General features: G+C 38.0%; 3 protein-coding genes across 3 annotated transcripts; 2 read left to right on the top strand and 1 right to left on the bottom strand.

The window, feature by feature from the left end:
• The first annotated feature begins 23790 nt into the window (after positions 1–23790).
• LOC137955557 (structural maintenance of chromosomes protein 5) lies at positions 23791–96277 on the top strand. Its single transcript, XM_068802555.1, has 30 exons — positions 23791–24045; positions 24135–24312; positions 24403–24556; positions 25473–25546; positions 25954–26103; positions 32902–33006; positions 41355–41500; positions 41744–41855; positions 41954–42109; positions 42253–42374; positions 42467–42611; positions 42719–42784; positions 61530–61658; positions 61742–61840; positions 62056–62221; positions 62311–62456; positions 62574–62637; positions 62860–62984; positions 63232–63309; positions 81409–81481; positions 81584–81687; positions 81970–82086; positions 93756–93833; positions 93909–94008; positions 94097–94151; positions 94437–94485; positions 94565–94652; positions 94782–94854; positions 95681–95784; positions 95867–96277. Exons 1-30 carry the CDS (start codon positions 24005–24007, stop codon positions 95941–95943), a joined length of 3174 nt encoding a protein of 1057 aa, XP_068658656.1. The 5' UTR covers positions 23791–24004; the 3' UTR covers positions 95944–96277.
• Positions 96278–98314: 2037 nt separating this feature from the next.
• Positions 98315–101418, bottom strand: LOC137955742 (large ribosomal subunit protein uL1c). Its single transcript, XM_068802841.1, has 7 exons — positions 101007–101418; positions 100722–100901; positions 100580–100634; positions 100267–100394; positions 99636–99725; positions 98736–98861; positions 98315–98632 (listed from the first exon to the last, which is right to left on the bottom strand). The coding sequence occupies exons 1-7, from the start codon at positions 101343–101345 to the stop codon at positions 98495–98497; spliced, it is 1056 nt and encodes a 351-aa protein (XP_068658942.1). The 5' UTR covers positions 101346–101418; the 3' UTR covers positions 98315–98494.
• Positions 101419–125228: 23810 nt separating this feature from the next.
• Positions 125229–127244, top strand: LOC137957118 (RNA polymerase sigma factor sigD, chloroplastic). The gene is made up of 4 exons (XM_068804840.1): positions 125229–125807; positions 126152–126523; positions 126624–126824; positions 126914–127244. Exons 1-4 carry the CDS (start codon positions 125379–125381, stop codon positions 127190–127192), a joined length of 1281 nt encoding a protein of 426 aa, XP_068660941.1. The 5' UTR covers positions 125229–125378; the 3' UTR covers positions 127193–127244.
• Positions 127245–144179: the final 16935 nt, after the last annotated feature.

Consider the following 144179-nt stretch of genomic DNA (forward strand, 5'->3'; position numbering starts at 1 on the left):
CAAATGAAAATTTGTGTGCTACAACTGGAGAAGATGTTGACACTAGAAAATATCAAAGACTTGTGGAAAAATTGATCTATCTCATGATAACCAGGCCAAATATATCATATGATGTGAGCGTGGTTAGTCAATTCATGCACAAACCATAAAATACTCACTGGCAAGTTTTGGAGAGAATACGACGATACTTAAAAGGTGCTCTGGGAAGAGGATTGCTATATAAAAAACATGGGCACTTCAATATAGAAGGCTTCTCAGATGCAAATTGGGTTGGATCACCCGATGATAGAAAATCTATATCTGGGTATTGTACCCTTCTTAGGGGGAACTTGGTCACATGGAAAAGCAAAAATTAAAGCATGGTTGCAAGATCTAATGCTTGTTGAATTTATGGAAAAGAGAAATACTTCATTGACTTATTATAATCAGAGTACATGGACCTCTATTTATAATAGAGGAAGGTAGTAGAGTCCAATTGCATAAAACTACCTTTGTCCCAATTACACCCAAACTCTACCACTTAAAGATAAGTCATTGCCTAATTAAATAACTCAATATAGATAAAAGACAAACCTAACTCAAACTAAAACTCTTCTAGGATGTGACCATTAGATAAAGATACTTTCTTGAGTCCTTCTTGATCTTCCAACTTATGTGATAAGGATGCCAGCTCATGGTAATCATTGTGGGTCCTACTTCTTATGGGCTTGGGCCCATCTTGTGGGCCTTCTTTGGTCGTTTGGCCCATCTTACAATACTCTTAGATAGGTGGGCCTTCCTTAGTCGTGTGGGCTTGAGCCCTATCTTCCAACACTGTTATGCACGCAATAACATTATTATTTTAGTGTTTTCATTAATTTACTTTATTTATTTCAGTTTTAGGCCACAGGGGTATTTTAAGAATATTTTATTTATAGGGATATTTTTATAATATTTTATCTTAAACTCTAACAAGGTGAACCCTATTTAAGGGGTATGAGTAATGAGAAAAGAAAGCATTGAAGTATTAAGAATTAGGTTAAATCTAGTGTAAAGAGGTGAGATCCGAGGTTAGGGGTTTCCTAAAAAACCCACGTATTCTTTCATTGTCCCCATGTCTTCCTACTACCCCTACGGTAATGCTAGGAAGACCTATAACCCATGGCAGATTGGAGATCCTCCCAAAGAATCCTTGTGTCAGATCCAAGACCGTAACAACTAGTATCAGAGCAAGAACACAACGGGCTATTCATTTTCCCCAAAAGGATGGATTATTCTGGACGAGGTATACGATTTAATGGAAAAAGTATGCAAAGATATGGGAGAAATACGTGCATCGTATGAATCTTCCATTGAAATTGTTGCAATTAAAGTTTCTACAATACCAATTGAAATTGTTGCAATTGAAGTTACTACAATTAAGAGGGTTGCCACAGTCGACGCTGGCTCGGATAGGCAGGAGAAGAGCGCAATCAAAGACCTCTCTCTATCTCCGGCGGCAGCGACCTCCGAATTTTGGGATTCAAAAATTCCAAAAATGAAAGGGCATTCAGCATACCCTTAGTCAGAAAATCGAGAATAGGAAATCTCCAAGCAAAAAACTCCAGCGACGGCCCCCTCAAAATTGATTTCCAGATCATGGAAATTTTGATGAGCAAGACCCTGAACTCCCGAATTCGAAGTCAATATCAACTCTGAAACCAGCCTCAGCACATCCGAAATCGTCGGCACTGGACGATTTGGGGGCGACCTCAACTTCGAAGACCCATCGACGAAATTTCCACCCTGTTTGGGGCCGTGTGAATGGAACACGATCATCGCACGACTTCGTCGATGGCTTGAGGGAAGGACCAATTGTCAACAAGGTTTCCACACTTACTGACGACCGCTATGCTCGGGATCTGCAAGACGATAAGGCAGAGTTCTGATTTTCGAAGACCCATCGGCAAAATTTCCGCCCTGTTCAGAGCCTTGTGGAGGGGAGACGACCGTCACCGGCCTTCGTCGGCGCCCTGAGGGAAGGAACAATTGTCGACAAGATTTCCGCACTTACCGACGGCCGCTATGTTCTGGATCGGTTGAAGGATAAGGCAGGATTCCGATTTCTGAAGAATCGTCAGTGAAATTTTCGTCGAAGGAAGAAGATGGGTCCGATTCAAATTTTCCTAAGTTAGGAAAATCTCATCAGTGCACGAAGCTAAGTAGATCGTCGGACCGGGGTTCCTGAACCGAGTCAACTTCCGATTTCTGAAGAATCGTCAGTGAAATTTTCGTCGAAGGAAGAAGATGGGTCCGATTCAAATTTTCCTAAGTTAGGAAAATCTCATCAGTGCACGAAGCTAAGTAGATCGTCGGACCGGGGTTCCTGAACCGAGTCAACCCAGGTTAACTCGGACCGGGCCAAAAAACAAAAATTGGTGTCTAATGGGGGGGTCATAGCTATCACGGATGCTACTTCAGCACCGGTGGAGACCTCAGCATACAGACACTACTTCCAAGCTTGAGGACAAGCACGTCTTCCAAGGGGGTGTAATATTATGCACGCAATAACATTATTATTTTAGTGTTTTCTTTAATTTACTTTATTTATTTCAGTTTTAGGCCACAAGGGGTATTTTTGGAATATTTTATTTATAGGGGTATTTTTGTAATATTTTATCTTAAACCCTAACAGGGTGAACCCTATTTAAGGGGTATGAGTAATGAGAAAAGAAAGCATTGAAGTATTAAGAATTAGGTTAAATCTCTTTTAAAGAGGTGAGATCTGAGGTTAGGGGTTTCCTAAAAAACCCACGTATTCTTTCATCCTCCATTGATCTTCGTCTTCTCCATGTCTTTCTACTACCCCTATGGTAATGCTTGGAAGACCCGTAACCAGTGGCAGATTGGAGATCCTCCTAAAGAATCCTTGTGTCAGATCCGGGACCGTAACAAACACTCCCCCTCAAATTGGAGGTGAGAGAACATCAAGAACTCCCAGCTTATTGCAAATGATGTATATGATCTTTTTGTATAAAATGGCAGTCCTCCAATCTTCCAACACTCCTCCTCACGTTGGTGCTCTCTTCCTTGAGACCCAGCTAGCCAATTCGGAGGGGTATAACATAGATGCAATAATAAATTCCTCCGTCATGGACTTTCAACCACAAATAATTTTGATATTTTGACAACGATGAAGTTCCTCCGTCATGGACTTCCAACCAAATATAATTTTGATATTTTTTACGGGGATGAAGTTCCTCCGTCATGGACTCCCAACCACAAATAATTTTGATATTTTTGATAGGGATGAAGTTCCTCCGTCATGGACTCCCAACCACAAATAACTTTGATCTTTTTGACGGGGATGAAGTTATTCAGTCATGGACTCCCAACCACAAATAATTTTGATATTTTTGATGGGGTAAAAAAAAATGATGATATGAGGCCACCTCTTCTTCAATAATAATGTCTACAAAGAAAAATAATAGTTGCAGTTCAATATAACACGACCATCTTCCAACACATATAACATGAACCAAATAATAAACCTTGTAGAAGGACCCATGAAATAATCATAATCTGATATAAATATTCTTCATCTTTTGTGCTCCCCTTTTTTTGAATATTTTGGTCACTTAAACTCATCCACAACATATGGAATAAAATACCTCTTTCTTGTACTTTTTTTACTTCTCCCCCTCAAGCTGGGAGGTAATGGCAGTGATCCCAGCTTGAACCAAATATCATAGATGTAGCAATAAGACCAAATAATAGAGATGTATAAATAAGCCTTCAAACCATGGAGAAGTGAGATATTTTCCTGATATATCAACTCAAAAAGTGACACAAAACAATCTGATTAAATTTGAATTTTTCAATGTAACAGGATACTAGCATGACCTTTCACTCTTCCAATGCGAATATTTCTTTAAATATAGATCAGATTGATATAAAATTTTCTCCTTATGAAACTAGACTTAAATAAATTTCATCCAAGTATAACTTCACTTCATAAAATATAATTATCAAAAAATAAATAATCTGATATATTTCACTATACCCTTATAAAAAAGCATACCAAAAATTAATTTGATATATTTAAGAAAATAGACTTACGTATCTTTCTTTTCATATATAATTCTCCATATAAATTCTCTTTATTGATAGCATAAAATACCTCGAAAGTTGAGGCTTTCTGCTGCCGCTCGAACCTCTTTTTCAATTTCTCTTTGTAGATAACTTAGATAAAAACTTGGTTGAATATGTAAAATAATAGACTTAAAAATATTTCTTTTTATGTGAATTTCTCCGTATAAATTCTAGTTCTTGATAGCAAAAAATACCTCAAAATTTGAAGATTGCTGCTACTGCTCAAACCTTTTGCAATCTGACCTTCACTCATTCAAATATCGATATCTCTCTATTTATAACTCTGATTGGAACAAATCATTTTTTTTAAATTAGACTCAAATATCTTTCCTTCAATATATAATTTTCAATATTAAAAACTACGTATAGAGGTAAAAAATGAAAATCTAACTACGGTACAGGGACTAGAAAAAAATAATAACTACGAACCTAGACATAGGGTTTAGGGTTTAGAGAAAAGGATCACATTACCTATGTGGGTTGACCACGTCAACTCACAGAACCTGCTATGATACCATGTTGAATGTATGGAAAAGAAAAATACTTCATTGACTTATTATAATCAAAGTACATGAACCTCTATTTATATTAGAGGAAGGTAGTAGAGTCCAAATACAATAAAATTACCTTTGTCCCAATTACACCCAAACTCTAACACTTAAAGATAAGTCCTAGCATAATTAAATAAGACAAACCTAACTCAAACTAAAACTCTTCTAGGACGTGATCATTAGATAAAGATACTTTCTTGAGTCCTTATTGATCTTCCAACTGATGTGATAAGGATACCAGCTCATGGTAATCATTGTGGATCCTACTCCTTATGGGCTTGGGCCCATCTTATGGGCCTTCTTTGGTCGTTTGGCCCATCTTATAATACTCTTAGATAGGTGGGCCTTCCTTGGTCATGTGGGTTTGAGCCCTATCTTCCAACAATGCTGAAGCAGAATACCAAGGTATGGCCCACACTATAAGTGAACTTTTATGGATAAAGATCCTTCATACCAAATTGGGATAAAGATCCTTCATACCATGGGTCTACATTGTGATAATCAAGCAGCTATTCACATTACGTCAAATCCAATCTTCCATGAAAGAACTAAATATATTGAAGTTGATTGTCATTTTATACGGGAAAAGTTTCAAGAAGGAATAATTTCTCTTAAATATATTTCATCTCAAGAGCACATAGTTGATATCCTTACCAAATCGGTTACATCCAAAATTATATCTTATATTGGTGGCAAGTTGGGTATTTATGATGTATTTTCTCTTCCAGCTTGAGGGGGAGTGTTGGAAGATGGGCTCAAGCTCACAAGCTCAAGGTGCCCACATGTCAAAGGAGTGGCAAAGTGGTTATTTAAGTTATGTTCCATTAGATGGCATGAAGATGTAAATATATTATATTATGATGTTTTTTAATCGATTGAGTTGTAACCCTAAGGATTTTGTAACACTCTAAATAAGAGCATTGGCTAAGAGGTCAAGCATTCAAGCCTTCTCTTCTCTTTGAGAAATCATCTAGCCATCCTCTCTTCTCCCATGATGCATTCTCTTCTTCCATTAATCCGAACTCTCCTCCCTCACGTCCTTCTCCTTTCTCCCTCTTCTCTCTCTTCTCTCCTTCTTCTTCCATGTTAAACTAGAGTCTTTCTCACGGGGTCCTAACTTCTACACAAAACTCTCACAGTAAGATAAGTCTTACAAGAATCTCACAGAAGAGTCTCAGTTTAAAGGTGTCTTGTTATGTTAGTCTTCTATTTATCTTGAGTTGTTTAATTATGCATGGACTTGTCTTTAAGTGTTAGAGTTTGGGAGTAATTGGGACAAGGGTAATTTAATTATAATTGGACTATACTACTTTCCTCAATTATAAATAAGGGTTCATGTAATCAGATTACAAAAAGTTAGTGAAGTTTTTCTCTTTTCCATAAATTCAACATGGTATCAGAGTAGGTTCTGTGAATTGACTCGGTCATCCCACAGAGATAATATGTTCCTTTTCTGATTTATCATCTCTAGTAGTGTAGGTTTGTATTTATCTTTTTTCTTTTCTGTTCTCATGACCATTGTTTTCTTGGAATTATCACCTCTATATGGATATTTTCATATAGAAAAATATATATTTATGGAAATATATTCAAGTCTAATTTTAAACTCAAAATTAATTTTTTCAATTTGAGTTTTCTACAAGGAGAATCGATATTTGAAGCAACAATGGTCAGACTACAAGAGAAGTTCAAGTAGCTGCAGAAAGCTTCTACTTTCACAAATCTTATGTCATCAAGAACGAGACTTTATAGGGAGAAATATATAACCAAAAAAATATTTTTAAGTCTATTTTCTTACCTATTCAACCAATTATCAATATGAGTTTTCTATAGAAAGATATCAATCTTGGAAGAGTCAAAGGTCAAGCTGGCCACAGAAGAAAGAGTATTCGGTTTAGCCAAATTATAAATTCCCAAAATATATTAGCTTCTTTATCTCAAAATAATTATATTTTATGAAGTAAAGTTATACTTGGATAAAATATATCGAGGTTTAGTTTCATAAGGAGAAAATTTGATGTCAATTTGATGTATATTTAAGGAGATATTCACATTGTAGTTGGCAAGGGTCAAGATACATAATGAAGGGAATCAAGAGGTCATAAAATATTCAAGAACGAATATTTTTATGTCAACAGAGATATAAAATTAAATATATTTGAGATTAGTTTCTTGATTTATAAATTGCTTGTGATCTACTAAAAATCTCTCATTTTCCCCTATTTTTCTCCTATTATCTCTCCAAGCATTGATGTAATTTGAATTTCCTTTTTCTCCTAAAGGGGGGGTTAGTCAACAAATTGGAAATTTGATCTTCATCTTCATCTTCATCTTCATCTCATGTATCTACATGATCTTCATCTTCGAAATGGGTGTTAGTGTCGACAAGTTCATGTTTGAAATCTTCGAAATAGGGTGTTAGTGTGGACAAGTTCATCTTCATCGTCATCTTCAAAATTTAAAACCATTGATTTTATTAATTATAAAAATGAGTTAATTAAACCAAGTGTTTGAGTTAACAATATTTTAATTACCACTATTAAATTACTAATACAATAAAGTAAATAAAAATAAATATGATTAATGAATAAAAAAGTATAATATTAATAACATAAGATAGATTTTTTTCATGGTATTAATTAATAATATATTTTCACAAATTAAAAGTAATTAATTAATCAAATGCATACTTTAATTATATTTTATTTACCAGAGATTTAAATATGAAGTTTAATATAGTAATAAAATTGATACAGTGCTGGGTTGCTGGGTTGCGTCAGGCAATGAACCGGCGCTTCATTAATTTTTTCCTAACTTAGTAAAATCAAATTTTCCAACAGTGTCTTCTTCCCACGGTGCTGAAAAACCAGAGATCACAACGAATAGAGAAAATCAATCCAGACAACTAATCAAGCATGTCAAAGGAACAAATCAGATCATTTGAGTCCTGAAGGTCATCTCCAGCCTCTCGCTCTCCATACTCAGGTATGGGCAGATATTTCAATGGACTTCGTGGAGGGTCATCCACTCTCAGCCGGGAAGTCTGTTTTGTTTGTGGTGGTTGATCGCTTCTCCAAGTATGGTCATTTTATCCCGATGGCTCACCCCTACATGGCTACCCGCGTGGCTCAGACCTTCTTGGAGCATATTATACGCTTACATGGCATTCCTTAATCTATTGTGAGTGACCGAGACGCGGTTTTCACGAGTACTTTCAGGAGGGAACTTTTTCGACTGAGTGGCATGCAATTGAAATTTTTCCCCACATATCACCCTTAGCCGGATGGCCAAACCGAGGTGGTTAATCGGACCATCGAGATGTATCTCCGGTGTTTAGTGGGAGATCGACCAAAATAGTGGGTTCAATGGCTACCCTGGGCAGAATACTATTATAACAATTCATTCCACTTGGCCTTGCAGTCCTGTCCTTTCGGGTTCTTTATGGGAGGGACCCCCCGAGGATTCTCTCTTATACCAAAGGCACCACCCGCATGGATGCCATTGATGAGGCACTCATGGATCGAGATCAGGTGTTGAAGATGTTTGCAGACCGGCTAAAAAAGGCTCAGGACCGGATGACTACAGCTTACAACATGAGCCACCGGGATGTCTCATACGCGGTTGGGGACTATGTGTGGCTACGTCTTTGGCAATACCGACAACACTCTCTTGTTGGGCCAGCGCGCCATAAGCTATCCCCCAAGTACTTTAGGCCCTTTGCCATTATTCAACGCATTGGGTAGGTGGCGTATCAACTAAAATTGTCGGACACAGTGAAGCTGCATGATGTGTTTCATTTTTCACTACTAAAACCTCACAAGGGGCCAGCCCCTTCTTCTCCATTGTTCCTTCCTCAAGTGGATAATGGCCACGTCATTTTGACACCCTACGCGGTGTTACGGGCGCGTGTGACGAATGACCAGTGGGACATCCTTGTGTAGTGGACTGCTACAGACCCCGAGACAATGACTCACCAAGTTACCTAATTTTACTTTTATTACTTATGTTGCTTTTAATTTTGAATTTGATTGGTTATGTAATAAGACATGAAGATAGGGGTATAGTTGGGATTTATAAACCTAACCCTAACCTATCTTGGCGTGAATGACCCTATTTAAAGGGTAAGGAAAGAGAAATAACGTAAGTTCAGATTTAGAGTAAAATAGAGTAATTAGGTTCTTGATAGGTTCCCTATCCTAGGGTTCTTGGCGTGAACTATTCTTGGTGGTTTGCTGCATCCATTGGGGAGTCTTTGAGGAGATCTTGGAAGGAAAAGGAAGAGGAATCAGCTTTCTCTTCCAAGCTGCAATAGTCATCCATCTCTTCCACGAACCAGCAATGAAGGAAGGAGGATTTGCGTGAGCCTTAGCATCAAGAAAGGGGTTTTCGAGTTGCTGATTGAAGGAGGTCTTCAAGAAGTATTTTTATCTATCTTTTATGAGTTTAGAAGAGCTAGAGACTGCCCTCTTTACATTCAACATTGGTAGTTGCATGAATTCAAAAACCCTACTCATTGAAGTGAGGTATAAAGTGGGGTTTCATAATTGGATTCTTAAAATAGTCTCTTGATTAAATTGGTGCATCTATAATTGAGAAAAGGAAACTCCTTTTCAATTACAACGTGTGAGGGAAGTAAAAAGAGTTTCTTTTCACAAAAACGTGTTAAGAAACCTTCTAACAGTGCTGGATCCTTATTTGACTCGCCGAGTTACTAGATCCATGGCTAGGGACCATAACAACTTGGTATCAGATAAGGGTAACCCGGTAAATATAAGCAGCCATAAATGCTTGAAGCTATCCTCAAAGGCAATGCAGATAATTAGAAAAGATTTGCTGAATTGGAGGAGAGGTTCTCTAAGGTTGATATCGGTATGGAGACCTTGAATGGAAGAATGGACAGCGTAGAGACTAGTCTGACTACTGGAAGGAACACAACTCCAAAGCAAAGAGGAGGGGACCATTCATATAATAGAGGGGGAGATGAGTTTACGAGGCGCATGAGTTTCTCTAGCCAGCAAGGACCCTTCATCCCAGGGGGACCCTTCAACCAGGGGGAGACACTGTACCTGGCCAGCAAGGACCCTTCATCCGATGGGGACCCTTCCACCAGGGAGGAGGCACAGTACCTAGGTACACTAAACTCAAATTTCCCACTTATAATGGGTTAGAAGACACTTTGGTATGGCTATATCGTTGTGAAAAAATTTTTGCCCATCAACGAGTACCAGCGTATGAAAAGTGGGAATGACTGTTTTCCACTTATTGGGAGAAGCACAACTCTAGTATCAGCAAGTTGAGGCGGATAGACCAGTTGTGAAGTGGGAAGAATTTAAGAATTTATGCACTCTTCATTTTGGTCCTCCGGCGTACAACAATCCCTTGGGTGATTTGGTTCTGTTACGACAATTTGTTTCTAAGGAGCAATATCAAAAACTCTTCCAGGAAAATTTAGCACAAGCAAACGGTATGGTACGAGTGGACCAACAAGTGGCGTTATTTACAGCAGGCCTGATGGAGGCGTTAAAGCTTGAGGTGGAACTCTATGCACCGATTACATTATGACACGCGATGAATATAGCCCGTGCTTTAGAACTATGATAGAAGGCCCTGCACAGACGACCCACATGGTCGGGGCAGAGGAGCACTTTCTCCACCTGGCAGAGCAATCGCAATTATCCTCAAGGGGTTCGGACCACAACACCTCCTCCCGGACACACTCCGAGCACCACTTTACTAGGGGATACAAAATTGAGCAATCATCCACCTCAATACATAAAGAAATTGACAAGTGCTGAGATGATGGAGAGGCGGTCCAAAAATCTATGTTACAACTGTGCTGAACCATATCGGGTTGGTCATCAGTGCAAAAGATTGTTTTTAATTGATACGGTTGAAGATGATGATATCGAAGTGACAGAGGATATGATAGAGGAAGCATCGCCGAAAATTTCCCTGCATGCAAGTATTGGGTAAAAGTCTCCCAAAACCATGCAAGTCAGAGTTCAGATCTTCGATCGGGAACTCGTGGGCCTAGTGGACTCGGGGAGCACCCACAATTTTCTTAGTTTGACAGCGGCCCAACGCCTGTAGTTAGAGATTCTTCCCCATCCGACAGCCACAGTCTCAGTGGCCAATGGGGAGAAGGTTCGTAGCTACGAAATCAACAAGGCGGTAAATTTTACTATTGTCACTACTTTGTTTCATGCTGAGTTTTTTGTTATTCCTCTGGCTGGTTTTGATATGGTGTTGGGAATCAAATGGTTACCAACGTTGGGACCTATTTTGTGGGACTTTTCTGCATTGACAATGAGTTTTCTCTAACTACCCTGAATAATTCAGCAGGCATTATTGATGGCATGATTGATGAGTTCTCCGACCTTTTCTATGAGCCTAAAGGGCTCCCCCCGCTCAGACAATGTGATCACCGTATATGTTTGAAACCAGGGTCAGATGTGGTAGTTGTTCATCCGTATCGGTACCCTCACCTCCAGAAAAATGAGATTGAAAGACAGTGCGATGTTACAACAGGGCCTTATTCGCAGCAGTAGGTCCCCCTTCTCTTCACCAGTTCTGCTCGTGAAGAAACATGATGGAACTTGGCGCTTTTGTGTTGATTATCGTGAGTTGAACACACTGACAGTGAAAGACAAATTTCCCATTCCGGTGGTGGAGGAGCTCCTCGATGAGCTACATGGATTGTGGGTCTTCACAAAATTAGACTTACGGTCTGGATATCATCAGATTCGCATGCATCCAGCAGATATTGAAAAGATGGCATTCCGAACACATCACGACCACTTTGAATTTGTGGTCATGCCTTTTGGGCTATCAAATGCTCCTTCTACTTTCCAGGCGCTGATGAATGAGGTATTTAGCTCTTACCTTCGGAAATTCGTACTTGTTTTTTTTTATGATATACTCATATATAGCAAATCTTGAGATGACCACTTAGCACATTTGAGAATTGTATTTGATTTATTGCGAGCACACCAATTATATTTGAAGAAGTCCAAATGCTCCTTTAGGGCATCTCATGTTGCTTACTTGGGCCACATTATTTCCCATGAGGGGGTCACTGTTGATCCCGAGAAGATTCAGGCCATTAGTGAGTGGCCACAACCTTAGTCTTGCTCAGCAGTACGCGGATTCTTGGGTTTGGCAGGCTGTTACCGGAAATTTATTCGGAGTTTTGGTCTGTTGGCAGCACCTTTGACAAACCTCCTTAAAAAGAATTCCTTTCAGTGGAACGAGGAGGCTTCCATGGCATTTGACGCACTCAAGAATGCTCTTGCATCTACACCGGTGTTACAACTTCCAAATTTTGATGACTTGTTTGTGATAGAATGTGATGCTTCTGGTGGGGGCATTGGGGCCATGTTGCATCAGAACTCCCACCCCATTGCTTATTTCAGTCGACAGTTGGCTTCTCGTTATCAGAAATTGGCTGCATATGAACGAGCTGATCGGGTTGGCCAAGGTTGTCCAACACTGGTTGCCGTATGTATGGGGACATACTTTTCTCATCCGCACTGATCATTATAGTCTCAAGTTCTTACTTGAGCAGTGTCTCACGACGTCACCACAGCAGCATTGGATTAGTAAGTTGATGGGCTTTGATTTCTCAATGGAGTAATGTGCGGGCAGATTACACAAGGCAGAGGATGCCTTGTCCAGACGTTTTGAACATCAGCAGCTCGTCTATGCCATCGGCCAGCCGCGTTTTCTCATTCTAGACATGGATTGTGATGCGCATGCCACAATTCCAGCACTACAGGAGCTGCACCACAAAATTTCCAATGGGGAGATGGATTCTAAGTGGTCCATTCAGGATTCATTAATTTGCTATAAGCAACAAATTTACCTTCCGACCATGTCCGAGTTGATTCCAGCCATTCTCACGGCCTATCATGATTCTACCCATGAGGGGTTACAGAAGACGTTGTAGCGTATTCGGGCGGATTTCTATTTGCCGGCTATGAATTCCTCAATTACTACATATGTCTTCGATTGTCAGGTATGTCAAAGGAACAAATCAGATCATTTGAGTCCTGCAGGTCTTCTCCAGCCTCTCGCTCTCCCTACTCAGGTATGGGTAGATATTTCAATGGACTTCATGGAGGGTCTTCCACTCTCAGTCGGGAAGTCTGTTTTGTTTGTGGTGGTTGATCGCTTCTACAAGTATGGTCATTTTATCCCGATGGCTCACCCCTACATGGCAGCCCACGTGGCTTAGACCTTCTTGGAGCATAATGTACACTTACATGGCATTCCTGAATCTATTGTGAGTGACCGGGACGCGGTTTTCACGAGTACTTTCTGGAGAGAACTTGTTCTATTGAGTGACAGGCAATTGAAATTTTCCTCCTCATATCACCCTCAGACGGATGGCCAAACCGAGGTGGTTAATCGGACCATCGAGATGTATCTCCGGTGTTTAGTGGGAGATTGACCGAAACAGTGGATTCAATGGCTACCCTGGGCAGAATACTGTTATAACACTTCATTCCACTCGGCCTTGCAATCCTCTCCTTTCGGGTTCTTTATGGGAGGGACCCCCCCAGGCTTCTCTCTTATACCAGAGGCACCACCCGCGTGGATGCCATTGATGAGGCACTCATGGATTGAGATCAGGTGTTGAAGATGTTTATAGACCGGCTACAAAAGGCTCAGGACCGGATGACTACAACTTACAACAAGAGCCACCGGGATGTCTCATACGCGGTTGGGGACTATGTGTGGCTACGTCTCCGGCAATACCGAAAACACTCTCTCGCTAGGCCAGCGTGCCATAAGCTATCCCCCAAATACTTTGGGCCCTTTGCCATTATTCGACGCATCGGGTAGATGGCGTATCAACTAAAATTGCCGGACACAACGAAGCAGCATGTTGTGTTTCATGTCTCACTACTGAAACTTCACAAGGTGCCAACCCCTTCTTCTCCACCGTTCCTTACTCCAGTGGACAATGGCCACGTCATACTGACACCCTACGCAGTGCTACGGGCGCGCGTGACGAATGACCAGTGAGACATCCTCGTGCAGTGGACTGCTACAGACCCTGAGGCAGCGACATGGGAGCAGTTAGAGACCTTCAAACAGGTCTATCCAGCTTACGAGCTTGAGGAAAACCTCTTTCTCCAAGGGGAGGCAAATGTTATGGACTCAATAGCACACCGAGTCACTCAGAGGAGAAGACAATGACTCACCAAGTCACCTAATTTTACTTTTATTATTTATGTTGCTTTTAATTTCGAATTTGATTGATTATGTAATAAGACATGAAGGTAGGGGTATAGTTGGGATTTATAAACCTAACCCTAACCTATCTTGGCGTGAATGACCCTATTTAAAGGGTAAGGAATGAGAAATAAGGTAAGTTCAGATTTAGAGTAAAATAGAGTAATTAGGTTCTTGCTAGGTTCCCTATCCTAGGGTTCTTGGCGTGAACTATCCTTGGTGGTTTGCTACATCCATTGGGGAGTCTTTGAGGAGATCTTGGAAGGAAAAGGAAGAGGAACCAGCCTTCTCTTCCAAGCTACAATAGTCATCCATCTCTTCCATGAACCAGCAGTGAAGGAAGGAGGATTTGCGTGAGCCTTAGCATCAAGAAAGGGGTTTTCGAGTTGTTGATTGAAGGAGGTCTTCAAGAAGTATTTTTATCTATCTTTTCTGAGTTTAGAAGAGCTAGAGACTACCCTCTTTATATTCAGCATTGGTAGTTGCATGAATTCAGAAACCCTACCCATTGAAGTGAGGTATAAAGTGGGGTTTTATAATTGGATCCTTAAAACAGTCTCTTGATTGAATTGATGCGTCTATAATTGAGAAAAGGAAACTCCTTTTCAATTATAACGTGTGAGGGAAGTAAATGAGAGTTTCTTTTCACAAAAACGTGTCAAGAAACCCTCTAACTGTGTTGGATCCTTATTTGACTCGCCGAGTTACTAGATCCATGGCTAAGAACCATAACATTAAATGCCCTAATGCCAAACTAACGAGAGCAATAATAATAAACGTGGAAGAAGGGAAAAAACAAGCATGAAAAAGCACACTTACAAGTGTTTCTCTCTAACCTTTCGAGCTGCAACTTGAGATATTCCTTGCATTAAGATGATTAAAACCCTAATAGCAGCCCCCTTCAATTATAAAGAGAAAATTAGTGTAACCGCGATACAAGAGTAAAATTCTCAATCCGCAACCAACTCAGCATAGGGCGTCAATTAAGCTCCACAACTTCACATAGAGTATAGAATTTAGGATCTCATAAAAAGAAATTTAGATCAACGAGGAAGAAGAAGAAGAAGAGAGGAGAGGAGAAAAAGAAGGACGTGGAAGGAGAGAGTTTGGATTAAGGGAGAAGAGGTTTGCATCAAAGAGAAAATGAGGGTTGGACAAATTTGTGGAAAGAGAGGAGAGTGCTTCAATTGCTCTACCTCTTAGCCAATGCCTTTATTTATAGTCTTTAGAATGCCCTTAGGGCTACAACTTGATGAAATAAAAGACATAAAAATAACACATATTTACACCTCTATGCCATCTTTAAGTGAAGTATCATATTTCACACATATGCAACTCCTTTGACGTGTGAGTTTCTTGCCTTGAGCTTGTGGGCTTGAGCCCATCTTCCAACACTCCCCCTCAAACTGGACGAGAAAAAACATCATAAATACCCAGCTTGCCACATATAAACAATATGATTTTAGATGTAACTGGTTTAGTGAGAATATTAGCTACTTGCTCTTGAGATGACACATGTTTGAGAGAGATTATTCTTGCTTGAAAGTTCTCCCGTATAAAATGACAATCCACCTCAATATGTTTAGTTCTTTCATGAAAAATTGGATTTGAAGTAATATGAATGGCTGCTTGATTATCACAATGCAAACCCATAGACCCTTCTTTATAAAAACCTAATTCGGTACGAAGGGTCCTAACCCATAAGAGTTCACTAATGGTATGGGCCATAACTCTGTATTCTGCTTCAGTGCTAGATCTTGCAACCACATTTTGTTTCTTACTTTTCCATGTAACCAAATTTCCTCTAACCAGAGTACAATATCCTGATGTAGATTTTCTATCATCACGTGATCCAGCCCAATCTGCATCTGAGAAGCCTTCTATGTTGAAGTGCCCATGTTTTTTATACATCAATCCTCTTCTTGGAGATCCTTTTAGGTATTGTACGATTCTCTCTAAAACCTGTCAGTGGGTAATTTGTGATTTGCGCATGAATTGACTCACCATACTTACAACATATGATATGTCTAGCCTAGTTACCATGAGATAAATCAGTTTTTCCCACGAGTCTTTGATATTTGCCTATATCAATATCTTCTTCATTTGTGGCACATAATTTTACATTTGTATCCATAGGTGTGTCGACTGGTTGACAACCCTTCATTCCTGTTGATTCAAGGAGATCCAAGACATATTTCCTCTGAGACAATATTATCCCATGTTTGGATTGAAGAACTTCCATACCCAAAAAATATTTAAGCATACGAAGATCTTTTGTCTTGAATTCCTGACATATCATCTTCTTCACCTCTTGTATGCTCAGAGCATCATCACCAGTTAAGATAATATCATCAACATAAACGGCCAATAATATTTTCCCTTTGACAATATCTTTATAATATACAGAATGATCAACCGAGCACCGATGAAAACCAAACCGTAGAAGTGTTTGACTAAATTTATCAAACCAAACCCGAGGGGACTGCTTAAGCCCATATAAAGAATTTTTTAAACGGAAAACTTACTCCCCCTCAACGACATAACCTGGTGGTTGAACCATATAAATTTCCTCACTTATATCACCATTTAAAAAAGTATTTTTAACATTCAATTGATAGACGAGCCATGATGAGTTAGCAGCAATAGATAAGATGATGTGTACCGAATTCAATTTTCCAACAGGAGAGTAGGTCTCCTCATAATCTATCCCATAGCATTGAATATAGCCCTTAGCAATGAGTCGAGCTTTAAGACGAGCAACTTATCCATCCAGATTATGTTTTACCAAAAACACCCATCTACAACCAACCGGTCTTTTACCTTTTGGGAGTGATGTTAAGGACCAGGTTTGATTTTCGTATAAGGCTTGCATTTCTTCATCCATAGTGGCCTTCCATCATGGATGCCTCAGAGCCTCCTGGTACGATTTTGGAACGGAAGTAGAAGAAAGAGACGCAAGGAATTGAAAACACTCGGAAGACAAGCAATGGTGAAACATAAAATTTGAGATAGGATGCGAAGTAGTACAAGAACGACATTCCTTTCTTAAAGAAATAGGTCGAGTATCAAATTTAGGCCCATACATAGGAGGAGAACGACTTACCTCTGGTGGATCCGACAACTCCACAGGTGAAGGTACGATCGGTGCATCAGGGGTTGGGTTAACTTCAAGATTGAAGGGCACAAGTGGACAAAGAGTGGTAGAAGGAACAATACATCCTGGAGGAGCATCATGAGAGGAGTAGAAGGAGGTGTCCTCAAAGAAAGTCACATCCCTAGAGATAAGCATCCTCCGAAGGGTAGGATTGTAACAGACATAACCTTTCTAGGTGCGAGAGTACCCCAAAAAAATGCACCTCATAGACCGATGATCAAGTTTATTTTTATGTGGGGATGTAACATGAACAAAACAAGTATATCCAAACACTTTCAAAGGAAGAGAAAAATGATCTTCACCATTAAATAACATAGAGTAAAAAGTTTTATGATGAAGAACTGATGAAGGTAACCCATTAATAAGAAAGCATGTCGTAAGTATAGCATGAGGCCACTAGAAATAGGGTATCTTCATGGAGTAGAGGAGGCCCCGAGCCGCTTCAAGAAGATGACGATTCTTCCTTTCAGCAACACCATTTTGTTGAGGAGTATAGGCCCATGATGTTTGATGAATAAGCCCATTACTCTCACAAAATGATTTGAATTCATTAGACATGTATTCCTTAGAATTATCAGATCTAAGGATTTGAATTTTCTTCCCAAATTGTGTCAAGACCATAGCATGAAAATTTTTAAACAAAGGGATAATTTCTGAACTCTTTAAATAAATATAACCAAGTCACTTGGGTAAAATCATTAACAAAAATGACAAAATATTTAACTTGGGAAATATTTGAGACATATAAAGGTCCTCATACATCAGAATGTATTAGCTCAAAAGGAGCAGTACTTGTAGTGGTAAGACGAGGAGAATATGTACTCCTAATATGTTTACTTAATTGACAAACCTCACAACTGAAATTAGAAAGTTCTTTTAAGGACGGAAGCAAAGAACGAAGTGAAGGGGCTGACGGATGACCAAGCCGGTTGTGCCAAAGTTGGGCCTCAGATGTAGTGGATGATAATGCAGCTAATGGTGGAAGAGTGAAGTAGTACAAACCCCCATTTTTATGCCCGCCACCAATCACCTGCTTCATAGTGAGATCCTGAAATACACAAGAAGACGGTGAGAAGGTGACAATTTAATTGTTTGGTTAATTGACTAACTGAGAGCAAATTTAAAGGAAATTGAGGGACAAATAAAACATCTTGAAGGGGAATAGATGAGGTCAGAGAGGAGGAACCTTTGCCAAGGACCTTGGTTTGGGTACCATTAGAAATAGTAATGAATTTATGAGGACGACAAGGAGATAAGGACTGCAACAAGTGTTCGTTACCTGATAGATGTTTGGAGGCCCCAGAGTCGATGATCCAAGAGGAACAGGAAGAAGAGGAAGAAAACATACCTAAGGCAATAGTAGTAGCAGTAGCAGTAGTAGATGATGGGGGAATAGATGATTACATGAAGAACTTCATTTTCTTAAATGCAACATAGTCTTCAGTAGTAAAAGTCACATTTTCGGAGGATGATTCAGCCTTATCTTCATGTTTCTCAACGCTAATAGAGACTGGGTTAGCCATGGCCCAATCAGGCCTGCCATGAAGTTTCCAACATGTTGCCACAAGGTGGTTCTGACCACTACAGTAAGTGCAAAGTCGAGGTTCATTACGGGAATTATTCGGACCCGTTTGACCACCTCTATTTTCAGCCCCTCTCATAGTTCTACCCCCTCATATTTCTGCCCCATCCTCGATATGATGAAGATGTACCCCGATTGCTGGAGAACATCGCCGATGGGGCATCAATAGGAGAAGAAGGGGATGGATCAGGTATCCGAAGTAATGTAGCACTAATGTCATCAAAGGATAGAAGAGTGAAAGAACTTAGAAGTTGAGTTTTTGCAACCTCAAGGTAAGGTTTAATATTCTATAAGCAAATGGCTGCTGCCAAGGCTTCTCGTTGTTGTTCTTGAAGGACAATATCAGTGGAATATGGCTGGTCTATTTTCCATTCTTTGAGAAAGCCCCGAAACTGGGCCAAAAATTCGTGAATATTATCTCCATGTTTAGCATGCAGCATATTTTGTAAGACATCATATACTTTTTGTAATGAGGCAGTACTTGAGTAAAGCTTAGCACAAGTGTCCCATATGTCCTTGGCGGTTTCCAAGTGGACCACATTGTTGGCCACATGCTCTTCCATGCTATTGATGAGCCAACTTATCACCATGTTATCATTTTTAACCCACTTGTGGTAGGTCTCGTCTTCTTCATGAGGAAATTTAATAACGTGGCTTAAGAGGTCACGAATAATAAGAACCCTTCAGACCAATTGTGACCAGATCATGTAATTAGAGAGACCTCTTAGTGGAATCGTAGTAATATGGAGTATATCACTTTTATTCTTGTTGTGTCCACTCTCCATGATGAGGCAAGTCAAATGTGGAGGTCAAAGGAAAGGGCCTTCTTCAAATAACAATTACTTAATGTAATTTGAAGAATCCGTGGACCAAATCAGTCACCAAATAAAGAGAACATGAAACCAATTTCCATCACGAGAGCAAGCACCAAATTATCATCAAATTTGTGCCTTTAGCAAGTGAGAATAAAATCCAGCCATCACTCAATTCCTCTTGTATTCTTAAAACAAAGAGAAAAAGGTAGATGCAACCAATTAGGCCTTAATCCAAACTCCAACACAACCGAGAGAGAGAGAAAATATTTAGAGAAGATTTAAAGGCAAATCAAGATACTTGGAAGAAATTTATCTTCAGCTAATGGGATACTTCAACGTAAAAAAAAATTCAATTGTTGAAGTTCAAAAAAGAAACCACAAAGGGTAAATGACTGCTGGAATTTCACAAAATATATAATGGGTATCTAACAACATAACACAAACCCATGAGTAACATTATGTAGGAGAAGTTACAGGAACATGTGCTGGAATTCTACCTCAAATGAGATTGATCCAAGTTACATAAAGGTAATTGAATTTCAACCATCAATCTTAATAAGACACAAACAACAAATGATCTTAATCACGCTTGTAATTGATTTACAAGAAGATCAAGATTATAACATCTATTTAGTCATAAAAATAAATCTTCACAACATATAAAGATTTATCTTGACTTGATGTTATTCAAAGTTCAAGAAGTAGAAAAAACAGTAAAGAGAAGTATGTAAATAAGGACAAGAAAAAAATGTAAATAAGAAGAGAATGAACTTATCTCTTCATGACTGAACTCCTTTTACAACTTCTTGAACATATTCCATAATAACTTCATCAAGAGAGATCCTAAAATCCTTGTTCTGATACCATGTAGCATTTAGGATCTCAAGAAAGGAACTTTAGATCAACGAGAAGGAAGAAGAAGAAGAGAGAAGGAGAGGAGAAGAAGAAGGATGTGGAAGGAGAGAGTTTGGATTAAGGGAGAAGAGGTTTGCGTCAAAGAGAAAATGAGGGCTAGACGAATTTGTCGAAAGAGAGGAGAGTGATTCAATTACTCTACCTCTTAGCCAATGCCTTTATTTATAGTCTTTACAATGCCCTTAGGGCTACAACTTGATGAAATAAAAGACATAAAAAAGAATACATATTTACACCTCTATGCCATCTTTAAGTGAAGTATCATATTTCACACATATGCAACTCCTTTGATGTGTGAGTTTCTTTCCTTGAGTTTGTGGGTTTGAGTCCATCTTCCAACATAGAGCAATGGCTCAACCCATTACCTAAAAAATATAGGAGTGTGCCCAACATCTAGCTTGAGTCAAGTCTTTTATTTATCACCCTCTAAAAAGTGAGTAATCTCTTTTTTAAGCCCTAAAGTTGGGCTAATTTTTTACCTTTCAAATTGAGCAGAGTGTGTTTCAGACTATGACCATTTTGACTGATGTATGGAGCTTTGTTGTACGACTAGGAGTGATTTTAATCTCCCATATTGTGTTTTGCCCAAGTTGGGTCTCTATGTCCTTTTTATCTCCAGCTTGAGGGGGAGAAGTAGAAGAAGAAATACAAGAAAAAGGTATTTTGTTTCATAAGTTGTGGTAATTTTTATGGGACCAAAATATTCAAGAAAAAGGGAGCATAAAAAGATAAATTTTTTGCATGTATGAAATTTTTTTTGCGACAAAGAAAATTGAAGACCAATAATCATTTTTCAATTAAAGTTGAAGTTATAAAGTCCAGCTTGAGGGGGTGTTGAAGAGAAGATATGGAAGAATATTACATGACTCTCATGGTAAGAAGTCTCACAGAGTCTGAATAAATATGGTGGAGTCTTATAAGAGTCTCATAGAAGAGTTTCAGTTTAAAGGTGTTTTAGTTATTATAGTCTTCTATTATCTTGAGTTGTTTAATTATGTTATGACTTATCTTTTTAAGTGTTAGACTTTGGGTGTGATTGGGACAAGTGTAGTTTAATTGTAATTAAACTCTACTATTTTCCTCTATTATAAATAGGGGCTCATGTACTCAAATTACATCAAGTTAATAAACTTTTTCTCTTTTCCAAAAATTCAGCACTTGTTAAGCTCATTTTGCTTTTGTTGTTTTGTTATGTTGAACTGGTGCTTGTTGAAGTTGGGAGTTAGATCATGGTGCTACCAAGCTTCTTTTAGAGAAGCAACATTTGGTCTTGGACAATGGTGAGTAGTTGTGCTGAATGGGATGAGAGTTTGGTATGTTAGGGTTTGGTTTTGGAAAGTGGCTTGAGTTGGGGTTTAGTTGGGAAATAGAGAAGTAATAAGTGCTATGGTGTATGGATGGAATAGTGTGGGGATTATCATGGGGATGGGTAGTTAGATGAGTAGTTTGGTCAGATGATTTATTTTGGGGAGGAAAGGGAGTGATTGAGATGGATAGAGAATACGAGGGAGTTGGTGTGTCTTATGTGAATAGGATATTATTGATCCATTTGGGTTGGGATGAGGACGAAAATAGCAAATGTTATTTTCTTGAGATGTAGTGTGAATGATTGGATTCGTGAGTTAGTTTAGAATATTGCTAGATTGATAGTAAAAGTGGAAATAAGTGTTTTAGTGGGGGTAATGGTGGGGTATATGGGTGATGTTTTGAATTGATTAAGTTGGTGTGGTTAAATTGAAAATGAATAGGGTGAGATTTCATGGTTGTGTGTAAAAGTATAGATACAGTGAGTGAGAGGTGTGGTGATTGGAATAGAGGAATAGAAATAAGGTTAAGGCATTGGGTGGTAATTTTGACTTGGTGGTGAGGTGGCTTGAGGAGGGTGAGTGGGGTAACATTTTGAAGAAAATCTGTAGTAGAGGAAAATGGTGGGGTGTTTGGCTTGGAAAAATAGAGTGGTGGTGAAAACTTACTAAAAAAATATTTTGTTGAGGTTTCCAGATTCATTGCTTGTTGAGGGGAAGGATGTCTTGCAACCCTTGCTTCTATGAAGGATTGAAACATGCTTGTTAGGTGTTGCACTTATCTTTCAAAAGTAGGGATCTTTTTTCCTAATATATATGGACTAAACTTGTGAGTAGCAACAATCTCATGTTGTTGTTATTGTTCATTGCATCTTGTATTCACTTTAGCTAAAAACAAAGTGGGAGAGAAGTTAGGGAGGTTGAAAGATAAAATGTTAGAAGAGAAAATAAGAGAGAGAGGTTTGTTACTCTTTAGACAAGGATATGGATTTTTTTTGTGAATGAGTGTTGTAGAATTTAGGACTCTATCACATTGATCTTGAGCAAAGGAGGGAGAGAAAAAGAAGAAGAAGAGGAAGAAGGAAAGAAGAGAGAAAGGAGAAAGAGTTTAGAGTTCGACTACCAAAAGAAGGGAGAGGAGAGCTTGAACGATTTTGAGAAAAGAGGAGAGGATTTACCTCTTAGCCAAGGGTCTCTATTTATAGTTTTAGAGAGTATGTTATAATGATTACAATGCCCTTATGTTATAATCTTTATAAGAGAAAAGACATAAATAGGCATATATATTGTCAACTAACTACATCTTCATGCTATTTTTATGAAAACTTTTCTGTTTACCAAGATGCCACTTCTTGGAAGTGTGGGCTTTCTTCCATGGACGTGTGGGCTTGAACCCATCTTCTAACAAGTGTAAACCAAATGGGACTCTAGAATGGGGTGAAATATATAAAGTATGATGGATAAATAATTTTTAGGGTTTTAGGTAACGGGGAAGGGAAAGGGATGCTACGTCAAATGGACTCATTGAAGAAAGATTTTTTTTTGAAGGACTAACCTTTATTGCTTCTAATTTTGATATCTCACCTTAAATCTTTTTTAGTTGTTTTATTTGTTTTATTTTGCAGCAAGACCCAAGTTGACTCCAATGGGGATATACTTTTATATCTCGATTTAACCTTGAACTATCTTTTCATGTAGATACCTTTTTAACCCTTGGCTCTATGTAGGTGATATCTTCCTTCTTCCTTCTTCTTGGTATTTGATGTCCTTCTTTATTGTTTTTTCTTTGCTTATTATCTTGGGTTCTTTTGAGAAAAAACATTTTGTATTCTACCAGTTTGCGTTAAGAAAGTGGTGACAAAACAATGCCTAACTTGCTAAGAGTAATTAGTGCTTTGGAAAAAAAATACTAATTTAACCTGAAAAATAGTAATTTTTTCTATCAATCTGTGATTTGCTGAGAAAGATAAGTGATTCAATAGGTGATTGACCTTACAAAAAATAGTGTCTCAGTGACGTCGTTGATTCCATTTCCTTTGGTTAAAAATGGTAAACAAAAATAATATGTTGACATCGCTTGTCCTTTTCGAACAACGTTGTTCGGACGTGATCCGGACTCTTTTTTAGGCGCAAGCAGCAAACCCAAAAATAAAAAACGTCCCGTCGCTAGGTGTTCGATTTCGCGCCATTTCTTTCCCTCCTTTCGCACTTCACACTCGTCCTCGCTGTGTCTTTTCTTCTCTTACGCTCTCTTCTGAATGAAGTATAAATTCACCTTCACTGTTGCCGGTCTAGATATCCGCCGTTAGCCGCCAAGGATATTGGTAGAGTATCCAATGGCCCGAAGGGCCGCAAAGCTCCCCAAATTTGAGCACAGGTGGCACTACTGTTAGGGTTTTAATTCAAAGTTGTCATTTTTCATTTTGATAATGTTTATCAATTTTACTGAAAAAAATGTCGATTCAGGGGCGAGGATGATTTTTTACCCGGAACCATCTTCGAGATCGAGCTCCACAATTTCATGGTCTTTGATCGCTTCATATGCAACCCAGGCCCAGGTTTGAACCTCATTACTGGTCCGAATGGCTGTGGGAAGAGTTCTGTTGTTTGTGCAATCGCCCTTGGCCTTGCTGGAGAACCCCAGGTTGTGAAATTTCACTGGCACGCGAACATGCTTTTATGGAATTGAAACTTCCCAAGTGATTTTGACTGTATTCATGGCCAATGTATGTAGGTACTTGGGCGGGCCACGAATGTTGGAGCTTATGTAAAACGGGGAGAGGATTCAGGTTCAATAAGAATTACACTTATAGGTGATTCCGTTGGGCAAGTAACCAGCATTATGAGGAAGATAGATGTTCTAAACAAGTCGGACTGGTTTGTTAACGGTACGATGTAACTGAACTCACTGCTTATTTACCGCTGTTTCAATTTACACGATCTCATATTTTATCCCCTCAGTAAGGATAGTTGCGAGTTTGCTAATTCTGCCAGTTTTGGGCAACCACTAAAACGACAGTTTCCCACGCTTTTTGGAAATTTCTCTAAATATGCTCTGACAGAGATATAAAGGTCAATGGATTTACTGAAGAAACAGTGTTTAAGCAAGTTTAACAGGTGCTGTCATTTACAGTGTGATTTAGTCATCTGCCCTTTCGCTGACAAAATGGCGAAATTAAATCTGCTAGGGTACGTGAGTGGTCTTATGTCATCTTTATCCTAAGAAAAGCCTTTTGATGTGTTTATGAAGTCTTTTTAGTTGTGTTTTGTTGGTGACTTTTGAATTATTATTTAAGGAGACTATGGAGAAAATTTTGGTTGTATAGAAAAATTATATTTTTGGCATTTGTGCCTTATAGCAGTAAGAAAATGATGGTTTATGCTTGTCAACTATAAGCAGCAAGTTATGATGGCAAACACACAGACATGTGACCAAAGAAACTTGTGTTATTAAATATTTCAAAAGAATATTTGAAACAGCAGCAAGGATGTTTTACTTATTGTTGTGAGGATTCTAATTTCTGTAAATGGCTGGCTAGGCTTGAAGAATTCATAATTTTAATATGGATCTTCAAGGTAAGAGCTGGTATTCAGGATGAAGTACTAGTTGTCCCTGTGCTTACCCTTCTCTTGCTGCCATAGAAATAAAAATCAAATTTCTATTAGTCTGGGGGCTCTAGATATTTTAGCCAGTAATTCAGATTCTTTTGCTGTGATCTTTACCCTCTCTTTTGTATCATGTATGGTTGTACTTGACTTAAAAAATGTATATTTAAAAAGCATTGGCTTTGTCGCTTTATTCAGGTAAGCAGGTGGCAAAACGGGATGTAATTGATGTCACAAAGAGATTCAATATACAAGTGAACAATTTGACTCAGGTGAGTTTACAAACCCATGGTTTAATTGCAGAGTTTCTTTCAAAATAATTCTTTAGTCACATATGTTTGTTCTGAAGGTAAAAGGGCTTACTTTTGGTTTGTCCAATGACGTGCTAGGCAGGATATAACTGTGGTGTGTCAATTGGTAGTGTAAATAAAATTTCAGAACCCTTTATGGGCTTTGATGAACCCTTTTCCATTGAGAATTTCCTGAACGTCATCCTCCTTAAATTACCAAGATAAATATCTTTTTTGAGTTTTTCTGCTTATTTATTTGCTACTGATTATAATTGAAAAATCTTGGGGGGGGGGGGGGGGGGGGGAGGAGGGTGTAAACAGGTATGACTTTTTAAAACTCAAAATCTGCTTTCTATTTTAAATTTTGGTTGTGTGTTTTTTCCCCATAGTTTTTACCTCAAGACCGGGTCTGTGAATTTGCTAAGCTAAGTCCCGTGCAACTGCTGGAAGAAACTGAAAAAGCTGTGGGCAATCCTGAGCTACCCGTTCAGCACTGCTCACTTGTTGAAAAAAGCTGTGAACTAAAGAAACTTCAAACGGTGAGCCTCTCTGTCTGCTTCTATTATATGTTTTGGGGGTTTCTTTTGAATCTGTTAACTGAAACCTGGTTGGATCCGTGTATCACGAGTATCTCTTTCATGCTTCTGTAATATGAGTGGTAGAAATATGGTCTCTAGGACCTGGAAACTGATTTCCGCTATATTTTAAACCTACTATCAGCAGGTTTTTAGTTTCTTCTTTTTGACATACAATTCATATATGCGGTTCAGACTTTTCAAAAAACTGTTCAGCAAAACCCATTTTCAGCTTCTTCAAAAACTAAGCTTGCGGAAAAGTCTAACGATATATGCTATATCAGTACATGTACCTATGAATGTCAACATCTTTGTTTACATGGTGTCAAATTTGATGAAGATGCAATACTGGAGGTGGGACAAGGAAAAGAGAGAAAATAAAACTTGCAACAAAAAGAGAGGGTTGTAACTGTCCAGTTTGTCTCCTCTCTTATATTTCTATTAATTTAATGATTATAGAGATTGACTAGATTGTCCTTCATCTTTTACTGCCCTTAGTTCACATGTTTAAAAGATAGATGTGAAAAGATGAAGAATAAAAGAATAGAAGAAGGAAAAGATAGAGGAAAAATATAGAGAAGAGAGAACTCGCTGTTTGAGAAAGCACGAGATAAGGTCCAAAAATTCACCCCCCTCATTTTATTCATGACTTAAGTGACTTAACTACAAATTACATAATTGTTCCTCTAGACCATAACTTCCTAACTACATATTTGGATGACATGTAATTTGAAACATAGTCTCCTAACGAATTTCTAATCTAATTGACCTAACTATTAAGAAAATACAACACATTTAAAATGACCAAAATGCTCTTACTTGATATTTAATACTCCCCCTCAAGCTGAAGCATATATGTCTTGAAGACCTAACTTGTCACAAAATATCTTAAACTCACTTTTACCCAATTCTTTGGGTAAAGATATCGCTATGATGGTCACAGATCGAGCACAAGGGGTAACAACTTTCTTCCTCATTATAATATCTCAAATAAAATGACAATCGTCTATATGTTTTCGTTCATGGAACACAAGATTGTTTGCAATGAAAATAGCCACTTGGTTGTCACAATTCATGGTCATGGAGTTTGCACTATGAGGTTTAACTTCTGGAGAAAATGAGTTATAACTGAAATTAGTTCACTGACACTGTGTGCCATAGCTTTGTGTTCAACTTCGGAACTTGACAAACCACCACATTTTGTTTTTTATTCTTCAAGCTGAATAAATTTCCATCCACAAATACACAATACCCAGTAGTTGACTTTTTATCCAGCTTAGATCCTACATAGTCTGTATCTGAAAAAGCCTCTGTAAATGACTATGAGGCTAAAAAAAATCTTTTTCCAGGTGACCCTTTTAAGTACTTTAAAATTCTTTGAGTAGTTTCCAAATGGACTCTATGTGGATACTCCATGAATTGACTCAATCTCACTTACAACAATGAAATATCAGTGTGTAACTGTGACATAAATTAACCTCCCAACCAATCTCTGACACATTGTCTTATCCTTGAGATCATCACTACTTTCATTGTGAAGATTATGACCAACCTCCATTAGTGTTTCTATAGGTTTAGTACTTGATAAACCATATTTTTGTAAATTTGTAATATATTCTCTTTGCATTAAGACAATTTCTACCTTACTTCGAGCAACTTCTATACCAAAGTAGTATTTTAGCAAATCCAAATCTTTGGTTTGAAGTGTTTAGCTAGATGCACTTGCACCTCTTCAAGTTCCTTTTTGTCACTTCTTGACATAATACTATCATCAACACACACAAGCGATATCATTGTAATTGGAATCTTATTCCTAATCAGCCAATTCCTTGGCTGATAAATTGGCTAAATTTGGAACCTCCCAACAATCTTTCATTGTTTGGGAAGGCTTCCCCCCTTGTAATCTTGCTCGTTTGAGCTTTTGATTTAATAAAATTCAGCATGATTTCAAAATAAAAAATAAAAAATAAAAAATACACAAGCAATACTACTCCGAATTCTATTTTCATAACAAAAAGTGAGTGATCACAATGACTAAGAGAGATTGACTACCTATTGAACTTCTCAAACTGTGCCCTAGGACTTTACTTGAGTCCATAAATTGTCTTCTTTTATTTGACACCTTCCCAGACTCCCCTGAGCAACATACCCTAGACCATGTACACCTCTTCCTCCACATCAGCCTATAAGAAGATATTTTTAATACCTAGGTGGAATAGTGGCTATTTTGATTAACTGCTACAAATAAAAGAATTTTGATGGAGGTCAATCTAGCAACAAGTGAGAAAGTTTCAAACACATCGACACCATATTCTGAGTATATCCCTTAACTACCAACCTGGCTTTATATTTGTCATGAGACCCATCTGCTTTATATTTCACATTATACACCCAACGACAACCCACAATTGTAGCATCAGAAGATGGTATACACATTTGATTCTCTTTCTTGTCATTTAAAAAAAATTGTATCGTCTTTGTCCGCCTGTGCAATTCTCTTTTTAGTGCAAGAGGCCTTGATATCTCCTCAATGGAAGTAAGGTGAGTCTTTATTTCTTTATAAAAATTATGAAATATATGGAATACTTCTGATTTCCCCTGTCTGATATACACCCAATTAGAATGATTGGAATCATCAATAAACAAAACAACGTACTTATCACCAAACATATTAGGGACAAGACAATCTCCTTATATCAGAATGTACCATTTCAAACAAAACCACTACTTCTTGTTCGACTCAAGGGAAGCAAAGCTCGATGATGCTTCCCAAGTTGTCATGACTTACACTGAAACAATAAATTGGATGACAATTCTTGAAGTAGTTGGATCATTTTCTTTAGGGGAGGATATCCTGACCGTAGATGCCACTGAAACGGTTAAACAGTAGCAAGGAAAACAAATGGTGTCTGTTGTAATAAATCTTCTAAGTGATATAGTCCTCATCTCTCATGCACAAAATCAATCATCCTCCTTGCTATGAAATCATAAAATACAATGATTATATGATAGAATGTTACTGACCAATTCATAGTTTTTGTGAGCTGACTGACTGATGACAAATTAAGTGGAAACTTAGAAGCAAACAATATAGACTCTAAGGACAGAGATGATGTAGGCTTGATATCCACCACGCCATCAATAGAAGACACAAACCCATTAGCTAGAGTAACATGTTTAAAAAGAAGAGGATGGATGAAAACTTGTAAATAGGTTGACATATCTTACATGTATGAGGAGGTACTTATGTCAAAAACCTAGGATGGACCTGGACTCATAGAAAGAGCAGAAGTACCTGAATTGGCAAATGTAGGTAGAGCTATATATGCAGAGGAGTATACAGATGTCAACTAAGCTATTCTTTGTGAAAGCTGTTGAAGTTCATTAGGAGAGCCAGAGATAATACCAGCTGCTCAGCTAGAAGATGCATCACTGCTGTCCCGAATAACAAAATTGACCCATGTTGGTTTTCCAAACTTATCCTAGTACTTATCAGAGAAATGGTTGGTGCGCGCACAATGCACACATTTTCTGGCCTCGACATCTACCAAATCCATCACAGCCTCTACCTCTACTATATCCACGACAACTTCTCACAAAGTCTGATCTCCCTTGAGTATTAAGTGCAGATGCTTCAACCTCTTTAGATCCCTTGCTATATCTTGATGTTATTGCCATCTCTGCATGTATTACTTAACGAATGCTTTAGGGAGTGCTAGAATATCATCTAATGCAGTAACTAGGCTCGGACTGCATCAAAGTCTGGTCCCAAACCATCCAGAAACTTCACTGCATGAATTTGTCCTGTTGCTTTATGGGCTCTTTTTCATCTGTAGTGAAAGGGTGAAAAACACTAATTTCCTGTAAAAGTACTCTGTAATTCGTTGCAATACTTAGTCACTGTTCTTTCACCTCTTTTTGGATCAAATAGTTTGGTATGAAACTCATAGACTCTAGAAAGATTGCTCTCTTGCTCATACAATGCTTCAAGGGATACCCATATTTCTTTAGTTGTCTTGCAATTCATAATTTGGCTCTTCAACTTAGAGTCTATGTTGGTCAGAAGCAGGTCATAACTAGGCTATCCTCCACTTCCAATCATTTGTAATTGGAATCGGTGGATCTTCCCTAATAAATTTAGACTTTCTTTTAGCTTTTAGGTAAATGTGCACAAACTTAGACCAACTTAGATGGTTTTGGCCATTCAACCTTTTTGTAGTGATAACAGCAGTGTCTTTCCTATAAGAACTTTCAAGCTCCTTCATAGGAGTTATTTTCTCTCCTGAATCAGCCATAACTGCCAAGAACAAACACCACAACTGCCGTGATTATCAATCTGAAAAACACTGTCCGTGTTGGCAGTGTGGGTCCCACTTAAGTAAAAAATTAGGGTTTTTAAATGCAACACTTCAAGCTGAGCATGATCATTTACATCAACATCCAATAGCACCACTAAGCGTGATGTTACTACTGCTGCTGCATGGAAAACTAGTGCTTCGAATTTACATTTCCGAAGTCAGCTCAATGATGGAGAGGCCTTTGACATATGCCAATTAATTCGTGAAATTGATTTTTTAGAGTCTGGAGAAACGTGCAAGATAGAATGATCTGGATGCTGTCTGCAAAATTGCATATTCTCGGTCTCCTCGGCTTACCAGCATATTAACAAGTGGACTGCTAGTCTTGTTGATCATGAGGCTGCTATTCCTTGGAGACTTTCTGCCCCCTATGAAATCAAAATTTTCCTTTGGAGCACCTACTTAAACAAAATACTCATGGTGGACGACCTTCATAGAAGAGGCAACTTCAATTCTAGCATCCTTTGTCCACTTGGCAGTGATGCCGATGAAAGTGTCACCCACCTTCTCCTTCATTGCCCATATGCATGGCGGGTTTGATCCTCTCTGCTAAACTGCATCAGTCGTCAAGTTTGTCTTCTAAAGGATCTCATTGGCACTTGCCGAATGCTTTTAGGGATTAACATCCCTAAATTGGGAAAAGTCCTCTCGAAGTGTCTAGCACATATTGCATGGTGCCTTTGGAAAGAAAGAAACAATCAAAGATTTAGTTGCAAGTTTGGCCGTATTGATGAGGTCACTAGTTCTATCATTGGGCAAGTTTCCTCCTGGCTTCACACTAGAAAGGAATTTGCTTGTTTGTCGAACGTTCCCCTGTGCATCAATTGGCTTACAGTGGTGAAAATGGCTGCCCTCTCTAGGCACCCCTTATGATTGAATGGCAACCTCCTTCATTCTCCCTCAAGTTTAATTTTGGTGGCAGTGCTCTTAGCAACCTTGGTTTGGCTGGTTTTGGTGGCGTGTTTCGAGACATTGATGACACCCCCCTCATCACTTATTTGGGCCATTGGGAATATTTTATTCCACTTCTGTTGAGCTCTCTGCCCTCCTCCATGGACCTTACTTATCAAGGGTGACTGAAAAGTGGTGGTTGGCTGGTGCTCCTTTGCTTTCGAGCCCCCTTGGCGACATTGAGATGTTTTTCATGAAATTTCTGATATTGCTTTTGTAATTTTATGTTCTTGGTCTCTTAGATCTACAAACTCCTTCGCTGACAATTTTGCTAAGCAATGAGCCTCCCTCCAATCCCTTGTTGTAAAGGGAAGTCTCCCTTAGTTTGTTTTCTTTACTGAAACAAAAGTTCATCCTTTTTTAAAAAAAAAATCCAGTAGCACCAATTAATATCCTAAAATAGTCACGAAACTTCAAAACTTTGCTGATGTCAGTCTTGTTGAGGATGATGCAGATTCAAGACAAGACTGGGGCCTTGTGCACGCTTCAATTGGGAGAAATCCTAAGTCACAACCTTCTTGGGGCACTAATCAAGCATATATATGCTCAATAGCGAGTATACACCATTAACACTAGGATTATGGCACAAATTAGATGACAAAAATTGAACCTTGACTTCCAGTCAACAATAAATCCTGAAACTCCCTTTTCCAGAGAACAAAGATGTCAAATAAAAAGGAAAAGAAAGATTTATAGACCTTGATTTAGGACCTTTTGCTCTAATGCCATGTGAAAAGATAAAAAATAGTTGAATGGAAGAAGGAAAAAGATAAAAGAATGAGAGAGAAGATAGAGAAGAGAGAACTCGCTGTTTGAGAAAGCACATGGTTTGGTCCAAAAATTCTACCCCCTCCCTTTTATGTTCATGACTTAAGTGTCTAGTTCAAATTACATAATTGCTCCTCATCACTTAAAACACAATAACTTCATAAATACACATCTAAATGGCTTGTAATAGGAAACATAGAATCCTAACAAATGTCTATCTAACTGACCCAATTACTGAGTAATACAGCACTCATAAAATGACCAAAATGCCCTCACTTGATATTTAATAACAGAGCTACCCTAATTACTGTCTAGACATATCCATCGACTTCTAATATTAACTACAAGATGACACAATGGCCATTCTACCCCTGGACCTCATAATGTCTAAAATACCCTTACTAAAAAATATATGAATGCGGATTAGTATTTGAAAGCCATGGTTAGATGGAAAAGGTGGGACATGCATATTGAGTGAGCTGGTTAGAAGATTCAGAACTGTCAGCTGTAATAATGCGAATATTTTATTGTGACACTTGTTTTATGAAATGGATTCTGACACTGTTCCAGGAATTTGGCAACAAGACATATGAAACTGATAACTGAGATATTGATCTGCTTGAAATCCTTTTTCTGTATATGGGACCTTTTAGTGACTGATATAAATTCTTACTCTGCTTTACAGACTGTTAAGCAAAATGGAGATACTCTAAATCAGTTGAAAGCGCTTAATGCTGAGCTGGAAAAAGATGTAGAACGTGTTCGTCAAAGAGAATTGCTTCTTGAAAAGGTCAGTACATAGATTATTCTCATAGATATAATTTTATCCCATGAACAGAAACAATAGCAGTAATTGCTAGAATTCATTTTAAAATCATGAATACCTTAGCCCCTAAGGTACTTAAATTACCAGATTCAGGTAAAACATTTTTAATCGAAACTGATTTAATGAGTGCTAATGTAGCAACTCCTCGGATGATCAATTGGGATGAAATTCAATTCCCAACCCATTGGACCATTCCTCAGGCTGTTCCTCCCAAGCCTCCTAGTAAATCAAGACATTGATCAAATCATTCAATCCACAGATGGTGATGTGGTAATAAATTTCAAGGAAAGAGCTCCATATAGAGTCTCGCTTTCATCTTCTTCTAGGTATTCCAATGTAGGACAATCATCCAGAATACAAAAAGTAGATGAAAAATTTTCCTTCAAAGATGATTCCTCAATTCAAGGAATTAAAATATCAGACACCCAGATACCTCATGGGGTCTATCGACAAAGGGATAATGAGAGAACATCTCCAACCCCCAGTGAATTGACTGGATTCAATCTGTAGCCTTCGATTCTTACGAATATTCATGGGTAAGAGAATATTTTTATCCACCCGAATTTAAGGTGGATCGTCAAGCAATAGAGGCTGAATGTTTCCATCCTAACAATCTCCATTTTTCGGAGATGGTTCTGTAAAGTTGGGTCAAAGGCCTATCCCAAAATGACTAGCCAACTTAGGAAACCTCTTTCCCAGCTAATAAACTCAAGATCTTTGTACTCAGTAATCCATGTGGGACTATTCCTTAACACCCCCCCTCACGTGTAGACCCTCTTTTGTGGCTCTACAAGTGGATAATTTAGGAGTAGGCAGTTTAGGTGTAGGCCCTCTTTTGTGGCTCTACAAGTGGATAGTTTAGGTATAGGCCCTCTTTTGTGGCTCTAAAACTAGATACTTTTTAGGTGTAGGCCCACATATGACCTACTCTGATACCATGTAAAGTTGGGTCAAAGGCCTATACCAAAATGACTAGCCAACTTAAGAAACCTCTTTCCCAGCTAATAAACTCAAAATCTTTGTACTCAGTAATCCATGTGGGACTATTCCTTAACAAGTTCTTTGATACTTCTGGGACGGAACAAAGGACACAATTGTCTACCAAATTCTATACCTATTTGGAGACCAATAGGGTTATATTACCATTTGTTACCTGGTTCAAGACCCACAAATGGAAATAGGAATCTCCCGTAGTGACAAAAGATCACAAACCTATCGAAGTTTCATCCATCTCTACCCTTGCTAGAGATTGGACACTTCAATCAAGGGTTCAAATCAAATCAGTACATCCCCTTACTGATCCCTCAAAGCTTGAATTTCCAAGCACTTCTTCTGATCCGAAGAAACCAGTTGAGGCTGTTGCCTTTGTTCATCCTTAAGGACAGGACAAATTCGAAAACAAAATAATTTTACCAATTTGAATATTCAAACAATAAGTCATCAATTAAACAGAATAGAAGATTTCATAGAGGCCTTAGATCACATCAGAATTGCTGATCTTTCCTCTAAAAAAATACCTTTACTTAAAGATAACAAACCCTAATCACCAGTTCCAATTAAGAACTTTAAAACTGATAATAATGAGGACTATATCTCTGAATTGTTGACTCTACTGAAAGGTTTAAGCATTAATACAGTCGAACGACAGGAAGATGATGCGATACCACAACCTCTGATATTCCTTCCTCTTCACAGCTGGGAGATATCTCAATTGATATTGATCTTGATCCTGATTCTGATCCTGCATCACAGTTAGGATTAACCAACATCAAGAAAACTGAAGGAATTTTTCAGACAAAGATGGAAGAACCAAGTGTTCATATATTAGATTATGAAAAGAAATCAAAGCACCAATGGGATGCGCGTCATAAGTTCTATTACCATAGGCCTACACCTCAGGACCTATTGTACGAAAAAAATTTCTATATAGATTAAAAGCCTAACGATGGTCGATCTATATACGAATGGAATTTGGATGGATTATCCGAATACCAAATCTTCGAATTATGTCGAAGAATGTTAATGTACAATACCATTTGTTGGCAACATAAAAATTCCGATCAGAGTATTGCCGAAATGATTACTGTAGGGTTTTCAGGAGCCTTGAAAGGTTGGTGGGATAATGTTCTCACTGCTAAACAACAGCAGGAGACCTATTCCTCAGGAAAAATTATTAAGACTGAATCAGGACAAAACCAACTTGGGGATGAAGATGCAGTCTATACACTCATCTCTTGTGTCCTACATCATTTTGTAGGCAGTCTTACTTCCCAAACCGACAAGGGAAGAGAAGTGTTGCAAAACCTTCGATGTTGTACCCTTAGTCATTTTTTATGGTACAAAGATGTCTTTATTACCAAGGTTATGCAACGTGCAGATGCCAATAATGAATATTGGAAAGCCAAATTGATCGATGATTTACCTACTTTCTTTGCTGCCTAAGTTAGAAAGAAATTAGGTAACAAGGTAAGAATTATCAACTACCAAAATTACACATATGGCCACCTAACCAGCGCTATTGTCCAAGAAGGTCTGACTTTAAACTCCAAGCTCAACTTAAAAAACAAAATTTTACTGGAAAAAAAGAGCTAGAAGAATTTTGAGAACAATTTGCCTGTAAACAGAACAGCCATTTCCCCATCAAAGGAAGGGAAAAGGTAAAAATAATTATGATGCTCCCTATTCCGAAAAGTGTAGGAAATATCATAAACAAAAGTCTCATAAACAGACTTTTCCAGAATCCAAACGACCTCCTCCTTGAATTACCAAAATAGACACCCCTAGATAAGAGGACAATCGTCTGCTACAAGTGTAGTAAATTAGGCCACTATTCCAATTGGTGTAAAACCAAAGAGAAAAACAGCTTGACATTGATGAAGGATTAAAAATCCAGCTGGCTAAAATTCTCTTAAACTCTGATTCTGAGGATAATAATCCATATTATTCCTCCAGTAGCGAATCAGATGATGAGCAAGAATGCAGTTGCTCTAATCTTAATCATCTTAAATCTATTGCTAAAATGCACCAGATAAATGTTCTCACCCAAGATCAACAACAATCTCTAGAGAACATAGATCAAGAGGAAGATCCTCTTTTCTCAAAAAAAAAAAAAAAAAAAAAAAAAAACAAGAGGAAGATCCTCTTATGAAAAGATATTTAATTAAAACAGGAATTACTTACAAGTCGTACAAGTAGGGAAGCACAAACACACTGAACTAGCAACCTTGGAAACAATCGCAAACTCCAAGTGATGCCTTCATAAATAATTCAAACCTCCTTATATAGAAGGAACAAGGCTAAAAATAGAAAGATGAATTTGATAACATTTCAAATCCACCAATAGAAAATAAGATAAGTGCCTCTATTATTGACGCGGCTGATAAGATCCTCCATAATTGAGGACAACTGGATAATTCTGGGCATTGAGATAAGAATTGGCCCAAAACTTCTCGATGTGATTGACAACCTTCAACTTTTTACTGTTAAGGCAGCTACATTCTTGATCCCATAAAAAAAGTATCAACTGCATGTGGCCGACCAAGTATGCTGACAGTGTTATGGCTGATGCGACATACATACCAACTATTGCCTGAAGGATAAGATTTCCTTTTGCTGATTGGACCTCTTTCGGCTAACGGATAAGCTTCCATATGCTCTTTGGAGTCTGTGGTTGACATTGAAAACTTGAAAAACAAATATCAAAGCTTCTTTTTAGATTTTGATTCCATCATGTGGATCATTGTCTCCATGTAATCCACAATTGTGGGTTCATCGTCATTAGGTTGGCTGTCTAGAAGTGACTCAGCTTGATGATTATCATTTTCGTCTTCTTCTTCTTCTTCTTCTTTGTCTTCATTTGCTCTAGATTGGGCCGATGTTGACATTGCATCAGTAATAGGCTTGGAATATGAGGGTTTGCCTTCATTGCAAAGATCGTACAGGGAATCCTTCATTGGTTCCAAAAGCTTGCTCATTAGCTCGGCTTCCGAAATATTCGGATATTGAACTCTTAATTGAGTTTTGTAATGAATGAACAAATTTTTTGGGTCATAATAGACCTCCGGGATTTTTGGTCCCAATAAATTCTCATTATGGAGAATAGGAGAATTAATTTATGCAAGTTTTGTATCAACATATGAAAATTTTTTCCACCACCTTACATGAAAGGTTCTCTGCAAGATTGGAAGTCCTTTGTTGAAGGATGTGGTACGGTCCCATCTCTAGATCCAAGGGATGGCGAAAATCATGAAGAATATGAATAAATCTGCACGTGAGGGGATTTTCCGCTGAGCTTTAAGCTCAGGACTGGATTTAGTCCAAAATTTGAATTGAGCACCTCCATGGGTGGCCCAAATTTTGTCCACCAATTAAACACCCAGTTGGGCAAAGGTAATGACCTTTTTAGAACATCCTTGGCCCATTGAAAAAACTAGGAATGCCTATGATTTGGGTTTAGATAATAGAACGCATTGGACCATACATCAATATAGTCCCAATAATTAAATTTCTTTTCATTAGGAAGAGCCAGAGATTTGGCCAGATCAAATTGTCTCCATGATGTGGGATGCATAAATTTTTGTATAGTACATTTACTATACGCTTTGGGGCTATGCTATTTGTTGGTATTACTCTGTGTATGATGCACTAAAATTGAATTGACATGGGCTAAAATTGCCTCATATGTATACCATCATTTTCCTGATCGAATGAGGCAAAAGGCTTCTCCAAGCCATTTCTGCATCATTTCCCATGGATCCAGGGTACCATCCAATTCCTCTTTATTGAGGATCAAAATTCTTTCCGTATGAGGAAGAGTAATATACTCTGGTTCTGATTCTAGTGTCTCTTTATATGACACAGGGTTTTGCCCTTTGTATTCTTGGAGGAATTTCCTCTGCCTTGATTGTTGCGGCCTCGACTTCGATTTGAACCACTTCCTCTAATTGGGAGTGGATTACCCCTTCCGGGGTTAACCATGATTTAAATTACCCTGTAAAAATTCACGGGTTAAAAAATCAGGTAAGGAGTTTAATTCTCCCTTGATATGTTCAATATCAAAATCAAAGGTGCTTAATTCCGCCTGCCATCTAGTAAAGATTTGCTTGGATGCAAGATTTTTAACATCCTTTTTGAGAAATGATTTTGCTGCAGAACAATCAACTCCGAGCAAGAATTTTTTATTTAATAAATCATCTTGGAATTTAGAAATGCACTTAATAATGGCAATAATTTCTTATTTAACAATAGAATAATTGATTTGTGCATTCTTCCATGTTCTAGAAGTAAAGCGGACAAGTTCTTCTTTTTTACTAATTGGATTAATTTGTTTTAAAAGGCCACCATAACCTTTATGGGAGGCATCGGTTTCAACAATCTTCTGATATGAAGGATTAGCCAAGTTAAGACAAGGAAGTTGTTTAACTTTGGATTTAATCAATTGCACTGCTTTGGTGTGTTTATCAGTCCATGACTCAGGTTTCTTTCTGAGTCGGTTATATAATATTGCTGAATCTTGGGCAATGTTAGGATAATAATCAACAATATAATTTAGGCTTCCTAGAAATCATTGGAGTTGGGTTTTCTCTTGGATTTCATCTGGAAATTTAGAAGCAAATTCAATGCTTCTATCAATTGGGATAATTTTTCCCTTGTGAATATTATGACCTGAAATCTTATTGAGGTTTGAAAAAATTTCATTTTGGGGGCTGAGATTACCAACCCATGGTTTCTAATAACATGTTTGAAAACATTTAAATGCTTAAAATGAGCATCAATAGATTCTGAATAAACTAATATATCATCAATGTAAACAATTGTCTCAGTAATATGTTCACACCTTTTTCTCAAAAAACAATGTAAACAATTGTATATTCAGAATAATTGGAAAAGATATCATTCATAATATTCTGAAATTTTGAAGGAGCATTCTTCAGACCAAAAGGCATGACATTCCATTCAAAGTGTCCAAAAGGAACTGTACAAGAAGTTTTATATTTACCCTTTTCAGCAATTTGAATCTGCCAATATCCAGATTTGAGATCAAATTTTTAAAAATATTTTTGCAGAAAATAATCTGTCTAACAAATCTTTTTTATTTGGAATTTGATATCGTATCCATTTTAAACAATCATTGAGTGGTTTATAATTAACCACCAATCGTGGAACCCCTCGTTCCTTCTCTGGATTTTTATTGACATAAAAAGCAGTACAACTCCATGGGGAGTAAGATTTTCTAACTAATTTTTTATCCAATAGATTCTGGATCTCTTTTTTGCACAAATCTAAATATTTTTGTTTCATTTGGCTAGGCCTTGCCTTAGTTGGAATATTTCTTTCATTGAATCCATCAATGTAGGGTAAAGAAACAATATATTTATGTCTATCCCAGAAGGCTGTTGGGATATCACTACAAATTTCTCTAGAGAAAATTGTGTGAAGAAAACTGATTCACTTTATTCTCTTGGGACTCTAATTGATGTTCTATGTCTAAGAACACGATTTCTTTGTGAAGGAGACTTATTTGATTTTCCTTTACATTTCTCAATTCAGCAATCTCATTAATAAAGCTTACTTTTGGTTTAGATTGAAAGAGAAATAAATTGATTTTTGATTGATTTCACCAAGAATTCCTTGGTTGTCAATGCTCTTGATTGGCATAATTTTTTCCAAAAATGAAGTGCCTAATATGACTTGTTGGGTCATATTTTTAACCAATAAGAAATCGGTTAATATGCACTGATCTTTAGTGCAAATTGAAGCATTATTTAGTTTTCATTTTTTGTCCATTAGCACTGGTTAATGTTTGAGTTGTTTTCTCAAAATATTGGGTTGGAATTAACCCTTCTTGGATGCAGTTTAAGTATGCTCTACTGTCAATTAAAGCTGTCAGATTTGGTATGACAAAATTTTGATCAATCACTAAATTAATTTTAGTATGCCACTTTTGATGAGCGACCTTTGTGATTTGATTGAGGAAAGGATCCTCAGGTGTTTTACCTAATTGTTTTTCAAGCTTGTGATATTTTTTTCAAGTTTGTGATTTACCTCCTTGGCCCCATTGGCCAATCACTGATTGTATTGCTAACATTGTGTCATCCATTCATTGTAATTGGAACCTCGTTCCTAGATCAATGAATTCTTTAGCTGATAAATTGGCAAAATTCGGAACCTCCCGACAATCTCTCATTGTTTGGGAAGGCTTCCCCTCTTGTAATCTGCTTGTTTGAGCTCTCTTAATAAAATTCAGCATCATTTAAAAAAAAGCTTGTGATATAAAGATTTTAACTGCTTGAGTTCTTGCTTGATTTCTTTTATCTCTCAATGGAGTTTATTGACAAAACTGTGTTGTTTAGAAGAGGTAGAATCTTCCAAACGTGTTAAGACTTCTTTCAAGGAGTAAGGTTTAACTCCTTGAACATTTTTTGATTTTTTAATTAAATATCTTTTCATAAGAGGATCTTCCTCTTGATCTACGTTCTCCAGATATTGTCATTGATCTTGTGTGTTTGGAAGAGAGAGAGAGAGAGAGAGAGAGAGAGAGAGAGAGAGAGAGAGAGAGAGAGAGAGAGAGAGAGAGAGAGAGTGGAATGGAATGGACAAAAAATGCCCTTAATAACTTAATCATACAGATTAGAGAAGAAAAAGTATAAACTACGCCCACATAAGCATAATTCAGATAAACTACTTAATTACAAGAATATCCATATTTTCCCTATCCCTGAACACTACTTCAGTTGAGAGCCTAATTCAATTGTAGTCTGAGTTCCTTAGTCAAGATTAGATTGGTGCCTGATGCAGTGCTCCCCATTTCCATTGCCTGAGGGCATGACACACAGAAATCATGCTTCTTTCTTTCCTTAATATAATTTAAGTTATTATTGATTAGTAAGTTAGAAAACTCATGAATCTTGTTATGCTTAACTTGACCAATCTGATCTATATTATAGGACTGTCAATATGAAAAGTGCTAAATTATCAAAGACATGATTGTAAGTTTCTATCGAAAATTTCAATTTACAGTTTGATCTTCAAGTAACTTTCATGCAGTAAGTTTTTTATATTTTTATTTTATGGACAGATGTGTACTATCTAATGATGATTTTACTGCATCTGTTGAATAGTAATAATCTGTAGAGGTTAGACGTAAAAGGTTGTCAATTATTATCTACTTGTAAATTGGAGCCCCAATTTGAACACTCTATGAAACATGTCATTGAGCCTAATGATTTTAAAACAAGTCCACGATGGAGGTTATTTTTTTATTTTGATCATCTTTGGTTTATTTCTGGTATGTCTTTCTTTTGCATTTGTAGGATGACTTGATGAGAAAGAAATTACCTTGGCTTAAATATGATATGAAGAAGAAGGAATATATGCAAGCTAAAGAGCTGGAGGACAATGCAAAGAAACAGCTGGATGAAGCTGCAAAGATTTTGAATGACCTTAGAGGACCCATCGAGTATAGTCAGCTCTTTTTTCATTTTGACTATAGTATATTATTAATTCCTAATGATCATGCTAAATAGATTGCTACATGCATTTTTTGTGCCAACTTGCTTTTTATGTTCTGTGAATGATGATTAAAGTTATAGAACTATGACATCTGGGATTCAAATTCATCTGTCAGTTCTGTGTCATTTTGTTCACATTCTCTGTCATGAGTGGAGAAAGAGCTGCATTAATGAGCTATTTAATACTTCAGACAGAGAAAACAAGTGAAAGAGATGCATGAAGGATCTTTGAAAAAAATAAGCAGTTTTATAAATCAAAATGGCAAGAAACGAATGGAGATTCTGGACAAAGAAAACCGTCTTGTAAGTTGGACCTTCTGGTTATATATTATTTGGAGTAATTATTTAAAATTTGTTAGACATATGTTACATTCTCTTTTTTTTTTTTTAAATATTGACAGGGAGTGCATGTTCATGGAAAATGTGAAGAAATGGACGAGTTGAGAAGACAGGAAGAATCTCGTCAGCAAAGAATCTCTAAAGCTAAGGATGATCTGGCTAATGCTGAAAGGGAGTTGGCAGACTTGCCTCCTTATGAGCCTCCGAAGGAAGAACTTGTATAATACTGATCTTTCCTCTTATCATGAAGTGCTAGCTTCATATTGCACATTCTTTATTGGATACCTTATGATGGGATGTTGCAGTAATTCTGTGGTTCAGTTATTTCCTAAATTCAAATGATTACTTATTTATGTAATAGGAGAAGCTTCTTACTCGTATCCTGGAGCTAGAAGACTCTGCACAACATAAGAGATTGCAGAAGGCTGAAAAAGAAAATGCATTAGCTCAGAGGAAAGGAAGCCTAAAGCAATGCCTCAACAGGTCCATTTCTTCCATATCTATATCAGATTCAGTACCGTGTCTCAGTTGTTAGTTTTCCTTGTGCTTTGGGTCATGTGTGTTTCTTCCTCCAGGTTGAATGACATGGAAAATGCAAATATTAAACTTCTTCATGCATTAAGAAATTCTGGTGTCGATAAAATATTTGATGCATATGAATGGGTGCAAAGAAATCGGAGTGATCTACAGAAGGAGGTCTTTGGTCCTGTCCTTCTAGAGGTATTGTCATCAGATTTAAATCTCTCTGTTGCATATTGTAATGAATTAACAAAGTAAGGAATTACGTTTTGTCTCCTTTACAAGCATCTTTCTGGATGTCTTACCAGGTCAATGTTTCAAACCGAGTCCATGCAGCCTACTTGGAAGACCAAGTCCCATACTACATCTGGAAGGTAGTGGTACTTCCAGCTTCTGAGACTTTCTTTGATTAATTTTCTCAAATTATTTCTAATTGCCCACTGTTAGAATTTGTCAAATTTGCTTTCTCCTGGGGAACTGTACCATTTAATATTTAGGTGCCGTCTTAGAGTCTGGGTAAACAAGGGTTGTGGTGGATAGTTTGCCAGCCTGCATAAACCTCTTCAAAGTTTGCTTCATGACCAAAGGACTTTTGGTGCTGATGCCAGCATAGTTGGAATTTGAGTTTGATCTCTCTCATGGTAGAAAAGTGTTTCATCACTCCCTCAAAACATTGTCAGATTTAATGTACTGTAGTACTTAAACCTTTAAGGAAGCATGTCATAGACTATTTTTTTTAAAAAAGGTGCATGTCATAGAATTTAGAAATCACACTTACCAAAACTGTTGTGTTTTCAAATAATTAAGAAACTAGGGAATAATTTTGACCCTTCTTTCTTTATATTACAGATCACAATCGGAAGACAGAAATAACCCTACTTCTTAGAGCTATTTAATCACTTTATGTTAATCGGCCATCTACCCTTTTGTATGTGTATGGTTATAACTTAACAAGAATTACTAAATTGCCTCTCCACCTCGTTTCTCTTGATACTCCCCCTCAAGCTGCAACATAAATATCATGCATGCCCAACTTATTACACTGAATAGTAAACTCCTTTATGGGAAGTGCCTTTGTAAACAAATTTCCTAGTTGTTTAGGTGGTCGAAGATAATGAATCACAACCTTGACAATCAAAACAACATCTTTGATGAAGTGCCAATCAATCTCTATATGCTTTATTGAAAATTGGATTGCTAGCTATGAAAGTAATTTAATTATCACAAAACATTTCCATGGGCTTATCAACCACAAAACCAAATTCTGCCATGAGTGTTTTCACTCGCATCATGTCCACTCGCATCAATTCACTCATTGTATATGCTGTAGCTCAGTAGTTAACCTCTTCACTTGATCTAACTACTAATGTATGTTTCTTGCTCTTTCAAGTAACTAGATCTCCTCCAACAAATGTGCAATACTCACTAGTGGATCTTCTATCATGTTGCCACTAGCATAATCTGCATTCGAATATCTAACTACGTCGAGCTGTTTATGTGCCTCTTAATTTAGTCCTTACTTGGGGATTCCTTGAGATACTTCAAAATACACACTATTGCATCATAATATACTCGTCTAGCCTCCTTAAACTGGTGAACCACTCCAACAACGAATGAGATATTTGGAGGAGTTACAGTTGCATAAAACTTCTTTTGTTTATTTTTAATTTTTTAAAGGTTGCATTCAACAACTTTTTTTTTTTTTTTTGCTTACCACCAGCCTTTTGTGTTTAGTTTTATCTTTCAGTTTTGGACTGCTCTTATCATGTAGATCATGACCAAAGTCCGTTGGGGTTTTGACAGGTTTAGCTCTTGTTGAGTGATGATAATTACGTGGGGCTAATCTTGTAATTCTCACATTAAATTAGTAGCTCTTGTAAGAAAAAAACTGAAGCAAATATGAAATGTAAAATACATACCACGAATAATACAAAGATATTTTGTTATTGATGTTTCCCTAGAGGTATTCAGCGCCAATAACCCTTGCTTGGGAAATTTTACTAATTAGCTCTATCAGTTGGAAAAGAGATTCTGGCTCTCTTTTAAGCTATGTGTATGATCAAATACACGATTACAACAATCTTCCCTGAGATTTATCAACTAAATTCTAGCTAGCAAACTCTTCTAACTAGAATTAAAGGTTCTAGATCAACCTATGTATTGAAAGATAACAATACAAAAGAAGAAAGACTTACACCCTTGAAATTGATAGAGAGAACCTTTTACTTTGAAATAATTTCCAAGCCTTCAACTTTTTATTTTGAAATGGTCTTTTTTGTTTAATATTTTTTATTTTATTTTTTGAAATAGAGCCTTCAACTTTGAAGCACGAATAAAGATGTATTTGGAACTTGACATAAAATGATGCAAGGAGAAATTTTGAGATGTGAGATTTTGCAAGGTTTTTAGCTATTTTTCTCTCAAAAATTATTTTGAAGTAGATTTCATGTAAGAATTGTTTTGAATGCAGTAGGTTTGCAAATAAATGTTCAATAATGCCTCTAAGGCATGTTTGATGGGGTATTTATAACTTTCCCAACCCAAACTAGTCGTTATTTGACCATTTGCAAAAAGTTGACAACTCAATGATCAATCAATGAAAAGTAATGATCAATTAAGTATGTATAATGACTATATTTTTGTTAGACATTAGGTTAATTGATCGATCAATGCACGTCTGGCCTTTTAGAAAACTTAAAGTCTATTGATCAGTCCACCTCAACTAATTGATCACGCATTGATGCTTTGGCTATGCAAAACTAAGTATGATCGATTAATTATGATTAACGACTATATTTTTGTTAGACATTAGGTTAGTTGATCGATCAATGCATGTCTGGCCTTTTAGAAAACATGAGTAGATTGATCAGTCCATCTCTACTAATTGATCATGCATTGATGCTTTGGCTATGCAAAACTAAGTATGATCAATTAATCCTATTGGTATGACATATCAATCCTATTGGTACAATGAATCGTGCTTTATGTCCCATTTGGCACTGTTTTGTCTGATTGATCAATATAGTGTGTATGATCAATCATGCTTTATAATCTTGTAGTGCCTAAACATGTATGATCAGTCCCATGTGGATGTTCGATCATGCATTATAGCACATTCTGGCAATATTCTATCTGATTGATCAATGCATCTAATTTATTGATCATGCTATATATTTTCTGCCAAGTTGCATATTTGATGATTGATCATTGGCAGGTAATGATGGATCATGCCAGAGCCAGTTTTCTAACTTAGGCTTTAAAGCATGATAATTAAAAAAATTATTCTAAGTGATTCTAACATGTTTAAAACTTGAATATGCATTGGTATATTATGTTTTTTTTTAGAAGAAAGTGTGAATGTATTACTAAAAGAAAGAAGATTACCATACATGCTAGAAAGAAATTTCCTCCACAACAAGATGTTGGAGGGAAACACCCTTTTTCGCTTGAGCATCGGCTAAATGATTAGCCGATCTCGGAACATGTTTCCAGTTACATTGTTAATGCAATATGCTCTAAAGTTCCAAAAAGTTCATTTTTACCTCAATTTTGAAGGATTGGGATTGCCCTCTTACATGGTTAGAGTTCTTGAGATTTTCTATACAACATGGACTCTAAACTTCTATTCTTCATTTCTTCACTCGTGGGTGCTTCTTCAAGATGACTTGACACATAGATAGAGCTTGAGGTCTTAAGATGCATATGCCAATTCTTTTGTAAAGACCTTGATTTTTGTCTCTTGAAGAAAAAGTCTCTGAGATGCTAAATTTACAATTTTTAGCATTATTAAGTTTTGTTATCATCAAAATATGGATGAGAGTCAACTCTAGGTCAACACAATGTATTTTTTTTTTTTTTTTGAGGTGATGTTGAAATTTTATTAGAGCGAAGAGATATTATATCAGATGGGGGCCTTCCCAAACAATAAGGGATTGGAATGAGGTCCTAATTTTGGCAAGTTTGTTGGCAAAAGATTTTGCCGATCGGTATACATGATTCCAGGAACAAGATATTACAGAAACAATATAAAAAATGTAGTACAGGACAGGCCAATGGTGCCAAGGGGGAGAGGGTGAGCCGAAGCTCCAACGGATGACGGCGTTAGAGTCCCCTTCAATAAGAAGATGACCAGAAAGACGATCCTTGAAGGAGACTAACCCGTGCAAGAGGGCAGGGATTTCAGCAGAAGTTGAGTCAGCCACACCCAAAGGACCAACATAGGAGAGAATAACCTCACCAGATGAATTTCTGAAAACATCACTGAAGCCAGCTGGTCCCGAACAACCTATGGCACTACCATCGAAATTTAGCTTGATGTAACCTAGGGGAGGAGGGAGCTATTCAACCAAGGCTGGAGGCTTGGAGGGGCTAGCCATGTATGCTATGATGTTCCATTGCATATGAAGAGAGACACCCGCGCGAGAGGCAAATTGTTTTTTGGAGTGAAGCCAATTTGAGATGAGACTCACGACTGACTTGATAGCGCTGTCCACATTATGAAATTTCTAGTTAAATCTTCTGTTGTTGCGCTCTAGCCAGATGCACCAGGGCACATGAGCAAGGCAGGAGGAAAGGAGGATCTTGCCAAGCTTGGGTAAGGGGGTTCCCATGACCATATGGATAGTCTCAAGGAGGTTGCGCTGAAGGCCGAGGTGAAGACCAATTTTATGGAAAATGGCCACCCAGATCCGCCACGAGTAGCTGCAGTGAAGGAGCACGTGCTGGACGGATTCATCACATGAACAACATAGGGGTAGATAATGTCTGGACTGGTGTAGCCTCGCCTATGAAGGTTATCGGCAGTAAGGATCTGCCCCCAAATGGTAGTCCAAATGAAAATTTTGATTTTGTTTGGGGCTGAGAGTTTCCATTCCACAACAATGCTATGCTCGAGAGAATGTTGGATCCACCCTTTGACGTACTCATATGCAGAGGCGACCGAGAAGAGGCCGCTGGTATTGGACTTCCATATCATCTTATCTTGGATCCGATCACGAAGGGTTATGTTGCTAATGGTGGATAGAAGAGTGCAGAGAGCAGCGACTTCATCGTCTCTCAAGCCATGTCTGAAGTGCAGGTTCCAGGATTATCCCAAGCATCTACCACCGTGATATCTTGGCACACAGATACAGTAAATAAAGAGCTGAATTCCTCCATGAAGGGGCGGTTACCACACCAAGCATCATGCCAGAAAAGAAGCTTGTAGCCATTGCCAGTGAAGGAGGTTGTAGATTTGAATAGGGGGAGCAAGGGGAAGAGAGATTTCCATTTTGGGGACAAGAAAATTTTGCCCCAAGATTAGTAGCTCACTAGGAAAATTTTGAGTATTTTCTCATAAATTTCAGCTTAGATTTGTTGAGATTTCAAAAGGATAAAATGTCCCTTTCTAAGCTTAACCATTCGGAAATTGAATTTTGAGAACTTGTTTACTTAAGTCGATTTTGCCCCAAGATTTGTCTCTCAGGACTCCCAAGGAAAAAAACTATTATTCCTAACTGCACTCAGTCTTTGAAATTGAAATGGGAGATTGGATTTGTGAGTTGAAAATCCACCAAGCAAAGGGTTAAGTATTTCTTGTGCTTATACTTTGAAATCCTGTTTGTGTAGCCTAATTCTCACTAGATTTCATGTATAATTACTTGGAAATTGCATTAATTGTTCTAGCAAGTAAATTTGAAGTGGCTATTGCATTGATTTTAAATCATTTGGGACATGTGAAAGCCTATAATTGATTGTTTGGGGAAGCTGTTTTTAAATCCAAGTATCATTGCACTCATATTTTGAAATATTTTGATTGATCTTGGTCTAGCGAATCTGGATCAAAAATTCAAATCCCTAACTAGTGTGCTTGTGTTGTGAAATCAGTTTTGTTGAGCTGCTATATGATGTCTCTTTATTTCAAAAACTAATTCAAATTGATTTGATCTTTGATTTTAAAAGTTGGTCATTCAAGGAAATATTGAGCTGCTATTATGTTGCATTGGTACTTAGGATTCGTGTGCTTATCTTCTTTGTGGTTGATTTGTGAAAGCTTCCTATTGAAAGGCATTGTATTTGGGCTAAAGTGTATGCAAGTAACCCTTGCTCATTTGGTCAAGGCTTAGGCAAGGCAAGACTGTTCCCATCTCAATAGATTTGAGAAAAGCGGTTATTGCTGTGGGAACAGGTTGGTATCCTTAAGACCTTGTGTAAGCAGGTGGTGTTGAAAATCCCATTGTGATCTAGGCTTTGTGTGCCCAGTGAGCAGTTGCTGCAAATATCTAAGTATGGGCCAAGGTAGGATTGCCAAGTTAGTTGTTGAAAATCCCTTTATAGGTTTGGGCTGAGAACCTAATCAGCTAATGCAAATCTAAGTGAGAGTGTGCTATTGTAAATTGGCTGCTGTGGTCAATTGAATGACATAAATCCTTGTATGGGTAACATTATAATTGATTTTATAGAGGGCAATCCAAACTTAGTCGAGTCTTATGACCCGTGGACATTAGTTTAATTGGATGAACAATACATACATAGGATTTAAGTAAAAAGGAGTAAAATTAAGTAGCAAAAGTTAACAACCCTAAAAAAGTTGGATGGAGAAGGAGAAGGAAAAATCTCTCGATGTGTGAGAGACGACGACGAAGAAATCTCTCAAGACGAGAGCAAAGGAAAACTCTCTCGACGTGCAAGAGCCGACAAAGAAGAAATCACTCGAGCTGAGAGAAAAGGAGAAAACTCTCGATGCGAGAGACAGAGTTTTCCAACAAACAACTCAGGATAAAGATTTGATCAAAGAAGCGAGATGAAGTGATGACCGTGGAAGGACATCTGGAGATGGCGGCACCTTTCTAGCAGCCAAATGACAAATTAGAAGGATTCTTCCAGGATTTGACAAGGAATACGAAGACCTTCCATTGGGGAAGAATTCTAATCCGAATGGCAAAGATGATGAAGGCAGTTGGCAAAAGGTAAACCGACGCAAAAGACAAACTCGAAGTCCCTCTTCGACTGTGAATTCGATTGTCACCTTTGGCATAGCAAATACCATTTTCTCTTTCCAAAGTGCCTCTAATCGTGCCGAAAAACCGGTCTTTTTTTTCTCATCTACAAACAACAAACAATCTCTCATCTCCATTCCTTTAAATGCCAATACTGCTTTCGTCACCCAATTTGATATTGTTACCCAGCCATCTGAACTGGCAAGGACTTTGAAAGAGCTCTGGACTGGAGATCTCATCTTCCTCCTATCCGTCTACAAGTACAAGGGCAAATAGGAATGCAAGATCACCCAGTGCCGGTGTAGGCAAATCTTGGGAAAGTATATTCCAGAGACATGCAACTCTGATTTTGGATGGGGTCAATTTCGAACCTGGATCGTTCAAATCACTGGCACCAACAAAGGTAAACACCCCAAAATACTCCCAAAACCTTTTTTTCCACCTCTGAAACCACGGATCCCTGCTCTCGTTCTCGTTCCCGTTCCTGTTCCCATTCCTGCTTGCCATCACTACCCAAAAACCACCTTCCATCTACCACCACAATCTCAACCGCGCAGCTTTCTGATCCTCTCTTCATCCACCTAGATCGCCACCACCTCAGCATGGGAACCAAACTCCTATCCCATTCTATCATCATCTCCATTCAACATCCCAACTCAAACATCCTACCAACTCTGTCATGGATACCGGAAACCCTTCAAATCACATACCAATTCAATTTCTCCTTCATAAAGGATCAAAACTGGCTGATCCATTTCCAAAACCAAACAGACACTGAACGTGCTCTTCGTCTCCCTCTCGCCCCCACCTTGCCCAACTCCAAAATCAGTTGCTGAACCCCATTCCACCCGGAACTGCTTCTCGGCCAATGGATATGTATCTCCGGCCTCCCTACAGAACTCTGGCAGGTGGACATTTTTCGATGAATTGCCGAATGTTTCGGTCATCTCGTAATGCTCCACGACGACACCTCCAGGTTGGCTTGTCTCAACATGGCCTGCATCATCCTCATCCCCGTACAACCTTGTTCGGGATCTTCTCTCATCTAAATCAGAGTAAAAAACCATGTCTTCTGGATCCGGGTCATCTTCCTTCGCTCCAATAGTTGCTCTTCTCCGGCGACTGTAGATACTCAGGCGGCAAACCAGCAACCTCCTGCCCCCGTCAGGTATGAAATTGTCAGATGTCAAAGAAGTTTTTAAATTCAAACTCCAGTAAACCACTCCCGCTCTGGAAAACTACCTCTAAACCCACCCCAAATCCCATTTTAAAAACCCTGATCCCATGTCCTGAAATATTTGACAGTACTTGTAACCGCCAACAAATTTTTTTCGAAACCAACCTGGCCAGTAACCTCTTGATCAAACCTTGCTCCTCTCATCCCCTGAAAATCCTTCAAAGGACTCCTTTTTCCAGGTCAATCAGACCTCTGTTTTAAAACCCCACTTGCCACCTCATCCCATTTCTCATACCCTGATCCCATATTCCAAAATGCCTGACACCTCCCATGCTCATCACCCAAATTCTTCTGACAATGAGTTGGCCCGCACCCCACACGTCACACCCTTCTCTAGGCTAACATGACATTTGATTCACACCCTCACCTGCCTTCAAGTCGACCAGATTTTAAATCCTGCCAGAACCCATCTCATCCCTCTCTTGACAACAATACGTCTCCCAAACACCTCCCCCCATCACATCATATCGGAAATGTCCACTACCACTTCCTCGCCATCCGGCGACACCCCCTCATCCCCCACTCCCTTTTTTTAGCATCCAATACTCAGAATCCGATGTCGAATCGAGTGACCACACTCCCACCCTTTGTAATCCCTGTCATACCTCCACCACAGAAAATGCTACCCCCCACTCGAGAGTCAGCACCTACCAATGTAGAAACAAAACTTCTGCTCGACCTGCTGATCCAATGACCCACCAACTGTTTATCCAAACATCCCAGGAGCCGAAAGGTGACCCTTCGTTCCAGATGATGACTTCATCGCGGGTGGGTCTATAAGTCGAGCACCACAGGTTTGACGATCATACATGGAATGAAACGATGAGACTTGTTCTACTCAAGGGAAGTCAAACCCCCCCCCCCCCCCCCCCCCCCCCCCCCCTCGCCAGGTTAATAGTAAACCCAGAGTCAACAAACATCCAAATAAATGATCATTATTTCCTGGAATGTGCACGAGACCTCATTGTCTCTTGCAAATCCTCCATTGTTCTCATCCAAAATTTCCTCGATGACCGATTGTATTGTCTGAGACCTTTGGTGCAACAGCTTGGTGAAATGGTCTGCACTTGATGCGATCGGATTGGCCGAGGGGATCCTTGACATGTGGAGCCAAAATCTGGTTGAGGTATTGGACGAACACCATGGAAATCACTCAATCAGTCTTCACATAAGTGACCGAACTTCGGGTAGTTTTTGGATTATTACTGGGGTCCACTGTCCTTCTTGCTATGGCTAGAGAAATCTGTTTTGGGAGGAGTTGCTTGACATTTCCCTTCCCTGTGGGGGAGAGTGGCACTTAGCGGGCGATTTTAACGTCACTAGCTTTTGCACTGAGAAATCTCCCCCCTCTTGGCGCATCTCTGCTTCAATGAGGAAGTTTGCTGATTTCATCAGAAGTTGTGAGTTGGATGACATTTGCCTATCCGGGAAGTTGTATACCTGGTCCAATGGGTAGAGGCATAACCCCATCCTCTCCAAGCTCGATCGGTTTCTTGCCAACAGTGAGTGGTTGCAGATTCATCATTTAACAACGGGGAGGATTCTCAACCGCTTAGGTTCTGATCATTGGCCTATTTTGATGGACACCTAAATAGACAATTGGGGCCCCAAGCCATTTCGGTTTGAAAAAGCTTGGACTATGAATCCATCCTTCTTTGAGATGGTTAACTCGATCTGGCCCTCCTTGTGGCTATTCGGAAGGCCCGGGTGGGCTTTACTATAGAAGCTCAAGCTTCTGAAGCCTCATATTCGCTCCTGGGCAGCCTCCCTTCATGCGGGAATCAAGACCTCAAAGGCAAACTCCATCGCCCAACTCTCTGCTCTGGACAGTTTGGAGGAATCGCATCCCCTCACCCTTGATGAGTTCCATTCCCGGAACGCCCTCCAATTTCATCTGCAAGATATTGTTAGGAATTAGACGCCCTAATTCAAAACTAACAAGAGTAATAATAATAATCGCAAAAGAAAGGAAAAACAAACACGAAAACAAACAACAAGATTTATACAGGTTCACTTCAAGGTGAGACTACGTCCTATCTTCCGCCATTGTAGTAATCCACTATAAAGTTGAAATAGTCTACAAGAGAGATTGCACACACTTACAGGTGTTTTCTCTAACCTCTCTCGGGCTGCAACTCTAACTCATTCTTGGTGATGATCAATGATAAAACCCTAATAGCGGTGCCCCCTCAATTATAAAGAGAAAACTAGGGCAACCGCTTTACAAGAGTGAAATTCCCAAACTGCCCTTAATGAAACAACAGTTAATATATCATGGACTGACTCTGCGTAGGGCGTTGATTAGGCTCCACGACTTAACAGATATCTTCTACTCTGAGCTTATTCGTTGGAAATAAAGAGTGTGTTTCAAATGGCTTAGCGAAGGGGATGGTCACACTCGTTTCTTTCACTCGGTGGCCTCAGCCCGGCGTTGCTCTAACTGGGTCTCCTCGATGCTAGTCGACGGGGAGTTAACCAGTGATAAAGAAGCCACAACTAACCTTTTTTTGAGTTTTTTTTGTAGATCTTTATCATGAAGAACGATGCCCCCTACAATCCCTCCTGCATATCTCTTTCTCCACCCTTCCTACTGGTCTGGCATCCATGTTGGATAGGCCCTTTTCTCAGAAGGAAATTGAACTTGCCACTTTGGGTCTTACCTCTGATCGTGCTCATGGTCAGGACGGATTCAATGGCGAGTTTTTTAAGCACTGCTTGCCTATTATTAAAGAGGATATATTGGAGATGTTTCATTCTTTTTACTCCCATGGGCTATCATATCGAAGCATGGGAGCCTCTTTCATTGCTTTAATCCCCAAAAAGCATATCTCCGAGCACCCTAGGGATTACCAGCAGATCATTCTTACATCCAGCTCCTACAAAATCATGACAAGGATCCTTGCCAATTGCCTCAAAGTAGCCATGCCAATTCTGGTCCACCCGTGCCAATCTACTTTCATTCGAGGAAGAAATATTTTGGATTCAGCCATGGTCACTCATGAATTGATGGATCATCTTAGCCGTCTTGGCCGACCATGCTTTGCTCTTAAGCTCAACCTGGAAAAAGCTTTTGAACGAGTCTGCTGGTCCCATATGGGTGATCTCTTGCGAAAAATGGGTTTCAGACCCAAATGCCAATACTGGATCCACATTTGCATCTCATCCGCGAGTTACTCTCTTCTGCTCAATGGTACCACTCTGCGTTACTTCAAGGGATCTAGAGGCATCCAACAAGGAGACCCGCTTTCCCCCATCTTGTGGTGGAATATATCACTCGACTAGTTTGGGTTGCCAAATCAGCAGTGTTAGAAGATGGGCTCAAACCCACATGTCCAAGGAAAGAAAGTCTACACATCTAAGAGGTGGCATATGGGTAAATAAGAAGACTTCTCATAAAGATGGCTTGAAGTTGTAAATACTTGTCTTTTTTTGTCTCTTTTTTATAATGTTGTAGCCCTAAGGGCATTGTAAAAAGCTATAAATAGAGGCCTTGGCTAAAAGGTAGAGCGTTCAAGCTTTCTCTTCCTTTTTCCCAAAGTTCGTCCAAGCTCTCTCACTTGGTAGGCGCTCTCCCTCTTTTCTTTCGTCCAAGCTCTCTCCCTTGGTGGTTGATCTCTTCTCTCTCTTTTCTCCTTCTTCTTCTTAGTTTGGTTAAAGTTCTTATCATGGGATCCTAAATTCTACATGGTATCAGAGCATAGAGTTTAGGATCCCCTTCGATAAAGTATACGAAAAAAAAATATTATGAAGATCTGGCCAGGAAGTTATTCATCGAGGAAGGAGTTCAACCATGAAGAGATAAGTCATTTCTGGTTATTATTTACACATTTTCTTTGCTATATGTTGACCCTTTGATCTCTGGATTACATCAAGACAAGATGACCTTCATATGAGAAGTTGTGAAGATTAATTCCTTGTGTTAAGAAGATGTTATAATCTTGGTCTTCTTGTAGCTAAATTACAGTTTTGATCAAGATTGGTTGTTACAAGTTGTTTTATCAAGATTGATGATTTGAGAAGAGGATGCTTATGTGATGGAAATGATTTGAGCTTCCGTTACTTACATGTGACTTGGTTCGATTTCCTATGAGTTGGAATTCCAGCACACGTTGCTGGAAGTCCTCTTACACTTGGTGCTGCTCACGTGGTCTGTTTATTTAGCCAGTGAAGCAACATATGTTTAAATTCCAGCATGATGAAAATTCATCTACATGCCTCTACTATTCTGCTGCCTTCTCTGCTCTCTTGAATTCCAATACTTGTTTTATTTGGAAGTTGGATTTTCCCTATGAGTTGAGATTATACGAGACCTTATGTGCTACAAAGGATCTCAAAGAAAGCAAATTGTGATTCTTAAGTGTTTAGCCACGATTTTGGAATTTTAGGTTAAGGCACAAGTTTTCACTTTATCCTCTTGAGAATTTTTTTACTTTAAGGATATAAGAGAATTTGATTCATTTTTGGATGGCGAATCCACTTGACATAGGCACGAATTTTTTGATGATTTAGCGCCTAATCTTGTGGATAAGATTCTATATCTCTATTTGCAAGTGATTGATTTGGTACACAGATCCTTCAAGTTTGAATTAGTGGATTTGTTTTTTTAGAAGATCTTCCCCTATTTGGTCTATTTGGGACATTCATATTAACTTATTTGGCAGCCTATGCATGATTTTAAAGTGACTTCCCACTTTGGTTTTACTCACTCTTAAATTTGGAACTTCTATAATTGATCTTGAGTGTGGTTTAAGCATTTGTTTGCTTCAAGATGGATGCTGGAAATACAAGTAGTAAGAGTGACATACTTAGAATTACTACTATTCCCTTAAGGGGCCTATTGAATTATCTTAGTTGGTCTCAATCGGTACGAAGAGTTCTTATTACACGCAACCTTCTCGGTCACTTAAACAAACCTGCTCCACCGATTGATGAAGATGATCTGTCCTACCTCAAGTGGGTTAAGAATGATAATTTTGTTATTAGTTGGCTTATTAATAGTATGGAAGAGCATGTAGCCAACAATGTTGTCCACTTGGAATCAGCCAAAGACATTTGGGACATATGTGCTAAGTTATATTCTAGCACGACCTATTTACAAAAATTGTTTGATGTTTTGCAAAACATGCTAAATACTAAGCAAGGGGACAATATTCATGAGTTTTTGGCTTGGTTTCGGGGTCTCCTTCAAGAGTGGAAGATCACTCAACCATACTCCACTGATATTTTGGTTCAAGAAAGTCAAGGGGAAGCTTTAGCCGCAACAATCTGTTTAACAAATATCAAGCCATACCTTGAAGTTGCTAAGACTCAACTTCTTAGCTCCTCCGCACTTCCATCCTTTGATGAAATAAGTGTCACATTGCTGCGAATCCCTGATCCATCTCTTAACTCACATAATGATGCTCCATCGGCTATGTACTCAGGTAATAGAGGTACTTCATCCTCCGATCGAGGACACGGCAGAAATTTTAGAAGAGGCCGAACAAGAGGTGGTAGAACCGGTCCTACCCACTCTCGCACAGAGCGTCGCATGTGCACCTATTGTGGTGGTCAGAGCCACCTTGTGAAAAATTGTTGGAAGCTTCATGGCAAACCAGAATGGGCCACCGCTACCCCAACCTCCGTTAAAATTGATAAATGGGAAGATAAGGCTGAATCACAAACCAGGAAGATGACTCTCACTCCCGAAGACTATGACATACTTCAGAAAATGAAGTCACTTATGGAGTCTTTCCTTACACCTTTACCTACGGATGCTACCACTATTGCTTTAGGTATTTTTTCTTCCTCTTCCTCCTCTTCATCTTGAATAATAGACTTTGGGGCCTCCGAACATCTCTTAGGTAACAAACACATGCTCAATTCTTTATCTCCGTGTATTCCCAATAAATTTGTTACTATAGCTAATGGTACCCAAACCAGAGTACTTGGCAAAGGGATCATCTTCTATTACAACCTCTATCCCACTTCAAGATGTTCTATTTGTTCCTCAATTCCCTTTAAACTTACTCTCGGTAAGTCAGCTCACAAACCATCTAAATTGCTCTATCACCTTCTCACCTTTTTCTTGTGTATTTCAGGATTCAACTATGAAGCGGGTGATTGGTGGCGGCCATGAAAAAGGGGGCTTGTATTAATTCGCCTTGCCTTCATTAGTTGCACTTGCATCCTCTCCATCCGAGGTTAAATTTGGCACAACTAGCTTGGCCATCCGTCTACACCTTTTGTTCGCCATTTATTTTCTTCTTTAAAGTCTTTAACTACTTTCAATTGTGAGGTTTGTCAATTTAGCAAACACCAACAGAGTACATATTCTCCTCAGCCTAAAACTACAAGTGTTGCTCCTTTTTCTCTAGTACATTTTTATGTATGGAGACCCTTGTGTGTCTCTAATATTTTTCTTGTTAAATACTTTGTTACTTTTGTTGATGATTTTACCCGGGTTATTTGGTTATATCTTTTTAAAGAAAGATCTGAAATAATTACTATTTTTAAGGCCTTCCATGCTATGGTATTAACTCAGTTTGACAAGAAAATTCAAATACTTGGGTCTGATATTGCTAAAGAATACTTGTCTAGTGAGTTTCAATCCTCTGTCAAGGTTGCTCGGGGCCTCCTCTACTCCATGAAGGTACTTTACTTTTATTGGCCTCATGCCATACTTGTTGTCTTTTTTCTTATCAATTGGTTACCTTCATCTGTACTTGGTCATAAGACTCCATATTCTATATTATTTCCTAGTGAAGTCCCATTTTCTCTTCCCCGTAAAGGTTTTTGGATGTGCATGTTTTGTCCATATCATATTTCCTCAGAGAAGTAAACTTGCTCCTCGTTCTATGAAGTACATTTTCTTGGGCTACCCTTGCACCCAAAAAGGTTATGTCTGTTACAATCCTACCTTTCGAAGGTTACTTGTGTCTCGAGATGTGACCTTTTTTTAGGACACCTCTTTCTATCCCTCAAATGATGCTCTTCTAGGTTTGTCATTCCTTCCTACCACTCCTTGTCCATTTGTGCCCTTTAATGCCGATGTCACTCTGCCCCCCGAAGCACTTGCCGACACCTCACTTGTCGAGTTTTCAGATCCTGTCGAGGTAAGTCCTTCCCCTCTTCCATTTGGTCCACAGTTTGATACTTGGCCCATTGCTCTAAGAAAAGAACGTCGTTCTTGTACTTCTTCTCAACCTATATCCAACTTTATGTCTCACCATCGTTTGTCTTCCGCATGTTCTCAGTTCCTTGCATCTCTTTCTTCCACCTCTATTCTGCAGTCCTATCAGGAGGCCCTGGAACATCCAGATGGAAGGCTACTATGGATGAGGAAATGCAAGCCTTTTATGAAAATCAGACATGGAACTTAGCATCGCTTCCGACGGGTAAGAAACCAGTGGGTTGTAAATGGATGTTTTTCGTCAAACATAATCCGGATGAATCTATTGCTTGCCTTATGGCCCGCCTCATCGCTAAAGGGTACACTTAATGTTATAAAGTTGATTATGAGGAGACCTTCTCTCTTGTTGCCAAGTTAAATTCAGTACGTATCCTATTATCGCTTGCCTCTAACTCTTCATGTCCCGTCTATTAACTTGATGTAAAAATGCTTTCTTAAATGGTAATATACGTGGGGAAATTTATACGATTCAACCACTTGGTTATGTGGTTGAGGGAGAGTCTGTGCCGCTTAAAGAAGTCCTTATATGGGCTTAAACAGTCCCCTCGGGCCTGGTTTGATAAATTTAGCCAAACACTACTATGGTTTGGATTTCGTCGGTGCTCATTAGATCATTCGGTATTTTTTAAAGATATCTAAAAAAGAAAGATACTATTGGCTATGTATGTTGATCATATTGTCTTAACCGGCAATGCTGCACATAGCATACAAAGAGTAAAAAATATGGTATTTCATAAATTTAAAACTAAAGATCTTGGACTTTTAAATTATTTTCTGGGCATAGAAGTTCTTCTGTCCGCGTATGGGATAATATTATCTTAGAGGAAGTATGCCTTGAATCTCCTCGAAGAAACGGGAATGATGGGGTGTCGCCTAGTTGACACACCTATAGATGCGAATGTAAAATTATGTGCAAGTTCTGGAGAAAATATTGATATTGGCAAATATCAAAGAATTGTGGGCAAACTTATCTACCTCACGGTAACTATTCACCTTCCTTTAAGTTTGTTCCTCACTGGACCTAACAAAAGGTAGTGTTCGCCAATAATTGTGCTCTAACATTCCACTCTCTGCTAATCACTTAGCAGACTCTCAGGCTATGGCGGGTGTGTCTCCAACACTTTGTTGTGGAGTCAGGCCCCCAAAGCTAGGTTTGTATCCCCCCCTTTGTTTATCAATATACGCACTTTCATAAAAAAAACTGTGCTCTAACCGAATCAAATTCTGGTCCAATGGGAAGCAAAGGACTCTTTGACAACAACTCTCTCTTTGCTTTTCTAATATTTCCTTATCCAATACAAACAAAAGATACAATAAAAATTTCTGCCATATACTATCCACCTCACCACTAAGCTCAGTCAATGACTTGTCTCCTTGCTGCATAATAAAATCTTTGATGTAAAAATCATGAAAACCTTTGACATTTTTCAATCCCTAGAAACATTTCTGCTATAGGTCCATATTCCTTTAGTAGTTTTGTTAAACAACACTTGACTCAAAATGTGAGTTTTTAAACTGTGAGCAACCAGGACGTAATAGTTTAGTTTTCCGTCTCTGTTCTATTCTAGGATTAGGTGTGTCATCATAGCATACTCGAGTTTTCTTTTATACACTAAGAAAATCTGAACTGTCTGAGCCCATACCACATAATTGCTTCCATTCAATTTCATAGATGTAATCTGAGTGATATTAGTGTTGAATAATGTATTACCCACGAAGGATATTTTAGTCTTTTACATTGTGAGTATAAATATGTAGTCTACTTCTCTCTCGAGTTGTTAGACGTAAGCTTGAGTGATATCTATGTGTTTCTATTTAGTTAGGAGTGATCTGTAATATGTGACAAGGGAGAAGGGTATTACTGTCTTTTTTTACCTGGTTAGGGGTCGTGTTTCTCCCCTACCACAGAAATCTCTCTGCTGTATGAGAGAGTATTTTCTCTTTTTTTTTCTTTTTCTTTTTTTCTCTTTTCCTCTTTTCCTCTTATGTTCTTTCTCATCAATCTTGACAGGTTTAACATTAGGCTAATCAGCCATGTTCCTCAACTAATGGAAACCACACATACCAAAATTTCAGAATACAACCAATTCACTAGCCAAACACATGGCTGGTAGTCATAATGTTCTGAATTCAACAAAAAAACTGCATAACCAGGGTTTGAGCTGGTATTTACTAGCACTAAAGTCTTCTAAACCTCCAAGAAGGCACTAGGGGACACACAGCAGCTTGCTTAACCAGCAAACACTGACACCCCCCAAATCAGCAGAACATAAACACGGGAGTACTGTGGAGTAGGAACCCTCTCAGACTTGTATAAACTTCATAGAGAGGCAGGCGGAATAAATAATCATCCGAAGATGGGAGATAGGCAGTCAATTGATTATCTGAGGGTAATGGAAAAGGAAATAGGCAAGTTGAAGGCTTGCCTCAAGAGAGTTACAGACTTTTTCTCTGCCGCAGACCGACCAGGAGAGGAAAATAAGAAAGTGAGGGAGAGGGATTAGACAACACCTGTTTTGATTTCCTGGAGCTCCAATACCATGTAGAATTTAGAAATTAAGGGTAGGGACAGAGCACAGAAAATAGAGAGGTAATCCGAATAAAAAAAATTCTCCATTTCTAACAGCTAGTTACACACTTAAGTTAATAACCAATCTACCCGTGTAAGTGTCTGCGTATAACTTAACAAGAACTGTGAAATGCCTCTCTACGAACTTCTCTTGACTCATGTCAATAATGCTGTGTGCCAGCATATCTGCTTACGTATGTGGAATTCTTCACTATAATTGTCCCATTTGTGGGACATGGCTTGAAATTGAAGCTCTCATTATTTGAATTGTTATTTCTTTTTTTTGAAATTATGAATATTTATTAGTTACAATTCTAAAGGAAAAAAGGGAAGGAAAGATCCCAAACCTCATCACTGTAAGAGGGATGGAGGATCTGACTGCAAAGTGCTATTGGGAAACTCCTTTGGCATGATTTTCGAGATTATTTGCTGAATTAATACATGCTTCCACTCAAGTGACCGTGAAGAGCTGATGTAAGAGATTTCATCCTGTAAATATCCCAGTTTTGAGGGTTGTTCTTATTTTATTTTTCTAATCATCCATGAGTTACAATGGCAGTATCGACCTCAACTGCCAAGGGGCCTGAAATTCTTTGGTTTGAATCGTCTGATACTCTAATGAGTGCTTGCTTTCAGCTGAACTGAGCCACAAATCCTGGCTGGCCAGAGTAGGCTAACAAACTGGGGCCATTATGATCTCTAACAGTTCTGTCAATCACTGCAGGGCCCGGATTGCCATTAGAGCTTCCATCAAAGTTTAGTTTCCTATTATACATCTTAGGGAGGCAGCTAAGGGATGATGGGAGGAGGGACATAATGTCAAAGTTTTCATGATTGTTCGGCCTGCAATATGTTGCACAAGCCTATCATGAAGCCGATTACGGCTTTTTTTACCTCAGTATATGCTAGACAAATATCTACTCAAAATCATCTTTTCTTTGACTGTTAGTAATTATAACTATAACAATTTGATACTACAGTTGATCATTATGCTCAAGTTGTTTTTTTTTTCTGTAATAGGTTTATATCTAAACCCTAAGGCATCATATCAATTAGGCGTAGATGTTGGCAATAGTTTATACCTCTGCCACCAAAACTTATCCTGTGAATGATTCAGTTGCTTTCTGGATCTTATCATTGGCCTAATCATTCGTTTCCTTTGCAGTCTTTCATAACACAGGACTCTACTGATCGAGACTTCTTGGTCAAAGGATTGAGGTCCTATGATGTTCCGGTTTTGAATTATGTGGAAGATAGATTCCCTACCAAGGAAACATTTTACATCTCTGATGAGGTAATGCTAGGAGCAATCATTATATGCCATTGAACTTCTATAGTAATGCAACACATGTTTATTGTGATACCTTTGGCTAGCAGATGAGAAGACTAGGCATTTACTCCAGGCTTGACCAAATTTTTGAAGCTCCTAATGCTGTGAAGGAGGTTTTGATTAGTCAAGCTGGACTAGAACGTTCTGTATGTGTTTTCTTTTCTCCTCTATGATAGTATCCAAGAATAAAATTTTTTTTGATCAAATGTAAATTTTATTAAGAGAAACAAAAGGAGCAAACTCCTGACAATAAAATTATGTTTTATGTATTGGAGCAACTTAGCTTATTAGTATGTTATTCAGTACAAAATTAAGTCTTTCACTTGTCTTGTGATAAGTCTGTTGTACTCTCTTTTCTCAGTATATTGGGTCTGCTGAAACTGATCAAAAGGCTGATGAGGTTCCTCGGTTAGGAATTTCAGATCTTTGGACTCCTGAAAATCATTACCGGTGGTCCACTTCTAGATATGGAGGCCATGTTTCAGCAATGGTCAAATCTGTGGCTCCCTCTAGGCTTTTTATGTCAAGTAAATTTTAAGAGGCTTCTCTTCTTATTATCCTTCTTTTATTTACTTTCAGTCACTGTAGATGTCACCTTACTCTTTCACTTTTAAAGGTGTCGATGTCGGAGAGATTGAAAAGTTCAGGTCTAGGAAGAAGGAGTTAGAAGCAGATATTTTTGATATGGAGCAAACCCTGAGAGCACTCCAATCTGAACAAAGACATTTAGAGGATGAAGCAGCAAAACTTCGTAAGCAACGGGTGAGTCTAGAAGAAAATAAGGAGTCTCCTGAAAAAAATGTAGATTGACAATAACTTTTATCTTTGTTATGTCAGAAAAGGAATATCTAATTTTGCTTTAACTCTTTAAATTCATAGGAGGAAATTGTTGCTGCAGGACAACTTGAGAAGAGAAAACGGCGTGAGATGGAAAATCAAATTTGTAAGTGTGGCTTCAAAACCCTTGACTTGTTATGCGGCAATTTGTTACCAAAAAAAAAAGGACATATTTTTCTCTCTAATCTTCATGTCGCATGGGTTTCCTTCTTTTTTCATTGGTTTCTACCATTCATATATTGGCTTGTCTAACATTTGCTTTCTGTAATTGGTCTATTCTGTCCACCTTTTCTTTTTGTAACTTAGATATTTACTGAATAATTTTCAGATCAAAGGAAACGCAAATTGGAGTCTATCGAGAAAGAGGATGACTTGGATACAAATACAAATAAGATAATTGATCAAGTTGCCAAACTGAATGAACAACGGTTCCAACTTGGAATTGAAATTAAGGTCTGATCGATATGTTGGATGTTTCACATTATTTTTATTTACGTTCTTGTTCGAAGATTAGTAGTATCAGTGATATAAAAAAAAAAAATTTCTGTCAGATCAGTTTTGGTTAGTAGAGATCATGCCTTTTGTATGAGACTGAGGGGTCATATACTTAATGTTATTATTATTGTAACCAACTATTATTGTTTTATTATCAACATTTCTCTTGATAACTTTGTTTATGTAGTTCTTTTTCCCATCACAGAATTCGCTTATTGAGACTGTTTCATTTAAATGGAGTTTTGCTGAAAAGCACATTGCTTCCATAGAGATGGGTAACAAGGTACGTGGACTTTAGATTCTTGATTACTTGCATTTCATGGAGTGACATGAGTTTTTGTTTAGAAGCAAAACCAACCAAAGCTTGAACAGAAAAAGGGTTGCATACGAACCAACCTGGTTACAATAGTTTGTCCACTTGGGTTTGTTTGGCAGATGCTGTCAACATGAATCAAGATGTATAGATTTTTCTTTCTTTCCTTTTTTGAGTTTTGTCTGTATGTAATTTGTTGAAGATTTTAAGAAGCTAGTTGATCTGTTCTAGATTTTTGTCTGTATGGGTGCAGCTAGGGGTGTGGATTGAGGAGAGGATTCTCTCAAGCCCCTCAAGTGTTGGCATCTTCACCAGCCATTCCTCCCTTGCAAGAAAAGATGTACCTAGCGTGTAGCCTAGTTTGCAAGCCTTTTATAGATGTTCTGATAACCTAGTCATGTTGTTGGGTTTCTAGCTTGCAGTAATGTGGAGGCAGACAGAGATGAGTTCCTTGCCTGCCAGAAGTGTTTGTTATGGGATTTTAATTGTTGTGATGGTGTTTTTGGTGATTGGAATTGTTTTTACTTTGGCTGGTATTGGGGTAGTGGAACAGGAGTGTTGGCAATGGGGTGAGGGGGTGGTGTGTCTGGGTGGGGTTTGGAATGGTTGTTGATGGCAGTTGTGTTTGCGATAGTTCTGTGGGATGTTGTGATTAGGAAGAAAAATGCAGAAGGCTTCTGGATGAGGTCCCAATTTAACTCTGTTCCATGCTTAGCAGGGATGTAACGATGAGCCATAATCTCTTGGTCCTTCTATTGGAAAATCTTGCATTCTAGCTTCTCATTTCTTTGGAAGGCTATGAGGCAAAGTTGCATGTCTTTGACCAAGAGTTTGTGGTTGATGGGGACAGCATTGATTGGATTTATGGTATCTTCCATTGTTGAAGGAAATCACCCAGGGCAGCTATTGGGATTCTTACAAAGGACACTTTTTGGCCAGTCCATGTGGTGATCTTCACAACCTTGTTGCTTTTGAATCTTCACATTCTTTGTGCTAATGATGGTGTTTCCATATTTTGTGGTTCGGGATTGGGGGGGCTTCACATTCTTTGTGCTAATGATGGTGTTTCCATATTTTGTGGTTCGGGATTGGGGGGGGGGGGGGGGGGGGGGGGGCGCTGCTTACGAATCTGGGTGTATAAGCTGTTTTGTCCTTCTGTTTATAACCATACGCTATTCATCTTTTCTCCCTGGGCTTCTGAGTCTATGCTACCAACTTCAGCTTCAAGTTGCCTTTTCAACGGTCCATCCTTAGACCGCTGACACCCATTTTCATGTTCTCTTGATTCTTTCCTTCTCTCTCTCTCTATTTTCCTTCCTTTGTCTCCTTTGTTGTCTTCCATCTTTCCACGAGATCCATTGCTTTGTTCTCCATTGATCTCCTCTCTACTAATTCAGGTGTCCCTCTTCTTTCTTACACTCGCTCCTCCCGCTCTTCGCTCTCCATCTCCGAAGTCGAATTGTGCAGGCTGGGCATCTATTGTCTACATGCGGCAGCTAAAGGAATTTTTTTTTTTTTTTTTTTTGGTTTGGATACGGTGCTTTCAATTAAGCTCGAAGACAAAAAAAAGATACAAATCAAGGAAGGGGGGGAGGGGGGATACAACAAAATCTTGGATCCTGAATTTCATAGTGTTGAGAGTCATAAACAAGCTTAGGTGGCATTGTTGTAAATATTTATATTTTGTCTTTTCTTCACTCTCTCTAGGGTGAAGGGTATACTTGTAATTTATGGACTTTTGGTATCTATAAATAAAGGTTAAGGTGGAGGGTGTATTGCATTGAACACAACCCTCATTCTCCGGCCTCTTCCTCCTCCAAATTCGTCACTCTTCTTCTTCTCCTCCTAAATTTTCTCTTCACAACTCTTCTCCTTCTTCTCATCCCTTCATTTTTTTTTTTGAAAAAGATGTGTGTCTATATATATATATAAACAAGAAAAATACAAAAATCACAAAGAGAGGAGCATCTCCCTAACAACCAGCGATTGTAGGTTAGCTCCGTGCTTTGCAAGCGCATCGGCTGCCGAATTTGCGGATCTCGGAATGTGAGACCATATACAAGATAAAAATAAACAAATTTCAGTAATCTTCCAAATTTTTTCCCAATGGTGCCACGGGGGAGGGGATGCATGTTGGCAACATCCAATGACCACCTTCGAGTCCCCTTCAATATGGAGGGGACTTGTACACTTATCTCTGAAGACACGGAGCCCATTGAGGAGACCATGAAACTCTGCAGACGTAGAGTCGGTGATTCCAAAAGGGCCAGCATATGAGTGAAGTTGGTTGCCTAGGTGATCCGAGATAACCCTGCCGAATCCAGAGAGCCCAAGATTACCAAGGGAAGAACTGTCAAAGTTCAACTTAAGGTAACTAGGATCAGGAGGGGTCCATTCTTGCATAGTCCGGACCTTTGACCTCGAGTGCATAATAGCCAAATTAACCAGTTCTCACGGATAGGGGTCCCCACAAATGAGGAGAAAGACTTCTTCGTCAGGAGCCAAGAAGAAATATGCCCTACCACTCAGTCCGCTACCCGGTCCGCAGATTTGATTTTACCTTCGAACCTTCTTACGATTGTACTCATTCCATAGACCCCATGGTATGAAACTAGCACAAGCCGAGAGCATCACCTTTCCGAGACCAGGAAGGGACATACCAAGTAGCAACTTACTGAATGAGAGCAAATCGACCGCCATACAGAATTGAATCCCCAACATGCTAAGTATGGATGTCCACGCTTTCCATGAGAAGATGCATTGAAGCAGAATGTGACTTGTGGACTCAACTTTTATATTACAAAAAGGACATAAAGGGTCTACTGAGTGGTGACCTCTTCTTCTAAGCACGTCTGTCGAGAGAATCTTGTCGTGACAAGCACTCCACATAAAGATTTTAATCTTAGGAGGATCACATAGACGCCATACAAAAAAGATCTCATGATCCTGATGAAGTGCATTCCAGCCATTGATGAAACTGAATGCAGATGATACTGAGAAAATGCCTTTTTTCTCCGGCCACCAAACGAGCTTGTCTGCCACCAAAGGATGAATGTTTGCTGCAGTTACAGAGTCCATCAGTCGACTGACCTCTAGTGCCTTAGTGTCCGAAAGGCCTCTTCTAGGATGAAGGTTCATACCACCCCCCTCGAAAACATCTGCTACTAATATAATTCTACGAGTGGATAGGAGAAACAAGCTTCTGAAGGCATTCTGTAGCGGCTCCTGCCCCATCCATAGATCATCCCAAAATTTGAGGGACCTACCGTTTCCAACGTAGAATCTGCAAGCAGCTGAAAATTTTGGAAGAAGTAGGTATAGTGCTCTCCAAATTGAAGATAAACCTCTCCGATTTCCCCCTGTCTCATCCCTTAATTCTCTTCTACTTCGATCATACATCATGGAATCCTAAGTTGTAACATGGTATCGGAGTAGATAGCTTAGGATTTCAATTTTTTTTTCTGCTTGGTTGGTTACTATGCTTTGATCAAGACTTACACAAGTCTACTTGGTCGATGGCCAGAAGATGGTCATTTAGAGAACACATTGGTTATCTGTTGCTGCTGTGTGAGAATTGGCTTGGAATGTCCGATGAGGAATAATTCGTCCAAGTATCATATACTAGTGCTGATCATAAGCATGTAGTTTTCCTCTTAGTTTTTTGTTCAAACTCAGCCTGATGAGATCGAGGGATTTTTGTACAGCACTGTCTTCTTCGCTCGCCAACTTACGATCGTCCAAGCAGAGCAGTTTGAACTTGCAAACAACCACTGAGTGCTAAATTACTTTGAAGGTCGGTTTCATGCATTTGTTTTTTTAGAACTGCACCTAAATCTACATCTACTTCTGCATTTTCTTAAATTAGTTCGAGTGCATCTTTGTCTCCTGTTGCGGCAATTGACCCGTTTTGAGATTTCATCTTGCCGTCTCTGCATCCCGATTTGTTGTTTGAAGGAGTTTGCCATAGGATTATCTTTGTACAAGCTTTGGCTTCTGTTGTTTGTCAGCGAAAACTTATTTCTCTCGTTAAACTGTTGCTTTCTGGTCATCGTTGTACATGAAAATTGTTCATATTGCCTTGGAATGCCTTACCTTTTGCTCTTCCATTGCTGGAACAATTTATTTGCTCTGTAGTTGAACGCTTCCACAACTTTTTCCTCGGTATACAAACTGGTAGATTGATTTCGTTGGTTCTTTGTTATCTTCGTTGGACTGGTACTTGCTGCCATTTCCATCACTGCTATCATCACTGGAACTGGCTATCATCACCGCTGTCATCACCAAGCCTTCAGACATTAACAACGAAAGTTTCGGTTAACTCTGGTGTGGTTTCTATTGTTGGTTCACTAATGTCAATTTGTCGGTTGGAGCTTAGCTGGCTTGCGGTATCATCTGTTTAATGTCCAGCATTATTCCTGGAAGGTTGATATTTCTTGCCTTTTGGAAATCACCAAATGGTTGACATTGTCATTCGAGCACTTCCCTAGTTGGTAACTAGTGTATCATTCCGAAAATAGCTTCATTATTTGATCAGTTCACTAGCTATCCAAAAAAACGTATCTACTGGAAGATCATTTCATCTTGGAAAATTGCCTTCGTTTTGTTGCCATATATTTCTATTTTTAGCCGAGGATTTTCGGTACTTGGACGTCTCCAACTGTTTTCTTACCGTCTGGCAGACTTTGATCTTGGTTTGATCTTATCGGTTCCATACGTCTGCCGAGAATATAGTGAACCAGTAAATCAAGGGACGTGCTCTGTTCGGAAAGATCACAAACCAGTGAACTCGGACCCGTGAACCATTGATCTGTTCGGGAAGATCTTGATTTGATATTTTTTGCTTTAAGGCAACTCGGACCAAGTGATCTAGTGAACTAGTGAATCACGAGTTAACTACTGCATGCTCAGATAAACTCGCATTGGGTTAACTCAGACTCATGTGTCAGCCTAACTCGGTCATCTCAGCCCGGTCTCTTGACTCGGCGTGACTCATTTTTAACCCGGATTAATTCATTACCTCGGCTTGACTCAAAACTGCTATCTTGGTATGTGCTTAACTCCTTGGCTTAATTATTACCTTTGATTATTCTTAGCTATTACCTTTGAATTATTATTCTCGGCTTGCTCTACGATGGCCCTTAAGAACATAGAGGCCAAAAGTTTGTCTCTATCATTGAATTTGCTCTGCTTCAGAAGATCAAAACGTCTGATGACTTATACAAACAACTAGGCCACTCCTATTACTGCTATTTCTATAACAGGTATGGTTTTAACCATTTCTCCATCCTGGATTATTGACTCTAGGGCCTCTAAGCACTTGACATGTAATGGTATCCTCCTCAATTCTATAGCTCCTTGTTTACCTGATAAGTTTGTTTCTATAGCGGATGGATCCCAAACCAAAGTACGTGGGGTGGGGCCCACATTTGCTATCCCTACTCTTCATTTAAAAGATGTCCTATTTGTCCTTGAGTTTCCACTAAACCTCTTATTTGTGAGTCAACTTACCAAAAAATTTTACTCCATCACCTTTTCTCCCACTTTGTGTGTACTTCAAGATCTAAAGACAACAAGTTATTGGTGGAGGCCGTGAAAGAGGGCTCTACTATCTTGCTTCATCAGCACTAACAGCCACTACTAGTACTCAGCATACGACCCTTCAATGGCATAATAGGTTAGAACATCCTTCCCTTCAGTCACTTAAATAGATTATTCCTACATTACAATCCATTTTTAGTCTCAACTGTTAAGATTATCAAGTGAGTAAACACCAACAGAGTACTTATTCTCCTCATGGTGAAACCAAGAGTGTTGCTCCATTTTCTTTAGTTCATATTGATATATGGGGTTCTATGAACATTTCTAATGTATCCCGGTCTAAGTATTTCGTTACCTTTGTGGATGATTTCTCCCGAGTGGTTGTTTCTATTAAATGAGAGATTAGAAGTCTTACCCCTTTTTAAGTCTTTTTGTGCCATGGTGTCTACCTAGTTCAACACTACCTTAAAGACTATTTGCTCCCATAATGCCAAGGAATATCTATCTTCAAACTTCCAATGCTTTTGCTAGGACAAAGGCATCATTCACCAAACCTCCTGTGTCTGCAAACCACAACAAAATGGTGTGGTTGAAAGGATAAATAGACACCTTCTTGAGGTTGCCTGTGCTCTACTCCATTATATGCATGTGCCTCATTGCTATTGGCCCCATACTCTTCTCACCGCCTGTTATCTTATAAACAGGTTACCTTCTTCAGTACTTGGTCAAAAACACCATATTCTTGTCTAAATTTGATCCCAAGGTACTTAAATATTTTTTTTGGAGTACTCTCGTACTCAGAAAGGCTATGTCTGTTATAATTGGTCTCTTTGAAAATTGTTTGTTTCTAGTGTTGTCACGTTTTTTGAGGATCAGCCCTTTTATTCATCCACTGGTGCTCCACCTAGATTTTTTGTCATCAATCAGTTTCCTAAACCTATTGTGACAGTTGATGAACTCGCACCTCATGGCCGTATTGATGTACCTACACGGTCCCCTGAGCATTGGCCAACACTACACCTGTGGAGTTTTCAGATTCCTTAAAGGTAAGTTCTCCTTCCCCGCTCCCTATTTTTTGTCCTTTATTTGATAGCTGGCCTATTGCTCTTCGGAAAGAATCTAAGGCCTGCACCTGCTTCTATCTCTCATCCCATTGCTCATCTACCCATCGGTTATCACCATCTTGTTGTCAGTTTCTTGTCTCCATTTCTTCTGTTTCTATTCCTCAATCTTATCAGGAGAAATGGCAGCTCATTACTAGAATCAAACCTGGAGCCTTGTTTCCTTACCCTTTGGAAAAAATCCAGTAGGCTGCAAGTGGGTCTTCATTGTCAAACAAAATCCAGAAGGCACGATGGCCCGCCTTAAAGCCCGACTTGTGGGTAAAGGCTATACCTAATTGTTATGGGATTGATTATGAGGAAATCTTTTTCCCAGTCACCAAGCTCAACTCCGTGCATTTCTTATTATCTTTGGCTACTAATTCTTGATGGTTTGTCTTTCTGTTAGATGTTAAAAATGCCTTCTTTAATGGTGATATTGAGGAGGAAATTTAAATGCTGCAACCACCTGGATATGTGGTTGAGGAGGAGTTGGTGTGTCATCTTACAAAATCATTATATGGTCTGAAACAATCTCCGCGGGCCTGGTTTGACAAGTTTAGTCAAGCGATAATTCGATTTGTGTTTACAAGGTGCTCTGTGGACCATTTTGTATTTGTCAAGCATACTAAAAAGGAGTTGTACTATTTGTGGTATATGTGGATGAAATTAATTTGACGGGTAGTGATTCCGACAACATCAGTCAAGTAAAAAACAAGATTTGCAATGAATTTAAGACGAAAAACTTGGGGACTTCTTATGTATTTTCTCAGTATTGAGGTGCTTCAGTCCAAGCATGGTATTATTTTATCATAGAGGAAATATGTTCTTGACTAGAAGAAATTGGAATGATGGGGAAACAAATACAAAATTATGTGCTGGTTTAGGAGAAGAGTGGATGTTGGGAAGTACCAGAGGTTAGTTGGCAAACGTATCTATCTCATTGTGTCTAGACCAGATATTTCCTTTGCAATCAGTGTGGTCAGTAAGTATACGCACAATCCTCAAATGTCTCATTGGCAGGCATTGGAGATGATTCTCAGGTACTTGAAAAAGACACTAGGACAAAGGCTCTTATATAAGTGTCATAGTCATCTCTATATTGAAAACTTTGCCGATGCAGATTAGGTTGGATCACTAGATGATAGAAAATCTACTTCAGGATATTGTACTTTAGTTGGAGGCAACCTTGTTATATAAAGGAGTAAGAAACAAAATGTGGTTGCAAGTTCCAGTGCAAAATACAAAGCCATGACACATGCAGTAAGTGAACTTCTATGGATTAAATCTCTTCTAGCTGAATTGGGATTCCACAAAGAAGACCCTATGGAACTTTATTGTGATAATCAAGCAGCAATCCACATTACCTCCAACCCGGTATTTCATGAGAGAACAAAGCACATCGAGGTGGACTGCCATTTTGTGAGAGAAAAGTTGCAACTAGGGATCATAAGCCTTAAACTTGTCTCAACTCATAGACAATTTGCTGATATGTTCACGAAGTCGGTCAATTCCAAAATTCTCTCTACTACACGTACCAAGCTGGGGTTATACGATGTTTTTTTCACCACCAGCTTGAGGGGGAGTGTTGAAAGTTATAAACAAGCTTAGGTGGCATTGTTGTAAATATCTTATGTTCTTTGTCTTTTCTTCCCCTCTCTAGGGTGAAGGGTATACTTGTAATTTATGTACCATTGACATCTATAAATAAAGGTTAAGGGGGAGGGTGTGTAGCATTGAACACAACCCTCAATTCTTCAGCCTCTTCCTCCTTTAATGTCGTCACTCTTCTTCTTCTCCTCCTAAGCCTTCTCTCCACAACTCTTCTCCTTCTTCTCACCCCTTAAGTCTCTTCTACTTCGATCATACATCTTGGAATCCTAAGTTGTAACACATAGAAACACGACTAATAATGCCAAGGAGGGTCCATTCTCAAGCATTACCCAATGGCACAACTAGAATTGTCTTTCACAAGAATCAGTCCCTGAAAGTGATTATGAAATATTCTCAACCCATGCCTCAAGGCCTAGATTTCAGCCGTTGTAGAGTCTAAAACACCAAGAAAACTAGTAAAGGAAGCAAGGATTTGGCCATTTGAATTCTTGAAGATGTCCCCAAAAACCAGAAGACCTGGGGTTACAATGGAAGATCCATCAAAGTTGAGTTTAACCCCTTTTTTAGGGGGCTTCCACTTGGTGTGTGGGCTGTTTAGTCATTGAATTTAGTGGTCATATTTTTTGCTTCTAAGGAGACCACCCTTGACCTCCTCAAAGGCATCCAAAGAACTAAGCCAAGCAACTACATGCTTTATGATTCTAGCAATGACAACATCCCCAGAAGAAGAGCTTTGCCTAAAACACTTCTGTTTTTTTTCCCCACCAAATGCTCCAAGAGATAAAAGGCAAGCTTTGAGCATTATTTTTCTCAACAATGGGAGAGAAGAACCTACACATAAAGAAACAAAGTCATTGAGAGAATTAGGCAGGCAGATAGATAGCTCAAAGAGGTTGACAAATAATTCCAAAATTCTACAAGAGAGTCAGTGGTGAAGTAGAAGGTGATTGATGTTTCCCTTGATCCAACCACAGCGGGCAAGCATTGCTGAGAACAATGGTACAATGCCTAGCCAAGTTGTCTCTAGTTAATATTCTACCTGGAAGAGTACTCCGGATAAAGAACTTCAGTTTACGGGGGACTAGAAAGAGCTCAGGCAATTAACACGGCCTGGGCTGAACTAGCGTCAGCAGCAAGAAGCTTCTCATAGCATGAAGTGACAATGAATCTGCCATCAGCCAATGGGCACCAGATCCACTTATCTAGTTGAGAGCTTCTGGTATAAACTTGGTCAAGATCTTTTACCAAATTGCGGATATCAATTGCTTCAGTATCATTGGACTCTTCCCTGAAGTGAAGACTTCAGTCAATGTTCAGAGAGCTACCATTTTTTTGGATGTCTGATAGTAGAGCATTCTGATTTCTGGCCAGACAAAATGGATAAATTGACTTCTCGGAGATGCAACACAGATCCAATGGTTAGTCCAGAAAAGAATCTTCTCCCCATTGCCAAAAGAGAAACGTATGTTTGAAGCAAAATGCTGGTAGTATGGTGGATATACTTCCATGAAGTTGATAGGCACCCGGAAGAATCATCTCCAAACCCCCAATTTTCATTAGATTCACTCATCTTTCTATGACAAAGGAACTCCAAGGGTGGTCATTGCAAACGTTAAGTTTCCAAAACCATTTAGAAAAAAGAGCCACATTTGTCTCTCGGATTCTACGAGTACCCAACCCTCTAATCTTCTTAGGCTTACAAACATCAACATTTGATTAGGTGATGTTTGAAGCTGTGAGAGGAGCATTTCCATAGCAAATTTCTCAGAATCTTGTTCAGGATAATGGAAAAGTAGAGACAATACATTGAGACCAACTATACTGGATTGAACGAGAATTAATCTACTTGCCTTATTGATGAACTGCCATTTCCAAGTTGAAAGACCTTTTTGGGGCTTTCAAAGATAGGATTCCAAAATGATTTATCAAGTCTTCTTGAGCATAGCGGAGACCAAGTTAGATTCTACGGAGTGAGCTAGAGTTGCATCCGAGCTAAACTGCCATAGTCAAACGCGGTCGGAAGTGCCACCGACATAGTCGGATGCGGCGGGGCAAAATTTGGGTGCATTGGAAATACGACAACCCCAAGTCTTCAAAAAGGCTACCTGGGGGCAGCAATCCAGAAACATGAATCTGGTGAAAAATAGCCACAGCTAGGGTGTGTAGAATTTAGGATCTCATGAAAGGAACTTTAAATCAACAAGAAAGAAGAAGAAGACGAAGAGAGAAGGAGAAGAGAAGAAGAAGAACGTGGAAGGAGAGAGTTTGGATTAAGGGAAAAGAGGGTTGCGTCAAAAAGAAAAATGAGGGTTGGACGAATTTGTGGAAAAAGAGGAGAGTGCTTCAATGCTCTACCTCTTAGCCAATGCCTTTATTTATAGTTTTACAATGCCCTTAGGGCTACAACTTGATAAAACAAAAGACATAAAAGGAACACATATTTACACTTCTATGCCATCTTTATGGAAAATACCATATTTTACACATATGCCACTCCTTTGACGTGTGGGCTTCTTGTCTTGAGCTCGTGGCCTTGAGCCCATCTTCCAACACTCCCCCTCAAGCTGGAGGAGAAAAGACATCATAAATACCCAGCTTGCCACTTATAAATGATAGGATTTTAGATGTAACGGGTTTAGTGAGAATATCAACTACTTGCTCTTGAGATGACACATGTTTGAGAGATTATTCCTACTTGAAACTTCTCCCATATAAAATGACAATCCACCTCAATATGTTTAGTTCTTTCATAAAAAATTGGATTTGAAGTGATATGAATGGCTGCTTGATTATCACAATGCAGATTCATGGACCCCTTTTTATAAAAACCTAGTTCGATAAGAAGGGTCCTGACCCATAAAAGTTCACTAACGGTATGGGCCATAGCTCTGTATTCTGCTTCGGCGCTACATCTTGCAACCACATTTTGCTTCTTATTTTTCCATGTAACCAAGTTACCCCCAACCAGAGTATAATATCCTGATGTAGATTTTCTATCATCAGGAGATCCAGCCCAATCTGCATCTGAGAAGCCTTCTATGTTGAAGTGCCCATGTTTTTTATACAGCAATCCTCTTCCTGGAGCTCCTTTTAGATAACGTAATATTCTCTCTAAAGCCTGCCAGTGGGTAATTTGTGGTTTTTGCATGAATTGACTCACCACACTTACAACATATGATATGTCTGGCCTAGTTACCGTGAGATAAATCAATTTTCCCACGAGTCTTTGATATTTGCCAATATCAATATCTTCTTCATTTATGGCACATAATTTTACATTTGTATCCATAGGTGTGTCAACTGGTCTACAACCCCTCATTCCTGTTTCTTTAGGAGATCCAAGACATATTTCCTTTGAGACAATATTATCCCATGTTTGGATTGAATAACTTCTATACCCAAAAAATATTTAAGCATACCAAGGTGTTTAGTCTTGAATTCCTGACATATCATCTGTTTCACCTCTTGTATGCTCAAAGCATCATCATCGGTTAAGATAATATCATCCACGTATACGGCCAATAATATTTTCCCTTTGACCGTATCTTTATAATATACGGAATGATCAACTGAGCACCGATGAAAACCTAACCGTAGGAGTGTTTGACTAAATTTATCAAACCAAGCCCGAGGGGACTGCTTAAGCCCATATAAAGACTTTTTTAACCGGCATACTGACTCCCCCTCAACCACATAATCAGATGGTTGAACCATATAAATTTCCTCACTGATATCACCATTTAAAAAAAAATTTTTAACATCCAACTGATAGACGGGCGATGAGGAGTTAGCAGCAATAGATAAGATGGTGCGTACCGAATTCAATTTTGCAACAGGAGAGAAAGTCTCATCATAATTTATCCCATAGCATTGCGTATAGCGCTTAGCAACCAGTCGAGCTTTAAGATGAGCAACCGATCCATCCGGATTATGTTTCACTGAAAAAACCCAAGACAACCAACCGGTCTTTTACCTTTCAGGAGTGATGTTAAGTACCAGGTTTGGTTTTTGTATAAGGCGTGTATTTCTTCATCCATAGCCGCCTTCCATCCTGGATGTCTCAGGGCCTCCTGATACGACTGCGGAACGGAAGTAGAAGAAAAGGATGCAAGAAACTAAAAACACTCGGAAGACGAGCGATGGTGAGACATAAAATTTGAGATAGGATGCGAAGTAGTACATGAGCGACGTTCTTTTCTTAAAGCAATAGGCCGAGTATCAAATTCAGGCCCTTGCATAGGAGGAGAAGGACTTACCTCAGGTGGATCCGACAACTCCACAGGTGAAGGTACGACCGGTGCATCAGGGGATGGTTCCACCTCAAGATTGAACGGCACAAGCGGACAAGTAGTAGTAGAAGGACAAGTCCATCCTGGAGGAGCATCATGGGAGGAGTAGAAGGGGGTGTCCTCAAACAAAGTCACATCCCTAGAGATAAACATCCTCCGAGGGGTAGGATTGTAACAGACATAACCTTTCTAGGTGCGAGGGTACCCCAAAAAAATGCACCTCATAGACCGAGGATCAAGTTTATTTTTATGTAGGGATGTAACATGAACAAAACACATACATCCAAACACTTTCAAAGGAAGAGAAAAAAAATCTTCACCATTAAATAACACAGAGTAAGGAGTTTTATGATGAAGGACTGATGAAGGTAACCTATTAATAAGAAAACATGATGTAAGTATAGCATGGGGCCAATAGAAATAGGGTACTTTCATGGAGTAGAGGAGGCCCCGAGCAACTTCAAGAAGATGACGATTCTTCCTTTCAGCAACACCATTTTGTTGAGGAGTATAGGCACATGATGTTTGATGAATAAGCCCATTACTCTCACAAAATGATTTGAAGTCATGAGATATGTATTCCTTAGCATTATCAGATCTAAGGGTTTGAATTTTCTTCCCAAATTGTGTCAAGACCATAGCATGAAAATTTTTAAACAAAGGAAGAATTTCGGAACGCTCTTTAAATAGATATAACCAAGTCACTCGAGTAAAATTATCAACAAAAATGATAAAATATTTAACTTGGGAAATATTTGAGACACATAAAGGGTGCCACACATCAGAATGTATTAGCTCAAACGGAGCAGTACTTGTAGTTATAAGACGATGAGAATATGTACTCCTGACATGTTTACTTAATTAACAGACCTCACAGCTGAAATTAGAAAGTCCTTTTAAAGATGGAACCAAAGAACGAAGTGAAGGGGTAGACGGATGACCAAGTCGGTTGTGCCAAAGTTGGGCTTCAAATGTAGTGGACGATAATGCAGCTAATGGTGGAAGAGTGAAGTAGTATAAACCCCCCTTTTCATGGCCGCCACCAATCACCTGCTTCGTAGTGAGATCCTGAAAGACACAAGAAGACGGTGAGAAGGTGATAGAGCAATTTAATTGTTTGGTCAATTGACTAACTGAGAGCAAATTTAAAGGAAATTGAGAAACAAACAAAACATCTTGAAGGGGAATAGATGAAGTAAAAGAGGAGGAACCTTTGCCAAGGACCTTGGTTTGGGTACCATCAGCAATAGTAACGAATTTATGAGGATAACAAGGAGATAAGGACCGCAACAAGTGTTTGTTACCTGATAGATGTTCGGAGGCCCCGGAGTCGATGATCTAAGAGGAAGAGGAAGAAGAGGAAGAAAGTATACCTGAGGCAATAGTAGTGGCAGTAGTAGATGATGAGGGAATAAATGATTCCATGAAGGACTTCATTTTCTGAAATGCAACATAGTCTTCAGCCGTAAAAGTCACATTTCTGGATGATGCTTCAGCCTTATCTTCATTTTTCTCAACGTTAACTGAGACTGGGTTAGCTGTGGCCCAATTAGGCTTGCCATGAAGTTTCCAGCATGATGCCACAAGGTGGTTCTGACGGCCACAATAAATGCAAAGTTGAGGCTCAGTACGGAAAGAATTCTGACCCGTTCTACCACCTCTATTTTCAGCCCCTCTCATAGTTTGACCCCCTCTCATATTTTTGCCCCGTCCTCGGGATGAGGAAGATGTTCCCCGATTGCCAGAGAACATCGCCGATGGAGCATCAATAGGTGAAGGAGGGGATGGATCCGGTGTCCGAAGTAATGTAGCACTAATATCATCGAAGGATGGAAGAGTAGAAGAACTTAGAAGCTGAGTTTTGGCCACCTCAAGGTATGGTTTAATATTTGATAAGCAAATGGCTGCTGCCAAAGCTTTTCTTTGTCGTTCTTGAACGGCAATATCGGTGGAATATGGTTGAGCTAGTTTCAATTCTTGAAGAAGACCTCGAAACCGTGCCAAAAATTCGTGAATATTATCTCCTTGTTTCGTATGCAGCATGTTTTGTAAGACATCATATATTTTTTGTAATGAAGCAGTGCTTTGAGTAAAGCTTGACACAAGTGTCCCATATGTTCTTGGCGGTTTCCAAGTGGACCACATTGTTGGCCACCTGCTCTTCCATGCTATTAATGAGCCAACTTATCACCATGTTATCATCCTTAACCCACTTATGGTTGAACACATCTTCTTCATCAATCGGAGGAGGAAAGTTAACTACGTGGCTCAAGAGGTCACGAGTAATAAGAACTCTCCGAACCGATTGTGACCAGCTCATGTAATTGGAGAGACCTCTAAGTGGAATTGTAGTAATTCGGAGTATATCACTCTTATTACTATTGTATCCAATCTCCATGATGAGGCAAGTAAAATATGGAGGTCAAGGGAAAAGGCCTTCTTCAAAGAACAATTACTCAATATAATTTGAAGAACCTGTAGACCAAATCAGTCACCAACAAAAGAGAACAAGAACCAATTTCTTTCACGAGGGCAAGCACCAAATTATCAACAAATTTGTGCCTTTAAAAAGTGATAATAACATCCAGCCATCACTCAACTTATCTTGTATTCATAAGAACAAAGAGAAGAAAGTATATGCAATCGATTAGGCCTTAATCCAAACTCCAACACAAACGAGCAATAGACAAAAATTTAGAGAAGATTTAACGGCAAACCAAGACACTTGGAAGAGATTTATCTTCAGCTCATGGGAGACTTCAACGTAAACAAAAATTCAATTGTTGAAGTTAAAAAAAAAAAGGGAACTACAAAGGGTAAATGACTGCTGGAATTTCATCAAACATATAATGGGCATCCAACAACATAACACAAACCCATGACCAACCTTAAGTAGGAGAAGATACAGCAATATGTGCTGGAATTCTACCTCAAATGAGATGGATCCAAATTACATAAAGGTAATTGAATTTCACCCATCAATCTTAATCAGATGCAAACAGCAAATGATTTTGATCACTCTTGTAATTGATTTACAAGGAGTCAAGATTATAACATCAATTTAGTCATAGAAATAAATCTTTACAACATATAAAGATTTATCTTGACTTGATGTGACTCAAAATTCAAGAAGTAAAGAAAAACAGTAAAAAGGAGTATGTAAATAAGAAAAGGAAACAAAAAAAAATGTAAATAAGAAGAGCATGAACTTATGTCTTCATGACTGAACTCCTTCTACAACTTCTTGAACAGATTTCATAATAACTCCATGAAGAGAGATCTGAAACTCCTTGATCTGATACCATGTAGAATTTAGGATCTCATGAAAGGAACTTTAGATCAACAAGAAAGAAGAAGAAGAAGAAGAAGAGAGAAGGTGAAGAGAAGAAGAAGAACATGGAAGGAGAGAGTTTGGATTAAGGGAGAAGAGGGTTGCGTCAAAAAGAAAAATGAGGGTTGGACGAATTTGTGGAAAGAGAGGAGAGTGCTCCAATGCCCTACCTCTTAGCCAATGCTTTTATTTATAGTTTTACAATGCCCTTAAGTCTACAACTTGATAAAACAAAAGACATAAAAGGAACACATTTACACTTCTATGCCATCTTTATGGAAAATACCATATTTTACACAAATGCCACTCCTTTGACGTGTGGGCTTCTTGTCTTGAGCTCGTGGGCTTGAGCCCATCTTCCAACAGGGTGCAGCTAGCTGCTGCTGCACAAACACGTACATGCGCAGGTAAGCATGCACGTCCGCGTGCGTGGCCAGCAGCAGCCCAGCAATTGGCTGGCAGGCTGGCTGTCTGGCTGTTTCCTTTGAAATTCGAAATTTGAAGTTCTACCTATCCAAAAGGGATTAGGATAAGAGTTGTTTGAACCAAATAAGGGCACATGAGATATTGCTCATTTGAATTTGAATAAAAGGGGGATTTTCCTTTTTTATGTGGTGAATTCTCATAAGGTAATGTATGATATGGATAACGGAGGCTTATCCTCAATTTGCCTATAAACTTGTAAACCTGATATATTCATCCCAATTTTCGTGCAAAGAATTCCCCATTACTGTCAAGGCTCAATTTTCTTCGTTTTGGCTTAGTTTCTTCTTGAAAGAAAGGCTTATTAGCCTACTTTTCACCCAAAGTAAGCTAGGCCGCACATCGAGGGATTAAGATTGAATCCTGCTCGATCTAGCTGCGTGACACATAACATCCAAATTTGATTGTTGAATGTTGTGGCCGTATATTATAGCACTTTTTCAATTGATTCTGCCTTGAAGCCAATTAAAAGATGTTCAACAAGGCTTTAATGCAAAGCACTTGATTGATATTTCCTTCCCCAACGATAATTGTGTCATCAAGAAACTGCACGATTGGGTTATCTATCCTTCCATCTAAAAGAGATCGGTCTTATCCATCCCATCTCCCTAACTGATTTAAATAGACTTGATAACTCTTTTCCAATTATGTCAAAGAGAAAGGGTGACATTGGATTACTTTGTTGACCTTTTTATGCCTTTGAAATAGCCACAAACACTGCCATTTATAAGAATGGAATAGGTTGCTGAAGAGATGCAACTATTGATCCAACTCCGCCACTTACATTCAAATCCCATGTCAACTAAAAGATAATCAATGAAGCTCCAACAATCTCTGTCAAATGCCTTTTCAAAAGTCAGCTTTAACATATTTTTGTTTGCTCTCCCCTTTTGAAACAATCAACTACTTCATGAACCCCCTCAGTCAAGAATGTATCTTCTTTCATAAAGGGACTCTGCTCCTTGCTAAAGAGTTGGAGGAGGACAACTTTCAACCTATTTGCAAGAACTTTGAAAGTAATTTCCGAATGGGCTACAGTTCAGTAACTTTTTCCACGTTCTTTTGCTTTAGCGGTAAAGTGATAAAAGAGGCCCGTAGGTTTTTGTATGTGATGCCATTTTGGTAGAAGTCATCCAAACGTATGGTTAACATCTTCCAAAATGAAAGCCCATGCAGCTTTGAAAAGTTTGCCATCAAAACCATTGGGATCTGGCACTTTTCCCAAGAGTATCTGGATGACTACAGCATCCATTTCGCAAATAAGAAAAGCTTCTCAAGCCCTTCACATTGTTTGTAGTCAGACACTTCATCGGAAGTTGCTCAAGCACAAGCCAGTCATGAGATTCCTCCTCATATAGCCCTTTGTAAAAACTTAGAATGTCGTTAGTGACTGCCAATCTGTCAGATGTCAATGTAACCCCATTTTTGGAGTGAATTGATTCTATTAGACCAGCGCCGAGTAGAAGCAATAGCTTGAAAAAAACAGGTGTTATTATCACCTTCCTTCAACCAATGCTACCGACCATGTTGCTTCCAAATAATTCTGTCATGGTTGATCAAATTTGAGGAGTGTTTGAAGCTGTAATTCTATTAGAAAATTCAGAAGATGAGAGAGATCTACCTTCTTCAAGGAGGTCGAGGGACTCCATTTGATTATCTTTCTCTCCATTGATTATCTTATGTGAGTAGTATTCATTTTTCTGATACTGCTTAGATACGGGACATGGAAGCCAATCTTAAACAACAGGAGAAAGCTGCTTTACAAGCATCTCTTCAATTTGAGAACTGTAAGTTTTCATTTTCATGTCTTATCCACTCCTTTCTTATATGGTGTTTATATTTCATGAACAATCAATAACGTTTTTGTCTTTTATGCCTACTCATGGCAGGTAAGAAGGAGAGTGGTAAGCGTAGGCAGGAGCTGGCTGCATTGAAGAGTGAAGCAGAGTCAATTGCCAAGATCACTCCAGAGCTTGAGCAGGCATTTCTCCAGGTAATGTTAGGCTTTGGATATCTAGTTCTAAATGGTTTTAACAGCTTTCTGTGGTCTTACAAGTTCTCCATTTCAGTTTTTAAGTACTTGTTTTTGAAATCATCATGGTAGAATATTCAATAAAAACAACTTTTACCATGATGCAGATAAAGGTCTTGAAAGACGTTTATTGCTTGCCTTAACTGCTTTCAACAGTTTATCTTGTTCATTGCTTTGTGCTCTATGCCTTTTTTATTGCACTCTTTGTGGCTATACTTTTTGTAACACTATACTAAATTGTAGATGCCAACTACCATAGAGGAATTGGAAGCAGCTATACAAGATAATATAAGCCAGGCTAACTCTATTCTTTTGCTTAATCACAACATTTTGGAAGAGTATGGCAACCGTCAACGGAAGGTAAGTTTGATCAAATTTGTGGTTTTTACTGTAGTGGTTGTTAAAATTCCAATACGCCTTGGTGGTTTATTTCATTTGTTGAGTGTTTTGAGAGACCCATTAGCTGTTGTGGTTGTCACAAAAAAATAAATGGCATGGTTTGACAAAAGTCAAATTTGCCTTGTGAGAGGTTCAAATCTGGCACAATGTACTTTAGTATTCACCCAGCCAAGGTGTGATATTTCATCTTCTATTCTCGCCCCCCTAAAAAATGTTTATCAAATGCAGAACTCTGCATGTTTGACACACTCTAATGGGCATATTTCTTTCGGAAGAAGGTTGGAGCGACTAAGGAACTTCTGGTTTGACTGTCTTGTGGCCATTACTTGGGTGCAAATTGTCTCTCTGAGGAACTTCTAATGCTATGTGCACTGTATGTTAATTCTAGTCTAAGCAGCTTGTGTATGAGTATCATGCAGAGGCTCCCTGCATCTTCTTCTTCTTATTGGTCTCTCTCTCTTTCTCTGTCTGTCTCTTTCTTCCCTCTCTTCCCTATAAGTTGCATCTATTTTTGAAGTAGTGAGAATCTCATTATTGAGGGGGAATAGACAATGGGAAAAAACTAGTAAATATGCTAGCTACTAGCACAACAAAGAAAAGTAAAATACACCGAGTAGGATGAACTAAGGGAACTGATTCCTCACTTATAAATGCTGTAAGGTGCATATTTGTTTCTTTTCCCTGTAAGTTTCATATTTCTGAGGCACTCATGATTCTTTTTGGGATATCGTTTCCTGGAAGTATCTTATAATTCATGAGATGATGAAGATTTTGGAGTTGGTAGTTTTCTTGGTGGAGAAACAACTTTAAGAGATTATGACAATGATGGTGCAAAATTGTCATACTTATGTTCCTTATTTGGGTGGTAACAAACTATTCATGAACATAATTTTTCATCTTGTCAACCGTGGTCTCCAGCGAGGTTCTATTTTTGCTTGTTTTGGCATCCATCTGTCTCCCCAATACCTTAGGATTCGATGTCTCTATTGAGTGGTCGCTCTTAAGTTAGAGGTTGAATTTTTTGGAAAATCATTCTTGAATGCATCCTTTGGTGTCTCGGGAGTGAATTAAACCATTTTCCTTTCTCCAACAGTGCCAAGTCTCTTGGTTGTATAGAGAAGAGACAATCCACATCTCCCTCACGGGCAAGCTATCTCCCAGAATGTAGCTACTATAGTGCATTCATTTGTAGAAACTGGAAAAAAAAAACATCTCCTGGTTCTTAGTGGCCTGTTATCCCTGAGTTGCCCACTCTTGGCAGCTTGAAGCTTTAATTTGATGGTATTTTTTTAAGGTAACTGTGATTCAGCTAAGTGGGAGGGAGGGGAGTATGATGCCAGAATATCTCTGACTTCTCTCAATGCTGGTTTTCAGACATGCTGTTAGACTCCTTGGAGTATGATGCCAGAATATCTCTGACTTCTTATAGAAGTCTTTAATTCTCCTTCAACAACTAAGGTGGCAAAAAATCTTCTCACACAGAGTCTAATGCCCTGCAATAGGGCTTGCAACTCCATCATTGTAGCATCCTCAAAAGCAAAGGGAGCAGAGTATACAAGAAGGATATTACCTGAAGAGTTTTTTTACCACACCTCCCCCTCCAGCTGAATCTGGATTGCCCCCTTCCATCAAAGTGTAGTTTTATCCAACTCCCAAGTGGAAGGTTCCAGCCAATAAGGTTGGGAAATGGTGTGGTCCAAAAGAGATAAGAGGTTGTGCTATGCAGCTTACTTGCCCAAAAGAGCACATAGTGAATTGTTGCCTCAATAATTCCTCCAATGGACTTTGCTTATTTTTCAGAAGTCTGTTAGTTTATTTTTTTCCAAATATTCCAAACAATTGCAGCAAAGGATAGCAACCAAAGATTTTTTCGCAATTTTTCCCCATGACAAAAAGATAATTCGCTTAAGGAGGGAACTGAGTGAGGAGGGGGGAAGCAGTATTGTAGACCAAACATAGAAAAGCAAGCACTCTAGATCTGCCTTGAGATAGGGCACTGAAGTAAGTCGTGATACACTGTTTCAAGGTTGTCGCCACATTGCTTGCAAGATGGTCTTCAAAAATGCTTCATCGTTTCTGGAGTTGATCTGTCATCAGGATTGTATCTTTTCCTGCACTCCACAAAAAGTTATTAATTCTTGATGGGGCTGGGATCTTCCAAATGATAGCCTCTAGGATCTTTTGCTGAAAGTGATAGTGCATGAATGTGATATTGGGAGGTGAACGTGTATGTCCTAAAGCATCTTGCCTCCAAACCATAAAGTCCTCTCCCAAGCCTCTAATGTATGTGCTCTCTAAGATTGATGCGAGGTTCTTTACTTCTTGTTCTACATTGTCCCTTGATGCTCTCCGGCAGTTCAAATCCTAGACGGGAACATTATATGATGTGCAATAATTTTCTGAATAATGATAGTTTCTTGCAGTAACTTTCTCCACATGCAATCTTTGTTCAAGCCAAATTTCCAGGCTGGCCTTATAGAGGGTTGCCTATCCAGCCAATGAGAGAAGGTTACCTGCCAATTATCTAGGTGCTTCTCAAAGTGTTTGACAACTGGGTTCCATAGAGATTGCAGAGGCCTTCCAATGAAGAGGGGAAGTCCCAAAATGACACAAGGAAAGCGCTTTTCATGCAACCAAGAATATTAGTGAACTAAGCAACAAGATCAGGGTCAATGTTTATTCTATAGAGTGAGGATTTAGACCAATTGACTCATTGCCCAGAAAATATTTCATATACCAAGGCCTTTATGCTCAGCATTTGGTCAATACCTCCATTAGGGAAACAAGTTGTGTCATTTGAAAATTGAATCGGGGGGCTTCTAAGAGATCGTGAATAGATGGCGGCAGGGAGACCCAACCCCTTTCTCTAGCAATGAAAAATATAGTCGAGAGAGCTCTCTAACAGGATTAAAGAAAAGAGGAGAGAGGGGATCACTTTGTCTAAATTCCCTAGAGCTTTTGAAACAATAATCCATGATCCACAAATGATGAGAGAGAATGTGGATGAGGAGAAGCAGCTTTATCACATCCTCCATCCATTGCCAAATCCCATCTCAGGAAGAAGAAAGTCAAACAATGACCAGCTATGCTGTCAAAGGTCTTTCACATGTCTACTTTTGTGGAGTGTGTAAAATTGCACGTGTGAACAATGCCACGTTTAGGATATGTTTGCCCTTAAGGAAAGCATTCTGATTATTGCTGATGATTGTCGGGAGAGCTTGTTAGGCCTTGTAGCTAGGACCATAGCAATAATTTTATGGGAACTGGAATTGAGGCTAATGGGACTAAAGTCACTTGGATTTTCTGCATCTTCCTTTTTTGAAATTAGAGCAACAAAAGAGGCATGTATCATTCTAGTGTTGGTGCCATGTTTGGATAAATCATTAAACAGGATGAGGATGACTCTGCAGTGAAAATCCCAACCCATGTAAAATTCAGCATTATGACCATCTGGTCTTGGGGCTGTTTATATGGGAAAGGGAGGTGATTGCAGCTTCAATTTCCTCCTGGGCGAAAGGCCTTTTCAAGTACGGCTACTTTTGTGTTACAAGATGAAGGGAGTGGTGCAATGGTTTCCTCAAGCTCCTCTCCTGGTGAAGCTCTTTAAAATATTCAGTCAATGAGTTAACTATAAATGATGGATTGGATTTGAGAACACGTTAACTTTGAGGGAAAAACAGAGGTTGGAACGAGAGTGAGAAGAAGCCACTAAATGGAAAAGAACTGGTGTATACTTCTCCATCACTGAGCCGCTTGAAGCAGGCACAATTGCTTCCAATAGATGCATTCATGAACTATGATCTCTTTGAGGTTGAGTTTGAAGGAGGCACATGTGCTGAATTCCTGTTCTCAGAGGGGCTTGTGCTCCACAATGTCATGAAGCTGGCTGATTTCTGCTATGAGGGATGGTAATTTCTTCTAGGTGTTGGCAAAGGTATTCCAGGCCCAATACCTGATTTTCTGCTTAATTATGTTCAGCTTTAGGGAAAAACAGTGACTGGGTGTACCTACATCTACAATATGAATCCACCAATCTTGTAAGAGAGAAGAGAAGTCTGCTATTTCAAGCCACATACCTTCAAGTTTGAATGGCTGTGGGCCAATTGAAAGATGTTTACAATCAAGAAGCATGGGATGGTGGTCCAAAGCCAGTCTAAAGATAGCATGACAATTGATATTCAGGAACTTATCCAACCACTTCCGGGCAGTGATAAATCTATCAAGTTTGGACATTATGGGAAGAGACTGGCCATTTGACCATGTGTGAGAGAGCAGCTGAAAATGGTTGTCATTGATGAAATCTGAGGAGTGTTGCACTCTAGACATGAAGTTTGTAGAACGTGGGGACTTCTCATGGGGGAAGTGGTCACATTAAAGTCTCCTCAGCTCCTATTGCTGCTAGCAACAGGTTGATTGGGTTAATTCATTGTCGTATTATCATTAGATTCAAATTCCTTAAAAGTGTGAGTGTTCAAAAGATTTCTGGCCAGAGGTGCTTGAATTTATTAGCGTGAGGTGGATTGGTTTGGATTAAAGTGGGATTGGGTTGTGCATTGGGCTGGAGTGGTCGATTTTAGCTTTGGGTTTATGTCTGGTGTAAATGAAGTGGACTGGGGGCTTAACAAGAAAGGCGATCATGATCGCCTGAGAGTTTAGCCCATTAAAGGTCTGCTTTTATTTTTTCACAGAGGTGGGATTTATCTTGTTGGCTTAGGTGCCTTCTCAAAAGGGGGTGGGTGGGTAGTTGCTGGGGTGAATTGAGAATACAAAATAAAAATTTGAGTGTTGAATGTGCAAGATGAATTAAAAAACTTAAGTTAAAATGTACACCGTTTTCAATGTTCTTCTAATGGTACACTGCCCAAGAACCCTTACTTGGGAAAAAGTCACTTATAAGCTCTATTAGCTAAAATTGCAAATAAAGAGATTCCATCTCTTCGTAAGCCAATTGTATACCCTACTACACAATCCAAATCTTTGCTAAAGAAATTGAATACGACTAGATTGTAGCTCTAGTGGGCAATTTCCCTTCTAGATTTAACGGCTCTAGAAAATCCATTTGTTTGAAAGTGATAATACAAAATAGAAATAGAAAACTTACACATCGAATGGAGAGAGATAGCCACTCCTTAGAGTGTCTCCAAGCTGCCAACACTTTAGGCACAAAGATGAAATGATTTGCAGTTGAGAGAACTAGGAATGCCAAGTGAAAGCAAGAGATTTGAAGAATTTTTGGATGAAAGCTGAGTTAGCTTCGAGTAAAATTGGAAGTATTCACTTGAAAAATAATATTTGAGTGAGTAAGTTTGCTAATAAATGTTCATTAACTATTAAGGGACGAGTTGGGGTCTCTATTTATAAGATTATTGTTAAGTTGGGTCCAAGGCCCATCCCAAAATGACTAGCCAACTTAGGAATCCTCTTTCCCAACTAATAAACTCAAGATCCTTGTACTCACTCCATGTGGGACTATTCCTTAACACTCCCCCTCACGTGTAGACCCTCTTTTTGTGGCTCTACAAGTGGATAATTTAGGAGTAGGCAGTTTAGGTGTAAGCCTTTCTTTTGTGGCTTTATAAGTGGATAGTTTAGGTGTAGGCCATCTTTTGTGGCTCTACAAGTAGATAGTTTAGGTACAGGCCCACATATGAGTACCTGCTCTGACACCATGTTAAGTTGGGTCCAAAGCCCATCCCAAAATGACTAGCCAACTTAGGTAACCTCTTTCCCAACTAATAAACTCAAGATCCTTGTACTCACTAATCCATGTGGGACTATTCCTTAATGTTGAAACTTAGGATTCTTTGATGTATAATCATGGTAGAAGAGGATTAAGGGTGAGAAGAAGAAGAGTTGTAGAGAGAAGGTTTTAGGAGGAAAAGAGGAAGAGACAAATTTGGAGAATAGAGGAGGAAGAATAGGGTTAGGCACTTAGTCCAAACCTTCCCCCTTAAGCTCTATTTATAAATGATAAAAAGTACCAATATTACAATTATACCCTTCACCCTAGTAAGATTGAAGAAGAGACAAAAAACATAAACTAATTAGAACAATGACACTCCAACATATTCATATCTTCCAACACTCTCCCTCAAGCTGGGAGGTAATGGTAGTGATCTCAGTTTGAAACAAATAACATAGATGTAGTAAGAATCTCTTCCATCACGGAGTCCCAAGGATAATTACGAAATCGAGCACAGTCTCTCAAAGGGTAGAAATGGGTAATAAAACATAAGTCAAAACCAACCTCAAATGATTTCGATTAAATATAGTGATAATAATCACTAAAGTGGGTAATGCCTGTCATTTACAAGACGGAGATAAAAAGACCCAAGGGTACCAATAAAAAGTCGCAATGGACTTGAAAACACCCATATATAAAAGGGACCAACCATAGCAACGCACCAAAAAGGGTTGGCCAAAGGGGGTAAATGAGAGTCAAATAAAGGATGGGAGGAGAAAGCTAGCCAAATAATAAAAGGGTAATGGGGAATCAATAGGAAGATAAGATGAAGAAGTTGGGGCCATCATGTGCTTTATTTTTCAAAGTAATTCAAAATTTTCATCATATGAACCAATGTCAACAACAGCCAGCAAATAATGAACCCAAGGCAAGCAACCGAGGAGTTTTTCTTCAATAATAATGTCTCAATTAAAGAGATACAATAACAGCTGCGATAATGAGCCAATGCCCAAATAACACATACCAAATATGTTGTTATATAACAGCGGATAGCCAATAAATAGTAAAAGTCCTTAAGATTAATAAGGACATATGAGATAATTTGCAACAAGTCCATCTTGAATAAGGAAGATGTGCACTAAATAATAAGATGGAATCGAGTAATAAGTTGCCAATAAGTTGAACCAAGTGCTATTAATTTTCTCAAAAAGAATAAGTGAATTGAGTGCTGTTGGTTCTGAGAGTAGCTGCAAGGTCTTCTAAAAAATAGAGAAGAGTGAATAAAACAATAATGAATGCTGCTTCCATGCTTACTGTATCAGTGATTAATCCAAACACCAAATCGAGAGCTAGCCATTTTCAACTAACTAATTAGCAGCCAATGACATAAGTGTCCAGTTATAGCCTGAAAGGGTTTCACCGAGTGATAGGCTGAGCGAGGTTGCTCACTTCATAAGGGGATAAGTACACTGAGTGTTGCTCCAATATGTTGTTAATGCTTCAAGGATTTCTCATAACCAGAGAAGAAACACACATTTTGAATATGATCCTAGATCAAAATCTCCTTACATAGATACTTTTGTAATTTGCAACATTAATTCAAGTAACTACTTTTTTTGGGAAGTTGCCATAATTCAGAAATAGGAACACTTCTTCTCTTTGACAAATAAATCAAGGAAGGTTTATGAAAATAAGAGGATCTTCTAAAGATTTTTTCTAGATATTGTTAGTTAACAAACAAAACTTTTCCAAGGGTAGATCATGAGATATTTTCCTGATATTGTTGATCAATAATAGCAACTAAAAAATTGAAGCAGAAAATTCGGCTTAAATTCGAATCTTCGCATGCAACAGGATACCAGCATGACCTTTGATTCTTTTAATGCGAATATCTCCTTAAATATTGATATTATTGATATAAATTTTTTTCTTTCTGAAACTACACTTAAATACCTTTCATCCAAGTATAACTTCTCTTCATAAATATACTTCTTTTGAGATAAATAATCTGATAGATTTCAAACTCTGTAATCTGGCCGAACTGAGTATTTTCTTCTTTGGCCAACAAGACCATCGACTCTTCCGAGATAGATATCTCTATCTAAAAAACTTAGATTGAGAATTGGTTGAATAGGTAAGAAAATAGGCTTACAAATATTTCTTTTGATATATAATTTTCCATATAAAGTCTCGTTCTTTATGGCATAAAACGGCTCGAAACTTGAAGTTTTCTGCTGTTTGACCTTTGCTTCTTCAGATGTCAATTTCTCTTTGTAGAAAAATCCAATTTCAATGATTCATTTTGAGTTGGAAACTAGAGTCAAATATCTTTCCAATGGTATATAATTTTCTACATGAAAAATATGGCAAGAGAGTGAAAATTCAATGAAAAACAGGAATTGGGAAAGAAGACTTAAGTAAAAACGAGAGACTTCTCTTTTTTCTTTTTCTTTTTTCTTTTTCTTTTTCTTCTTCTTATTCTTCCTCCCTTTCTTCTCCATCTTCTTCTCCTTTTCCATCTTAGATCTTTGCTCGCTCTAATACCATATTGAAACTTTGGATTCCATGCTATAATAATTATGGTAGAAGAGGATTAAGGGGTGTGAAGAAGAAGAAGAGTTGTGTAGAGAAGGTTTTAGGATGAGAAGAGGAAGAGTGACGAATTTGGAGAAAAGAGGTGGAAGAATAGGGTTATAGACTTAAGTCCAAACCCTCCCCCTTGAGCTTTATTTATAAATGATGAAGTACCAATATTACAATTATACCCTTCACCCTAGTAAGAGTGAAGAAGAGACAAAAAACATAAACTAATTATATCAATGACACTCCAATATATTCATATTTTCCAACAATTAACAAAAATAGCCGTTTCAGACCATTGCCTTAAAGCTACACATAGGATTGATCGATCAATGTAAGGAAAAGGTATGATCAATCAATCAACCCCCAACGGCTATATTTTAGCCTTATGATCGATTATGCAAAGTGGTTGATCAATCAATACCATAAGTTGATCTATCATGCTTTATGATGGTTGATTGGTCATGCTTTATGAGTATTGATCGATCATGCTTTATAAGCTTAGCTAGCAGCACTCTGGTTGATCGATCATGTTTAGTGGGGTTGATCTATCTAGCTTTATAGTTGGCATGTACACATTTTGGTTGATCGATCATACCCAAGGTCGATCAAGCCTCTTTAAAATTATCTTGTATGCTGTAGGCTCGCTGCCAATGTATGATTGATCATGCCTTGTTTAGGTTGATCAATTATGCTGTTTTGCAATTCGTAGATTTGAAGTTTTTGCATGATTAAGGCTAAAACAAAGTTAATGAAATGAAATGTTTCAAAATATTTTTATGAACTTAGAAAACATGATTTTGGAAACACTTTGCATGTCTTAAGCTCCTAGAATAAATTCATGACTAAGGTTTGGAAACTGGATGGATAAACTCTTTACATAGCTAGAGTTCCGAAGAATTTTCTATTTTGCCTAAACTCCCAAGTCTTCAAGTCTTGTTCATCTCCAAGGTGCTTGTTTGATGTGATTGACTCTTCGTTCAAGTTCGAGGTCTTGTGTCGGATTTGTTGGTTGCTCCTCATAGACCTTGTAATTGAGTCACTTGAAGGCAATGTATTTGAAATACTTATGAATTTGCAAAAAAAAAATTGCATACTTAGCGTAAGTTTTATTATCGTCAAAATCTGGGAATGAGTCAACCTAGGTTAACATATGTCATGCGGTGGAGGAATTTATTCGAGAGGCTTTGATTGAAGCCTCTTAAATTTTCATACATGTTCATTTGTTGGAGCGGGATCACCAATATTAGATCCTTTTGGCAACAAATCAAATGGGTTGTTGGAAGTGGCAAACCCGAATTTGAAAAATCAGCCAGGTCCATTGGCATTGCAGACTTAGAGCCAATCTCCAGTTGATCTTAAGTTGCATAAATAGTGATTGAAGCTTGCTTTCAGTGTGTATGACACCCTTGTCAAGGTGTATAGATGCTGAATTGGCTTCAGCCGGTCATCTCCAGCATCTGCTAGTTTAGTAGCAAAGGGTGGGGTTTTCGAGAAGCCAAAGGGAACAATTTACATAGTGGCCAAAGGAAAAAGTTGGGCTTTTGATAGAGATGAAGACCCGATGGGTGGTTGTCATGCACTTAGAGATACCTGAGTAACTCGGAAAGTAGGAATTCGTGCAAATTTTTTATACGACATAGGTCAATGGGAAAATCTTCTATTGGTGCCTGGATTGGATAACTTTGTTGAACCACATCAAGAGGGTTCCAAGTATTTACATACAGATGGGTTCAATGATGACAGTAAGATTGGGTATCCATGACAATAATTCTGTCAAAATGTTCTCATGGGCTAAATCTCCCTTTGATAATTGGAGATCTCTGTTGCTTTGAGAGGCTAGGTTGATGACCCAATTGAACAGTTCCGACCCTGCAATCTTCCTATGTAGTCCAGTCAGCCAATTTCTTCTATAGATCCTCCTTGCACCAGTTTTTCTTCCTTGTTTTTTCAATGTGGCATGAGCCGAGTTAATTTCTCCTTTCCGGCACCTCTGAATCATTAATCACCACCATTGCATCCCTCGAGGAAGTCATCAATAGGCTGCTGAGATGTGTTGTTGGTACTGGTAGGTCATCCTGTCCATGCTGGTGTACTCCCCACCCAGTTGTCCACGGTGATCAGAGATGGGCCCCCACTGCTGGTATCTAAGGTTGTGTTGGACCTGGAGATGTGTTCAATAGTTGCAACAACGTAATTTCATCCCCACCTGCTGTCATCTGAGGTAGGTAAATTTGAGCAATTGTGTGTTTCCCCTCTCTTCTACCAGTCTACATACTGTGTGGCTGTGGTGAGTGGTGATTCCGAAGCGGAAACATGTGTCTCCAGTCTTTAGTTCCTGCACTGCTCACTGGAGTGCCCTCTTCCACAGTCCTCGTCATTCTATATAAGAAGCTTGGCGGCACCATGCATGGGATGGCAGTGAAGCTCGTCTTTATTTTCTTTTCTTGGTGATTTTAAGTTCATAATGTCTGCTTATCTTAACAATATCCAAGAAGAATAAGGTTTGCTCAGTCTGGAAGCTCCTTTGAGGTCGATGGATGTTCTCGGCTCTGGTCGTGATTGGTTCCTTATCATCCAAGTACGTGCTCTCTCTGTTTTGCTTCTTCCCATTGCTCCTAACTCTCACTAGATCATATTCACATCCTTCCTTACCATTACTTGTCTTTCTCAAACTTCTGTGAATCCTTTGTCATCCACAAGATTTCTAGGTAGATCTTCCGCTTCTGCTCTCTCCATTTTCCTCTCCTTTGTTATTGCTATATAATCAATGTATCTTTATTACTGTTGATTCTTTCATGCATGAATTCATACTAGTTGGTCTGAATGCTCCAGAGCAGAAACTGAGGCCAGCTGAAGTCTATAATTGTTGATATTGGCATGTTTCCTGCTACTTTTGCCTCTTTGAACTATTTTTTTTTTTTTTTTATCTTGCCTGGATTTTTGTCCTAGGGTATCAGATAGATAATCCATATAAGAGCTGAGTTTGAGTTTTATAATTGTGGTAGAAGGTAGTAATTTGGCTACAATGCCTTTCTTAAATGGTGAAGTACTTTTTCTATCCCACTAGGGCAAATATTTACTGTTACTGTGGACCTGGCTTTAGTGGGAAGTTGTCTGGAAGGCATTTTAACCATTCTAAGTGGAGGCAGATGTTTGACATCCTTAGTAATTCAAGTTGTTGGTGTACTCCACGGCTCAAGCTAGTTGTCTGACAGTGAGAGTTGTATGTGAGAGAGTAGTCTTACATTTGTTTGAGCTTGAAAAGATCCTAAGCTGAGAAGAAGCTTCCTTTTGCTATTTTATTGGGAAAACTGGCCTAAGTTTAACACACTGATGTTTTGTCTCTTTTCATGGTCGTTGTCAGATCACCAGCATGACCAAAAAATTGGAAGCAGATGAGATTGAACTGAATAGGTGTTTGGCTGATGTGGAGAACCTGAAAGTGAGAAGACTTTTTTTTTCTTTTCTGTGCTTGTTTTATATCAGAGAATGATTTTAAGGCTAATATTGCTTATAGGAAAACTGGCTTCAAACTTTGAGGAATCTTGTTTCCTGTATTAATGAGACCTTTGGACGCATTTTCAAAGAGATGGCTGTTGCAGGCGAAGTTTCACTCGGTAATCATCCTCACCAAACAATAATAATTTACCTAAAGGAATTATTGTCTTAACTTTTGTTTTTCTTTGTTTGCCCTTTGCATTGCAGATGAGCATGGCGTGGATTTTGATAAATATGGGATACTCATCAAAGTGAAATTTAGGTGACTTGATTTCTTAATGAAGCACTGTTCACAATATTTTGGTACTGTTAGTGTTTTTCTTTGCGATTGAGTATGCTGTGCATGGTAAAACTGTGTGGCTTGTTCTATTTCTGCTAGCTCCGGTCATTTGAGCTCTTCACTATCAGAATAGAAGCTTGTTAGGTTTGGATAATATTTATCCACTGAAGTTTAGAGGCCCTACGGACAACTCCCTCTTCATTCTTATATCCTATATTTTTGGAGAACTATTAGCATTACTGGATTGATGTTTGGTACCGTTTTCAGGCAGACTGGACAGCTTCAAGTCCTAAGCGCGCATCATCAATCTGGAGGGGTATTAATGTCATATCTATTCATAGTTGTTATTTGTGATGAGTAGTTTCTATTACAAACTCAACTTCTTATTTTTCTAGGAGCGTTCTGTTTCCACTATCCTCTATCTGGTTTCACTCCAGGACTTGACCAACTGCCCATTTCGTGTGGTTGACGAAATTAACCAAGGTCAATTGCCACTAAGATCAATAATTCATGTCTCATAGTTTAGCTTTGAAACATAGTTAAAATTTGGATCTCATTTTTTCTTCTGTTTCATTTTTTCTTATATTTTACTATTTATTTGTCAAAACTCAGGTATGGACCCCATAAATGAGAGAAAGATGTTCCAGCAATTAGCCAGGGCAGCCTGTCAGCCAAAAACACCACAGTAAGTGCAAGTGACATTAGTTTCTTTAGGTTTGCTTACAAACTGAATTCACTTCAATGCATGTGTGCAGGCATAGGCAGTATAGAAAAAAATAACAAAACCGAGTTTGCAAGAGCATTATTGATGACAATGGCCCGTTTGGACGGGATTTGCAACAAATGTTTCAAAATTTTGCAATACAGCTCACATTTTGAAAAAGCATGCACATCAAATAAGAACACCCTTTCCAGAGATTTTCAGAGATAAATAACATTTAGTAGCAAAAGAGACTAATGTAGACATCATGGCGGCATCAATCTGTCTGGGTTTATTTGAAGTCATCCTTTAGTTTAAAACATCTATTTATTGAGTTTGATCTAAAGCATTGATGACCTCTGTTTTACTTTATTTTTGGATTGTTAGAGCAATACTGGTTGCATGGTAAACTTGGATAGAGAGTACTTACGGATTTGGAATTAATCATTGGGTTTGTCTGAGAATTTCTTGAAAATAATGACTTTCAATATCTGCATTGGACATTGTAGCTGTAACTTGTAGTAGCCCTAACTCCTGTGACAGATATTTGGGAATGGGACATCGAAGTTTTTGCAGTACTAGTGTGAAACCTCTGTTGCATGAGACTCTTTCTGCAGACTAAAACTGAATAATCTTCCAAATCTGAACTTGTCACCTTTGAGTTAACATATGACCTAATTGAAAATTCAAAATCCAACATTTTCTGATATGCATTAGATTTTAGTAATGGTTTAAAAAGATTTTACACTGGATCACCAGTTTTGTCATTTAAGCTCTGTGAAGTGATGGTTCCCTGATCATTATTGAATAGGTGTTTCTTGCTTACCCCAAAGTTGCTTCCAAAACTACCTTATGGTCATAGATGTACAGTTCTGCACATTTTTCATGGTCCCCATATAGCAGAGTATGCCAAAGGTAAAGCAGCTCGAGGCTTCATCCTTGTTGTTGTTACTGCATTTTGGTCCGCTTTTTCCTAATTTCACTTGATGAGTTTCAGAGTATGGTACTGGAAAGAGTTGGTCTGAGGTGGTTGGCTTGGCATGTCATCAAGCGGCACCAGCACATAAAGCGTAGAATTTTTCCAACCTTAAAGCTGCAGAGTTCATATATTGTTGTACATAATTATGATGGTGGTTGTGTTTTGCTGACTATACATAATTATCATTGTATATGTGCTGTTTACACTACTGGTCTTGATGCATGCACAGCAGTTTCTGTATTGTGGGATAAGCCACTGGTTAGCCCTTTCTGACTAAGTTAAAATATTTATGGAATTTTTTGTAATCATTGTGGAAAGAAACACATTTTTTCCTACTTCAGTACACAATCTTGTATTATTACTAATTTAAACAGCAAGTACTTGTAGTATTTAGCTTTGATTATTTAGTAAATCTTATGTTGCCGGTTATGCTTTACCTTGTCATTATACATCTATAAGTGCAGGTCGATGTCGTTCACCATGAAGCTTGAATTGGCTGATTTGAATCAAATTGAGTTGTTTTGACAAGCCCCCATCCCCTCACCCCCATTTGGTTATTGATTCATTCATAATTGAAGAAAAACCGTTTTATGCTCAGTTTTATGAGACCCAGATAAACCAGTCAGGTTGAACTGGGTAATTGGATCTGGCCCTTAAGCTAGGTTTGAGTGTACAAAACTTAGGAGAGTGAAAAATCGGTTGATTTGAGTGGTGCCTTCACTCTTTCTGCTTATGGAACTTTAGCACTCTTCTTTTCAGAGACAGAGACAGACACTCTCCCTGGCAGCTGTATACAAGGGAGAGAGTGGGTTGGAAGTGAGCCTTTTTCTGTCGTTGAGACAGGTCCCTAACCTTGTTGACAGAAAGATGGTTTAAAAGAGAGATGGCATCATGCTCATGCTGGTGTCATCATGGGTCAACGGGGTGATCAAACCTGATAAATGAAGTTCAATTGGACCAATTGTTTCATTGAATAAGATTGACGTATACTTGGCGTACCTCGGTGAGCAGCTCTGGTTCGCTGAGATAACGTGAGATGAGCACCACCAGATTTGATTTAATTTTTGAGATTTTGACATCATCGAAGAAGTCGAAATTGTGTCTCCAAAGTACGTTTTCAATATTCAGAAATGGTAAACTAGCTAGTCCGAGGATAGCAGGATCAACGAACTTGGAGGACCTGTAGGCTCGGGGCGGTCGTATGATGTTCATGGGAAGGCCGTAGCGTTGGCTTCCTCTTCTCCCTCTCTCCTCTTCGCTGCCACGCGTTTTCTCTACTTAGAAACAATGGTTGGATGGCTTCTTATTTTCTTCTCTCTTCCTGCTTTCTCTGCTTGAGAGTGTGAAGCGGTAAGAAGCAAAGCAAGATCGGTAGATTTTCATAAGTTTGAACCCTGACTCAATGGTTGGTGGCTTTTCGAAATAAAAGTAGAGCTAAATTAGACTGCCATCCGTTAGAGAGTTATGGGTACTTGTCTCTTATCCGATGCCCGTCAGTTTCTGGGCACAAAAGACTCAAACTTGCATGGAACCATCGTCGCCACCGCCGATCTAAGTCGCGTTGGACAATGATTTTCTTTCCAAACTACATAGATGACGACAGAAGCCTCTTTGCTTTCTCGCATCAAGGCAGGTCCAATTTCAATGGCAGTTTCATTAGGTATGTCCCACTTTTCCAAGAACACTTTTTAAGATAATCAAGTTAATGGTTTGATGAGTATATGTAAAAGAAATTGAACAAGTAGGTACCAAGTCAAGCGACGTCGAGGTAAGTTTGAGTGGGTTTAGCTTATTAGGTCATTGAGTCGACTTATTTCCCACCCAAAAGCATGTCCATTTGATTCAGAAATTTCAAATCCTAAGTGCTCATCATAGATTCTTCACTTATAGGGACTAAGCTGGTGGACTTTGGATTCCTCTTCTTTCAATTCTTGAGCTCTTTTGTTAGCTTCATACATCTTCCATTGTTTTAGACCATCACTTGTTTGCTACAAGGGTTTTTCTTGAGGTCTTTTGTTGGCTTCATACATCTTCCATTGTTTTAGACCATCACTTGTTTGCTACAAGGGTTTTTCTCAAAAAATAAGCCTTTTACAAGAATTTACTCATGAGAAAATTTTCCAAGTACTCAATTTTAGCTATGTAGTCTTGAGATAAACTGTAATATATAGGGTGGCACCAAGCTAACCCGGCTCGCAAACCGTTCGAGCTCGACTCAGTTCAGTTTTTACCAGAGTGAAGCGCTGCACACTCTGGTAAGCAAACAGTAGTTAGTCATCAACATAGAAAATAATCGATCCAGGTGATGTCACTCCAAATCCACCTTACTCCGTTCAGTAGGAAGGGCGAGGAATCTAGGTCATCACCAGCCCAAATCTCAAATAAAAGTATTTTCAGACAACAAATTCAGCAGGTCGGTGTTCTAAGAATTCTCCACACTCAACTGACCAAGTAAAAAACAGCATGTGAATCAGGTAACCGAACTACAAATGGATCTAGCTATTCATCAGATGGCATCCCGTGCTCCATTGCACTATTTCATTTTCTTCTTCTTTTCCAATATAGTCATGAAACTCTAACAAACACAGGTGAGAGAGAACCTAACCATACATCCTACTTTACAGGTGTGAAAAAGAAAATCAAGATTTAGGATTCTGCTGGAGGCTTATAATCAAGCATATCTTTCATATTCAACCGGATTGATGGACCCATTGATGAACAAATAAATGCACTTTTCCAGTATACTCCTTTAGCACCTGAGGGTTTGTTTGTTTCTACTGATTTCTGTCAGATGGAAGAGAACAAGTTTCCATGTTAATGAGGTCAACTGTTTCCTGAGGTTACTGATAAGCATAAATTAGGGTCTGAAAAAGGGAGTGAATCTTACAATTGCAGCAGCCAAATTTATGAGGAGGTCTTCCTCTGAGAAGCTCAGCTTTCCAAAAGGCAGATGGACAATCCCTGTCTTGTCGACTCGGTATTCAACCTTCCCTTTTTTGAATTCTGCTATAGCCTGAAGCAAAGATTGAAAGGTATGAGCCTTGCATCTTTAAAATTAAAAAAATAAATTCTTGTTTTCCAAGGGAAACACATTTTCCACAGACAAACATTCAACTCCTGATCTGTTTTTTCAGAGGGTCTCAGTGCCAAAAATAAGACCCAACTCCAAACCAATTTGTGAGTGTGAAGAAGGTACAATTGTGAGGTGTATGAAGTAAGAAAATAAGCGGAGCTTGAATCCTGACCTTGGCTTGTTTTCACCTTGGATTGGATGGATCTTATCTAAATATGCAAAAGGAATGTCGATCACAGCTTATCAACTTTATTGATAATTGATGGCTAGAGCAGTCTCCAATGACGAGGAATTTGAACTTGAAAGCTGAGCTCAAAACAAGCTCATCTTCGTGAAAAAAAAAAAAAAAACAAAGGCGAGGGAGAGAAGAATTCAAGTTGCAGTCAAGTTGAATGAAGGATTGCTTGAGCTTAGATTGCTATCTCAAATGAAAACTAACAATTAGCTTGCTTAAAGTTCTTTATCCTGTTATGCAAGCTCATGTGTGAGCAAAGTCAAGTTAAACATGACAACGTGCCAGGCTATAGTAAGGTCTACAGGTGAAACTTTTTGCTAAAGCCAGGCTCTAGCAAGGTCTACCAGTGTAGCTTATCTACGGATCTCTGCTGACATAATGCTTGAAACTTGTTGAAGAATGAATGTACTGAGTCTGTCTTAGAACTGGAATTTCTGAGATGGCAGAAAGCAACAAGCCAAATAAAAATGTTGTCATACCTGAGGAATATCAGTCGTAACTGTACCAGCTTTAGGATTTGGCATTAGTCCTCGTGGCCCCAATATCTTTCCCAGCCCAGCAGCAGCAACCTGAAGTGGAGGGTGAAGGGTTTCCATGAATTATATTAGGAATTGTGTCAGGTAAACTTCTCATGTTCAACATGTAATCAATTTCGAAGCTGTGATATTTGTATTTTGTTTTCTTAAACCATATCGCTATAAAAGAAGCTATGAATCTAGAAAAATCCCTGTCAAAAATCTCATGTTCATGGCAAAAGATTCTTCATGTCCAGAGACAGAGGAGCTGTCATTTGAGCATCAAGAAATATTCACATGCCACTTTTAGGAATCATAGACCACCTACACATTTCAAGACATTCTAATTTGTGAAATTTCTGGCAGTCAGTTCTACAACTAGTTAGAAATTGAATCATCTGTAAAATTACAGAATTAAAAAACATGTTTTTGAGTATAAGAGGGAAGACCTATTTCGGATTAGGTGCATGCTTTCCTTTTATTGCAGGAAAGCAACTGACCTCAACCAGGGAAAACTGTTATTGGATCTTAAAGGGTAGACATAAGCAAGAACACAGGAAACAAAAAATTTCATACGTTATACAAACCAACGAACCTTAGGCATCATATCAGGAGATGCAATCAATTTATCGAACTCCATGAAACCGCCCTTTATCTCAGCAATTAAATCTTCACCACCGACCAAATCAGCACCTGCATTTTTTGCTTCGTCTATCTTCTCACCTTCAGAATATAGAGTCTATGGTTAAATGCATCAGAAATCATAGTAAAATTCTATCTCGTGTCAATTTTTTTAGAGTTTCACTAAGTGTTTTAACTGAACAGAAAAGGGACGAAGCATAAATCAGAGTCTGAATGCGCGAAAGGAGGAATAGAACATTTAGAGCCACAATTTACACATAACTCACCTTGAGTCAGAACAGCGACATTAACCTTCTGACCTGTTCCTTTCGGCAGATTTACCTAAAAAATACAAAATAAAAAAATAAAAAAATAGGTATTCATTTAATCACTCAACCTCAATCATTAATACTCTGAAAGAAAACTCACCGTCGCCCTCAATTGTTGGTCATTATACTTTGGATCAATATTAAGCCTGAAATGCACCTCTGCGGTCTCGTTAAATTTTGTGTTTGTCATTTGCTTCATTAAGGAGACGGCCATTGGCACATCGTACTCACTTTTGCTTTCTCTCAGCTTTTGAATTTCCAAGAATCTCTTCGATCGTGTCTGAAACATTCGAGAGAAATTATGGAGATAATGACAGAAAAAGCTGTCAATCAGATAAAAAATCCCATTATTCATAAAAGAAGGGTACTAAAGACGAGTTCCCACTCGATCTCTTTTAAGGGGCAGCGCTGCCTTCCCCTTTTTGGGCTTCGTCGGAGAGGTTGCAACGGCGGAGTCTGTCTCCACTGGATCACCTTCCGCCACTTCAGCATCCACCGCAAGAGCAGATACAGAAAGATGAGAGATGGTGGGAGCTCCCGTCTGGGGAATGTGGCTCCAATGGGGACATAGCTTGGTCGCGCGGGCGTGGAGTACGAGAGGGAAGAAAGCGATTGCGCGTCCAGTAGAGATGAGAGATTTTGGTAGCCCGTTGGGTGCGTCCGCCGGTGGGAATTTTAGTCGCAAAGAAGCGGAAGACGAAGAAGCAATGGCGGCAGCGGCCATGGCTTCAGCAGTCGACAGAGAGAAGAGCAAGAGTGCGGGAAGAGCGTGCAGCGGACAGCTCTATCCGTTTTGGTTAAGGATAAGAATCGTAAGACCGTTTTGAGCCTACAAACGCAAAACATACTCATGTCACTGTTGTCGTGCGTGTGGGCTCTTACCGGTTCAACCTCTAATTTTAGATGAACAACGATAATCACACGAGGGCCTGTTTGTGCATGTGTCTATGTGGAGAGTGAAAGCGATTTATAAAGCGAATTCCCTGTATAATTCACTTTCAACTAATTCAGTTGGATTTTAATAGAAATACCTTATTTATTTATTTATTTATTTATGATTTTTAATATTATATTAAATTATTAATTTAAAAGTGATAATTAAGATATAGTAAAAGTACGAATTTGATAAGTCTCTATGCTGATTTTACTCCTCCTTGAAACAAATGACAGCTCTGAACTCAATAGGCGTCCGTTTAAGATACATAAAAATTTATATAATTATATAAATGCCCATATTAGGTAAATACATCTTATAATGATCCGTTTTCATTACCGTTGAAAGTCTTTGGATGTCAATGTTTTGTTCATAACTCATTACCTAGACACAACAAACTTGATCCTAAATCCATCAAGTGTATTTTTTTGGGATACTCTCGCACACAAAAGGGTTATGTTTGTTATAGTCCTACTCTTCAACGTTCATTTGTGTCCAGGGATGTAACATTTTTTGAAGACTCCTCATATTATTCTGATAGTGCTCCTCCTGGTCTATCCTCAGTACCAAGTTCCCCTAGACCGGTTGTGCCTCGTAATACAGAGATAATTCAACCTCCAGAGCAAGTGGCCGACACCACACCTGCCGAGTTAACAGATCCATAAGAGGTAAGTCCTTCATCACTAGTTATTTTTGGTCCTCAATATGATACTTACCCTATTGCTATACGGAAAGAACCTCGATCATGCACTCAACCTTCTACTTCTCATCCTATTTCCAATTTTGTGTCTCATCATCACCTCTCACCTTTATGTTATCAGTTTCTTTCTTCTATTTCCTCCATATCCATTCCATAGTCATATCAGGAGGCTCTACAACATCCAGGGTGGAATGCAGCAATGGATGAAGAAATGAAGGCACTTAATGACAATCATACATGGTCATTGGTTCCTCTTCCCACAGATAAAAAACTCGTTGGTTGCAAGTGGGTTTATATTATCAAACACAATTCGGATGGGTCCATTGCACGACTGAAGGCTCGACTGGTTGCAAAAGGTTATACTCAGTGCTATGAAATTGATTATGAAGAAACCTTCTCTCCAATGGAAAAAATGAACTCGGTACGTATCTTATTATCTATGGCAGCCAATTCATCATGGCCAATATATCAACTGGATGTAAAAAATGCATTTCTAAATGGTGATATTAAAGAAGAAATTTACATGCAAAAACCACCTGGGTATGTGGTTGAGGGGGAGTCCATATGCCGCCTTAAAAAATCTCTATATGGTCTAAAGCAATCCCCTCGGGCATGGTTTGGGAAATTTATTCAAGCCATTAGACGGGCCGATTTACACAGAAGCTCTGCAGATCACCCAGTATTTATTGAAAATACAGCGAGAGGTAAGGTGATTCTAGCTGTATATGTTGATGATATTATTTTAACTGGAAGCGATTTTGAGGGCATTCAGAAAACAAAGAAGAAAATATGTACAGAATTCAAGACGAAGGATCTTGGATTACTCAAATCTTTCTTGGGTATTGAAGTGCTACAATCCAGACATGGGATTGTCCTATCCCAAAGGAAGTATGCTCTTGATCTACTAGAAGAAACAAGATTGATGGGATGCACACCAGTAGACACTCCTATGAATGCAAATACAAAATTATGTGGAGGCACTGGAGAAGATGTAGATATTGGAAAATATCAAAGACTAGTGGGACGACTTATTTACCTGTGTGTAACAAGGCTAGATATGTCATACGTAGTAAGTGTGGTAAGTCAATACATGCACAAGCCACAATTTAATCATTGGCAAGCACTTGAAAGAATGCTACGATATCTGAAAGGAGCTCTTGGAAGGGGGCTTCTGTATAAAAATCATGGTCACTTTAACATCGAAGGATTCTCAAATGCGGACTGGGCTGGATCTCTTATGACATAAAATCTACTTCGGGATTTTGTACGATGGTTAGAGGAAATCTGGTTACATGGAAAATCAAAATGTAGTAGCATAGTCGAGTGTAGAAGCAGAATACAGAGCCATGGCACACACTGTTAGTGAACTCATATGGATAAGATCTCTTCTCACTGTGTTGGGATTCTACAAAGAAGTTCCAATAGATTTATACTATGACAATCAAGCAGCAATACACATAACATTGAATCCAGTCTTCCATGAAAGGACAAAACATATTGACGTGGATTGCCATTTTATACGAGAAAAGTTCCAAGCTGGTTTATTATCTCTAAAGCATATATCATCACAAAATCAAGTTGCAGACATTCTTACCAAACCAGTCACTCACAAGATTATGTCTACCATATGCAGCAAGCTGGGCATTTATGATGTCTTCTCACCCCCCAGCTTGAGGGGGAGTGTTACAATGTGGGACCACCATGGTGATTGAGCTGGTGGGACCCACCATGAGGATGTGGGACACCAAGAAGAGTCCTTACCCAAGCAAGAACGAGTTAAGGAATCAAGAAGTATAAGCAGATTTGAGTTAGAAGACTTGAAGATCAAGTTGGACCCACAAATATCTCACTAGTTGTCAACCTTATCAAGATGAGTTGGAGGATTACGAGGGACCCACAAGGATAAGGCTACGAGCTGGCCTTCTCCCCTATAGTCACGTGAAGAAAGCAAGAGTTCTAGTTCAACTCATATTATGCTTCTAGTAGTTTGGTTTAAATAGACTTATCTTAGAGAGTTAGAGTTGGAATGTAAATATAATTGAAAGGCTAATTGTAAAAGGACTCTACCTCCTCCTCTACTATAAATAGAGGTGTTGGAATTTTAGAATTAATCAAGTTACACATCTCATTCTCGAGTTACTCTCTCTCTCTCTCTCTCCCTTTGCTTGGCGCAACATCTCTTTGCTCTTTTATTTTTTCTTCTCTCTACCCGAGAGCTCTTCTTCCCTTTTCTCTTTTTTCTTTCTTCTTTTTCTTGCTCAGAATTATGGAAAAGGGATCCTAAATCCAACAAGATTAAATCAAGAAGGAGATGTGTAACTTTATTAATTTCGAATTACAACACCTCTATTTATAGTAGAGGAAGAGATAGAGTCCATATACAATTAGCCTTTCAATCTTCTAATTACATTCTGTTGGAAGATGGGCTCAAGCCCACGAGCTCAAGACAAGAAGCCCACATGTCATAGGAGCGGTATATGTGTAAAATATGGTACTTTCCATAAAGATGGCATAGAAGTGTAAATATGTGTTCCTTTTATGTCTTTTGTTTTATCAAGTTGTAGCCCTAAGGGCATTGTAAAACTATAAATAAAGGCATTGGCTAAGAGGTAGGGCATTGAAGCACTCTCCTCTCTTTCCACAAATTCGTCCAGCCCTCATTTTTCTTTTTGACGCTACCCTCTTCTCCCTCAATCCAAACTCTCTCCTTCCACGTTCTTTTTCTTTTCTTCTCTTTCTCTTTTCTTCTTCTTCTTCTTTCTTGTTGATCTAAAGTTCATTTCATGAGATCCTAAATTCTACATGGTATCAGAGCAAGGGGTGTAGGATATCTTCATGGAGTTATTATGAAATTTGTTCAAGAAGTTGTAAAAGGAGTTCAGTCATGAAGAGATAAGTTCATGCGCTTCTTATTTACGTTTTTTTTGTTTCCTTTTCTTATTTACATACTCCTTTTTACTGTTTTTCTTTACTTCTTGAATTTTGAGTCACATCAAGTCAAGATAAATCTTTATATGTTGTAAAGATTTATTTCTATGACTAAATTGATGTTATAATCTTGACTCCTTGTAAATCAATTACAAGAGTGATCAAAATCATTTGTTGTTTGCATCTTATTAAGATTGATGGGTAAAATTCAATTACCTTTATGTAATTTGGATCCATCTCATTTGAGGTAGAATTCCAGCACATATTGACGTATCTTCTCCTACTTAAGGTTGCTCATGGGTTTGTGTCATGTTGTTAGATGCCCATTATATGTTTGATGAAATTTAAGCAATCATTTACCCTTTGTAGTTTTGTTTTTTTTTAACTTCAACAATTGAATTTTTTTTTTACGTTGAAGTCTCCCATGAGCTGAAGATAAATCTCTTCCAAGTGTCTTGGTTTGTCGTTAAATCTTCTCTAAATTTTTGTCTATTGCTCGTTTGTGTTGGAGTTTGGATTAAGGCCTAATCGGTTGCATCTACTTTCTTCTCTTTGTTCTTATGAATATAAGAGAAGTTGAGTGATGGCTGGATGTTATTATCACTTTCTAAAGGCACAAATTTGTTGATAATTTGGTGATTGCCCTTGTGAAAGAAATTGGTTCTTGTTTTTTTTTTTTGTTGGTGATTGATTTGGTCTGCAGGTTCTTCAAATTACATTGAGTAATTGTTCTTTGAAGAAGGCCTTTTCCCTTGAGTTCCATATTTTACTTGCCTCATCATGGAGATTGGATACAATAGTAATAAGAGTGATATACTCTGTATTACTACAATTCCACTTAGAGGTCTCTCCAATTACATGAGTTGATCACAATCGGTTCGGAGGGTTCTTATTACTCATGATCTCTTGAGCCACGTTGTTAACTTTCCTCCTTCGATTGATGAAGAAAATGCGTCCTACCACAAGTGGGTTAAGGATGATAACATGGTGATAAGTTGGCTCATTAATAGCATGGAAGAGTAGGTGGCCAACAATGTGGTTCACTTGGAAACTGCCAAGAACATATGGGACACTTGTGCCAAACTTTACTCAAGCATTGCTTCATTACAAAAAATATATGATGTCTTACAAAACATGCTGCATATGAAACATGGAGATAATATTCACGAATTTTTGGCACTATTTCGAGGTCTTCTTGAAGAATGGAAACTGGCTCAACCATATTCTACTGATATTTCCGTTCAAGAACGACAAAGAGAAGCTTTGGCAACAACCATTTGCTTATCGAATATTAAACCATACCTTGAGGTGGCCAAAACTCAGCTTCTAAGTTCTTTTGCTCTTCCATCCTTCGATGATATTAGTGCTACATTACTTCGGATACCGGATCCATCTCCTCCTTCTCCTATTGATGCTCCATCGGCGATGTTCTCTGGCAATCGGGGAACATCTCCTCATCCTGAGGACCGGGCAGAAATTTGAGAGGGAGTCGAACTATGAGAGGGGCTCAAAATAGAGGTGGTAGAATGGGTCAGAATTCTTTCCGTACTGAGCCTCAACTTTGCACTTATTGTGGTCGTTAGAACCACCTTGTGGCATCATGCTGGAAACTTTATGGCAAGCCTGATTGGGCCATAGCTAACCCAGTCTCGGTTAACGTTGAGAAAAATGAAGATAAGGCTGAATCATCATCCAGAAATGTGACTCTTACGGCTAAGGACTATGCTGCATTTTAGAAAATAAAGTCCTTCATGAAATCATCTATTCCCTCATCATCTACTGCTGCCACTACTATTGCCTCAGGTATGCTTTCTTCCTCTTCCTCTTGGATCATCGACTCTGGGGCCTCCGAATATCTATCAGGTAACAAACACTTGTTGCAGTCCTTATCTCCTTGTTATCCTCATAAATTCGCTACTATTACTGATGGTACCCAAACCAAGGTCCTTGCAAAGGTTCCTTCTCTCTTACTTCATTTATTCCCCTTCAAAATGTTTTGTTTGTTCCTCAATTTCCTTTAAATTTGCTCTCGATTAGTCAATTGACCAAATAATTAAATTGCTCTATCATCTTCTCACCATCTTCTTGTGTCTTTCAGGATCTCACTATGAAGCGGGTGATTGGTGGCGGTCATGAAAAGGTGGGTTTGTACTAATTCACTCTTCTACCATTAGCTGCATTATCGTCCACTACATCTGAGGCCCAACTTTGGCACAACCGACTTGGTCATCCGTCTAACCCTTCACTTCGTTCTTTGATTCCATCTTTAAAAGGACTTTCTAATTTCAGTTGTGAGGTTTGTCAATTAAGTAAATATGTCAGGAGTACATATTCTCCTCATCTTACAACTACAAGTACTGCTCCGTTTGAGCTAATACATTCTGATGTATGGGGCCCTTTATGTGTCTCAAATATTTCCCAAGTTAAATATTTTGTCATTTTTGTTGATGATTTTACTCGAGTGACTTGGTTATATCTATTTAAAGAGCGTTCCAAAATTCTTCTTTTGTTTAAAATTTTCATGCTATGGTCTTGACACAATTTGGGAAGAAAATTGAAACCCTTAGATCTGATAATGCTAAGGAATACATGTCTCATGACTTCAAATCATTTTGTGAGAGTAATGGGCTTATTCATCAAACATCATGTGCTTATACTCCTCAACAAAATGGTAATGATGAAAGGAAGAATCGTCATCTAATTGAAGTTGCTCTGGACCTCCTCTACTCTATGAAGGTACCCTATGTCTATTGGCCTCATGCTATACTTACAACGTGCTTTCTCATTAATAGGTTACCTTCACCAGTCCTTCATCATAAAACTCCTTACTCTGTGTTATTTAATGGTGAAGATCATTTTTCTCTTCCTTTGAAAGTGTTTGGATGTACGTGTTTTGTTCATTTACATCCCCACATAAAAATAAACTTGTTCCTCGGTCTATGAAGTGCATTTTTTTGGGATACTCTCGCATCCAGAAAGGTTATGTCTGTTACAATCCTACCCTTTGGAGGATGTTTATCTCTAAGGATGTGACTTTCTTCGAGGACACTCCCTTCTACTCCTCCCATGATGCTCCTCCAAGATGGACTTGTCCTTCTACTACTCCTTGTCCGCTTGTGCCGTTCAATCTTGAAGTGAATCCATCCTCTGATGCACTGGTCGTACCTTCACCTTTGGAGTTGTCGGATCCACCCAAGGTAAGTCCTTCTCCTCCTATGTATGGGCCTGAATTTGATATTCGGCCTATTGCTTTAAGAAAAGAACGTCGCTCTTGTACTACTTCGCATCCTATCACAAATTTTATGTCTCACCATCGCTTGTCTTCCTAGTGTTTTCTTTTTCTTGCGTCCCTTTCTTCTACGTCCGTTCCGCAATCGTATCAGGAGGCCCTAAGACATCCAGGATGGAAGGCGGCTATGGATGAAGAAATGCACGCCTTATGCAAAAACCAAACCTGATACTTAACATCATTCCTGAAAGGTAAAAGACCGGTTGGTTGTCGATGGGTTTTTTCGGTGAAACATAATCCGGATGGATCGGTTGCTCGTCTTAATGCTTGACTGGTTGCTAAGGGCTATACGCAGTGCTATGGGATAGATTATGAGGAGACCTTCTCTCCTGTTGCAAAATTGACTTCGGTAGCATCATCTTATCTATTGCTGCTAACTCATGGCCCGTCTATCAGTTGGATGTTAAAAATGCTTTTTTAAATGGTGATATTAGTGAGGAAATTTATATGGTTCAACCACCTGGTTTTGTGGTTGAGGGGGAGTCAGTATGCCGGCTAAAAAATTCTTTATATGGGCTTAAGCACTCCCCTCGGGCTTGGTTTGATAAATTTAGTCAAACACTCCTACGGTTTGGTTTTCATCGGTGCTCAATTGATCATTCCGTATATTATACAGATACGGTCAAAGGGAAAATATTATTGGCCATATACGTGGATGATATTATCTTAACTGGTATGATGCTTTGAGCATACAAGAGGTGAAGCAGATGATATGTCAGGAATTCAAGACTAAAAACCTTGGTATGCTTAAATATTTTTTGGGTATAGAAGTTCTTCAATCCAAACATGGGATAATATTGTCTCAAAGGAAATATGTCTTGGATCTCCTTGAAGAAACAAGAATGAAGAGTTGTAAACCAGTTGACACACCTATGGATACAAATGTAAAATTATGTACCATAAATGAAGAAGATATTGATATTGGCAAATATCAAAGACTCGTGGGAAAACTGATTTTTCTCACGATAACTAGGCTAGACATATCATATGTTGTAAGTGTGGCGAGTCAATTCATGCACAAACCACAAATTACCCACTGGCAGGCTTTAGAGAGAATATTACATTATCTAAAAGGAGCTCTAGGAAGAGGATTGTTGTATAAAAAACATGGGCACTTCAACATAGAAGGCTTCTCAGATGCAGATTGGGCTGGATCTCCTGATGATAGAAAATCTACATCAGGATATTGTACTCTGGTTGGGGGAAACTTGATTACATGGAAAAGTAAGAAGCAAAATGTAGTTGCAAGATCTAGCGCCGAAGCAGAATACAGAGCCATGGCCCATACCGTTAGTGAACTTTTATGGACCAGAACCCTTCTTACTGAACTAGGTTTTTATAAAAAGAGGTCCATGAATCTGTATTGTGATAATCAAGCAGCCATTCATATCACTTCAAATCCAGTTTTTCATGAAAGAACTAAATATATTGAGTTGGATTGTCATTTTATACAGGAGAAGTTTCAAACAGGAATAATTTCTCTCAAACATGTGTCATCTCAAGAGCAAGTATCTGATATTCTCACTAAACCCGTTAAATCTAAAATCCTGTCGTTTATATGTGGCAAGCTGGGTATTTATGATGTCTTTTCTCCTCCAGCTTGAGGGGGAGTGTTGGAAGATGGGTTCAAGCCCACGAGCACAAGACAAGAAGCCCACACGTCAAAGGAGTGGCATATGTGTAAAATATGGTACTTTCCATAAATATGACATAGAAGTGTAAATATGTGTTTCTTTTATGTCTTTTGTTTTATCAAGTTGTAGCCCTAAGGGAATTTTAAAACTATAAATAAAGGCATTGGCTAAGAGGTAGGGCATTGAAGCACTCTCCTCTCTTTCCACAAATTCGTTCAGCCCTCATTATTCTTTTTGACGCAACCCTCTTCTCCTTTAATCCAAACTCTCTCCTTCCACGTTCTTCTTCTTCTCTTCTCCTTCTCTCTTCTTCTTCTTCTTCTTCTTTCTTGTTGATCTAAAGTTTCTTTCATGAGATCCTAAATTATACACATTCCAACTCTAACACTCTAAGATAAGTCTATTCAAAACAATCTACTAGAAGACTAATATGAGTTGAAGTAGAACTCTTTCTTCAATCACTTGAACATAAGGGAGGCATCTCATGGCCTTATCCTTGTGAGTCCCTCATGATCTTCCAGCTTATCTTGATAAGGTTGCTAGTTCGTGGGATATTTGTGGGTCCCACTTGATCTTCAAGTCTTCTAACTCATTTCAGCTTGTGCTTCTTAACTCCTTAACTCGTGCTAGTTCGGTAAGGACTCTTCTTGGTGTCCCACGTCCTCATGGTGGGTCTCACCAGCTCGAGCACCATGGTAGGTCCCACATTGTAACACTCCCCCTAAAGCTGTGGGTGAGAAGACATCTTAAATGCCCAACTTGTTGCATATGGTAGACATAATCTTGTGAGTGGCCGGCTTGGTGAGAATATCTGAAACTTGACTTTGTGATGATATATGCTTTAGAGATAAGAAACCTGCTTCAAATTTTTCTTGTATAAAATGGCAGTCCACTTCAATATGCTTTGTTCTTTCATGGAAGACTGGATTCGATGTAATGTGTATTGCTGCTTGATTATCACAATATAGATCTATCAGAGCTTCTTTGTAGAATCCCAATTCAGTGAGAAGAGATCTTATCCATAGGAGTTCACTAACAATGTGTGCCATGGCTCTGTATTCTGCCTCTGCACTAGACCGTGCTACAACATTTTACTTCTTGCTTTTCCATGTAACCAAATTCCCTCCAACCAACGTACAAAATCCCGAAGTAGATTTTTTGTCATCCGGGGATTTGGCCCAGTCTACATCTGAGAATCCTTCGATGTTGAAGTGACCATGGTTTTTATAGAGAAGCCCTCTTCTTGGATTTCCTTTCAGATATTGTAGTATCCTTTCAAATGCTTGCCAATGACTAAGTTGTGGCTTGTGCATATTGACATACCACACTGACTGCATATTAAATATTCGGCCTTGTTACACACAGGTAAATAAGTCTTTCCACTAGTCTTTGATATTTCCCAATATCTACATCTTCTTGAGTGTCTCCACATAATTTTGTATTTGAGTCCATAGGAGTGTCTGCTGGTTTGCATCCCATCATTCCTGTCTCCTCTAGTAGATCAAAGGCATACTTCCTTTGGGATAACACAATCCCATATCTGGATTGTAATACTTCAATACCCAAAAAATATTTGAGTAGTCCAAGATCATTTGTCTTGAATTCATCACATATTTTTTCCTTTGTTTTTTGGATGCCCTCGGAATCACTGCCAGTTAAAATGATATCATCAACATATACAACCAGAATCACCTTACCTCTCAATTTATTTTCAATAAATATTGAGTGATCTCAAGAGCATTTGTAAAAGTCGGCCCGTATGAGGGATTGACTAAATTTCTCAAACCATGCCTAAGGGGACTGCTTTAGACCATATAAATTTTTTTTATGCGGCATACTTACTCCCCCTCAACCACATACCCAGGCGGTTGTTGCATATAAATTTCTTCTTCAATATCACCATTAAGAAATGGATTTTTCACATCAAGTTGATATATCAGCCATGATGAATTGGCCGCTAGAGATAATACTATACATACTGAGTTCATTTTTGCCACTGGAGAGAAGATTTCTTCATAATCAATTCCATAACAGTGAGTATAACCTTTGACAACCAGTCGAGCCTTCAGTGGTGCAATTGACTCATCCGGATTACGTTTGAAAGTATAAACCCACTTGCAACCAACAGGTTTTTTATCTGTTGGAAGAGGAACCAGTGACCATGTATGATTGTCCTTAAGTGCCTTCATTTCTTCATCCATTGGTCCCTTCCACCTTGGATGTTGTAGAGCCTCTTGATAGGACTGTGGAATAGATATGGAGGAAATAGAATAAAGAAACTGACAACATAAATGTGAGAAGCGATGATGAGACACAAATTTTGAAATGGGATGAGAAGTAAAGGGTCTAGTGCATGATCTAGGTTCTTTCCTTATAGCAATAGGACGAGTATCATATTGAGGGAGAAAAATAACTGGTGATGAAGGACTTACCTCTGTTGGATCTGTTAACTCCGCAGGTGTGGTGTCGGCCACTTGCTTTGAGGATTGAATAATGTTTGTATCATGAAGCACAACCGATCGAGGGCAACATGGTACCGAGGACAGACCAGGAGGAGCACTATCAGAATAAAATGAGGAGTCTTCAAAAAATGTTACATCCCTGGACACAAATAAACGTTGAAGAGTGTGACTATAACAAATATAACCCTTTTTGTGTGCAAGAGTACCCCAAGAAGATACACTTGATAGATTTAGGATCAAGTTTGTTGTGTCTAGGAAATGAATTATGAACAAAACATTGACATCCAAAGACTTTCAAAGGTAGTGAAAATGGATCATCATTTGGTAATAATCTAGAGTAAGGAGATTTATTACCAAGAACGGAAGATGGTAGACGATTTATAAGAAAGCAAGCCGTAAGGATTGCATGAGGCCAATAAAAGTATGGAACTTTCATGGCATATAATAAACCTTGAGCTACCTCAAGCTACCTCAAGAACATGACGATTTTCCATTTGGCTATACTATTTTGTTGAGGAGTGTAGACGCATGATGTTTGATGGATAATGACATTTTCTTGACAAAAAGAGTCAAGGTCTTTGAAAACATATTCTTTGGTATTATCAGACCGGAGAATTTTTATTTTTTGACCAAATTGTGTGAGTACCATAGCATGAAAGGACTTAAAAATAAATAGTATCTCCGAACGCTCCTTATATATAAACATCCAAGTTGTGCGAGTGAGATCATCAATAAATGTCATAAAATATTTTGCTTGAGAAATGTTGGAGACACTCTAGGGCCCCCAAACATCAGTATGAATTAAAAAAATGGAGTAACACTTTTGAATTCTGGACGAGGAGAGTATGTACTCCTTTGATGTTTACTCAATTGACAAACATCACAATGAAATTCTGACCTTACTTTAAGAGAAGGAAACATATAATGAAGAGACTGTGTAGATGGATGTTCCAACCGATTGTGCCATAACTGTGTTTCATTTTTAGTAATGTAAAACATATTCATTTTTGGCACATCGAAGTAGTAAAGCTCCCCTTGTTCATGACCTCCACCAATGGCCTACTTCATTATAAGATCTTGAAAGACACATGAAGTGGGTGAGAAGGTAACAAAGTAATTAAAATATTTTGTCAGCTGACTAACATATAATAGATTCAAAGGTAAAGTAGGAATGAAAAGAATATCAGTGAGCGGAAGTGATGGTGTGATAGAAGTGGAACTTTTCCCTTGGACTTTGGTTTGAGAACCGTCAGCTCTAGAAACAAACTTGTGTGAAAGACTCGGAGATGGAGAATATAATAATTTTTTGTTACCTGTCAAATGTTCGGAGGCTCCTGAGTCAATTATCCAGGATGAAGATAAGGCAGATAGCATACCTAAAGCGGTAGTGGCAGCAGTAGTTGTCAGAGGAACTAGGAGAAGGACCCAACATTATCTTCATTTTCTGAAATAGTTCATACTCTTCATCAGTAAAAAAATTATGTGTTGCTGATTTTGTGGGCTGTTCTTCTTTTGTATCACTTGCAAAGGCTTGATTAGCCCTTGTCAATTCTAACTATCCATTGGCTTTATAGCATATTTCTTTATAATGGCCATATTGTCCACAGTAACTGCATGCATTGGAATCCTTGTAATAACATTGATCTAAAGTGTGGCCAAATTTCTTAAAATGAGTACATTCTTTTCCATCTGCTCTGCCAACACCAGTCCTTCCACCTCTTCCTCTGCTTCCTTTATAACCTCTGCCTCCGCCTCAACTGCGATCAGATGATGATCCTCTATGATCATAATATATAGCGAATGATACTTCAGTAGTGGAGGAAGAAGTGTCTGGAATACGAAGTAGTGTTGCACATGCATCATCAAACTTGGGGACAACAAAAGCACTCAGAAGTTGACTCTTGGCAATCTCAAGATGTGGTTTAACATTTGCAAGGCAAATAGCATTAATTAAGGTTTCCTTTTGCTTGTCTCGGATAGAAATATTTGTGGTTGAAGGCTGAGCTAACTTTGTTATGGTCTTGGGTTATGTACTTGGTTTTTCGCTACCTAATAGGCCGGTTTATTAGGCAGTATTGGCTAGGTACACAATATTTGGTATCAGAACAGGTGCTACGTCGCGAGTTCGACTCCCGGCTTGGGTGATCACGTCGACCCAGACACGGGCGACCATGTAATAGTGGACCTCGTCGCTAGTGTTAAGCCGTCGTGGTGGTCGTAAAGTTGGGCCGTTGTGGACGACGGCTCGTGAAGGTGGGTGTCTTGTTATGGTCCTAGGTTATGTACTTGACTTTTTGCTACCTAACAGGCCGGTCTTTTGGGTAGTATTGGTTAGGTACACAACAAACTTCCACTCTTGAAGAAAGCCTCTAAAGCAGGCCAAGTACTCATGGATATTTTTTCCTTGTTTAGTATTCAACATTCTTTGGAGAATGTCATATGGTCTATTTAGAGTATCCGGGCAAGAGTACAATTTAGCACATGTCTCCCAAATTTGTTTAGCAGTGTTAAGATGAATGACATTGTTGGAGACATGTTCTTCCATGCTATTGATTATCCAACTAATCACCAAAGTATCATTTTTTAACCATTTGTTATAAAAAATATCATCTTCATCAATAGGTGGTCCTCAGGTGGTGAGGTGAACAAGTTGGTCTTTTGTTATAAGGAACCTCCAAACCGATGTGGACCAACTGATAAAATTTGATACCCCACGTAAGGGTATGGTGGTAATTCTCATTATATCACTTTTCATATTCATATTCTCTTCAGCCATGATAGACCCCCTTCTTCAAAAAAAATCTAATAATAACATTAATTGGTACTCTTCAAACAACTCGATGTATGGGGAATTTTAGCATTGATGCTAAATTATTATTATTCTGATTTTTTTCCTTTAATACCACTCATAAGAGACTCAATAACAATCTTCTATATCAGGGGACTCTTGTTCCCACGAAATTTTTTTCCAACAATCTAATCATGGACTGATCTCGGTTAACAGAATTTCCAAACCAACAAAACTATTTTGATAGGTTCTTCTAGATAGAGAGGCATGCATATCCATAATGTAATAAGATGAAAGTATTCACATACTCATCTTTAAATCATCTTCTAAATTTGGAAACCATTGAGCACTTATCTCACTGCTTGTGATCTTCCTTCACAAAAGAGTCTTCTTTGAGTGGTGTAGATCATCACTTCTTTAGAGCATTTCTTTGACGATGGATCCTAAATTTAATGTTCTTATACCATGTTGAATTTAGGATCCCTTTTCCAATATTCTGAGCAAGAGAAAGAAGAAAGAAAAAAAGAAAAGGGAAGAAGAGCTCTCGGGTAGAGAGAAGAAAAAAGAAAAGAGAATAAGAGGTATGCGCCAAGCAAAGAGAGAGGGAGAGATTAACTCAAGAAGGAGATGTGTAACTTGATTAATTTCGAATTACAACACCTCTATTTATAGTAGAGGAAGAGATAGAGTCTTTATACAATTAGCATTTCAATCTCCTAATTACATTCCAACTCTAACTCTCTAAGATAAGTTTATTCAAAACAATCTACTAGAAGAATAATATGAGTTGAACTAGAACTCTTTCTTCAATCACGTGAATATAAGGGAGGAGGCCAGCTCGTGACCTTATCCTTGTGGGTCCCTCATGATCTTCCAGCTTATCTTGATTAGGTTGCCAGCTTGTGGGATATTTGTGGGTCCCACTTGAACTTCAAGTCTTCTAACTCATTTCAACTTGGGCTTCATAACTCCTTAACTTGTGCTAGCCTGGGTGAGGACTCTTACCGGTGTTCCACGTCCTCATGGTGGGTCCCACCAGCTCGATTACCATGGTGGGTCCCACATTGTAACACAACTGTTACCTCCCTTGGTTGTTCTAAATACATGTGATATTTTTTAATGATGCAAGCAGAAAGGTATGACTTTATTTCTTGAAATAGAAATCTGACGTCTTTGATACATTCAAGAGATAGAGAACAATGGTTGAGAATGAGGCAGATTTGCAGGTGAAGTGCCTGCAGCCAAATAATGGGGGAGAATATATAGATGATGATTTCAAGCGGTACTGTATTGATACCTGGAAAACCTTAACAGAATGGTGTGGCTAAAAGGATGAACAAGACCTTGAACAATGTTGAAAGATTGGGCCCAAGCCCACACGACCAAGGAAGGCCCACATATCTAAGAGTATTATAAGATGGGCCACACGACCAAGGAAGACCCATAAGATGGGCCCAACCACATAAGAAGTAGGAGCTATCCTTATCACATAAGTTGGAAGATCAAGAAGGACTCACAAAGGTATCTTTGTCTTATGGTCACGTCCTAGAAGAGTTTTAGTTTGAGTTATATTTGTCTTTCATCTATATTGAGTTATTTAATTATGCTAGGACTTATCTTTATGTGTTAGAGTGTGGGTGTAATTGAAACAAAGGTAGTTTTATTGTAATTGGACTCTACTACCTTCCTCTATTATAAATACAGGTTCATGTACTATGATTATGAGGAGTTTATGAAGTCAATAAAGTTTTTTTTATTTTCCACAAATTCAACATGGTATAAGACCAGGTTTTGTGAGTTGACTAGGTCAACCCACAGAGATAATGATATCATTTTCTCTAAAGGTTCGTAGTTATTTTTTTCAGTTCCTACACCTGTAGATTGATTTATATTTTTCACCTTTATAATGAGATTTTCATGTTGAAAAATATATATTTACAGAAAGATATTCGAGTCTACTTTCCAAGGAAAATTTATTTTTTCCAATCGGAGTTATCTACAGAGATATATCGATATTTGAATGAGCAAAGGTCAAATTGCAAAAGAGGTTTGAGCAACAGTAGAAAGCATCAAATTCTGAGATATTTTATGCTATTAAGAACTAGAGTTTATATGGATAAATATATATCAAAAGAAACATCTATAAGTATATTCTTTTTCCTATTCAACCAATTTTTTATCTGATTTATCTACAAAGAGAAATCGATATTTGAAGTAAAAAAGGTCAAATTGAAAAGAGGTTCGAGCAGCAACAGAATGCTTCAACTTCGGAGGTATTTTATGCTATCAATAAAGATACTTTATATGGAGAAATATATATAAAAATAAATATATGTAAGTCTATTTTCTTAACTATTCAACCAATTCTCGGTATGAGTTTTTTATAAGAATATATTGATCTTGGAAGAGTCAATGGTCATTCTAAAAAAAGGGAGAAACAGTACTTAGTTCAGCCAGATGACAGAGACCGAAATCTATCAAATTATTTATCTTCTGATAATTATTTTTTATGAAGAGATTTATACTTGGATGAAAGGTATTTGTGTTTACTTTCAGGAGAAAATTTAATTTCAATATGATCTATATTTAAAGATATATTCGTATTGGAAGAATCAAAGGTCATGCTTATATTCTGTTACATTGAAAAATCTGAATTTAAGCTAATTATTTTGGGTCACTATTTGAGTTGCTATATCAGAAAAATATCTCACTTCTCCCTAGTATAAGGGTTTATTACTACATCTATGTTATTTGGGTTTATTGTTGCATCTATGATATTTGGTTCAAACTGGGATCACTACCATTACCTCCCAGCTTGAGGGGGAGAAGTACAAGAAGTACAAGAAAGAGGTATTTTATTCCAGATTTTTTGGCTAAAGTTTATATGACCAAAATATTGAAGAGAGGGAGAACACAAATGAAGCTTGTGCATCTATGAAGAAATTTTTATATCGGATTATTTCGTGGGTTCTTTTACAAAGTTTATTATTTGGTTCGTGTTATTTGTGTTGGAACATGGTCGTGTTATATTCAGTTGCAACTTTTATGTCTCTTTGGGGACATTATTATTGAAGAAGAGGTGGCCTCATACGATTATTTATTTGTCCCCAACAAAAAATATAAAAAATGTCAATGGTTGGGATTCCATGACGGAGGAACTTAATACCCCGTCAAAAATATAAAAAATGTCAATGGTTGGGATTCCATGACAGAGGAACTTTATACCCTGTCAAAAATGTCAAATGTCAACGGTTAGGATTCCATGACGGAAGAACTAATACCCAGTCAAAAATATAATAAATGTCAACGGTTGGGATTCCTTGATAGGGGAACTTATTATTACATCTATGTTATACTCCCCCTGAATTGGCCAGCTAGGCCTCATGGAAGAGAGCACTTGCGTGATGGGGAGTGTTGGAAGATTGGATGACTGCCATTTTATACAAAAATATTTTATACATCATTTGCAGCAAGCTGGGAGTTCCTGATGTTCTCTCACCCCTAGCTTGAGGGGGAGTGTTGGAAGATAGGGCCCAAGCCCACACGACCAAGGAAGGACCACAAGATGGGCATCCTTATCACATAAGAAGTAGGACCCACCATGATTACCACAAGCTGGCATCCTTATCACATAAGTTGGAAGAACAAGAAGGACTCACAAAGGCATATTTATCATATGGTCACGTCCTAGAAGAGTTTTAGTTTGAGTTATGTTTGTCTTTTATCTGTATTGAGTTATTTAATTATGCTAGGACTTATCTTTAAATGTTAGAGTTTGGGTGTAATTGGAACAAATGTAGTTTTATTGTAATTGGACTCTACTACCTTCCTCTATTATAAATAGAGGTTCATGTACTCTGATTATGAGGAGTTTATGAAGTCAATGAAGTTTTTTTCTTTTCCACAAATTCAACAAACGAGCATGAGATTACATGCAGGATTGCCAAATATGTTCTGGTCTGAGACTATTAGCACCTCTACCTATTTGATCAACAGAGGTCCTTCAAAATCATTAGATTGCAAAATACCAGAAGAGGTTTAGAGCAACAAAGAGGTAAATCTTTCTTTTGTGAATTTTTTTGGTTGTGTTTCTTATATTCATGTTGATTCTATTGTTAGAAGTAAAATTGATGCTAAATCTAAGAGGTGTTTCTTTATTGGCTATGGTGGTACTGAGTTTGTTTATCACTTCTGCGATGACCAAAGTCGTAAGGTTATCAAGAGCAAGGACATGATCTTCAATGAAGGTGCCTTGTATAAAGACATGTTGAGAACAAAGTCTGAGAGCACAAGTGATGAATCCAAGAAGTCAGAAGTGATACAGTTGAGAGATCTTCTAGTTATTGAGATGGAGAATATTGCTCAGGAAGACCAAAAAAACATACCTTTAAAAGTAAATAAGAACATTCCTATGACTGAACTTTGGAGATCTGCCAGAACTAGCACACCACCACAGAGGTACTCCCTTGCACTGAATTATATTTTATTGAATGATAAAGGTGAAGCAGAGAGTTATGATGAAGTGGTGCAAGTTGATGAATAAAGCAAGTGGGAGTTGGCCATGAGGGATGAGATGTACTCACTATTATCCAATCAGACATGGCAGTTAACCGAGTTATCAAAAGACAAGAAGGCCTTGTAGAATAAATGGGTGTACCGAATAAAAGATGAACATGATGCCAACAAGTAGTACAAGGCAAGATTGGTGGTAAAAGGCTTTCAACAAAAAGAAGGCATTGACTACACTGAGATTTTCTCTCCAGTAGTGAGTTTGACTGCTATAGAACAATGCTTGGAGTAATGGAAAATGAAGACTTGCACTTAGAGGAGTTGGATGTAAAGACAACCTTTCTTCATAGTGATTTTGTGGAAGAAATTTACATGATGCAAGCACATGGTTTCAAAGCACAAGGAAAGGAGAAAATGGTGTACAAACTTCAAAAGAGCTTGTATGGTCTTAAACAGGCTCCAAGACAATGGTATGAGAAGTTTGACACCTTTATGAGTAGTAATGGTTTCTTCAGGTGCTAGGCAGATCATTGCTGTTATGTGAAGAACTTTGATGATTCCTACATCATACTACTGGTATATGTTAATGACATGTTGAGAGCAGGTGCTTGCAAATAGGAAATAGATAAGTTGAAAAGAGAGATGTCCAAGAAGTTTGTAATGAAGGATTTGGGTGTTGCAAAACAAATCCATGGGATGAAGATTACTAGAGATACTGATGTCTTCAAACTATCACAAGAAGAATATGTGAAGGTGTTGAGCAATTTCAATGTGGACGATGCAAAACCAGTGAGTAATCCTTTGGCTAGTCACTTTAGGCTATCTAGGGATCAATTGTGTTCTATAGAGTAGGAGCGAGCTTACATGGCCAATTTGCCTTATGCATCTACTATTGGTAGTTCATGTATGCCATGGTATGTACTAAACCAGACATAGCTCATGTAGTGGGAGTTGTGTGCAAATATATGAGTAATCCGGGTAAACAACATTGTGAAGCAGTGAAGTGAATTCTCAGGTATTTGAGAGGCACTGTAGACTTAGCCTTATGTTTCAGAAAGTCAGACATGAGATTACATGGTTATGTAGATGTTGACATGGTTGCAGACATCGATGGCAGGAAGAGTACCACTAGGTATGTATACACATTGGGTGGTACAACAATTTGTTGGGTCTCTAAGTTGTAGAAGATAGTTGCTCTTTCCACTACTGAGGCAGAATATGTCACCGTGTCCGAAACTAGAAAAGAGATTATATGGTTACAGTCTTTTGGGAAGAATGTGTTGTATTGTGACAGTCAAATTGCTATTCATTTAGCAAAGAATCATGTTTATCAAACAAAAACAAAGCACATACAGATGCATTATCACTTCATCAGATCGGCTCTGGAGGATGGTGTCTTAGCACTTGAGGAGATTCAAGGAAGTTAGAATCCAGTTGATATGTTGACAAAGACTGTTATGATTGAGAAACTGAAGTTGTGTACAACTTCAGTTGAACTTCTCTCTATGGATTGAGAAGTTGTTGTCACTGCAAAGGAGATATTGATGATGGATGAGTCTCCAAGTGGGAGATTATTAAGTTGTCGAGCCTAATCAACACTCTACGCTGAGTTGGTATGTAGATCGACCTTTGTGGTAAGGTCGTTGTGGGGGTTGGAAAGGGAGCAGGGAACCCCCCTCCTGGGGGTATGGGGGCGGTTGCCCTACTTTTCTCTTTATATTTGGGGCGCCACTATTAGGGTTTCATTACTCATTAGAGGAGCATGTTGAGTTGCGGCCTAAGAGAGATTAAAGAAAACACTTGTAAATGTGTGTAATTTCTCTTGTAAACTATTTCATCTTTATAGTGGATTACTGCAACGACGAAATATAGGATATAGTCTCCCCTTGAGGCGAAACTATGTAAACCTTGAGTTATATTTTCGTGTTTGTTTTTTTTTCTTCCTCGATTATTACTATTACTCTCGTTAGTTTGGAATTAGGGCATGTAATTCCTAACAAAATATATCTTTTATTGTAGGTTAATATTACTTGGTAGATATTGGATATGCAAATCTTCTTGGGTTTTGGCTCCCTATCATGGGATTTGTTATCATTTGCAAGAATTTGAAGATAATGCTCCTACAAATGAAAGAGAAATATTCAACTTAAGACACTCATCTTTATGGACTATTATTGAACATACTTTTGGGGTTTTAAAAGTTCAATTCAAGATATTAAAAGTTGCTCCCCCTTTTGATTTTGATGTCTATGTAAAAATTGTGATTGTTTGTAGTATATTGCATAATATATACTCAGAGAGGATTACATAGATTTATTTGATGATGAAGATGATGATTCAAGTGATGTTTCAGGTGGAGAAGATTATCATGGTAAGGATGCAAATAAAGATGAAGATAGTGATTATGGTGATGATTTTGAGGATGACAGGGACATGCAAAGAAGTGCTCAAAGGGAGTGTGCAGTACAATCTGCAAGAACATCATATTTTTTTAGATATATTAGCAAGTCAGATGTGAAGAAATTATTGAATATTATATTTTAAAGAAATTGAATTTTTATGTTGTATTTTAAATGTACAACTATAGGTTTTTTATTTTAAATATTTGAATGAGTTCTACTTGTATTATTTTATTTTTATTATTAGGCTATTTATGTAGCACGTTGGATAATGATTCCATTATATTTGATGACTAGTTTAAGGGTGAGAATATAAACACTATCAAAATAATAATTTAATTAACTATTTTTATTATAAAATTAATATTTATTTTATTATTTTATTCTTATATAATTATTAATCTTAACTAAAATTTTAATTATTCATCAGTTCATCAAAATTTAAAATCTATCGTAGTTTATCAATAAAAAATTAAAGTAAAACTATCTTATTAGAGTTAATAGTCAAATCTTATATAATAAAATATTTTTTATATAAATTAGTGATGGTTACTATTATATTTAATCACTAGTTTATGAGTGAGAATTTAAATACTGTAAAAATAAAAAATTGATTAACTATTTTGATATTATAAAATAAAATATTTGTTTAATTATATTATTTTTATATATTTAATTAATATTAAATAAAATTAATTATTTATTAATCACTAGTTAAAATATGTATTATTTTATTAATAAAATTTAAGTATAACTATTTTATAATAGTTAATAGACAAATTTTACATAATAGAATATTTTATATAAATTAATGACTTTTAATATTATATTTAATCAAAAGTTTAGGTGAGAAATTAAACATTCTAAAAATAATAATTTGATTAATTATATTGATATTATACAATTAAATATATTTTTAATTTTTAATTTTTAAATATTTAATTAAATAAATCATCTTAATCAATTTTTTTATATTTATTAATTCATCACAACTTAAAATCTATCTTAGTTTATCAATAAAAAAATTTTAAGTACAACTATCTTATAAGAGTTAATATACATATTTTATATAATAAATTTTTTTTTATATAGATTTATGATGGTTAATATTATATTTAAATACTATTTTAAGAGTGAGAATTTAAACGCTGTAAAAATAATAATTTGATTAAATATTTTGATATTAAAAAATTATTTTTTAATTATTTAATTTATATATATATTAATTAATCATTAATCTTAATTAAAATTTTAATTATTTATTAATTTATCACAAATTAAAATCTATCTTTTAGTTTATTAATAAAAAATTAATGTGAAAGTTATAAAAGTTAAATCTATCAAAATATTTAATTAATAAAAATTATCTCTACACTTTATGGTACAATTTCCATTGTTCACACTAAGACAAAAAACTACTTTAGACACTAACACAACAAATTAATTCACTTTCACTAAGGGTCTGTTTGGAACCCCATGGATAATTTGATCAATATCTCATTTTTATTAACTATTTTTTTGAATAATAATATCAATGAAGTTGAAATGAAGTTCATGTGCATTATATAATTCATTCAATTAGGTTGTTAGTGGTACACCAGTGCCAACATCATTTAAAAAACATAGGTAATCGTCTCAGGCTAAAATCGTGGAATCATGATTCAGCCCAAAATTGTGAATCATCCACTTGAAGCCATCATTCAGGACATGTCAATTTTTTTTTTTCTGTCTCGCGCTTTCTTCTTCCTCTCAGCCTTCCTCCCCCGATTTTTTTTCACCCGCTCTCTTCTTCATCTCGTCTTCGCACTCCCTCTCTCTTCTCACTCTCGGCCTCCGTCACAGTTGCATGTCGCCGCTTCGTCGTAGAGCATCTCTGTTGCAAGGCCTCCGACGTACCGTCGCCTCTAGAATACCGTCAAAGTGTCGCCTTTGTCGTCATTGCCTGCTGGTCCACCGTTGTCTCCTTGCCATTATCGACGCCATGAGGAAGATGATGTTGTTTATTTAATTTTTCCTATAAGTTAGGAAAAATTAAACCAACGTTATTTATTCATTTTATTTGTTTTTTAATTACTATATTATATTAGTGATTCAATTGTGGTAATTAAAATATTATTAAATCAAGCATTTGATCAATTATTTTGGTTTAATTAACCTATTTTTATTTTGGATTAATAAAACCTATTTTCCAACCATTAACCCCCTTAGTTGATGATTTTAATATTAAAGGCACAAACTTATTGTCATATTCCAAGGCATAAACGTTTGCTTTTATGTTGTAAATTGTGGACTATTACAAGTAACTCGGTTCATTTTCAAACATGTTTTTTAAGTTTTAATTATATATATGTTGTTAATAATTTATCCTAGGTTATTAATAAAATAATATTTTTATTAATTTATTAAATTTATTACTATATTAAAATTTTAAGATTGGTAATTAAAATATTATTAAATAAAGCATTTAATCGATTATTTTGGTTTAATTATCCTATTTTTATAATTAATTAAACTAATCATTTTTAATTTTTTAAAAATATGTTATTAATTAATACTACTTAAAAAATCCATCTTCTATTTTTTTTACTTTATTATTATTTTTAACTTATTATACTCACACATAATTATTATATTATTTTATAATAAACTATAATCATTAATTAATATAATATAATACTACATTAAATTATTAATTAATGAATATATTGATATATTTTAATATTAAATTAAATCACTTATTAGTGTAGTAACCATATTTATTTTGGTTAATTATCTGTTGAAGTATATATTCTATTTAAATATATTATAAAAAATTATGAAGGGACTAACCAGAATTGAACTAGCTAGCAAATCCCCATCCTAAACCAATGGCAGCCAAGTACAAGGTAGAACCGTAAAAAATGAAGCACGAGTTCGAGATTTAACTCCACTGGCAAGTGATAAAATGATATGTGTTGGAGAGGATTCAATTTTCTTATCTTCTTCTCCATTTTCCAAAGATTTACGAATGAGAAGAAAAGTCGTCCGATGAAGAAAAAATATCTGCAAACACATTCAGTACCTATACGAGGTCCGCTTCCACCAGCACAAGATTGAAGCAGATTAGAGACTGTAATGGCCATCTGTGCTTCTTCAAACTGCTTTCCAACTCTCCCTTCAGTTTCTTTCAACGCAATAGCTTCCAAGTCTTCACTTTCAATCCAAACTGTGCAACCCCCTCCCTCATCTTCGTCCTTCCTCTCAGAGGACTCTGTAACAGTTGCGGCAGCCTCCCAAGCCGTAGCTCTTGCAAATGCCGCAGCCAAAGCAGCGAGTGATGCTGTTTCGTCGGCTCTGGCATTAAGCGAGATGGCATTTCCTCGGGGATTTCAGTCGGAGGATACTGTTGAGGTAACGAGTAAGGGGAGGAGGCGGAAGAGAGGCAGATTCACAGTGGACTCATTTGAAGGCGTTTCCGTAAGTCGCCCTGTCCTGCAAATAAGGTCTACGCGTTCATCGTATCTCTCATCAAGAGAAGAGGCGGAGTGTGCCCTCTATCTCAAGGTATCTTATCCTTAACAGATCACCCTGTGTGCCTTTCTCTTTCATCTTATATGGAAAAGATTCGACCTCTGTTCCGCATTAAACTTCTCGATCATACATAACCTACGATGCTTTAAGGAATTATCCATCCGTTATAACACATCAATTTGAGTAATTATTGGTGAAAAAAAATTGTCCTAAAACGAAATCGTTCTCTGTCCTCTTGCAGCGGCGAGAGCTCAGAGCCCTATTTGAGGTTAACGAAATCCAAGGGTAGGTTTAAATTGCATAAAGAAAGAGGAAGAAAGAATGTAAAAAGAAAGAATGGGCTTACTATTCGCGCCTGATCAATGCCATTGATGCAGGAAGGTGCAAGGCTGGAAGCATCACGAATCAAAATCCGGTTAGCAACCAACTGTAATCCAACAATGTCTCAATGGGCAGAAGCTGCAGGGATGAAGATGAGGACCTTGGAGAAGCTGCTTTGGAGGGTTAGAGAGGCTAAAGACCGTATCACCCGAAGCTATAAGAGACTTGTTGTCTCCATTGCCATGCCTTACCTGGGCAGAGGGCTCAGCCTCAAAGACCTGATTCAAGAAGGGTCCATCGGTCTGTTGCGCGGTGCTGAGAGATTCGATCACAGCAAAGGAAATAAGCTCTCAACTTACGTTTACTGGTGGATTAAACAAGCCATTGTCAGGGCCATAGCCACCAAGTCCCGTATCGTCAGATTGCCGGTAAGTGATTTGCTCTGTAATTTACAAATTTCCAGGGGGGCGGAGGAACAAGAGAAATTGCTGTGAAATCTGATCTTGCCGATAGTTTGTGGCCGTGTAGGGAAGCATGCATAGGCCTGTGGCTCAGGTTTTAGAGGCTAATACTCTACTCAGTTCAAGATTAGGACGAGAACCCACTCACCAAGAGATCGCAGAAATGACCGATATGAGCATGATAATTGTGAAGCTGGTGATCGAGAAAACCAGATTCCCCCTCTCCTTGGATCGATCAATAAGCAGTCGAGGAAGCATCACAACCAAGGTTTTCCCATTTTTTTTCATCATATCCTCATTCTCATCCCTCACTTTTCCTGATCTGCATCCGATTTCTGATTACTGTACTCACTGTAGGAAATTCTCCCTGGTTCGGAGGAGCTCACACCAGAATCGATGTCGACGAGACGGTTCATGAAGAGAGATATAGGGAGGCTCCTGGAGACACTGACGGAAAGAGAAGAATCTATTGTGAGGTTGTACTTCGGATTTAACGGGGAGACGCCTAAATCGTTCGAGGAGATAGGCAGATTGCTCAATCTTTCCAGAGAACGTGTTCGGCAGATTCACTATATTGCTCTAACAAAACTACAACAAAGAGTTACAATTGAAGATCTCAGAGTATACATAACGTAGCCTGCTAGTGTTGTTGTTTGTATACCACACGATATAATCAAATTATCACACTGAAAATAATAAGAATAACGTCATTTGTGATTCATTTCCTAGCTTTATTTTTTTCCACCAACTCTACCTAACCACATAAAAAAGGTCAAGTTTTACCTAGGATATATGCAAATTTTATAGATTCATAAATCAAGTTCAAATTTATTAGTACGTGTACTAGCAATTGGTCACGTTCACCCTCTTCATGTGATTAGAGGGGATCAATCTACCGCTAGTACATATAAGTACTAGTAGATCTGACCTTATATAAATGTATCTAGATTTTCCTCTCAAAATACACTGCTTGTAAGTTCTAGCCGGCATACCTACAATATGGTCAATTGTGATACATATATATAATGAAAAATGATATGTGTGTTTGGAATTAGACTCCCTAATTCAAAACTAACAAGAGCAATAATAATCGCAGAAGAAGAAAAATGAAGTGAACCTTGTTGTGCTTTTTCGTGCTTGTTTTTCCTTCTTCTACGTTTATTATTATTGCTCTCATTAGTTTGGAATTAAGATATCTAATTCCTAAGATGATTAGCTAAATTACATCAATCAAAGAAAGATCAATCAATTACATTAATCAAGGAAGATTACCAAATCTTCCACCTCATGTGATGAGGATTCCACCTCGTGTGATGACTCATCATGCCACCTCGTGTGGGCGTGGTGGGGTTGGTCCAACCTTCTAACACTCCCCCTTAAGTTGGAGGTGAGTGTTAAGTTGTGGAGCCTAATTATCACCTTACGCCTTACACAAATCATTATGTCGCGGATCGACCTTTGCGGTAAGGTCATCATGGGGATTGCAAAGGGCACGGAACCCCCTAAAGGTCAAAAATATATTGATTGTTGTTTCATTAAGGGTAGTTTGGGGATTTCACATTTGTATTACGGTTGCCCTAGTTTTTTCTTTATATTTGGGAGCACTATTGTTAGGGTTTTTCATCAAGGAGGATCATCAATAGAGGCTTAGAGAGGTTAGAGAAAAACATGAGTGTGTGAAATTTCTCGTGTAAACTATTTCATCTTCATAGTGGATTACTGCAATGGCGGAAGACAGGATGTAGTCTCACTTTGAAGCAAAGCTGTATAAATCTTGTATTTTTTGTGCTTGTTTTTCTTCATCCGTGATTATTATTATTGCTCTTGTTAGTTTTGAATTAGGGCATCTAATTCCTAACAATTAGAAAACATCGTAGATGCCCAACTTATTGCAAATGGTGGACAGGATTTATGGGTGACTGGTTTGGTGAGAATGTTTGCAACTTGCCCTTGTGAGGACATATGTTTGAGAGATAATATGCCATCTTGGAATATCTCTTGTATAAAGTGGCAGTGCATGTCAATGTGCATTTTGCTCTCATGGAAGACTGGATTTGAGGTAATATAAATCGCCGCTTAATTATCACAATATACATCCATAGGAGCTTCTTTATTATAAAATCCCAATTCAGTGAGAAGAGATCTGATCCATAAAAGCTCATTGACTCTATGTGTCATACCCTTGTATTCTACTTCTCCATTGGACCTTGCAATTACATGTTGCTTCTTGCTTCTCCATGTAACCAAGTTGCCTCCAACCATTGGATAATATTCCGCATTAGATTTTTTGTCATCCGGGATCCGACCTAGTTTGCATCTAGGAACCCTTCTATGTTGAAGTGACCATGGTTCTTATAAAGAAACCCTCTTCCTGGAGCTCCTTTCAAGTATCACAATATTCTTTTTAGTGTTTTCTAATGAGTAAGTTGTGGTTTGTGCATATATTGACTCACCACATTTACTACATATGATATATACAACCTTGTTACATAGAGATGAATGAGTTTCCCAATAAGTCTTTGATATTTTTCGATATCCACATCTTCTCCAGTGCTTACAGATAATTTAGTATTTGAATATATAGGGGTCCTTGTTAGTTTAAACCCCATTATTTTTGTCACCTCCAATAGATCATGGACATACTTCCTTTGAGATAGTATAATTCCATGTTTAGAAAATAATACTTCAATACCCATAAAGTATTTAAGTAGTCCAAGATCTTTTGTCTTAAACTCTTCATATATCTTTTCCTTGGTTTTTTTAATGCCCTTGAGATCACTGCCAGTTAAGACAATTTCATCAACATAAATGACCAAAAACACTTTCCCTTTAGGTGTTCCTTTAAGAAACATGGAGGGATCTATGGAACATCAATGAAATCCAACATGTATTAGTGATTGGTTAAATTAATCAAACCATGCACGAGGAGACTATTTTAGACCATAGAGGATTTCTTTAATCCACATACTGACTCCCCCTCAACCTCAACCACAAATCCAAGTGATCATTTCATATAAATTTCTTCCTTTATATCCCCATTAAGGAAAACATTTTTTACATCAAGCTGATAGACTGACTAGGAACTATTAGCAGCAAGGGATAATAAGATACGTACCGAGTTCAATTTGACCACTAGATAGAATATTTCCTCATAATCGATCCCATAGCATTGAGTATAGCTTTTGGCAACGAGGCGGACCTTAAGGTGAGCAACTGACCCATATGGATTGTGTTTATCTGTATAGACTCACTTACAACCAATGGATTTTTGGCCTAATGGAAGAAGAACTAGAGCCCATGTCTGATTCTCATAGAGTGTCTGCATTTTTTCTTTCATTGCTAACTTCCACCCTGGATTATTAACTTTCATAACTTCTCATATGAAAGCTATTTGTTTCTGGATGTAGTATAGAGAGTAAGGGCTCGGTACATAGTATGAATGTATGGAAAAAAATAATCAGAAATCACTTATCTCTCCATGGTTGAATCTCTTCCTTCAAGAGCACCTTGCATGAAACCTTCAAAGGTTCTTAAGCATCACTTCAACATGGGAGTCATAAATCCTTAGCTTTGATACCATGATGAATTTAGGACTCCTTCATATTGAACCAAAGAGGGAGAGGAAGAAGGTGAAGAAGAAGAGAAGAAGAGAGAAAATAGAGAGAGTTTAGAGATCGGATTCCAAGATAAGGGAGAGGACAGTTTGGACGAGATTGAGAAATGAGGATAGAACTTAATGCTCTACCTCTTATCTAAGAGAGCCTCTATTTATAGGTTTTACAATGCCCTTAGGGCTACAATAGTATAAGAGAATAACCTTCTTATTTACCAATATACCACCTATTGGACGTGTGGACTTTCTTCCTTGGACGTGTGGGTTTGAGCCCATCTTCTAACAACCATTAAGAGGAATTAAGTGTGTAATAGGGTAAACCAAATAATCCTTGCTAAGTTTTTTGGAATAGCCCTTTGTAGGCGAATCCAAAATAGCTCAACTCAAAACAACTTCTAAAGAATTTGTGGTTGAGTTTGTATGGAGAAAAATCTTTTCGTGAGCTCAAGCTTGTGTAATGTAGTAAGCTAAAAATCCCTTTGTGGGTCAAAGATTGTGTAGTCTATTCAGCTGAAAATCCCTTTGTGAGTCTAAGATTGTGTAGTCTATTTAGGTGAAAATCTCCTTTGCAGGTATAGGCTTGTGCACCTACTTGAGTTGCTGAAAATCCCTTAAAGGGTCTAGACTTGTGTAGCTTAGTGTGTTGTTGTGGGAATTGTTGTAATTTGGTTAGAGTACCCAAAGGAAATAAAGGAAGGCTTGTGTAGCCTATGGATGTAATTTGGTCTTCATAACCTTTAGTTGTAAAAACTGCTTAAGATCTAGAGTTAGTGAAGTGAAAAACACTTTCAGAGTGGATTAACAACGTGTGGTGGGGTTGCAAATTACAATAAAAACCATTTTGCACTTATGTGGGATTTGTGTGTTTATTTATTTGCACTGACATTAAATCAATAAATAAACTTGAAAAATAATTGCATGAGAAATGGAATAGTTTCACATACTATTCAAGAGAAAAAAATTAAAGTTAAAAAAAGTGCATGCCAACCTATTCAACTCCCTCTGGGTAGGTGCCTTTGGGACCTAACAACAGTCCAAAAAAGTTTGAGCAAACTTGCTCTTATAACAATTTGAAACTTAACCATGTCTCTTACTTGGTGCCCTTGACCTCTTACAACATTTGTACACATAGCAAAGAAACAATTGCTAGGAAACAAGCTAGTGGAAGCTTACAAATCAATCATCAATGTATCACTAGCTTGAAAGTTGAGCACTTGAGGAGATTTGCAAATGTACTGCACTTTGGAAGGGAGATCACTTCTTAGAGCACTTGTGAGAAGACTGACTTGCTTGACTTGAATGCAAATGCACTAAGGACTATTTATAGTTTTTCAAATGATAAACGACAATTGGAATGCCATTTTATAAAATCACTTTCTCCGTTGCATTGTCATTTGAGTGGGTATGTTGTAAATTTAGACACTCCACCCTTATTCCTCTTTACTCGATCGACTAGATAATCAATTGGGTGAGGTGACTAGATAAATTCTCTTCAAATTACAAGAATATTCATTTCCTTCCATCAAATAACATTCAGTGGGTCGGATCAAATACCATTCTTCTCTAGCGGTTCATACAATGGCAGTAGCAATCTCATGTGATTCAAAGATTTTCGTACACTTCACAATTATGGTGTTTATAACACTCTTTGAAAAGTTTCTCATTAGGGATGGTAATTTATGTCTCTTCTTGTGAAACAATATGAAACTTGGGAGGATTCATAAAATATGTAATGTAGAAAGTAAACACAAGTGGGGATTGTAATTTGATGCATAAGAAAGATCATATATAAACCACCAATTGGGCACCTTTTTAACATGTAAACAACTTCGTTTGTCACTATTGCAGTCGTCAATTAATGGGTAGTAAAAATCTATGAAGACACCTAGATATCCATAAATTTTCAATTAATTCAGCAGCAGAGCAAGCTGATGATTGATGTAAAGCTTTGTTTGGCTTAACAAGGGTAGAAGGTATTTAAGAAAAATAAAAGAAAAATTTTCAGAAAGATTTTTAAGGTAAGTTTTTAACATTTTCTCTCCAATTGTGACCTTCTTAGTTATCTTATTTCTAAGTATAAGTATCTTGATATAGTATTTTCAAATCTGACATTAAAACCAAAAATTAAATAAAAATTATGACCCGATAATCAGTGAAAGTGAGCTTTACATTTGACATTGGCACATCTATATTTAAAAGGAAAATTATGATCTGATAATCGTCTACAAGTCTTATATGGATTACCCTCTCATGCATACAAGTCTATATTTAAAAAAAAAGATTGTGTCACTCCATTTATATAAATATAGCAAATAATCACTTAATATCAAACGCAAAATGAATGCCATGAGAAGAGTTATTGTATGTTGATATACAAACATGTTGCATTATGTGTTCTTCCTCTAGCAGGAATGGGATTGAACACTTGACCTTGACTCTCACAATCAAAAGGCACACTTGAGAGATTTTCCACTCTAAAATTTCTTCATGGAGTTCTATGCCAGAACCATTTGCTTAATAGCTACTACATATTGACCTAAAGAAGGAATTTTTTAAAGCTAATTTCATAATACGAGTTTCCTATATGTTTTATTTGTAATTATGACCTCTTACATTTCTTATTTTAAGTAAGACCATTTAGTTCATATTTAACCACTTGTGCAAGAAGGGGGGACCAGTTGCTCCCACGCCTCTTATTGCATCAACAAAAATTGAGGGGGACCAAACCTCTTACCCTCTCTTTCAATTTGGAGGGATGGTGCTGCCCATCCTTGCCCAAAAGGAAAGGGTGGTAGAAGGCCTCCCTTTTTCAATGACAAAGGCATTCTTAGAAAACAAGGACCCCAGTAGTGCCCCCATTTTCTTATTCTCTAATTATATTTAATTGAAACTTTTGTTAGATTAACTACTTTAACCAATCCTATTGTGCTTATCTAGAAGTAGGCTTAGTGATCATATTTGGAAATTAATCTATTTCTATAGAATTTAGGATCTCATGAAAGGAACTTTAGATCAACAAGAAAGAAGAAGAAGAAGAAGAGAGAAGGAGAAGACAAGAAGAAGAACGTGGAAGGAAAGAGTTTGGATTAAGGAAGAAGAGGGTTGCGTCAAAAATAAAAATGAGGGCTGGACGAATTTGTGGAAATAGAGGAGAGTGCTTCAATGCCCTACCTCTTAGACAATACCTTTATTTATAGTTTTACAATGCCCTACCTCTTAGCCAATGCCTTTATTTATAGTTTTATAATGCCCTTAGGGCTACAACTTGATAAAACAAAAGACATAAAAGGAACACATATTTACACTTCTATGCCATCTTTATGGAAAGTACCATATTTTACACATATGCCACTCCTTTGATGTGTGGGCTTCTTGTCTTGAGCCCATCTTCCAACAATTTCTTAATTAATCGGGGTTCAAATGTTTAACATGATGACCGTTTCTAGATGTTTTATTGTCTATTAACAGTTTAACATAATATTTATTTTTTATTTACTTAATATTTTTTCAAGAAAAATTATCCTCTTTTATTAAATCAATGATACATTAGAACAGGAGCGAGAGAAGGCAAAGGAGGACATCAACCTACCAATCTGGTTTGTTGCATTGACAAAGGGAGGACGTGGAAACCTCCATCTATTGGCGTTGATGGGGTTCAAAGGGATGTGGCGTGTTCTTGGTGGTAATTACTGCCCAAGAGCTCTAAAAATTTTGCTAATTCCTCATGTGAAAACAACAAAAGATTTACAAATCCTTTGTGCCCTAAATTTGTGCAATCCTCTATTACACACCCGAAATCTCTCTCTAAGAGATTTCTTAATATTCCAGTTCTAGTGGGCATTTCTCTCTTTAGATTCACTATTCTAAAAGCCAACTCTACTACATTCAAAGTTCTAGAAAAGTATGTGTATTCCAATTCTGGCATTAGAACGTTTCCGATGTACTCATTGTAGAATGCTATTCTTACATTCTTTTCAATTAATGGACCGATTGATCTTTGGTAACTAGCACCTCTTCCCAAGCTGCTCGTGCAATGATAGAGGCATATAGGGGTGGCATCGAACCGAGCTAGTTCGCGAGTGGCTCAAGCTTGGTTCAATTCGTTTTATCAAGTTCAAAATCCAAAAAATGCTCGTTTAAGTTAATGAGCCGAGTTTGACAGAACCATGGTTCGGTTCAAAAGGTCGCGAGCTGGCTTGTTAACTTAACAAGTGGCCCGGGAGGTGGAAGGTGAGAGCAGGAGTCGACGAGTCATCTTCGACATCGTTCAACCCTTCGACTTCCAGTTTGATATTTTCGTTCTTGCTTCTTGGAAATCAGGGTCGACTTCCAGTTCAATATTTTCATTCTTGCTTCTCGAAAATCAGGGGGAAGAGGGAAGAGGGAAGAGGTCGCCAATTTATGGATTCAAAACTTGAGGCTTCAAAATAAGGCTGGTAGACTGTTGGAAATAGTGAATGATGGCCCCACCTTTGCCAATAATGGCACCCGTTTAGTCAGCAGAGCAGAGAATGCAGAAGAGGGTTTTGCCATGAGAGAGTAGGAAAGGCGGTGGAGGGTGCCTGATCAAGGAATGGTGGTGTCGCTTCACTAAGGACGCAAAGTCATTACAGTCAACGTGGTGAGTATCAGAAGAGGGATCGAGCGGCAACTTCACAGAAGGAGGAGAAATGAAAGAGGATAGCCCAATATCTCCTCACTCTACTCACATTTCACACTTTTGCTTCTAGGGAATTGAACTCTTGAGTGACGCTCTTGGATTGAAAGACGAAGAGCTTTCCACTTAAATTGAAGGTTTGTGAATTGCGAATTGGAGACACCGCACCTGAGCTTGCTCGTGCACAAGACCGACCCCACATATTAGGTTGCAGTCCCATGAGATATTGAGCGCCGCAGAACTTAGATGGGGCCCACATTTTGGGACTATCAGATAGATCGAGGGGACTGAAATCTGTCGAAACACCTTGTATTGTTTCAACTGAATCAAGCACTGATCGATGAACCCCGAAATCTTTTCCCTTGCCTCATCATCAGCTATTATAAACTATTATGTAAGACAATTTAAATTATTTAATTTTGTATATTGATTTTTTATTTTAATTAGTAACATAATTTTTTTTCTAAACTATTCAATTGTCATCGTAGTGTTTAATATCTTTTTAAAATGTTTTCATATATGAATTTGTAATACATATTTGATAAATTAAATTATTAGAATTTTTAATAAATATTCTATTATTTCTTATTAAAATTTCATATATATTTATGAGGCCAAATCAAGGATAATTATTTTGATCATCTTAATTTTTTTATTTTCCAATAATCTTGATCTCATGCGAATTTCAGCCATATTTATTTATACATTTTTATGTTATATTTTATGGAAATGAATTATTTTTTTGAATAAAGTTTATGCATAATTATGCACTTTTTATGAATAATTTTATGTAGAATGTATAGATAATTTTATATACAATTTATTTGACAAGTATTTTATGCAAAGTTTTAAATATAGGTGGAAACTCGAACTCGGCTCTTGAGCTCGAACTCGGTTAAAATTATTGGGCTCGAGCTAGATAAAAATTTTAGGCTCGAGGTTGGGCTGGGCTCGAGCTCGAGTTCGAAATATTTAAATCAAACTCAGCTCGAACATACGCATGTTTGGGCTTGGCTCGGCTCGATGCCACCCCTAGATGCATATTATACATATATTTTGGCACACATCACAATTATAACGTTTATAAACTATTAATAAAAAAAAACTTCCTTACATGTTACTTATATCTCATGGAACAACACAAAACTTGGTAGAATTGAAAACATCATCATTTTGTAGAAAGTAATCATAAAAAAGATATTTTAATTTACAACTTAAGAAGGATCATGTCAAATTTAGGACCCCTTTTCCATAATTCTGAGCAAGAGAAAGAAGAAAGAAAAAAGAAGAAAAGGGGAGAAGAGCTTTCGGGTAGAGAGAAGAAAAAATAAAAGAGAAAAGAGAAGAGGTGCCAAAAAGAAAGAGAGAGAGAGAGAGAGAGAGAGAGAGAGAGAGAGAGAGAGAGAGAGAGAGAGATTAACTCAAGAAGGAGATGTGTAACTTGATTAATTCCGAATTGCAACACCTCTATTTATAGTAGAGGAAGAGGTAGAGTCCTTATATAATTAGCCTTTCAATCTTAATTACATTCGAACTCTAACTCTCTAAGATAAGTCTATTCAAACCAATCTACTAGAAGATTAATATGAGTCGAACTAGAACTCTTCCTTCATTCACGTGAATATAAAGTAGGAGGCCACCTCATGATCTTCTAGCTCATCTTGATCAGGTTGCCAACTCGTGAGATATTTGTGGGTCCCGCTTAATCTTCAAGTCTTCTAACTCATTTCAACTTATGCTTCTTAATTCCTTAACTCGTGCTTGCTTGGGTGAGGACTCTTCTTGGTGTTCCATGTCCTCATGGTGGGTCTCACATTGTAACACTCCCCCTCAAGCTGGGGGTGAGAAGACATCATAAATGCCCAACTTGCTGTATATGGTAGATATAATCTTGTGAGTGACTGGCTTGGTTAGAATATCTGCAACTTGACTTTGTGATGATATATGCCTCAAAGATAAGAAACCTACTTACATAAAATGACAGTCCACTTCAATATGCTTTGTTCTTTCATGGAAGACTAGATTCGATGTAATGTGTATTGCTGCTTGATTGTCACAGTATAGATCTATCGAAGCTTCTTTGTAGAATCCCAATTCAGTGAGAAGAGATCTTATCCATATGAGTTCACTAACAGTGTGTGCCATGGCTCTGTATTCTGCTTCTGCACTAGACCATGCTACTACATTTTGCTTCTTGCTTTTTCATGCAACCAAATTCCCTCCAACCATCTTACAAAATCCCGAAGTAGATTTTGTTAACCACCTAGCCAATACTACCCAAAAGACCGGCCTGTTAGGAGCGGAAGGCATAGGTACTTAACCCCAGGACCTTAATAGTACACCCCACCTTCGTGAGCCGACGTCCACGGCAGCTTAACACTCAACGACGGGTGTCGGGTCAAGATCCCATAATCCCTTACGATGACCATGTCCAGGGCTTCCGACACCCGCGCTGAGACTCCCCTCGGGGATTCGAACTTGCGACGTGGGAGCCCGCTCTAATACCAAATGTTAAGCACCTAGCCAATACTACCCAAAAGACAGGCCTATTAGGAGTGGAAGGCATAGGTACTTAACCCCAGGATCATAACAGATTTTTTGTCATCCGGGGATCCGGTCCAGTCTGCATATGAGAATCCTTCGATGTTGAAGTGACCATGGTTTTAATAGAGAAGCCCTCTTTCTGGAGCTCCTTTCAGATATCGTAGTATCCTTTCAAGTGCTTGTCAATACTAAGTTGTGGCTTGTTCATGTATTGACTTACCACACTTACTGCATATAAAATATCCGGCCTTGTTACACACAGGTAAATAAGTCGTCCCACTAGTCTTTGATATTTTCAAATATCTAGATCTTCTCCAGTGCCTCCACATAATTTTGTATTTGAGTCCATAGGAGTGTCTTCTGGTTTGCATCCCATCATTCCTATCTCCTCTAGTAGATCAAGGGCATACTTCCTTTGGGATAGCACAATGCCATGTATGGAGTGTAATACTTCAATACCCAAAAAATATTTGAGTAGTCCAAGATCCTTCGTCTTGAATTCAACACATATTTTCTCCTCTTTTTTTTGGATGCCCTCGGAATCACTCCAAGTTAAAATAATATCATCAACATATATAACCAGAATCACCTTACCTCTCGGTGTATTTTTAATAAATATTGTGTGATCTCTAGAGCATCTGTAAAAGTTGGCCTATACGATAGCTTGACTAAATTTCTCAAACCATGCTCAAAGTGACTGCTTTAGACCATATAAAGATTTTTTTAGGTAGGATACTGACTCCCCCTCACATACCTAGGTGGTTGTTGCATGTAAATTTCTTCTTTAATATCACCAGTAAGAAATGTATTTTTCACATCAAGTTGATATATTGGTCATGATGAATTGGCTGCCAGAGATAATAATATACGTACCGAGTTCATTTCTGCCACTCGAGAGAAGGTTTTTTTTATAATCAATTCCATAACACTGAGTATAACATTTGGCAACCAGTCGAGCCTTTAGTCGTGTAATTGACCCATCTGGATTATGTTTGACAGTATAAACCTACCTGCAACCAACGAGTTTTTTATCTGTTGGAAGAGGAACCAGTGACCATGTATGGTTGCCATTAAGGGTTTTTGTTTCTTCATCCATTGTTGTCTTCCACCCTGGATGTTGTAGAGCCTTCTGATAGGACTGTGGAACATATATGGAAGAAATAGAAGAAAGAAACTGAAAACATAAAGGTGAGAGGAGATGGTGAGACACAAAATTTGAAATGGGATGAGAAGTAGAGTCTAGTGCATGTTCTAGGTTCTTTCCTTATAGCACTAGGATGCGTATCATATTGAGGGCCAAAAATAACTGGTGATGAAAGACTTACCTCTATTGGATTTGTTAACTCGACAAGTGTGGTGTCGGACACTTGCTTTGTGCGTTGAATACTCTCTGTATCACGAGGCACAACCGGTCGAGGGGAACCTGGTACTGAGGACAGACCAGGAGGAGCACTATCAGAATATAATGAGGAGTCTTCAAAAAATTTTACATCCCTGGACACAAATAAACGTTGAAGAGTAGGACTATAACAAACATAACCCTTTTGTGTGCAAGAGTATCCCAAAAAGATACACTTGATAGATTTAGGATCAAGTTTGCTGTGTCTTGGAAATGAATTATGAACAAAACATTGACATCCGAAGAATTTCAAAGGTAGTGAAAACGGATAATCATTTGGTAATAATCTAGAGTAAGGAGATTTATTACCAAGAATGGTAGATGGTAGATGATTTATAAGAAAGCAAGTCGTAAGGACTGCATGAGGCCAATAAAAGTATGAAACTTTCATGGCATTTAATAAACTCGAGCTACATCAAGAATATGACGATTCTTTCATTCGAGTACACCATTTTGTTGAGGAGTGTTGGCGCATGATGTTTGATGGATAATGCCATTTTCTTGAAAAAAAAGAGTCAAGGTCTTTGGAAACATATTATTTGGCATTATTAGACCGGAGAATATTTATTTTTTGACCAAATTATGTGAGTGCCATGCATGAAATGACTTAAAAATAAATGGTATCAGAACGCTCCTTAAATATAAAAAACCAAGTTGTGCAAGTGAAATCATCAATAAATGTAATAAAGTATTTTCTTGAGAAATGTTGGAGACACTCAAGGGCCCCCAAACATCAGTATGAATTAAAACAAATGGAGTAATATATTTGACTTCTGGACGAGGAGAGTATGTACTCCTTTGATGTTTACTCAATTGACAAATGTTAAAATGAAAATTTGACCTTACTTTAAGAGAAGGAAACATATAATGAAGAAACTGTGCAGATGGATGTCCCAAACGTGTCTCATTTTTAGTAGTGGAAGCCATATTCACTTTTGGCACGTCCAGGTAGTAAAGCCCCCCTTGTTCATGGCCTCCACCAATTACCTGATTTGTTATAAGATCCTGAAAGACACATGAAGTGGCTGAGAAGGTAACAGAGCAATTAAAATATTTTGTCAGCTGACTAACAGATAATAGATTCAAAGGGAAAGTAGGAACAAAAAGAATATCAATGAGCGGAAGTGATGTTGTGACAAAAGTAGAACCTTTCCCTTGGACTTTGGTTTGTGAACCATCGGCTATGGTAACAAACTTGTGTGAAAGACTCGGAGATAGAGAATGTAATAAATTTTTGTTACCTGTAAGATGCTCAAAGGCTCCTAAGTCAATTATCCAGGATGAAAATGAGGCAGATAGCATACCCGAAGCGGTAGTAGCAGCAATAGTTGCGGAGGAACTAGTAGAAGAACCCAGCATTGTCTTCATTTTCTTAAATAGCTCATACTCTTCATCAGTAAAAATTTTATGTGTTTCTAATTTTGTGGGTTGTTCTTCTTTTGTATCACTTATAAAGGCTTGATTAGCCCTTGTCAATTCTAACTGTCCATTGGCTTTATAGCATATTTCTTTATAATGGCCATATTGTCCACAATAAGTGCATGCCTTGGAATCATTGTAATAGCATTGATCTATAGTGTGACCAATGTTTTTTACAATGAGTGTGACCAATGTTTTTTACAATGAGTACATTCTTTCCCATCTGCTCTGCCAGTACATTGATCTATAGTGTGACCAATTTTTTTTACAATGAATACACTCTTTCCCATCTACTCTGCCAGTACCAGTCCTTCAACCTCTTCCTCTTCCTCCTCTATAACCTCTGCCTCGGCCTCGGTCACGGTCAGATGATGACCTCTATGATCGGAATACATAGTTGATGATACTTCAATAGTGGAGGAAGAAGTGTCTAGAATATGAAGAGGTGTTGTGCATACATCATCAAACTTGGGGACAATAGAAGAACTCAGAAGTTGACTCTTGGCAATCTCAAGATGGGGTTTAACATTTGTAAGACAAATAGCAGTAATTAAGGGTCCTTCTGTTTGTCTTGGATAGAGATATATGTGGTTGAAAGCTGAGCTAACTTCCACTCTTGAAGAAAGCCTTTAAAGCGGGCCAGGTACTCATGGATATTTTCTCCTTATTTAGTATTCAACATTCTTTGGAGAATGTCATATGGTCTATGTAGAGTATCCGGGCAAGAGTATAATTTAGCACATGTCTCCCAAATTTGTGTAGCAATGTCAAGAAGAATGATATTATTGGAGACATATTCTTCCATGTTATCGATTGGTCAACTAATCACCAAAGTATCATTTTTCAACCATTTTTTATAAAAAATATCATCTTCATCGATAGGTGGTCCTCGGGTGGTTAGGTGACCAAGTAAGTCTTTTGTTATACGGAACCTCCAAACCAATGTAGACCAACTCATAAAATTTGATACCCCACGTAAGGGTATGATAGTAATTCTCAGTGTATCACTTTTTATATTCATATTCTCTTCAGCCATGATAGGCCCTTCTACAAAAAAATTATAATAATAACACCAAGTAGTACTCTTCAAACAACTCGATGTATGGGGAATTTTAGCATTGGTGCTAAATTATCATTCTGAATTTTTTCTCTAATACCACTCATAAGAGACTCAATAGCAATCTTCTATATTAGGGGACTATCGTTCCCATGAAAAAAAAAGAATTCCAACAACCTGATCATGGACTAGTCTCGGTTAACAGACTTTCCAAAGCGACAAAATTGTTTTGATAGCTTCTTCTAGATAGAGAGGGATGCATATCCATAATATAATAAGATGAAAGAGTTCACATACTCATCCTTAAATCACCTTCTAAAATTCGGAAACCAGTACCATGAAGAAAAAAATTTAAACACTTATCTCACAGCTTGTGTTCTTCTTTCACAAAAGAGTCTTCTTTAAGTGGTGTTGATCATTACTTCTTTAGAGCATTTCTTTGACGAGTGATCCTAAATTTAATGCTCTAATACCATATTTAATTTAGGATCCCTTTTTCCATAATTCCGAGAAAAAGAAAGAAGAAAGGAAAAAGAAGAAAAGGGAAGAAGAGCTCTCGGGTAGAGAGAAAAAAAAATAAAAGAGAAATGAGAGGTGGCGCCAAGCAAAGAGAGAGAGAAAAATTAACTCAAGAAGGAGATGTGTAACTTGATTAATTCGGAAGTACAACACCTCTATTTATAGTAGAGGAAGAGGTAGAGTCCTTATACAATTAGCCTTTTAATCCTAATTACATTCCAACTCTAACTCTCTAAGATAAGTCTATTCAAACCAATCTACTAGAAGACTAATATAAGTTGAACTAGAACTATTTCTTCATTCACGTGAATGTAAGGGAGGAGGCCAGCTCGTGGCCTTATCCTTGTGAGTCCCTCATGATCTTCCAGCTCATCTTGATAAGGTTGCCAACTTGTGAAATATTTGTGGGTCCCACTTGATCTTCAAGTCTTCTAACTCATTTTAGTTTGTGCTTCTTAATTCCTTAACTCGTGCTTTCTTGGGGTGAGGACTCTTCTTGGTGTCTCACCTCCTCATGGTGGGTCCCACCAATTCGAGCACCATGGTGGGTCCCACATTGTAATAGATCATACAAAAACCACCCATTGAACACCATTTCAGCTTGTATACAACTCCGTTCATCACTTTCATGGTGCTCTATGCATGGGCTGGTATAGAAGTCACTACCATTCTTCGGTTCTACCATAGTGAAACCATGGATTCAGCACAGAAGAAGGTAGCAAACTGTGTGGAAAATAACTATATTTAATCATGGTTAGGATTATAATGATGGGAACTTTTAATCGATGTGATAACTTTGCAGTTGAGTTAGCTGCAGTTTGAGCTGATCATTGTTGTTAGACTTTGTTTGGCTTAACAAAATTTGAAAGTATTTAACTCAATTAAAAATGATGTTTCACGTAAAGATTATTTTATTTTATTTTACCTGTCATATTCTCTCTAATTGTGTCCCTCTTTTTCATATTTCTAAATATAAGTATCTAGATATAGTATTCCCATATACAACTTAAAATCAATATTTAGCGGAAAGTTGTGGCATTGTGATTAGAGAGACTAAACTATATTTTTTATAGTGGCCAAAATGGTAAAATTCATTTTTAAAATTTCAAATATTTTTATTTATTTAATTCTTTATTATAAGAATGGTATAAGGGAAGACACCCACTCTTCCTTCCTTTATGGTAGAAGGGAGGAGAGGCAAGAGTGCAAGGCCTCCGAGCAGTCCTTTTGCCATCCAATAGCGGAGCATTATAGGGGTGGGCACTAGTCGGGATTTGGAATGCCCAAAAACCACCATTTTATTTAAAATTACATTTATTATATATAATTTTAAATATGAATAATAGATATAATACATAAGACTTATTTTACCAATTGTTTACTTCTAAAGACTACTATTTTAGTTTATAAAAAGTGTTTAGGGTTAGGTCAAGTTTCCCATTTAACTTAACTTGATGCCCACCTCTTGTGAGTATAAAGGGAGTATGATGGAAGGCCCTTCTTCAATTCCAATGCAAATCAAGTTGAGGGGATACTCACATCACTTCCTCTTGATTTTTATTTTTTCACCAATCAAAAGAGATCAAGAGGAGAGGAGGGAATCTGCTTCACCCCTTTCTATATATTTGTCTATATATTTGTTAAAGAGGGATGCCATCCCCACCCCTTCCCTTGTCCTTTATGACCATAATAAGGGAGGGAGGCATACAAAAAGTAACTTCTTCAACTCCCTCCAATCTAATATTTTTCTCCTTAGTAGAAGAAGAGAAGGATTTCTATTTAAAACAAGAACTATCTTTTAATAATATGGAAACATGGATATAATCTTCCAAACCTTGAGGATGGGGATTTTAATTACAAGAAACCTTAAATTTATATCTATATATGCATAAAAAATTCCATTTTCTATAAAAAATAATTTAAAAATAAAATTTAAAACTTTTTTTATGAAAATAAAAAATAATAGATATTGTTAAGAACACAAAAATTATTTCATATGTTGATTGATTTGGGGAAAATTTATCAATCCATGCTAGTCTCCAAATATTAGATCGATTACCCTCTCATGCTTGCAAGTCTATATAAACTATAACGGCTAAAAATATCAAGCCCAAATGAATGCCATGAAAAGAGTTGTTGTGCCTTGATTTTTTTAGGTATTCTTCCACAGGGTGAAATCGGATTGAACACCTGACCTTGAGTCTCAAAATCGGTATGCATTCCATTTGGACACTTGCTTTTATATGCTATGTTCAGAAGACAACATGCTAGATTGTTTCCAGATAATTTCATATTGTCGAATTCTGAGAAGTTGAAACGAAATAAGAACATAAAGAAACTCAAACATTGTTTATTCTACCGTAAGCAAACAAAATGATGAAAAAAATTATTTTCTTTTGATAAACTATTAATAAA

This window comes from Aristolochia californica, unplaced genomic scaffold (assembly GCF_029961685.1).
Source record: "Aristolochia californica isolate CCGP_79_NKW_82.1479 unplaced genomic scaffold, dmAriCali1.0.hap1 SCAF_2, whole genome shotgun sequence".
NCBI lineage: Eukaryota > Viridiplantae > Streptophyta > Magnoliopsida > Piperales > Aristolochiaceae > Aristolochia > Aristolochia californica.

Bases quoted from the DNA above. Each gene is read 5' to 3' on its own strand.
- LOC137957118 (XM_068804840.1), top strand. From the start codon at position 125,379: ATGGCCATCTGTGCTTCTTCAAACTGCTTTCCAACTCTCCCTTCAGTT. The intron at 125,808-126,151 runs GTATCTTATCCT...CCATTGATGCAG, and splicing joins AGTGTGCCCTCTATCTCAAG to GAAGGTGCAAGGCTGGAAGC. The intron at 126,524-126,623 runs GTAAGTGATTTG...GTGGCCGTGTAG, and splicing joins CCCGTATCGTCAGATTGCCG to GGAAGCATGCATAGGCCTGT.
- LOC137955557 (XM_068802555.1), top strand. From the start codon at position 24,005: ATGGCCCGAAGGGCCGCAAAGCTCCCCAAATTTGAGCACAG. The intron at 24,557-25,472 runs GTACGATGTAAC...CGCTTTATTCAG, and splicing joins GTCGGACTGGTTTGTTAACG to GTAAGCAGGTGGCAAAACGG. The intron at 93,834-93,908 runs GTGAGAAGACTT...TATTGCTTATAG, and splicing joins CTGATGTGGAGAACCTGAAA to GAAAACTGGCTTCAAACTTT.
- LOC137955742 (XM_068802841.1), bottom strand. From the start codon at position 101,345: ATGGCCGCTGCCGCCATTGCTTCTTCGTCTTCCGCTTCTTTGCGACTA. The intron at 100,902-101,006 runs GTGGGAACTCGT...CGAATGTTTCAG, and splicing joins TGCCCCTTAAAAGAGATCGA to ACACGATCGAAGAGATTCTT. The intron at 98,633-98,735 runs GTAAGATTCACT...TCCATCTGACAG, and splicing joins TAAATTTGGCTGCTGCAATT to AAATCAGTAGAAACAAACAA.